The sequence below is a fragment of the Dasypus novemcinctus genome, chromosome 4 (genome assembly GCF_030445035.2).
Source record: "Dasypus novemcinctus isolate mDasNov1 chromosome 4, mDasNov1.1.hap2, whole genome shotgun sequence".
NCBI classification, from domain to species: Eukaryota; Metazoa; Chordata; class Mammalia; order Cingulata; family Dasypodidae; genus Dasypus; species Dasypus novemcinctus.
Window position 1 is genome coordinate 94,034,953 of NC_080676.1, and position 144,179 is coordinate 94,179,131.

Below are 144,179 nucleotides of genomic sequence, written 5' to 3' on the forward strand. Positions count from 1 at the left end.
GCGAGGTATGGAATAGTCTGGTGTTGCTAGTATAAAGTACCAGGCCATAGAACAGATACCTAGGATCACATTGGTCAGAAGTGTTAAAAATACAAGAAACTTCATTACAAAAAAGAAATAAACCTAATCAAAGATACTAAGAAGAAAGAGAAATTATTCATGAACTATACCCAGAATGCTGATTGATAAGCCAAAAATAGAAATTTAATGATAAGAACCTCTGATATGTCAGATCAACTTCAGGGTTAATTCAGTAGTTCAGCACACAGACATTTATTGAATACCCCTTTATCCTATTCACTTTGCCAAATACTGATGGAAAAAGAACTGAGAAAGACACAATTCCTGGCCTTGAGCGGTTCATTCATTCATTCATTCATTCATCTTTTTAACAACCATTTGTTGCACACGTACGATGAGCTAGGCACTGGGATTAACAGTGAACAGGACTCATGATCGCTCCTCTTATTTAGTTTACAGTGTAAGAACGGGTTACTATTAAACAGGGAGAGAGTCATATAAACTGGTATTTCCATCTAATATGGCAATTGATATGCTCTGAGCTTGACTAAATACAGAGAAGGGGCACTTAGCTTATGTTGGGGGTTAACTTGAACTTTGGTCTACTGTGGGATCCTTTGATTTTCCATCAACTTATTTTAGTCATATAAGTAATACTTATGCATAAAGATGCATCTGGCCTTGCACAAAGCACAGACTATTTAGGTATATATATATAGTTCTGAGCTAACTGCCAGGAGTACCAGGAGATAGCCTATATTCCACTGCATGGCATAGTGACACGGGACAAAAAAAAATTGAATTTAAAAAGTGTAAGGATACAACTATACCAATACACGTTTTTAGACAGTATCATACCAAGACCTAATATATGGGAGGACGTTAATTTCATTTGTGAAGGAAGCTAAAAGAAGATGTATTGTTGGGACAGAAAGGGAAGGAAAGGGGAATCCATGTCAGTGTGAACTAAGAAAGGAGGCTTGTGAATGTTTTCACTGGAGAACGTAGACCTCAGGTCCAATAGCCTTTCCTTCCCTTACTGCATGATTTCACTTTCACTTTGCTCATCTACAAAGAATGATAATAGCTAACTCGTGGGGTTGTTTGGGGATTTTAAGTTTATTCATCTGTAAAGTGGAAACTATAACAACTTTGTACTTATAGAGTGGAGAGATGAAAAAGAAAAGAGGACAAGGGAGGGAGACTCAACCACAGAGAGAACAGTATCACAGCACATCCCTCTTTCCAGTCCTTTCCTTATCTCTCAAATGGAGATCATAAAACTTACCCTTCACAAGGTTTTTCTGAAGATTAATTTAGGTATTAGAATATGTTCTAATACGTATTATTGCTTCTCCTTCTCCCCCCAAATCCTTACCTAAAGATAAAATGAGCTTAAAATTCAAATAAAAATGCCAGGAAAAGTTAAAAAGGAAATACAAACGTAAGGTGGCTAGATATTAAGGTTATCTCAGAAGAGATGATAATCAAATTTGGACAGGTTGCTTTGCATAGTGTCTACTGGAATAGGCTGTTGCCCACCAAAACATATTCTGGCTAGATTCCCAAAAGCAGAGGTGATCAACCAGAGGGTATCTCATTCATTTGGCTTTTAAGCCTATTCAGTTTTCTGCCCAAAGATGCATTTAGTGTATAGCCTCACCAACCCCCAGTGTAAGACCATAAAAAATCTCCCAATCTCTACCTCTGAAGGTTGGGGACAGTCCTTTCTTGTCACTCCAGCTTTTGGGGGGGGGGGGTCAGTTTCAGGGACAGCTGATGGCCTTTTTTAGGCAACCAGCTGCACTGTGATACACAATGTCCTGGGTGCTCAAAGTCTGGGGATAATTCTTTTGTATCTATATTAGCAGCAGTTGGTGAAGAATTGATCAGTCCCTTTGGTAGCTTCAGGGCATGAAGGCTGCCATTGAAATCATTAGCACCATAATTATTAACCATTATTTTAGTGAGATGTCTGCCAGTACAAATGTTCTTCTTTCTTCTTTAATCATTAAAAAAAAAAATCAAAATTCACTATAGTAGTGCTTGTCTCAAGTCATACCAACATATTTATTAAGCCTCTTCTGTTTGTCTAGTTTATTGGGAAGTCTTAGAAGAAGGAATATATAAAATGCTTTCTGCTTTAAAAAAAAAACCCACAATGTTGTGGGGAAGAGTTTCACACACACAAAAAAACAATTACAGGAAAGGGTGCTATAGCATATACTACACTGCTACAGTGTGTTACAAAGAGTGGCAATTTGGTTTCCTGCATTTTATTACCGTGGAGATGGGGTGTGATGGAAGAGAGGCCCTGAGTAGGTTTGTAGACAATTGTAATGAGAAGTTATTTTCTTTCCCAGTAGATAAGAGCAGAACAACCAAGGGAATGAACAGGTTATTTACCCCTTTAGAGCAGCCACCAGAGCCTGAATTTGACACAAGAGTCTATCATTTAGAGTAAACCGTTAATGTTAGTTTCAAAGGGCTTTTACTTCAGGATGAGTGATGTGGCCTGTGTGATTCAGTGAGCTATACAAAGGCCTTGTCCACATCTCAGCTTCGGGTCATATATTGAATCCATTTTTTAATTATGCTAAAACCAAACACAGTTCATATGACTGCCCAAGATCTGATCGCCCCCGTTGTTTCGATGTTAACCACATCTAAAAACCTTTACTATCCTGAGTAGTCCTATTCAGAGAATACAGATACTAGAGAACAAAGTGAGAAGGAGGAAGAGAACCGCTGAGGAAATAAATGAAAACCGGCTGGCGAACGCAGAGCTCGAAGAGCCCCCGGAACGCGAGTCCTAGCGCCCGGGGCAGGATCCGGCGTGGCGCCCTCGTGGCTCACAGGCCCCGTGGGGAGTGTAAAGCTACCCCCGCGCTGGTGTGCGCTTCTGGGGCGAGCTGCGGAGTTTGGGGGGTACTCGGCGGAGGAGGGAGGCGAGGAGGCGGCGGGGTCCCCGCGCGCAGGCGAGCGCGTCCCCGGGAGAGGAGGAAAGGCGCGGCGCTCCCGGGTGGGCGCGCGGGCCGCGCGGGCCGGGGCTCTGAAGTCGGGGTGAGCAGAGCAGGGCAGAGTCCCCGAGGCGTCAGGGAAGAGAAGAGTGAAAGCAGGACACTAAGTGCTGGGAAACCGTGGGGTGCGGGCTGTGCGCGGAGCAGGAAAGAACTGTCGAGGGGGCGGTGCAATGAGGTCTCCCGGGGGCGCGTCGTCTCCCGGGGCTGAGGGGTGCGCCGCGGGCGGGGACACAGGCCGCGGGCGCCGGCCCAGGCCGCGGGCGCTGGCGGGCGCACGAGGCGTGACCCGGGAACTCGCCCGCGCCACCCCCCTCCTCCCCGAGGGCGGGCTCCGGGCGCCCGCGGCGCTGGCGGGAGCCGGAACTCCAGCCCGAGAGCGGGCAGGGCGCAGCGTCAACAGCCGCGGCGGCGCGGCGGGGGCGAGTGCGCGTGCGCGCTCGCGCGGGCGGGGGCAGCGCGCGGCGGGGGCGCGCGTGCGCGCGGCCGGGCACCCGCGGCGGCCGGTCGTGCGTGTGGCGGCTGGCGGCGGCCGGTCCTGCCGGGGACGGCGGCTCCAGACACCTGCGGCGGCGGACGGGGCGCGCGGCGACCTCGCGGCGGGCGCGGCTATGTGGCCCCTGGTGGCGGCGCTGCTGCTCGGCTCGGCGTGCTGCGGTGAGTGGCCCCTCGCCCGGCCTGCGGTGCCCCTGGCCGCCCTCGCGGCGTGTGGGCTGCGCCCCGGCTTCCGCGGCGACGCCCGGGCGCCCCGCCTCGAGCTCCTGCCCCTGCCCGGAGCGCGGAGCGGGGTCGGGCTGCTGCTTGCTGCTCCCCACCTCCAGGTGCGCTCCGTGCACCCCGCCGAAGAATTCTCGGTCAGGCCGGGAGAGCGCGGGAGCGGAGCCGAGGGCTGGCCGGTGCCCCGTCCCCGTCCTCCACTCCCCGTTCCTTCTCGGCGCCGGGGCGCGTTTGGGGAGGAAGGAGGGGAGGTGGGAGGGCCCGGCCTCTGGCGATGGAAGTGCGCATTTTCGCGAAGTCGGTAAGACCGGGTTTCTGCTGTTTGCCCTCCCACTTAAGCGTACCGGGAAAGGGGACGTAAAGGACACAAATTTCATTTACAATCCAGCATTTAATCAGAGGCATCTTCTGGCCGCCCCCTTCCATTTAACAAAAAAACAAACCTGTGAAATAAGCTTCCTCGAAACTCTTCTCACGACCCCACGCCCCATCGACCATTAATACATCCTAAATTGTACATTCAAGTTTTCCCACTTTTCGGGGGGAGTCATTTAAAAAGTAATCCAGATTGTGCCTGAAATACGAAGCTGTAACCTCCAGTCAAAACACATTTCCAGCAAAGTGGGATTTGGTGTCTTTCGACATTAAAGGCATTTTGACCCCCCCAAGCTTTTGGAATCCATTTCGCCCTTTAAAACTATGTACATCCTCCGTAAAAACCGAGAAAGGAAAAGGAATGAATATTCGTGGCTCTACAGTGTCAGTCACGTTGCACATCTGTACATTGAGGCTTTCGTGAACTCCTTTTGTAAGGTTCAGAATGCAGTTTGAGTAACAGTATCGGCAATTGTTACATTAAATTCTTAAAACTGGTGATTAGTCTCAGTGTGCTGTTCATAAAGGAGTAGGACTTGGAGTTAATTCCAAAATGCCTTTGGGTTCCTGCTGGTCACTTTTCTCCCCTAAAGCATCCTGGGATATTAGAGCTGTTAATATAAAGATCTCTGTTATATGAACAATTGATATTAGGTAGTGTTTACTGTCATCATCATTAGTATGCTTGTTGCCATCACTGTCATTATAGCTAAAATAATACTGCTTTCGGATACCTGTTGTATAATCAGAAAACCTTCATATTGAACCAGATTATAAATTCGTAATAAAATATCACTAATTCACAATGTTGGCGTCAAAGTTTGTCTGGATAGTAAAACAGGTAAATCATATACTATTTTAAAAACAAGAGTCCTAATTTCAAGTAGATTAGAAGAACTGCTGGAATGGTACTTTTGGAGAAAAGGAGTTCTGTTAGGCCTCCTTTAGTAATAGGAACGTGTCTTAATTAGCACTCATTGAAATATTAAGGTGCTCAAATCGCTACAGAGTCCTAGAATTCAGAATTTGTAGCATTTAATTGTACTAAGTTAATATTAACCTGAAAAAATAAAAGGTATTATGCATTTGAGTTCTGTTAAGTGTTGAATATAAAACAGGAAGTAATAGTGTTTGTCAGTATGAGATATAATGGATGTTTGTGTATGTTTAATGTTCGTCTTCAAAAGAACATGTATGAAGAGATGCTAAGAGTTTCAAATCACAAGTAGTTATAGGAGGCATTGGTTCAGTGGTAGAATTCTCACCTGCCAAAAGTAGTTATAAACCAAAGAATTTTGGAGACTGAATTTAGGATCTAGAATGGGTAAGGTCATGGCTTTAGAACATTTTTTGTTGAAGTTTGTATTTGCTTTCAGTTTTATTTATAAAGGTGTGGCAATCAAGAGCCATTACCTGGTAACCACTACAGTTTCTGTGATCTTTTTGATAAAAGACTTTATCATCTCAAATACCCCTTCCATCTAATTATAGGCAAACTGCAACCCACTGTATTGATTTACAAAATACAGAAATAATTAGTGCTCCTTCCCCTCCCCCACCCACCAAATGCCAATATGTCCAATTATATTTTGCTTAAAAATGCATCAGCTATTTCAGTGTTATTCACTAACTGGTAAATAAAGCCTTAAATGATGACAGTGATTTGAAGTGGCGTGTTCAGTGGTTGAATGATTTTGTATTGTTCAGTGAGTTTTTAAAATCAAGAGTACACATGATTAACAAATCTTATTGTCTAAGTCTGATAGTAGTTTGGCTTGCTTAAACGAAAATGTTTTCTTTTCTCCTAAAGAATATATTACTTTTAAACACAAGTTGCCATTTTAAGGAATTAAATGTCTATTTAAAAGTACTTATTTATGGGGCCGCCCCAGCAGTCTAGAGACAGTGTGTTAAAGCATTATACTAAATGCCTACCATTAGGACACTTGCTCATGCTGTCAACTGTGTTTTGGCAGATGTTTTATCTTTGCCACTGAGTTGTTAATGGAGAATTGAAAGACTAGGTTCTAAAGATGAAAAATAGGTGTTTTTTCCCAAAATTGAAAATATTCTGAATCCAAAATAATCACTCAAATTACCAAAACTAAGTTTGCATTCCTTAATGTTAATTCAGCTATAGCTAGTATAGGTATGCATTGTTTTTATAAATGTGTTCTTTTTGTGATAATTTTCGGGGTACCATTTTAACCATCTCTTTGGTTTTTGTGTCATAACTTTTTCTATAGCTTAAAACATATATCTTATGTCACATCTAATGTAAGAGTTATATTGCTACTTTGATTTTGTGTACTGGTGAAGATATGATAAAAGAACAAGAATAATAGTATAGGATCAATTTTACTAAACTCATGGTAGTATAATACTAAAGTAAAAAAAAAAAAGTGGAGCACCTAGGAAATTTGATTCTGATATACCAAGACTAAGAGAATAGAACTTGGATTTTTTCTCCCTTTTGGATTTTGTGGAACTGAAACGAGAAATATCCCCTCCCCCTCTGAATATTTCATTCCAACTGCATGGAGCAATTCCATAAGACTCAGACTCTGATCAAGCCCAGGGTTTGAGATTTAGACTGAATATTTGGATATATATCACACCTATAGATTAAAAGGGAAGGCAAGGAGTTTAACACCAGTCTGTCAAAATTGCTTTTTTCATTTCAAGCAAATATGAGTCTAAGCTCTTTTCAAGATCAACTTGGATATATAGACAATGTTCAGACTCTAGGCCTCTTAATAACTTAAAATCTTTATATTTTTATCACTCTATGGTACTTAATATATTTTAAGTGCTTGATAAAGCCATAATTTTGGATGTTACTGGCTTTAGACTGCCTACACCCTGAGATTTTAAGTTAGACCACTTCCATTCTTGTAAGGCTACTTTTCAAGCAACTGAGGGGCTTGCTTTAAGAGTTGGAACTAAACAACTATGGACATCCCACTTCACCTCAGAACTTTGTTTATTTTATTCTCCCTTGAGATCTGACTAGACTTTCCTTTAGTCCTTGTTCTAACCCAATTTGGTTTGTAACAGAGTTTAGGTTTGGTAGCAGAAACTGGTAGGATTCATTTCTAGTAGCATCTTTATTCAAAGGTTTTGCTTCATTTACCTTAGTGATTGCTGAGGCGTCTTACCTCAGTCCTGAATACCCATTCTGAGCAGATAATCACCTTCCTACTCTACTGAAAAAAATACTGGAGTTTGATATGAACTTCTTCAGCTTCCCTCCTACCACTTCTAAACTTACCTGTAATTTTTTAGACAGTTTTAATTTCATTTTCCCTCATCCCATTTCAGAAGAATACCTCTTCACCTTTCCAAGGAAAGGACACCCTCTGTATTACAGCTCTTTTACTTCCACCATCTTGGAGACCTGCCCAGTTAGTTTAATTCTTCATTCTTGTACCTTAAATCTCCCTTTATGTTGACTCCTTCCTCTTAGTCTGCCCTACCCCATATTAGAAAAAACAAACAACAAAACTGGAAAAAAAAAAAAACAAAAAAACACTTTGCCATTGACCATGCCTCCACATCTCCACTTACTACCTTCTCTCTGCTTCCTTACAATGCCAAATTTACTGAAAGAGATTCACTGCCTCTACTTTCTCCCCACCTATTCACTTCCCAAATGCAATCTGATTGCTGATCCCGCTATTCTGTTGACATTGCTGCAGATAAAAAAGCTAGGGATGTTATAGTTTTCAATCCAGAGATTTGTTTTCATTCATCCCATATAACATCATTTTATCCACCGGAAGACTCCCTGGGTGTCTGTAATGACATTTCCTTCTGACTGTCCTACTTCTCTCTCTTTTTTCTCACTTCTTTGGTTTGTTCCCCTTTAACTATTTGCTCCATAAATATTGATGTTCCACAAGATTTCATTCTGTCACTTTCTCTGTTTGCTTTATGAGGGCTCTCTGAGCAATCTTATTTATGCCCATTGTTTCAATTACCAACTGTATTTTTGGTGATTCCCAAGTCTTTATAGTTCCCACCTTCTTAAATCCAGATCCATGTCTTGGGAATCTACTGGATATCTCCATTTTATTGTGTCATGGATACGTTAGTACTCAATCTGTTCAATATTGATGAAATATTCTCCCCCAGTCTCCTAAATCTCTTTCCCTGTAGTTAATCCATAACCTAACTAACTATATACACTATTTTGGTTGACATCTTCCCTCACCTTCCACATCTGACCCCTATTAATTTTACTTCTTTGCGTTTTACTCTAATTTTTAGGTCTTCTTCCCAGTTGCCATTACAGTAGTCTCTCAATGAGTTTCCCATTCCCTTCTTTCCTGCCCTCAGTCTACCCTACATACAGCTGTGAGTGTTTTGTTGTTGTTGTTGTTATTGTTCGTTTGTTTGTTTTGAGGTACTGGGCTGGGAATTGAACCCTAGACCTCATAACTGGGAAGCCAGCTCTCTACCACTGAGCTGCTCACCTGTGTTGGTTTTATCATTTGTTTGCTTGTTGTTTTCTGTTTTGTTTTGTTTTTAGGAGGCACCAGGAACTGAACCCCGGACCTCCCATGTGGGAAGCCTGTGCTTGAGCTACATCCATCTGCTCCCCAAGTGTTATTTTTTAAAATGCAAATCCGAGGAGTGGGTGGAGCTCAGTGGTTGAGCACATGCTCTACAGGTTCCGCATTCAATCCCCAGTACCTCCTTAAAAAAAAGTCAAATGCAAATCTAAGTGATTTACTAATGCTTTTGTGATCAAGTCTAAACTCCTCAGTCTGGCAGGCAAAAAAGGCCTTTTATGAAAATTTTAACTGACTTTCCCAACCACATTCCTTAGAGCTCACATGACTAACCTCAGTTTCTTCATTCCTCCGTAACGTGTTACTTACTCTGCCTAGAAAGGCCTTCCTTCCCAAAGCATTTCTTCTCATCCTTTGAGATCCAGTTAAACATTACCTTCTGAGAAGATCATTCTAACACACATTCTTATAATTTTAAAACTCTTCCATTCAGCCATGGAACTGATTTTGTTGAGATTTTCTACTAAAATACAGTATTGTGATTCCATAATCAGGTCTGTAGAAGGGAATTCTTTTGAAATATGGAGGCATGAATTCTCTCCCATGTGATATATAGATTTTCCTTTCTTGCTATTTATACTTTTTTTTATTATTATTCATAAGGAATGTATTGAGCCTACCTTGCCACACCCTGGGCTAGATTCTGTGGATACCAAATGAAGGCTTTGTCCTTGCCTTTACTACTTTATAAGCATAATGGAGAGGACAGCTAGGTAAAACAATTGCAATATTCTGTAATAAGGGTAGTGGCAACTCATGAACCGGGCAATGGGAGCAATAAAGGGCATGAATATTGTTGAGTGGTGTAGAGAAGGGGGAAAGGATTGAATATCTCAATGGTTTTTTAGAAGCAGAGCAAAAGTTAGCCAATTGTAGCTGCCTTTTACTGAGTGCTTGCCATCTATGTGAAAGTCGCTGTAATAAGAACTTCATGTTCATTATCATTAAATCGTAACAAAATCTCCATAAGACATATACCATTACCATTTGTACTTTATAGGTGAAACTTCAGGTGCAAAAGTTAAGTACTTTGTCTAAAGTTACACAACTGGGAATTGCTTGAGCTGACTTGAGCCTCGGTCTGACTCCAAAGTTTGTGCTCTTACCTTTTGCATACCTAGTCACCCCAGTGTAGGGTATAGACCTCTTTATGTTGAGGAGACAGCATATGCATAGGCCTGGATATGAAAGTACACTTGTCTGTTCATGGATTGCAAGAAGGTCTTAGGGTTGAAGCTTAATTTGGAAGTGAAGTACAGGAGGTGGAGCTGGAAAGGATCTTGAAGGACTTCATTTCTAGTCTATGCTGATGCACTTAGAATTTAGCTTGAAATGGGAGAGGGGGCTTGTTAAAAGTATGTTAGGCTAACGAGTGTACATTTGCATTTAAAACAGTTATTTTGGAAACTGGAAAATGCATTGGGGCTGGGATGGGAAAAACTGAGGCTGGAAGCAGATAAATGATGAGTGCCTAATTCATTCATTCACCAGGCATTGGATTTAGGTTGAACCTACCACGAAGTCTCCATGGCTAAGAAAACAGATGAATCCAGCATAATTCCTATGTTCCAGGTCTGATTGACTTATAGATAATAGGAAATAGAGAGGTAAGCGTTGGGAAGGAGGGTAGAGTGAGGGTGAGTAGAGTATGTTGACTTTGAAATAACTGTAGTACATCCAGGTAGAAATGCACATCAGACTGTTGGCTTACAAAGGTCTATAGTGAAAGGTAGGGCCTAGTTTTAAGAGTAAGTTGGTAGTTAAAACAAGGGAGTAAGGGAGAATACTGGTGGTGGTGGGGAGGCGATGAATATGAGACTGTAAATCCCATAGGAGCAGTAACGTTTGACATGAGTCAAAGAACAGATTTCAATAATGGAAGAAAACTAGGAAAGGGTAAAAAAAGCGGTAGGAGAAAATTCAGTGATATCAAGGATAAGAGTGAGAAAGGAGCTATTCAGTGGCTCAACTGCAGTGATCAATAAATATAGTAAATAAAGCACATTTGATTTTCTACATGGGATGGGTTATGGTGACTTTAGCAAAAGCTGTTGTAGTGAAGAGGCAGAGGTAGAGAGGTGACAAAAATTTAAGGAGTAAAATAGAGGTTAAGAAGTGCTTAGATATTATTTTAGGATACTTGGGAAGAGGAAGACAAGTATGAGGGATTTTTTTTTTTTTTTAAATCTGGTGATTATTCGAGCATCACTTATTTAAAAATAAAACAGCTAAGTTAACAGCAAAAACCAATTCAAAACTAATGGAAAGACTGCAAATACAGGGATGTGAGAAGCTGAAAATATTAATTAGGGAAAGTCCATAAGGAGATGGTGGATGTGGAGGCAGATATGGAAACTAGCTCACAGATGTAGATTCATTTTTGAAGAGGGGGAAAAAAGGAGGGAATGATATAGATAGTTGTGCTTGCAGGTTAAGTTTATAGATGGGGATTGTAAGACACTACTGGCTTTTCAGCTGAATAACAATTTGAATTAAGTAGGAAGAGAGGATGCCTTTGGAAAATATAGGATAAGGGGCAAAAGGAGAACGGTTAAAGAGGTGCTAAAATGGAGAGAAAATTTACATGGAACATATAAAAATTAAAAGATTGGAGGCCCAGAAGGGGTGGTGTGTATGGCAGTCTTCTTTTGTTGTTTCCCCAGTAGCAGCATATATTCTCTTGAAAATTCTTAAGAGTAATTACTTTTCTGCCCACCCATAGATAGCACTTGTTCATACTAGAAGAATGGCCCTTATGACCTTGTATTGTATAAAGTATGTATCATTCCTCCATGCCAGAATTGTAAGCTTCTAAAAGGTAATTACTACATTAAAAAAACAAAACAATTAACTGTGTATCCCTCCATCCTATCATAGTGTATCATAGGGATCTAATTCTCAACAAACATTTATTACATTTTTAAATTTCTGAGCTGCTCCTGTCTTTTGTGACTGCCATGTCTGATCCCGTCTCTGCAACTATGTAGATGTTTTCATGCCTGTGGTATGAGATGTTTGGGTTGGTGTTCTGAATTCACCAACGTTGTAAGGTCCAATATTTTTGGCCTCCAATAGAGAATAATTCCCATCACTATTTATCTATAATTCTAGCATCACTGTTGGTTAATTTATTTATTCCTATCACACTTAGACTGCTATAGGCATATCTTGATTATTCAGAATTCCTTATTCATGTTAATTATCCATGGTTCTTTATTTGCTCTTTATATTCTAATCTTTCCTTCATTTTGCAGTTTCATCAGAAGGCAGTAGACAAAAAAGAAAAAACCCAAATCAGATAATTTTACTATTCAATAGTTCTTTATAAATGTTTACAGAGAATGAAGTTGTAGATCACAGCTGGAGTGACATTTTTGGGTTCCCTTTGTTTATTAATTATTAGTGCAAAGATTATTCAAATTATGGTGTATCCAGGTCAATTTTCCTTTGAATTTTATTGATAGCATTTATTCCAGCTATAAAGTTTTTTATTACAACAAATAATCCAGTGAAATTAGTGCTTCCTGCATTCATTAGAAAATTCATTTTCTAGAGGTAAGTTATGAAATTGTGGTGTGTTTGCAGACCATTTCTTATGTACCTAGAGCCTTCTAAAAATTGAAGTTTGAAAGGGTAGCTAAACTCTTCATTTGTATCTTTTATTTAAAAAAATTTAAAGGTAAAGTCATGTCTCATACAAATATAAAATTAACACATCTAACTAACACGTCATTTCAATCACTAATAAATGGGTGAAAACAGTAAGACAGTAAAACTTTCCCAAAAGAAAATTAAGAACAAACCCATTTACAGGCTATAAGGAATACTGATACAGATTTGCAGATAAATGCAAAACTGGTTAATATCCACAGGACAGTAAAAGGCAATGGTTTGGAATCTTCTCAACTGAGTGGAAATCAATTTCAGAACAAAATTTATTTGCATCTCTGTGGACATGAATCATTTGCATTACTTTCAGTTTTCTTTTTTACAGAAATATAAAATAGCCCAGTCAATGACAGTGAAAGGTAGAAGCCTCTGTGGAATCAAATAATGACATTGTTTCAGAGGATGCCCAGCATTCCATTGGAAGGGCACCCGGTATTCTTGTACATTTCAAGATCCTTCACCAAATTTTCTGTCACTTTCTTCCCTTCTAATTCAGATAGAAAGGGAAGAGCCCCTTTCTGCACTCCTTGTTTTACACTGTAGTCTCCCCCTCAGGGCATCTTTTTCAGGGGAAATCATTCCTACTCAAACCTAGAATTTAGTAGACTATGAGTAAATCACAACTCCAGGTTTTAGGGACTACAATTGGAAGTACAGGTTTTGCCTGGATTTCCCTAATATTTTGGTCACTAGAAATTTAGGGAACTGGGAAGAAGTGAGCTGGACATGCCCACAAGATTGGCTCATGTAGCTAATTCCAAAAACTGTGTAGCAATTTGGATCTGCCAAAGAACATCTACATCGTTACGTTAAAATGCCATGTTGTCTAATTTTTATAGATCACTCTATATATTTATAGCACGGTATTGTTTACAGAGCACATGCCCATATATATTCTCCTTTGAAGCTCACCAGAGTTCTTTGAGGTGGCCAAATATTATTGATCCCCTTATTTACAGAGAACAAACTAAACACATAGGAAAAGTTAGGTGACTTGTTTAAGGTCACATACTAAAGAGTGACAAAGATAGGATTTGGATCAGGCTCTTGCTTTTCATTGTCCACTTCACATTCCATTATGCATCTTATTATTCAATTCAATGGGCATTTATTAGCTAATGATTATGTCCCTTGAATAATAATATCTTATGCCCTTGATTTTTATTCCAGTCTTTATAGAAGGAAGAAACATTAAGGATGAACTGTTGACAGAGTTGATATTTTTATTTATACATGTTAGTGCTTTGTTTTCCTGTTTATTTTTTCCCGAGGGTAAAGTAAACTAACTACTTAGATAAAAAGAATTAATAAAACAAATCTACTTTAATGGCTGAAGACTATGGCAGACAACTGTGATTTCCCCACATTCTTGTACATTTTAGATAAATAATGGCTAATTGTATTCACTTTCCCAATCCTTCGTTTATACGACATCAACTGATAATTTATCCTATTGAGAAGAGTTGGTAGTACCCTTATTAGCAGTACCTGTTCTTGATTGCAGCTTGTTTCTTAGCTTAATTTTGACTGGTTTATGGTTTCTTGGAGGAAGCAATACCTGTAATAATCCTTTTGGAAATCATTCTGTAGTCTCAGTGAAATGTCAGAGTGGGAAAATACTCAATTGTATACAATCCTTTATGTAACATTTGCATACAAAATGTCTACACTGCCGTCTGTACTTTGCAGTGGAAAAACAGCTTCAGAGAATGTTTTAATCTTGTTAGCATTCTGAAGACTTCCCATCCTAGTGGAAAGATGTGGTGTGATTCATCCAATTTATTTTGGGTATTAAAGTATAGTAGAACTGACCTTTTTTCTGGAAATGTAGCATAAGGGTAGAGATAACTCCCGTCAGTTTAGCAAGTTCTGTTTAGAAGAAGTATATAGAAGTTGAGATTGAATATAATATTTGGTTTGATTTTCTGATCAAAATTTTCCCATGGTAAAAACAATATTTTCCTACATACATCAATAGGTAGTAAAGATTGCTTCAAAGCTTCCAAAGACAGATACTGTACCTGCATATTCCAGCATAGTTGCTGAATCTGTTACCAAGATGCATGGTAATATATACTTTGTATTAATGAATCTGAATAAGGTAAAGTCTTATCTTATAACAGTCATGCATGTTAATTTTAAATAATTTTTTTCTGTCTTTTACCTTGTTAATCTCTTCTGTTTTGCTGCATTGCTTATTTAAGTGAACAATTGAAGCATTGCTCTTTATCTTAAGGATTTGTAACATATATAAGAACTTACAGAATTCTAGAAGTTAAATGAGACATTTTTCTCTTTTCCAGGTTCAGCTCAGCTAATATTTAATGCAACCAGATTCGTAGAAATGACCATTTGCAATCAAACTGTTGTCCTCCCATGCATTGTTAATAATGTGGAGACGAAAAACACGAAAGATATGTATGTTAAGTGGAAATTTAAAGGCAAAGACATTTTCACCTTTGATGGAAATGTGCCAAAGGCTGTCAGCAGTAATTTTACGAGCGCAGAAATCACACCATCAGAATTACTAAATGGAATTGCTTCTTTGAAGATGAAAAAGAGTGACGCCGTTGTTGGGAACTATACTTGCGAAGTAACAGAACTAAGCAGAGAAGGCGAAACAATCATAGAGCTGAGATACCGTTTTGGTAAGAGTCTATAAAAGTTTCCTTTTTTCCTGCAGCAACCTGATCCTACCAGAAAGGGGGCAGAATGAGACTAGGAACTCCTTAAATCAAAAACCAGGCTAATAATAATAAATGTTGATGCAATTCTTAACAGCTTTAAGATCATGAGTTTTATCTTATTTAAAACTCTTCTGCTTTTCACAGAAAACTCACTTGCTCTTTGCTAATTTGTATAGTGTGTGATTCTCAAACTTTTTTAGTAATAATAAACTTTATTTTTAGAGAACTTTTAAATTTATAGAAAAATTACACCAAAAGTATAGGGAATTCCCATATAACTACCCCTCCCAAACACACACATTGTTTCCCCTGTTTTTAACATGTTACATTGATTTGTTAACATGTTACAATTGATGAACCAGTACTGAAGCATTACTCCTAATCAGTCTGCAGTACAGTTTTATCGGCTTTGATAAATGTATGTCATGTGTCCATCATTGCAGTATCATACAAAACAATTTCACTGCCCTAAAAATGCCCTATTCATCCCTCCCCCTCCTTTCTGGACCCCTGGCAACCACTGTCTTTATGTCAGTGTTAGAAGTTTTTCTGTTAAGATGATAACTTCAATAACAATAAATCTATTTTGGTCTGTGGTCACACTCCCCCTTATGTTTGTTGACTCTTCAGTTCTGAGGGATTTGGTGTATCTGCTCTGACTGCTTCAAACTAAGAGTGGACTTAGATATTATGGGGCAGGTGAAAGGAATTGTTTTGCTTGCATTGTGGATACTTGTTTTTTGGGAACTTTTCCATCTTTTTGTTGGTTGTCCAGGGCAAGTGCAAAGAACTGGAGAGTAGGAGTTAGCCACAACTCTGCTGGGAGTGATTTTCAAACTTTTTGGTCTGAGTATAATTCTATTGGGATGAATTTGTTGCCATTCAAAGTATTTTCTTTCACAGGGTTAATTTTTCAGCCTTTTCTTTCCAGTTATAGTCTCTTTTTAACTTTACATTTTGATCAATGGTTGACAAGTCTCAGTCATTCTCCCTCCAAAAAGAATGGGTTAGAAGGGAATTTAGGAAATTAAAGATCAGAGTATTATGGGTGATTCCTTGAGTTTTCCTTTGCTTAGCCTAGCTTTGGTGTTCTTTTCCTTTGTCATGATGTAGGAGAGCTAGGGATCTAATTTAATTACTTTGAATTCAGGCTTGGTTATAGTACCACAGAGCTTCTGTTCATAAGCTTTAGTTGGTAAATGGAATAAAGCAATAAAGTTAACTGAAGTAAACTGTCTCATTTCTTCTCTGTTTCTTTGCTATGCTATTTGATTTCTTCAACCAGATACAAGTGCATCCTCATTTTCTCTTTTGAAGGCTATTTAGAATCATCAGTATATTACTAAGCTTGGGATTTCAGGAGTAGAGCATATTTTGAGACCTCTGCTTTAGACAGCATCAAAACTGTTCAGTTGGATCAACTATTTGCTTTCTTTTCTTGTATAGAATAGTCACCGTTACAAAATATCTCTTAGCAGATTGTGAATGGAGTACTTGGTTTGGTGAAATATTTTGGCACTGTTTAGAACTGGGAATTAGAAGATCTGAGTTATATCCCCTGTCTACAATTTATTGTTCACCTATATGACATTGAGAAGTTACTTCACTTAGTTCAAATTACCTCCTCTCTAACATGGAGATGAAAATTGATAGTTCTCATTATTCATGGATTCCATTGCCTATTTGCTAATATTTATTTGCAACCCCAAAATCAATATTTGTGGTACTTTCATGGTCATTCTTGGATATGCACAGCAGCATAAAACAGAGTCACTTGACAGGCACATTCTTAGCTGATGTCAAGCAAGGCAAGGCTCTTCTCTCTTGTCTCAGCTCTCATACTGTAAACAAGTATCCTTTTTGCAGTATATTTAGTGCCACATTTTCACATTTTTGTACCTTTTCTTGTTGGTATTACTGCTTAAAATAGGCCCCAGGCATAGTGCTGAAATGCTGTCTATTGTTTCTGAACACCAGAAGGCTGTGATGTGCCTTCTAGAAAAAATAAGTGTGCTGGATAAGCTCCATTCAGGCATGCGTCATAGTGCAGTTGGCCCTGAGTTCAATGCTAATGAATCAACAATATTTCTTAAATAGGTGTCTTTAAACATAAATACACATATAACAAGCTTATATACTGATAGGTTGATGAAAATTTGTGACCAGAGACTCACAGGAACCTAATCCTGTGTTCTTCTCAGCAGTTCAATATTCACTCATCCAGTGTTCAGTGCACCTTTATAGAACATAATTGATACAAATAATGAGAATCGGCTGTACCTGCTTTTATGTGACCTGCGAAGTCTTATGAGCATCAAATGAGATCCCTGTGGAAAAGTTACTTTTTTTCCTGGGATTTAAAAAAAAATATATATATATATCTTTCAGGAGGGGTCTGGCTATAATTATAGGTTTACAGGAAGTTACAAATATATAGACTAGAGAGGTCCTATGTCCCTTCACCCAGTTATTACCAATGGTTGCAACTTATGTAACTTGTATGGTATCAAAACCAGGAAATTTACATTGCTACAGTATATATATATGGTTCTGTCATTTTATTACATGTTAATTTATGCAACTACCATCACAATCACAGTGTAGAACTATACCATCACCACAGATACCGGCCTTATACTACTCCTTTGTAGTCATACCTATCCACTATCCTCCATCATTCATAACTTGGCAAGCATGAATTTGTTTTCTATCTCTATAATTTTGTCATTTCAATAATGTTATATAAATGGAGGAATACAGTATATGACATTTTGAGATTTGCACTTTTCACTAAGCATAATGCCCTTGAGATTCATGGAAGTTCCATGTAGCAAGAGATTTTCATTTTATTGCTGAGTAGTATTCTAGGTATGGGTGTACTATAGTTTATTTACCCATTCACCTATTGTAGTGTGTTTTGGTTGTTTCCAGTTCTAGACTACTATAAATGAAGTTGCTATGAACAATCATGTACAGGCTTTTGTGTGGACATAGTTTTTTCATTTTATTTGGATAAATGCCCAGGAGTGCAATTGCTAGGTTGCATAGTAAGTGGTATGTTTAAGAAACTGCTGAACTATTTTCCAGAGTGGCTGTTCCATTTTATATTTCCATCATCACTGTATGAGTGATTTAGTTTCTTCACATCCTTGCCAATTTCTGCTGTTGCCACTATTTTGTACCCATTTTTGAATGAAAATAAAATCTCCTCTACACAAAAAGGTGAAATGGTACAAGAGTCTTACTGTGGAATACAAATTTATTGTAATAATGATACTTACCTGTAATGTGGACATCAGGGATGTATGCATTAGAAACCATTTTTGCTTTTTTTTTTTTTTTTTTTTTGCAAATATTGGCATGAATGAGCAATAGAAATTTCTTTTAGAGAATTACATTTAATAGAATTCTGGGTAGTGGTGACTACTCTTTGTGCTTTTTTTTTGGGGGGGGGGCAGGTAGTAGTACTGAATATGTGAAAATATTATCCATGAGTTAGAGGTTTATATGTTTCTGGTGCCTCTGTATAGCACAGTACCACAGGACTTGAATTTAGAAACCTGCTTTTCTGTATTTCTCCATTTTTTAGTTTAAGAAAACTTTGATAAGAAATTTAACCTAAAATAGGAATACATCTCCATTTCAGGATTGGGTGAGGTATAAATAAGATCATTTCTCTCACCTAACAAAATATTTATTGAGTGCCTACTATGTGTTAGGAACTGTGCCAGGCTTCATGGATTCAGTGATAAGATGTAGTCCCTGCTTTCAAGGAAGTGATTGCAATACAAATAAAAAAGGTAAAGTGACCTATCATTTATTTGAGCACATACCAGATGCTTTACATACATTTGTCCTATGATCTTCCCAAGAACATCTAGGAGATGGATAATAGATGTTACCATTTAACATAAGAGAAAGCTGCCAGAGACATTTAGGTAATGTCATCTCATGTCTTGATATTGATATAGTTGTAGTATTTTTACTACTATAATATGTGGGTCTTGTAAAAACACTTAGTTTAAAACCCAAATACTAAATATAAATAATAGTAGTTACCATTATAAATTTTTATTAATGTTTACATTTATATTATTAATGCACCACTTGGAAACTTAAAAATTTACTTTTCTCCCTATGAAAAATAAAATGACAAGTAAGTAATGTATTAGGATTTTATGCAAGTTCAGCATAATATCATGTTCACAATGATGACATGAAGGCATTGCAGGATCCTTGTATCAGCTTCTAATGCTGTGTAACAAATGAACACAAACAGTGGCTTCGCAACAGCACCCATTTATTAGTCCACAGATTCGTAGCGTACAGTCTGGGCATGGTAAGACTGCCCTCTCTTATCAAGGTCTCACAAGACTGAAGTCAAGGCTTTGGCTGGGCTGTGTTTTCTTCTGGAACTTGTGGTCCTCTTCCAATCTCACATGATTGTGGCAGAATTCAGTGTTTGTAGAGCTAAGGTTTGTTTCTTTGCTGGTTGGCTAATGGAGACAACTGTCACCTCCAAAAGATTGCCCCCATTCCTTGCCACATGGCCCCTTCCATCTTTTAGCCAGCAAAGGAGACTCTCCCCTGTTTTGAATCCCTCTCATGGGATGAATTTCTTTTGCCAGAAGAGCTCAGTCCTTTTAGGACTCACCTGATGAGGCCAGCCCTTGCTCCCCCAAGGATAATTTCCCTTTCCTAAAGTCATTTGATTTGGGACCTGAATCGCATCAGCAAAATTCCTTTTGCCTTATGATATAATATAATCATGAAAATGAAATCCATCAAATTTATGGTCTCACCATGAATTATACAAGGCTAGCACATTGGGACATGGATTTGGGGGACGATTTTAGAATTCTGGGTTTGATTATGTAATGGGACAATAGTATAACCAAGATCAAAAAAGCTATTACAATTTTGAAACAAGTAAAAGTTTGATTTGAAAGTTTAGTATTATAAATTTTATTGTGATCTTTTGCAGAAATGGTATTCTCTGGAGGTTTGTATGTTTATAATTGCAGTAGAAACACACTTAGTTGATAAGAATGGTTCCTTTACTTTTTCAGATTGTCCCATTTTAGACAAGTTCAAAGGAGAAATGAGGTCTTGGTTTTAATAATACTTAGTCTTGGAAGCAAACTTTAGACTATACCCTCTTAATGTCATTTCTCTGTTTTCTGCAAGTAAGAAGTTTATCCTCCTGGGAGCCACTCTCTTTACCAGGGATTGGGAAAAAATAAGGGACAGGATTATCAGCCATATCTTGGGTAAAGTAAGGGTGTGGATGTTCTTGGGTTATCCTTCTTAATCCAGAGCTGGTAAAACATCCTGTATTATTCTTAGTCTGTTTTGAAATTAATTGATTTTTTTTTCAGTGCCATGGAAATTTAGAGCTGAAAGGGGTCTTAGAGAAGTACCTTGTTTCCCTCTCCCCTTTAAATGCAAGAGTTAAAGTCACCTGACAATCTTATTATAGCAAATCTATGGCTTATTGGGCATGTAAGAGTTTTTATGTAAAACATAGTTGTTTTTTTAGCATTTCAACTGTTTCTTGAAAGTCCAGTGCAGTGATCCTCCAACTTTTTTCTCCATAACAAATTAGAGAGACATAACACATTCATGTCCGTGGGAGGAGGTAAACTCCAGCAAGATAGAGCAGAAATTTTAATTGAGAAAATCATGACCCCCTTCTACTTCTTAAATCACACTACCATGCAAATTACTCACTCACTGAAAGAGCTGTTATATTAGCCCTGCATTTTCTCTTCTCTAGGGTAAAAATCCCCTGTTCTTTTGCCTTTGCTTGTGGATTCATGATCCATTCTAAGCATCTTCCTTTGAACAACTTCCTATTCTGTCTTTTACATGTGGTGAGTCAGACTGAAATCAAAAATGCATTTGTGGACCACTTCCCTCTACCTCTCTGCCAACACCCTATCAAAACCACCAGTCATTTTTCACTCAGATTGCTGCAGTAACTTTTTGACAAGTACTGGTTCTCTATAATCCATTCTCCACATAGCTGCCAAAGAAAATTTTTAATAAATCATTTATTTTTTCCTCCCTGCTCTGAATCTCTCCATTCGTCATTGCTCATAGAATGAAATGCATATTCTGAACATGCCATCAAAACCCAATGTGATATTGTCCCAGCAAACTTTTCCCATCTCTTCTTGTATCACTACATTCCAGTCACAGTGGTCATCATTCAGTTCCTTGAACTGACTGTTTCTTTGGTATCTCTTCTTGCCTGTCTTCCTGACAGGTCTTTCTCATCCAAGGCTCCCCCAGTTCCTCTCCACAGAGAACCTTCCTCACTACCCTTGAGAGATTGTTCCTCAACCCCTCTCCCTCCTCAAGCTCAGGGCTCCAATTCATTGTTCACCTGCCAGACCTTCAAGTGGTAGAAGAGTACCTGACCCCTTGGGTGTTTTCAATAAATGTTTGTGGAATAAATAAAAAGAAGAATGGTCAGACCAAGGTCAAATACTTTTCCTATTTTGATTAATCATTTCTATTAATATATCCAGAGATTGGTTGTTTAGGAAGAGGGGACAAGCTGGAACATTGCGCTGTCAGCTCATCTTGAACTTGGGATTAATTTAGACCCTAGGACTTTTTGAATCAGTGAGCCGCTTTCAAAATGAAATTCACTTGTTTCATTCATTGGCAATCTCATAATTTAAATTAAAAAAAAAAAAGATTTATTTATTTATTTATTTACCCCCCCCCCGCCCCCGTGTGGCTTGTTCCATTCTTTGCTGTCTCTTCTCTGTGTCCATTCACTGTGTGTTTTTTCTGTATCTGCTTATCTCCCTTTGTTGCATCATCTTGCTGCGCCAGCTCTCCGCAGTGCATGGGCTATCAGCTCTCCGTGGGCATGGGCCAGCTTGCCTTCACAAGGAGGCCCCAGGACACGAACCCAGGGCCTCCCATATGGTAGGCAGGAGCCCAGCTGATTGAGCTACAGCTGCTTTCCTCACAATTTAAATTTTTGAATGGGATTTTATATTCATGTGAAATGTCATTTTGGTTTTATATAAAATCCCCCAAAATGGCCATTTTCTTTTAACTGGATTTTATTTTGTTCTATTTATAAAAGTAACAAATTTTCATTGTAGATAGAGGAAAGCACCACAGAAGATAATTTAAAACATCCAAATTCTGCTCTCATGGGAGAAATGCTTTATAAAAATTTTTCATATATATTTTACTAATATTTTAAAAATTATACCTTATTTTAATATATTTAAGGTATAATAAAATATATTAAATATATATTTATTTAATATATTTAAGGTATAATAAAAATTATACCTTAGTGTGGGTATATTATTATCATTAATACTGTATTACAAGCTGTTTATAAAATTTTCATAGCATTAAAGTCATGTAATAGGCATGTAATATTCAATTCTATGCCTTACCACTTCATGGATAAGGACCTGAGACAAGTTACTAAATTCTCTGTACTTCAGTTTCTTTAACCATATAGAGGGATAAATAGCCCTTTATATGATAATTGTGAGGATTTGCTGAGTTAATACACACAAAGAGCTTTATAATAATAATTACTATTATTAGATAAGTTGTGTGCTTACAGAAAAATCATGCATAAAATACCAGGGTCTCATATACCACCCTATACCCATATATAACATAGTGTTAGTGCGGTATATTTGTTACAGTTGATGAAAACATAATCTTAAAATTTGCTCAGAACTATAGTAAATGGTTTAACTTAGGGTTCATGGTTGGTATTGTGCAGTTCCATGAATTTTTAAAAAATTTTTTATTCTGGTAGCATATATACAAACCTAAAGTTACTCCGTTAACCACATACAAATACTTATTTCAGTGCTGTTATGTTCACAGTATACTGCTACCATCACCATCATCTTATTACCCAAATTTTTCTATCTCAAATAGAAACTCTTTACATTTTATGCCTTTTCTCCCTATTCCTTACCCCTACCCTGTCCCCTGGTAACCTATATTCTAGACACTGATTCTAGTTATTTCATACCAGTAAGATCATACAATATGTGTTTGACTTATTTAACTCAGCATGGTGTCTTTAAGGTTCATACATATTGTTACATGTATCAGAACTTCATTACTTTTTATGGCTGAATAATATTTTATTAAATGAACATACCACATTTATCCATTTATTGGTTGATGGACACTTGGGTTGCTTCCAAATTTTGGAAATTGTAAATAATACTGCTGTCAACATTGGTTTGCAAATATCCGTTCTAGTCCCTCCTTTCAATTATTTTGGGTATATACCTAGAAGTAAGATTGCCAGGCCATATAGAAAGTAATTTTATACTTTCTGAGGAACCACCCAACTGTCTTCCACAGTGGTGATACCATTTTACCTTCCCACCAGCAATGAATGAGTGTTCCTATTTCTCCATATGGTCTCCAACACTTGTAGTTTTCTGTTGTTTTCAATAGTAGCCATTCTAGTAGGTGTGCAATGATAAATCATTGTGGTTTAGATTTGTATTTCTCTAATGAGTAATGATTTTGAGTGCTTTTTGGCCATTTGTATATCTTCTTTAGAGAAATGTCTGAAGTCTTTTGCCCATTTTTAAATTGGGTTGCATGTCTTTTTGCTGTTGATTGAAGGATTTCTTTGTATATTCTGGATATTGAACATTCATTGGATATATGGTTTCCAAATACTTTCTCCCATTGCATAGGTGGTCTTTTTACTTTCATGGTAAAATCCTTTGAGGAGCAAAAACTTGTGGTTTTGATAAGGTCCCATTTATCTGTATTTTCTTTTGTTGCTTGTGCTTCCTCTGTACGTTATTTAAAAAAACTATTGCCTAACATCAAGAACTGAAAATGCTTCCCTACATTGTCTTCTAGGAGTTTTATAGTTCTCTCTCTTTCATTTAGGTCTTTGATCCTTTTTTTCCATCTTCAAAACAATATATTGAAATATATTGTTCATGCATGAACATAACGTAAACAGTAAGTATATAGTAAAAGTTTTATGAACTTAGAAACAAACATGTAACATCATATAGGGCTTCTATACATCACCCCAGCTTAAATATCTTGCAGTGATTCGAAACATTTGTAACAAATTATAAAGGAGCATTATCAAAGTATTACTACTAATAATAGCCTGTATCTTATATTCGGTGTATTTTTCCCCCAACCCACCCTATTATTATTTTTGTTCGTATACCATATAATTTATCTAACGTATACAGTCAGTGGCATTTGGTATAATCACTGAGTTTCACATTCATTGCTTCAATCAATATTAGAGCATGTTTATTATTTCAATTAAAAAAAAAAAACCACTATCATACCCATGTATTAGCTCTAATTACAGATCCTATGATGTGCTTTCACCATTTCTTTCACCATTCATTCATTTCCAAACTTTTTTTTTTACCAATTCTTCACAGATTAAACCTCAGCTTTCTATTTTGTAACCACATTCTATTCTCTGATGACTTATATTCTAGCTATTAACTCCATGAGCTTGCTCATTATATTTAGTTCAAAATAGCAAAGTCATGCAATATTTGTCCTTTTGTGGCTGGCTTGCTTCATGCAACATAATGTCCTCTAGGTTGATCCACGTTATCTTATGCATAAGAACTCCATTTCTTCTTAGAGCTGAATAATACTCTCTTGTGTGTATATGCCACAGTTTATCCATTTGTCAGTTGATGGACACCTGGATTATTTCTGTCTTTTTGCAACTGTGAATAATGTTGCTGTGAACATTGGTGTGCAGATGTGTGTTCGTGTCACTGTTCTCAGTTCTTCTGCTACCTAGTAGCAGTATTGCTGTGTCAGGTGGTAGATCTATATTTGACTTCCTTAGGAACTGCCAAACTGACTTTCATAGTGGCTGTACCTTTCTACATTCCCACCAACAGTAAATAAGCATTCCTGTCTCTCTGTATCCTCTCCAATTATTGTAGCTTTCTGTTTTGTTAATAGTGGTCATTCTAGTAGATGTGAAATGATATCTTATTGTAGCTTTGGGATTTGCATTTCACAAATAGCCAGCGGTGCTAAGCATTTCTTTGTGTTTTTTCACTATTTGTATTTCTTCTTTAAAAAAATACCTATTCAGGTCTTTTGCCCATTTTTCAGTTGGGTCATTTGTCCTTTTATTGAGTTTTAAGATTTCTTTATATATTATGGATATTAGGCGCTTTCAAAATACTTTTTCCCATTGAGTAGGCTGCCTTTCTACTCTCTTCACAAAGTCCTTTGAGGTGCAGAAGTGTTTAATTTTGAGGAGGTTCCATTTATCAATTTTTTTCTTTTCTTGCCATACTTTGGGTATAAGGTTTAAGAGATCCCCACCTACTTCACGATCTTGTTGATGTTTTCCTATATTATATTCTAGCAATTTTATGGTCCTGGCCTTTATGTTTAGGACTTTGACCCATTTTGAGTTGATTCTTTTATAGGGGGTGAGATAGGGATCTGCTTTCATTGTTTTGGTTACGGATATCCAGTTCTCTCAGCACCATTATGAAGAGACTCTTATGTCCCCAAAAAGTGGACTTGGTATGTTTATCAAAATTCAGGTAACCATAGAGGTGAAGATCTATTTCTGAACTCTCAATTTGATTCCATTGAGCACATGTCTATCTTTATGCCAAAACCATTCTGTTTTGACCACAGTAGCTTTATAATATACTTCATCAGGGAGCAAGAGTCTTCCAACTTCCCTCTTCTTTTTTAAGATGTTTTTGGCTATTTGGGACACCTTTCCCTTCCGCATAAATTTGGTAATTGACTTTTCTATTTCTGTAAAGTAGACTGTTGGAATTTTGGTTGGTATTGGATTGACTCTATAAATCAGTTTGGGTAAAACTGACAACTTCATGATGTTTAGTCTTCCCATCCATGAACGTGGAATGTCCTTCCATTTGTTTAGGTCTTCTTTGATGTCTTTCGGCAGTGTTTTGTAGTTTTCTGAATATAGATCCTTCACATTCCTGGTTAAATTAATTCCTAGATATTTGAGGATTTTTTTGTTGTTGTTATTTTAAATGGAAATTTTTTCTCGATTTCCTCCTTTGCTTGCTCATTACTGCTATATAGAAATGCTACTAATTTCTGTGTGTTGATCTTGTGTCCTGCCACTTTGCTGAACTCATTTATTTGCTCAAGTAACTTTGTTGTAGATATTTCAGGATTTTCTAAATATAGGATCATATCATCTGTTCGTGATAGTTTTACTTTGTGTTTTCCAATTTGGATGCCTTTTTATTTCTTTTTCTTGCCTAATTGCTCTAGCTAGAACTTCTAACACAATGTTGAATAACAATGGTGACAGTGAGCATCCTTGTCTTGTTCCAGATCATAGAGGGAAAGCTCTATAAGGTTTCAACCTCTCCCCATTGAGTATACTGTGTTGGCTGTGGGGTTTTCTTATATGCTCTTTATTATATTGAGGAACTTTCCTTCTATACCTATCTTTTGAAGCATTTTTATCAAGAAATGATGCTGGATTATGTCAAATGCCTTTTATGCATCAATTGAGATGATCATCTGTTTTTTTCCCTTCAGTTTGTTAATGTGGTGTATTACATTAATTGATTTTCTTACATTGAACCACTCTTGCATACCAGGAATAAAACCCACTTGATCATGATGTGTAATTGTTTTTATATCTTGTTGGATTCAATTTGAAAGTAATTTTTTAAATATATTTTTAATTTATTTTTAAAAGATACATAGATCACATGAAATGTTACTTTAAAAAATGTAGGAAATTCCCATATGCCCCATTCCCCACAGCCCCCACTTTTCCCACATCAACAGCTTCTTTCTTTAGTGTGGTACACTCATTGCATTTGTTTGTGGTACATTCATTGCTTGGAGCACTGCTGCACAGCATGGATTATAGTTTACATTGTAGTTTACACTCTCTCCCAGTCCATTCAATGGGTTATGGCAGAATATATAATGCCCTGCAATATCATTCAGGACAACTCCAAGTCCCAAAAATGCCCCCATAACACACCTCCTTTTCCCTCTCCCTGCCTTCAGCAACACCCGTGGCCACTGTTTATATCTATGTTCACTAGAGTGATTAGTCTATAAATTTCTTTTCTTATAATATCTTTATTTGGCTTTGGTATTAGGGTGATATAAGCTTCATAAAATGTGTTGGGTAATTGCACCTCCTTTTCAATTTTCTGGAAGAGTTTAAACAAGATGTTATTAATTCTTCTTGAAATATTTGCTAGATTTCACCTATGAAGCCCTCTGGTCCTGTACTTTTCTTTTTTGGAAGATTTTTGATGACTGATTCAATCTCTTTGCCTGTGATTGGTTTTTGAGTTCCTGTTTTCTTGTGGAGTCGATGTAGGTTTTTTGTGCATTTCTAGGAATTTGTTAATTTCATTTCAGTTGTCTAATTTGTTGGCATACAATTTCTCATGATATCCTCTTATGATCCTTTTTAATTCTTTGGGGTCAGTTGTAAGCTCCCCTTTCATTCCTGATTTTTTTGACTTGTATCTTCTCTCTTTTTTTCTTTGTTAATCTTGCTGTGGATTTGTCACTTTTAATGATTTTTCTCAAAGAACCAGTTTTTGGCTCTGTTGATTTCTCTATTTTTTGTTGTTGTTGTCGGTGGTGGTGGTGGTGGTGGTGATCTCCATTTCATTTATTTCTGCTCTAATCTTTCTTTCTTTCTCTTTGCTTTGGGATTGGTTTGCTATTTTTATAGTTTCTCCAGTTGTTAAGTTAGTTCTTGATTTTGGCTTTTTTTTTTTTTAACATAGGCGTTTAGGGCTATAAGTTTCCCTCAGCACTGCCTTATTTGTATCCCATAAGTTTCAGTATATAGTGTTCCCATTTTCATTTGTCTCAAGATAACTACTAATCTTGCAATTTCTTATTTGGCCCACTGATTGTTAAAGAGTGTGTTGTTTAAACTCCATAGATAAGCAAATTTCCCCTTTCCCACTTATTATGATTTCCAGTTTCATTCCATTATGATTGAAGAAGGTGCTTTATATAATTTCAATCTTCGTAAATTTATTGAGTATGTGTTATGGCCCAACATGTGGTCTATCCTGGAGAAAGATCCATGAGCACGTGAGAATAATCTATAACCTGCTGATTTGGGATGCACTGTTCTTTATATGTCTGTCAGGTCCAGCTCATTTATAACATTGTTTAAGTTCTCTGTTTCATTGTTGATCTTTTGTCTAGTTGTCCTATCTTTTGATGTGAGTGGTGGGCTGAAGTCTCCAGCTATTATTGAGGAGGTGTCTGTTTCTCCTTTCAGTTTTGCTAGAGTTTGCCTCATGTATTTTGGGACACCCTCATTAGATGCATAGTTATTTATTACTGTTACTCCTTCCTGGTAGATTGTTCTTCTTATTAATATATAATGGCCTTCTGCATCTCATCACTATTTTACATTTAAAATCTGTTTGTCTAATACCAGTATAGCTACTCTTGCTCTCTTTTGGTTACTATTTGTGTGAAATATCTTTTTCCAACCTTTCATTTTCAGTCTGTTTGCATCCTTGGATTTAAGGTGAGTTTCCTGCAGACAGCTTATGGATGGTTTTTGTTTTCTTATCCATTCTTTCAGCGTCTGTGTTTTGATGGGAGAGTTTAATCCATTAATATTCAATGTTATTACTGTAAAGGCATTACCTAAGCCATTTCATCCTTTGGCTTTCAAATGTCATATTTAATTTTGTCCATCTTTTTACCTTTTTGGTTACCCTTTCTGATAGTTTTCACTTCTGCACTCTCCACCAAGCCTCTCTTCTCTTTTCCCTTCTAGCTGCATAACTCTCTTTAGTGTTTGCTGCAGAGCTGAATTCTTGTTTACAAACTCTCTTAGTTTTTATTTATCTATGAATATTTAAAACTCACCATCATAATTGAAGGACAGTTTTGCTGGATAAAGAATCCTTGGCTCGCTGTTTTTCTCTTTTAGTACCTTATTTATACCACATACTACTACTGCCTTCTTGCCTCCATAGTTTCTGAGTGAAATAGCCACACTGAGTCTTATTGGACGTCCCTTGTATGTGATATTTCACTTTTCCCTTGCTGCTTTCACAATTTTCTCTTTATCTTTGGCATTTGGCATTCTCCATTGTATGTGTTTTGGTGTAGGTCTGTTTGGATTTATTCTAATTTGAATAAGCTGTGCTTCTTGGACACATATTCATGTCTTTCATGAGAGTTGGGAAATATTCCTCCATTATTTCCTCTACTACTCTTTCTGCCCATTTTCCTTTCATGTCTCCTTCTGGGAATCCCTTAACACATATGTTGGTGCAGTTCATATTATCATTCATCTACCTGAGCCCTTTTTTCCATTTTTTTCTCTCTCTCTCTTCTTTCTCTTTAATATCAGTTGTTCTTTGCTGCTGATTCTTTCTTCCATGATTTCAAATCTGGTATGTGCCTCTATTGTATTTTTGAAATCACATATCTTTCCTTACCATAAGCTCTGTTACTTTTCTATCCAAGATTTCAAATTTTTCTTTGTGCTTACTCAGTGTTGTCTTAATATCTTTTTGTTTCTGTAGTCATGTTGTCCTTTAGCTTTATGATTTGATTTAGGAGGTTTGTAGGAATCTCATTGATAAGCTGTTTCAATTCCTGTATCTCATCTGGAGCTTTGATTGGTTCCTTTGCCTGAGTCATATCTTCTTCTTTTTTTGTGAGGCTTGTAATTTTTTGCTGATGTCTTTCTTGGGGAAGAAGACCCCTGCAACCCCTACAGTCCACAGCCACTGCAGTCCAGACTGCTTTTTGCTCTGTAGGTGGGAGTAAGAGCGCCTACTGCTGCTTTTGCAGCTCTATTCACAGAATTTTTCAGCCAGCTAAGACTCCTTTCCTTTACCCCTCTCTCTTCTGGTTGGTGTCTCACCTTCCCTTGGTGTCCTGAGCCCCCAGTAGCCCTCCAGACAGTCTCTACCTGTCCTCTAGCTTTTTTTTCTGGAAGAAAAGTGATCCCTCCACCTCTCTAATCGTGCATCTTTTTGGAAGTTTCTTAATTACTATATTTTATATATTAGCTTTTTAGCATCAGAGAAAGTAATAGGTGGAGTTACTTACCAAAATTATAAAACAATAGTACTGGCATTTATAATTACCCAAATGGCCCTTTACCAGATATCCTTTACTTCTTTATGCTGCTTTGAACAAGGTACTCCCTGTGTCATTGCTCGAAGAGCAGGTCTAGTGGTAAGGAAGGGCCTCAGCTTTTGTTTATCTGCAAGTGTCTTAATCTCTTCTTATTTTTGAAAGAAAGTCTTGTCCAGTATAAGATTTTTGGTTAGTAGAGTTTTTTTCAGCATATTAAAGTATTTTAACCCACTACATTCTTGCCTCCATGGTTTCTGATGAGAAATCGACACTTAATCTTATTGAGAGTCTTTTGTACTTGACACATTATTTTTCTCTTGTGACTTGCCGAACTCTCTCCTTGTCCTTTGCATTCAACAGTGTATTTTTTTAAAGTTTATCATATTTGGTGTTCTTCTGAGCTTTTGAGATGTGTACGTTCATGTCTTTTGCCATGTTTGGGAAGTTCTCTGTCATTATTTCTTTGAATATTCCTTCTGCCCCCTTTTTTTCTTTCTTCTCCTGGAATCTCCATAATGCATATATTGGTACACTTGATGGTATCCCTAAAGTCCTTAGTCTCTTTAAGCTTTTTATAGTCTTCTTTCTTTCTGCTCTGCAGCCTAACTTATTTCAATTGTCTTGTCTTCAAGTTAATGATACTTTCTTCTGCCAACTTTAATCTGCTATAGAAATTCTCCTGGGATTTTTTTCAGTTATTATGGTCTTCAACTTCAGTAGTTCTGTTTGGTTTTCCTTTTTAAAATTTCTCTTTATTGAGACTCTCATACTGTCCATTCATTGTTTTCCTGATACCTTTGGTTCTTTCTGTGTATTTTCCTTCATCTTCTTGAGCATATTAAAGGTTCTTTTTTTTTTGAGTCTTTCTCCGGTAAGTCCATAGTCTTGTTTTCTACATTGATGTTTTCTGAATTTTTATCCTCTTTTTTTGGGTGGGCCATCATTTCATTTTTCTTAATTTGTCCTGTAATCTTTTGCTGCACAATGAACATTTTAATATTTTTAAATGTTTTCTCTGGGGATTATTTTTCGTGATGTCTGTTTCTTGAATTTATATCCAGCTGATATGATAGAAATTTCTTGCAGACAGGAACTAAGAAAAGCAAACCTAAGCAAAGAACATCTTCAGCCATCTTTACAGATTTTCTTAGTGTTGCCTGGTGTTCTGTCAGAGGTCATCCCCCTTATCAGGAAGGTCAGTCCTAGGTGAATGCAAAGTACAGTGTCCTCCCTCTCTTTATGGGCCTGTATCTTGTCCTGGGCTTTGCTTGTTCATGGTCTTAGGCATTACTGTGTTGACAGGAGTTTGAATGCTCTCTCCACTGCTCAGGAAATGCTTTCTCCCTCTCTTAGGTCTTCCACTGCAGGACTTAGAGCCAGTAAGCCTTTGTCCCAGGTTCTTGCCTTAGTAGTTTCTCGCACTGCCTTGTTATCTTAAGCTGCTTTTTCCTAGAGAGCAAATTTTATGAAGGGGACATGGGAAGGAGTTTCCCAAGTCAGTTTTTCTCAGCCAGAACAAGGCCAGGGGCCCACAGTGGAGTGTGGCCTACACCAGACTGCTCTGGGGAGGGGACAAAGGAGAGTTCGGGAGGGGCACCAGGAGCTTCTCCACGGCTCCTCTAAACTGTGTTTTCTTGGGTCGGCACCTGCCCAGCAAATGCAGCCCTTCATGTACCCTCTGCACCTCTGAGGAGGGGTACCATCTTGAATTCTCCTCTGCCTCCTTTGTGTGGGGCGCATTGGAACAAGGGCCTCCCTCAGAGCTGAGACCCCAGTGTCCCAGAGTAGATCACCAAAAGCAGTGATCCACAACAGACTGCATACTCCATCCCCTACCCCCATCTTAGGCAACTGGATTTTTATGGCCCTCTCTCACACTAGGAAGTTACTTCAATGGCAGGACCCCACTGCTGCCTGCCACAAGACTGAGGGATGGGTGACAGTAACCACCAAGCAGCGAGAGCAGTCTACTGTTATTTATCATGATTTACCAGCCTCTTCCTCCCATTCTTTCTTGGATGCTGTACAGTGATCATCTAGACTCCAGAGTTTCAAGATAGTTGGTGCTGACAGTTCCTGCCTGTTTAATAGTTGTTCTGATGTAAGGACTGGTTACTGGAACTTCCTACACAGTCATTTTCCCACAGTTCTTTCCTCAAAGAGCTTTAAAATAGAATCTGGTACCCTGTAAGCACTCAGTAAGTGTTAGGCGCTATTGTTACATCAATGTGCTAAAACTTATATTACCACTTTCCTATTCTTGCTCATTTAGGTTTTTCCCATTTTTGCCGTTTCATAACTCTCTGATAAAATTATTAAATTTATTTTGAATCTTAATTTTGTCATTAAATATTTCCATTCTCCCCCCCACCCAGCTTTGAGTAACTACATATTCGATCTGTGTTCTTAAAGTATTTAAGTTATTAGTAATATTGCAGCACAGGGATGCCCTTTGACATATCATTGGAGACCACTGTCCAGACTGACAGTGATTCATTAATTAACACTCCATTTAAAAATATTTGCTAGTCAATCAGCTACACATCTCACCTATGTCTTGCTCATATGTCTCCATTTTGTCCACAACAGTATTATGAGAGATTTTGTCAAATACGTTACTGAAAAAATGGTCCTTTAATCTTCTGGTCTTGGGAATACCATACTCACCCCCCAAAAAGAAGAATATAATGTTTCTTTCACCAATTTCACAGGGATGACTTTTTAAAAATAGAACAGCTAATATCAGATTACATAGCAGGTTTACATTGTAATAAAGTATAATATTGAGTAAATTGCAACATCATCTGGGTAAAATGCTTAGTGTAGGATGAAATATTTTTCTAAGTAAGGGAGTTTTGTTTTAAAGAAAAGGAAGATTTAAGAGAAAAATATGTTTTAATTAGCTATTTTGTAGTTATATGCTGTAACAAGCAAGTCTAATTATACATATAAATGGTATTACCCTATACAGTTCAGTATTGAATGTATTCATTGTTATCTTAATATTTACTTTATAAATAGGGTAGTTTTCATCATACTGATACAACTGTAATTTCATATTTGCATTTCACCCATCCTCTCATGCATTGTTGCCTCCCAATGTAGACTTTTCCTTAAGTTCTTAGTCTTTGTTCATTCACTGGTTTCCATTTAAGTCCAAGTGGATGAAAGGAATTGTTAGGTATTGCGTAAGGCTTGCATTCCCCATTCTCTGTCCCCTACAATCCTAAAATATATAGTCGTTCTTACAAAGAAAAAATATTTTAAAACGTAGTGAATAAAAGATTAAAAGTTGAAAATATCCTGTGTTGTCCAAGCTGTGGTAAAAATAGGCACTCTTATGTACTATTGGTGTTAGTGTAAGTTGATACAATCGTTTGCAAAATCATTTCAGCATTATCTTTTAAAATTTATAATGTATCTAACCTGACTTAATTCTACTTTTTATAGATTTAATCTATAGAAATACTTGGACAAGTGTGCAATGATAATGATTTATTTTCAGTTACGTTCATTACCAAATTGTTGGTTAAAAAAAAAGAAAACCAGGAAATAACCAAAATATCCATTAATTGTGATTTGTTAAATAAATTATGTCATTTTTATAAAATAGAGTATGAGCATCTGTAAGAAACAATGAGGTGGAGCTATATGTACCAACCTGGAATGATGACCAATGTATTTAACAGAAAATCCTGAGAATAACAGGTTACACAGTAGTGTGGAAAATCCTTTAACTTAAAACTTTAACATTTTATTTAGTAAATGAGTAGGAATAAACACAAATACCTTGATGATATTACTCTGAAGAATATTTACTTTATGATATATTTCTATATCATTTCAATTTTTATTGCAAGTTTTTATAAACTTTCTCATTCAAAACTAAATAAGAAGTGGGTATCGAGAAATAAATTGATGAAGCATAGTCATTAGGTCATAGAGTTTTTACAAGATCTTTTGGGGATTTCACACCTAATGAAATGTGAAAACCTAACCACAATTCATAAGTTTTTCTCTGGTAGGATTTAAGTCTGAAGTGAAATGGTTTTTGGGGGTTTTTCTCTAGTATAGGAAAATGCTCAGTTATAGAGTTGGAAATTCACGTATTCATTGTAGCATCTGAAACATCTATTTCTTAGTAGAGATCTGCAACCACAGGAACATCAAAAAACTGCTTTCCATTTATTCAGTAAATGGTCATGGTTATTTTAACATTCAACAGCAAACTTATTGAGTCTGTTATATGTAGGACAAAATACTTAGTTCTGAAAAGCTAGAGGTAGAATTTACAATGTTATATTCTGCAGGTTAATATGACCATTTTACCAGAATTTAACATTAAAAATTTAGCAAAAGAAATGCATGGTTATCATGATAATAGTATGAAAGTCCACAATATTCCTCTCTCACACCAATATTGGGGAGAGCGGTGGTGGATTCTAATGAATAGGGTTAATTTCAACGGCATGTCAGTGCTTGCTTGGGCAGTAATCAGAAGTGTGCTTCAAAGAGAAAATCCCTCCTGTATATAGGCAGATTTTGAAATCTTTCATTGCATTTCCTTAGCTTTATTGTTAGAGAAGTTTCATAGACAAAATTATGGTCTTAAGGATTTATAAGATACAATTAATCTACACTTTAAAAAGTTCTCAACAAATCTTATTTGAATTCTTAGTATTACTATTTCCTTAATGTATGATGTATAGTATATTTTCATTGTGTCAGTAACATGTGACCCACTTAATGACAGCCCTTCATGCTACTTTACATGGAAACAGTCCTTCTGAAGCCTAGTTATTCACAGATCAGTCTTCTGTTCCAGGGTAGGTTTGAGAAAAGACAGGACTCACATCAAACTAGATCTTAGTCACAGTTAGGGGGTGAAGGTACCCAGAGGTTCAGCTTCCCTGTCTGGGTCCCCTGAGTCATTCTTTGCAGAGAAATTTCATTGTTGCAAATTCTTGGCATGTTGCACATACAGGTATTCAACTTAAGAATACACTAAAAATCAAGTACAAGTACTTTTAGTATTGTCCATCTATCTGCTAAATTGACTGCTGCTATTAATACTAACTGTAGTTAATATTTCCTGAGTTCTTGGAAAGTACCAAACTTTGTTTTAAAGTCTTCTGCATTTTTGTTAATCATTAGACCAGTCCTTCAAGATATAGGCACTATGTTATACCCACGTAACAATTTAGAGCAGTGAAGAAAGGAGAGGTGTTAAAATATTGTCAAAGTGACACAGTTTATATGTTAGAGTTGTGTTTCAAACCTAAGCATTGTGACCTCAGACCCTTTCTCAGATGCTGTATCACTCTGTTGCCTTCCAGTAAAGCATGGGTTAACAAAAATGTGCTGAAAAACACTTAACTGAAGCTTTTTGTTTTATGAATATTGTTACATAAGTAAATTATAGATATAATTCACTTATATATGTACATACACACATGCATATTTATCTGTGTATCTTCAAGCCACAGCTTTAAAAAATTATTTTTATTTTCTCCATGATAAAATATGGTATAGAATATTATAGTACTTAAAGTGATTATAATAAATACTAATTGTGATTTTTGTTTTCTTCCTTTCCAGTTTCATGGTTTTCTCCAAAAGAAAATATTCTCATTGTTATTTTCCCAATTTTGGCTATACTTCTGTCCTGGGGACAGTTTGGTATTCTGTGTAAGTATCTATTTCTATTTTTCATTTATGTTTTAGTAATGAAATTGTTATTTCTGGGAGACAATATTATTTAAATATTTCACTTAACTAAAGAGTTGTATTAATGTAATAAATAAGAACATTCAGCTTGAATACTTTTTGAAGTATATAGCATCCCTATACTTTGTTACAGTTCACTTTTAATTTCTAATTAGCTTGTTATTTTATATATTCAGAATGAAATCACTATACTGAATAGTGAAATAACCATGATTGAATAATACAGCTGATTTAGATCAGTCTGTTTTCAATCAGCCGTCAGTAATAATACCTGAAACTCATGTAGCACTTTAATGTTTACAGATTATTTATACATTTTATTTTATTTGATAAACACATCCTGCATTAGTGTTTAAGATACGGCATTATGCTTTTGAATTTCTGTATTTTCCCAGTTTGAACTTCCCTGTGTGCCTGTGCTCACCCTTGGAAAAGCCCAGTTACTCTTGTCTTGTCTTCTTATTGTGCATCACTATAGCCTGAAAGGAAACAGCCACAGGAGAGGAGTTGTCATTTAAACTCTTTGCTTATAATAATCATGTGGTCAGACTTCTTAGGGTAAATCTTGATGCTACACCAGATTTAGCATCAATAATATGGAATTATCATTATGAGGTAAATAGGTAATATGTATTCTGGTTGATGTTTATACCCATCCTTAATTCCATATCAATTTGGTAGAGGAAATCTACTGTTAATACATTTGTGAATGTCTGAGGTGACATATGTCTAAACTCTTAGATTTTTAAATTGCAGTATTTATTTCTACAGTACAATGAAATAGACAGTTATTGAAAGCCAGTGAACATTACAAGGCAAGGAGTAAATAATGCTGATATTATTTATTCTGAAACCTTTTAAAAAGTGAAAGCTAGTAAAATTGTATTGGTCTCTTGTTTATTTCACAAATCTTTCTTTTACTTAGAAGTTTAAGCCATGCATATCTAGAGTAATATATAAATGTTCAAGGGAGAAAACTGATTTTATATTTTAAAGGTTCTTATTCCATGGTGCTCTGGGAATGCTTCGTGACTTCAAAAATGTTCTCAATTTTCGTCTAAAAGGAAAAAGGGGCAAGAAAAGGCTAACAGTAGTAACTGTCAAAACATTTCACAACTCTTAGCTTCAAGACAGTGTCTAGACCTCTTTTGGAAACTCTTAGGCTTTCAGGAAGCCTTTTAAATCAAGGAAAGGACTGGGATAGCATCAAGAGCTATTAAGTCTTTACTGATGTTAGGAAAAGCCTTTGATAGTGTTGGCGAACCCCAACTTCAAGGGCTAAGTGGTGTGATTCATCTGGGCACAGAGCAGCCTCTTTTTATGATTGTGGAGTTATTTCAAAGTAGTATGATTTGTTGAATTTGAATTAATAGAAGATTGCTGATCATGGCATGATCATTACTGACATTATTTTTAGTGGAATGGATCAAGAGTGAGTAATATGGTTGATTTACTTTTATGTGTTTGCCATCAGTTATATTTTTATCAAGTAAACTTTACAGTTCTTTTTACAGACTTCAAAATAATATTTAATCATTTTAGAATACCTTATACAATAGGAGTAGTAGAGAAAAAACAAAAATCATGTAAAGTCCCATAACCTAAAAATAAAGTATTGATATATTTAACAAATTTCCTACTCCCTTTCTTTTCCTACACATTTTTGTTATCTTTTTTAAAAACAAAACCATAATTGTATTCATACATCTTATATACTTGTACATATGGATTCCCTGCCCCGCCCCCCAAGTCTTAACCTTTTTATAGCTGCCTGTGCTCTACTTTTATGGATATACTATAATTTACTTAACTTTCATCTTGATGGATATTAAGGATGTTTCCAGTATTTTTTGACACTATGAAAATAACTGCTAACGATATGTAAGACTGGAAATGGGGGAGATATTTTAAAACTCTTGATACTTACTGCTAAGATGTGTTCAGAAACATTTTATCAGTTACAACTTCTGGTAGGAATTACCGGCCTTTCGCCTTACAATCCTGACCATCTTTACTGATTTGATTGGTTGGAAACATGTTATTTAGTTTTCATTTTTGTATAGTGAGGTTAAGTGTTCTTTTTTGTATTTAGTCTATGGGTCTTATTTTAAGGAAGGTGTTATAATCCTAAAGAAATAGTTTATGGAAATATTTATGTAGGCTTATTTTACGACAAGTAAGTACAGGTGATGTGGCTACCTACCGACACAATTCACCAAGCCTAGATTCACATTTAAAGATGTCGATGATAATAGTACCCAAACATTTGTGTAGTTCTTGCTCTGTTCGACAGGCACTGTTTTAAAGTACTTTTCAATTGAAATCACATTTACTTCTCCCAGGAGCTCTAGGGGATAAGGTATTATTATTATCATTCCTGTTTTAAAAATAAGAAACCAAGACATAGAGTGGGTAGACAATTTGTCCACAAATTGGGGGTTGAAGCAATGCTGTTCACCACTACCACCGCTATGCAATAGTACTATACTTCCTCCCTATCATGAATTTACTTTGAGAAGTTTCTTTTCATAAAGAGTGAGCCTGCTACTTATATGTGAGTGCATACACTGAGTATTTGAAACTGTTACTGATAGAGCATAACGTTGACCTAATTAGTTGCTTTGTAGAACACGCTGTTTACGGTGTGCCTACTGATTGATAGGCATTGGGCTTAAATGCTAGAGACTTGAAAGTAAATCGGACATTGCACCTCGCTTTGTGGCACTCACACTTTAGCGGAGGAGGCATGTACACATGCATACTTCTAGCATATATTTGGGTAGACATGGATTTCAATATGCTTTTCTTTTGGTACTGTTTGTAGGAGGCCTCTTGTTGGTAGCCTTTGGATTGTATCTGTTTTCTAGTAGATGCTGGAGTATGCTTTTTTAAAGATGCAGACTGTATCTGAAAACCCATGACTTTTACATTCCAGATTTCTAGTTTTTCTTAACTTTTCTTCATCATTTTTATGGTCTGTACTTGACCAGGAGATTTCTTTATTTTCATATTCACTTATCTTATTCGTCAGGTAAACATCACATATTATCCATAGCATTTCCTTGGCAGTGTTTCTAGCCCATGTGAGTCTCTTGTGGTCCAAGATAAAACCTGGACTTTTGGTAGACTAAACTGTCAGTAAAGCCAGCAGCTATTGCCCTCCGTTTGATTGTAAAAAATGTTTCTTTATAGCAGGCTGTATCTCAGGATGCCGTTGGTCCTATTGAGGAAACTGAAGCCAAGCCAGAACTTGGTAGAACCTAGACCATGTTTTGAAGACAAAGTTCTCTTACGGGGAACTGTTCCTAAATACCTTTGTCTTTAACTTTAACTTACAAACTTTAAGAGAAATCTCTGTGCTTAGCCAAACTGCTCAGAGATTACCAAAATCAAACTCTTAGCCTAACTGAAGAATTCTAGTTCTCTTGGCATTGCATTTCAGACAGACTGCTGCTGTTTTGAAAACTATACCAACTCAGAAGTTTCCCACTTCATTGACAATTAAGTTACTAGCTGATTTTCAGGGTTCTTCTTCCTCACTTTTGGACATCATAACAGATTCTTTTCATCATTTAGACAGCAGATAAATGATTTTCAAGTGCTGCCCCCCGACTCTTCTAGTTCCTACAGGATTAAAGTTCAATTCCACATCAAGAACTGACTAACATTCTGAAATCCTTTGAGATAATCTATTCTTACTTTTCATTTCTTTGAACTTTTGTTTTATATTGGAGTCCTTGTTTTACACAGAACTGTGGGACCATAAAAATGACCATGTAAGCTGAAATTCTGCAAAGCAATCTTAATAATAAATGGGAAAAATTATTTCTGTTCCATGACCTTTAAAATTTTTGTCAAAACATTAAAAAATGTCTTCCTGTTAAAGTATATTAAAAAATGAAAAATAGTAAAACTATTTAGGGCACTGTAATTTAAAATATTAGAAACATTGAGAATTAAAGTGTTTTGTTCCATTACAAAAAAGCATATCAAGAGTAGTTGGACAGCACTTGCTTTCAATTAATCTTTTAACTCAGGACACAGAGCAAGCATCTTTTCAATGCCTTGGTGAATTGTCATGCTCCTTCCTAAAAGTTTGTATCAGCTTGCAATAATTTGTATTTTGCACTTCTGATGTTTTGAAATATCTCCAAGGGTTCCTGTACTATAAAGGTTTTTTACCAGAGTCTCTTCCTCTGGGACATCTTCATTCTTGTCACAGCTGCTTCCCTCAGTTACACTGTTTATCTTCACTATATTCCTCTGGCTGCCTATCTTGAATGGCATATTCAACATTCCCATGATCATCTGTTTCTTCTATAAGTCTTACTTACATTCTCTTCAGGTTTCACGTCCAGCATTGTCACTTTTCCTTTCTTTGCTCTTTCATTATATTTCTCATTTCCCTCTTTCAGTTATCCATTGTGAAAGGTCACATGAATTTCTCACTGGGTGACAAGGAGGTAACACAACTGCACACTTCGCTATCTGTGAGTAAATTGCATAACAGATGTACAGTGACCAATCACCAGTAGTTTTAAAAGAAGTGATGTGCTGGTTCACTGATCATGTTGTACACCTGCTATTTATGTAGTGATTGATGGACTGAAGAGATAGCAGTGAAGTTTGTCCTTTATGAAATTATAGTTAATGTACAAATTGAATTCATGCATATAAGAACCGAACAAAGTGAGGACTGCCTATAAATTACATCAAATTTGTGTATTTAAGTCATTCTTCATGTCTTTCTCTAACTTTCTATTCCCTAGTCAAGCTTAATCTGAAGGGATTTTGGTTATGCTCAGAGCTGTTTTGTCAGATGTTCCTGTAGAATTCATTGTTGGGAAATTCAAGGAATTTCCTACTAAGTACTGGAGTTCAATTCTGAGAACTAGCTTTATAGTGAAAGCAATTAGGGCATGAAAGCACATTTTAAAAAAATAATGGATCTGTGGAGTGGAGTCGAGCTGATCAGATAAAGGGACACAGTTACTGGGCACACTGGTCTGTGGTTGCTCCAAGGCCATTCCGCCGATTGGTTTTTTTTTTTTTTTTTAATTTTTTTATTTTTTATTGACTTTGTAATAATATTACATTAAAAATATATATGTGAGGTCCCATTCAACCCCACCCCCCCCACCCTCTCCCCCCCCCCAACAACACTCGTTCCCATCATCATGACACATCCATTGGATTTGGTAAGTACATCTTTGGGCACCTCTGCACCTCATATACATTGGTTCACATCATGGCCCATACTCTCCTCTATTCCATCATGTAGGCCCTGTGAGGATTTACAATGTCCGGTGATTACCTCTGAAGCACCATCCAGGGCAGCTCCATGTCCCGAAGACGCCTCCACCTCTCATCTCTTCCTGCCTTTCCCCATACCCTTTGTCCATTATGTCCACTTTTCCCAATCCAATGCCACCTCTTCTATGTGGACACTGGATTGGTTGTGTCCATTGCACCTTTATGTCAAGAGGAGGCTCAGATTCCACCTGGATGCTGGATGCAATCCTCCCATTTTCAGTTGTAATCACTCTAGGCTCCATGGTGTGGTGGTTGTCCTTCTTCACCTCCATCTTAGCTGAGTGTGGTAAGTCCAATAAATCAGATTGTAAGTGCTGGAGTCTGTTGAGGCTCAGGATCTGGCTATCACATTGTCAGTCCAGAGATTCAAATCCCCTAAATATATCTTAAACCCCAACATTAACTGCACCTCCAGCACATTAGCATGGAAGTCTTATGAAGGGAGATCCCATCTGAGTCCAGATTCATCACACATAAACACCATTTCCAAAGAGGGGCCATCTGCCCTGGTAGTTAACCCCATCGGCCATGACCATAACTCCCATGGGTCTCTTTAGCCCTCAAAGGAACCAATATCTGGGGGTTGTATCTGCTTTATCTGTCTCTCTGACTCTGCTCAGTTGTGCATGAGGGCAAACCTTCTGCCAGCCTCCAGACTCTTTTTTAGAAACTCGTAGCCATATAAACTCATTTCTCCTTTCCATTTCCCCCTTACTTTAGGTCAAACAGCATTTTAAAGTCATGGTATTTTATGTAGACATGGATATTCTGCTGATCCGCATTGAACCTTCCGTATAAGGTCTTTTTCCAGTTGCATCATCAGTTGGTAGTTGATAGTGGTCCCTCGTTGCCAGGGAGGCTCATCCCCGGGTGTCATGTCCCACGCTGGGGGGAAGGCATTGCATTTACATGCTGAGTTTGGCTTCGAGACTGGCCACATTTGAGTAACATGAAGGCTGACAGAAGGAAATTCCCAGGCACAAAGTTGCTCTAGGCCTTGTTATTATTTTGGGTTTATCAGCTCACAAGCATAGTCATTAGTATCAGGGGCTCACTGTTGAACCCTCACTCCCTCCCGGTCCCCACCACTGTACCTGGGAGACTGTCGCTGCTCCCCTAGGGACCACGACAGAGCACCACTGGCCAGGAACCCAGTACCCCCCCTACTGTGGTTTTTAATTGTTGCCACTATGAGTATATCCAAACATTAGATTGGTATTTTTTTAATCAGGGCAAGCTGTCTTCCATGGCTGGGAACTTTTGGCAGAGCTCCTGCTATTTGCAGTGGATTTTGGATAAGCAAGATCTGTTAAAGGAGCACCAAAAGGACTTAACGTTTCTCTCAGAAGAATATTAGAAATTTTTTTACAAATGTTTTCCAAGCATTAGGTGAAAATCTTAAATTAAGACAACAAATTATTGCCTTGGCTACAGTCTATTTCAGGAGAGTCTCTGAAAAGTATAGATCCTTTATTAATGGCTCCTATCTGTGTTTTTGGCATCCAAAGTAGAGAAATTTGGAGTAGTCTCAAATACAAGATTGATTTCTGCTGCTACTTCTCTATTAAAAACTAGATTTTCAATTGCCTTTCCAAAGGAATTTCCTTATAAGGTGAACCATATATTCGAATGTGAATTCTCTTTTAGAACTAATGGATATTGCTTGATACTGTATCATCCTTACAGACCTTTGCTCCAGTATGTGCAGGACATGGGCCAAGAAGACACGTTGCTTCCCCTTTTAGGAGGATAGTGAATGATACCTACAAAACGGATCTTTGCCTACTGTTTCCTCCTTTCATGATAGCTTTAGCTTGCCTCCACGTAGCCTGTGTTCACAGCAGAAAGATGCCAGACGGTGGTTTGCTGAGCTTTCTGTGGATATGGAGAAGCTTTTGGAAATAATCAGGGTTATTTTAAAACTGTACGAGCAGTGGAAGAATTTTGATGAGAGAAAAGAGATGGCAACTATTCTTAGTAAGATGCTGAAACCAAAACCACCTCCAAACAGTGAAGGAGACTAGGAAGTCAGAACTCTGCTGCAGCCAATCTTAAAACATTCCAGAGGATTCTGTTCTGAACCACTTGGAAATAGACCATTGGAAAGATTTCAATAATGTCTTAATGGAACACAAGTGAAAATTAATAGCTAATTTCTGTCAAGCATATTAGGAAGTGATTTTATTTTTGCAAAATAATTTTTACTCTACCTAATTTGGTTCCTATACATTAAAATTGCTTGATTATAAATCTTTGGAAAGGTTTTAAGAGGACCTACATACAGACATATATAGACATTTCAAAATTAATAGCTTTTTGATGAGTATAATTTTTTTAAAAATTTGGATAGTAGAAATTATAGCTTTTTATTATAATTAAGCAAGGACACAGCAAGCATAATTTGTTTAAAATTCTCTTTGGTCACTGAAGGACCAAAAAAGGACCCAAAAAGTCAAATACATGAGGGTTTTTTTCCCTTCATTAAATTAAACTTTAAAACTACAGTTTAAGAAATCAACTCTTAGAAATTCCTGGAAAATTTTGATAATGCTGTTGATGATTTCAGGGAAATTAATCAAGTACCTTTTGGCTTAAAAATATGTTTTAGTCAGTACTTTTGGTATCTTTCCATGGAAAAAACTAGCTCAGCTTGGTAGAAAAGTACAATATCAATAGTATACTTTTGACATTTAAAAAGTTATGTTGGAAAGTGGATGTAGCTCAAGTGATTGAGCACCTGCTCCCCAAATGGGAGGTCCCAGGTTCAGTTCCCAGTGCCTCCTAAAACAAAAACAAACAACAAGCAAAACAAACAAAAAAACCAACTCAGTGAAGCAGATGTGGCTCAGTGATTGATGCCACCTTCCTACATAAAAGGTCCTGGATTCAATCCCCAGCCCCTGGTACCTCAAAGTAAATAAATAAATTAAATTTAAAAAACATAAATGAAATAAACTTAAAATTTAAAAATGTAAATAAAATTTATATTCTGAAACCATCTTGAAATGCTGAGCAAACTTTAAAAAATCCTACCTGAAGTTATTTGCAATTGATTCGGAATTAATCAAGCAATTTGAAAGGTAATTGGATAACACATTATAATATAATTGAAATTTGATAAATTTTAATGTTAATTTTAGTCTACTATGAGAAGTTTTTAATAAGATATACACACTGTAGTTTATTTTGTTTTTTAGTGTGGATTTACTACAGATATCCTAAGCCAGGAACACAATCAGGTTTCAGGCCAGTTTGATACTGGCTGCTCTTAATTTTGATATGTGTGTAGACTTCAGACCAAGTATTACTTCAGTGGGACTGTGCTGTCTGTGCCACATAGTAAATTAATCATTTTCTTCAGACTTGAATGAGAGTGATAAATAAAAATTTAGATTTTAGGAAGTTGATATACATTTAAAGGATTTTTATTTATAAAAAAAATTGGACAGGGAATTTCATTTTAGATTTGAACAATCATGCTGGAGTGAGGTCATATACTAACTTGGACAGGGAAAATTCTATGCAGGAAAATTAAATATTACAAGGATCATTCTGCAGAGCAGATTAACTGTATATCAGCTTTAATTGCAGAGTGGTTTTTTTCTACTACCTGGTTGATTGCCCCATTTTAGGACTTTATTATTGAGTTTACTGTGAGTTTTACCTAATAATCTCAAATACCCAGTGCTTTCCCTTGGTTCTGTCTACACCATTATCACATTCAGTTATTAAACAGTATTTTATTAAATAATCTGATTTTACTGTAGGAAGAACCAAACAAAATGTAGCTCAGTATTTTATTTCTAGCAATTTAGTTGCTACCACCCTAAACTCTTTCTAGATTTAAATATCCCAACTTCCTAAAATTGTGAAACCATCCACAGACCATGGCAAGTCTGGAACCAAGGCTAGGAGTCAGTGTGTTGGGCATCCTCTTCTTTAAATTTTCATATTTAAGGTATTTGCTGTGGAAAGTATGGTCGCTTTTAATTATGTGTCCTGTAGACTGGAAAGTTTTCTAGTAAGCATTTTAACTGAATTGTTTCATCAGAGAAAGTCAGATAGTGTATAAAATTTCATTATAAAATTATTTTAAGGGAGTAGATGTGGCTCAAGTAGTTCAGCGCCTACTTCCCACATGGGAGAACCTCGGGTTTGGTTCCCAGTACCTCCTAAGGAAAACAGAAACAAACAACAAGCAAAAACAAACATAAAACTAACTCAGGGAAGCCAATATGGCTCAGTGGTGGAGAACTGGTATGGCTCAGTAGTTGAGCGCCGACTTCCCACATACTAGGTCCCAGGTTCGTTCCTGGGTCCCCAGTACCTCAAAAAAAAAAAATTTTTTTTTTCAATTTTAGTTGGCTCCTTGCAAGTAACCAGTTTAGTATTGGCACCAGTATCCATTTTTAATCAGCCCCAGTTTCATAAAGCCTTTGTTTTTTTTTTGCGTATGTTAAATTTTAAAATAATGATTAAAATGTAAATAATTTTAAGATTTGAAAATTTTATTTTAAAAGTTATCAGGTATGTTTTATCCCCCATTCAAGACAAAATTGATTTGCAGTCCAGCAGATACCAAAAGTAGCCTAAAATTATTTTGCTGTGGTTTTCAGAAAAACCAAACCAAACAGGTGCCTCCCTTTATGATTTATTCTTATTCTGATATGCATTACATGTCATTGGTAAGCCTACTTACTAGTCACTTAAAAAGAGACCATCTAAATACTGTATCTTGGAGCGTATCCAAAATTTCCTTCTGGCATTGAATTCTTGGATTTTTACTTTTTATTGGCATGGACTGTCATCTATGTGCGCTGTATGGTCTTATCTATTCCATCTTGTTAGTATCTTGAAAAAAATTGACACCTGGGCTGCATAAGAGGATGCCTACTCCATAGTTGCTGTTGAACCTCCTGTAAAATGTGTCCATTGTGAGAAAAGAAAATGTCTGTAAAGAAACTCTTTTTAAAGGTTCACTAAAGATACTGTTTCAGAGCCTCTGATTATTTAAGTAGCTCCCACTAATAATATTTGTTAGAAATGACTGCTTAATATAAGAAGAGTTTAAGGCAACCTTGAATGTAAATAGTAGTTGAATCAATCGACAGCAACTAAGGCTACTTCCAAGATGAAGTATACTTGCACTATAAGGGAATAGGCCATTTTATGGTAGGACACTTTCAGGATTTTGTGTTGTTTTATTATTGTGGTTATTGTTTTTCACATATAGCTCTTCAAAGCCAGAAGATGTTGAATTTTATGTGAGTTTCAATCTCTTTATTTTTGTTAAGAATGGCATAAGACAGTCGTTTATGCATAAAATTCTACGATACTCTAACGTGACTTCTTGTTGCTTGATCTTGGTAGCTCTTTTATATATTGAATTAAACCTGAAAGATTTGCTTATGACTATTAGACTGATGGGGTGGTACATTTTGAAACAGCTTCTTTTTTACCAACTTTTGCAGAACTCTCAAGCTCTATTTAGATAACAGTATTCATCGTATTACAATTGAAAATGTGTAGTGTGTCTGGAGAAGTTTCCTTTCTCTACCTGAGTTTCTATGTCGTTTATGATCTATAAACTCAATTTCATCCTAGCCAGTGTTTGAGACTAGGAAATAGGAATGCTGTGAAAAGTTACTCTGTGAAAGCTGTGAAAATGTATTCTGTGAAAGCAGAGCAGGAATATGACTGATTAGTAACCACATAAGGTCCAACGTTGGAAATAAAAAATGTAGGGAACTTGCGCTATTAAGTTTGTTACTTTTTTTTTTTTTGGCATTAAGATAGACTTCAGCTACTCAGTTTCAGGTTTGATAATTGCTTAGCCCTTCCCGCCTGAAGAGATTAAGGTTGAAGTTACAATCTAAAGAATGGGTAGGTAGATGTTTTTAAAAATCTTCAGGTGCCTGTAGTATACTTTAAATGTAGATTTTACTAAGGTCATTCAGGATTGTGTTTGTTGTTTTTATCATATATTATGTATTTATCATTTGGGGGGAATATTTTTATTAAATAATTATTTTTAAATTATTAAATTATTTTAGTTGCATCGATTTAAATATTTTTTCCTGATGATTTCCTTAGGGTGTGATTTGTCCAGTGTTTATCTGTACTCTTTTCCAAAACAAAATATCAACATCTTCAAATATTTTACTGATTTTATATATCATGGGACATAGCTCTCTTTTTTTCCATCTTGCCAGTTAACCACTAATTCTTTCAGGATTATGACTATCAGTATTATCGCCCTGGGCCAATTTTGCTCCTCAGGGTACATTTGGTTTATGTCCGGAGACATTTTTGATGGTCACAACTGGTATCTAATTTGTAAAAATCAGAGATGTTGCTAAAATTTCTATAAAGCACAGGACAGTCCCCCACAGCAGAGACTTATGTAGCTCAAAATGTTAGTAATGCCAAGATTGAGAAACCCTCAGTATATAGTTTTATTCTTTAATTTAAAGAATGCAGTATATCCCTGGTTATCCTGCCATTGCACTTTTTATCCATTGACTTAATATGAAAAAGATTTGAGGTAACTTGATATGATGTGAAGGAGTTACTTCTCAGAAGTTATTATTCAATTGTACTAAATTGTCAGGTTATCTCTGTACTTCATAAGTTAGAAAAATGGCTTAATTCCTTGTGATTGAGATATTGTATTCTTTGTGTTTTTTTAAAGCACTTAAGTATAAATCCAATCGTACAAATGAGAAAACCATTCTTCTAATTTTTGCTGGACTAGTACTCACCATAATCGTCATTGTTGGAGCCATTCTTTTCATCCCAGGTAAGGTGTGCAGTACTCTAAAAAAGGGCAGGGTTGATGTAGATGAGAGTGTATTCCTTTCCTTGGGCAGCTGTACAAATGATCACAAATTGGGTAGCTTAAAACAACACAATTTCTCTCACCTTTCTGAAGGCCAGAAGTCCAAAATCAAGGTGTCAACAGGGCCATGCTCACTCCTGGCATTGTAGGGAAAGATCTTTTCTTTGCCTCTTCTAGCTTTTGGCAGCTGGAGGCATTTCTTGGTTGGTAGCTGCATCACTCCAGTCTTTACCCCCATAGTCACACTGCCTGCTCCTCTTCTCGTGTCTTCTTCTCTGTGTCTGTATCAAATTTTTCTACCTCTGCCTCATAAGTATAGTTGTCATTGGATTTAGGGCCCACCCAGATAATCCAGGGTAAGCACCTTCTCTCAAGATCCTTAATTTAATCATATCTTTTGCCGTATAAGGTCACATTCATAGGTTGTGGGGATTGGGACATAGACATATCTCTGGGGCCACCATTCACCTCACTACAGAGGCAGACATTGACCAAGGCATGGACATGGGAATAGGAGTGGGAAACTAGTCTGTTTGAAATGGCAGTTGCATTTAAGAGTATTGGAGTGTGCAGTAGCAAATAAGGGTGTACAGAACATGAAAAGCAAAGCAGAGAAAGACTAGGACTCAAAGTGACAGTCAGTAGAAAGTCATCATGGTTTCCTGAAAAGAATGCAATATAGGTATAAAGTTTTAAGAACATAAATTTGGCAATTGTATTTGCAGCTGGAGTTTGTGAGGAAATGGGGAGGAAGAGATGAATGCAGAAGCTAACTTGAAAGAACACCTGATTAGTCTGTGGGACAAAATGAATATAGCAAATGAAGGGAATGGTAATTAAATTGACTTCAAAGTTTCTCATTTGCAATTAAAGTAGTAGGTAGAGCCAAATTAAAGTTTTGACATGTTGAGATATGGATGTTGAAAATTAAGTTGAGATTGTGTTTGGTCTTATATAATAAAAATATAGTCAATTTTGTGTGACATTTTGGCAGGCAATGCATATTTTTTAACTTTCACGATCTTTTAAGAGCAGTATTGAGATTGATACCTTTTAAAAATTAAGTACTTTAACTTCCCACAGTGAGATATATATAGAAAACATTTTAAATATTTTTATTTATTAACAGGTGAATATTCAGTAAAGAATTCTTCTGGGCTTGGTTTAATTGTAATTCCCACTGTGATACTAATATTGCTTCAGTACTGTGTGTTTATGACAGGTGAGTATTGGTTATACTTTGATTTTCCCTACCTTTTTCATTTAAAAAACAGCATTTTTGGTGGAAAGTATTCTTATGTTTTTACAACTCAATAAAAGTTTATCATGCAGATTAATTTTAAGGTTATCTTAGGTTTTCAAGGCATTCAATTATTATATAAAAATCACTTTTTTATTTGATGCCAATCAGTGGATTTTAAGTTATACTGTATAATTTTTCAATAACTCTTTTATCTTTCATTTCAGTTTTTTAAAGTTATAAATAGATGTTAAACATATATTTTTCTCATCCTTTGCCAAGCTTCTGCATCAAAAAGTTGAGTTCTATGAACAGGGTTATACATCACTAACAGTGGAAATGTATTTCTTTAACATTACTGGGAAACTTTAACATTGTAGTTTTAAAAAAAGGTATTTTAGATGTCCATACTCTAATTAGTATCATTTTTCCTGCATTTTGGAAGTAAATAACATTTTTAAAATATTATTGAAGAGTCTATTTTTTTCTAATTGCACATTAATTTGTTGGTCTCAGAGCCTGTCTACACATTGAAAAGGGGTTAATTTGTTGTAGTATCACGGATCTGTAGATGTACTAGACATTACAATGTTTATAGCAGCATGTTTGCATAGTGGTTCTCTCCTTTCCACCAGAGGAATTGTGTGTGCATGTGGAGAAGCCATGTGCAAAAGCCACATTGTAAAATATACGACGGGCAAAAGCAGCATTGTTCTAAGAAGATTTGGGGTAAAAAATGCCAGTCTAGCTGACTGACCATGAAAATAAAATGCTGCTGAATGAGTGTGAATCTGGAGCTGTCTACTTGTTGGAAGGTTTGAATCACTGAAAAAAATATCTACCATCTGACAAGAAGTTCTAGGTCATCCTTTGGTCATTGGATATTGTTCTTAATTGAACAAAATGCAAATAGGAATGATTGCTTCTTAAATATTTTTAACATCCTTCTGTTATATCCTTTTCCTCCTCCAGCGTTTGGGATGTCCTCCTTCGCCATTGCCATATTGATTATTCAGGTGCTGGGTTATATACTTGCTGTGGTTGGGCTAAGCCTATGTATCTCAGGTAAGCATCACATTTCTCTTGAGTGGAGCTTTTCTTTTTTAACTCCATCTTTTCCCCATTGAGGATAGTTTTCCACATTGCTCCTAGAATATTGGCTGTTTATGGCTTGTAGCCTGCTTGTTTTAGCAGCCAGTTTCCTACACTTATATTTGTGGGAGAGATTTTAAAATAACCAGACTCCAATTGACACCAAAAGCAGGGGCCTTAGGCTTTATATACTATTTTCCATTTGTTTTGATAAGATGATATATGTATTATAAAAATAAGGGCTTTTTTCTCATAGTAATTTGGAGTCATTTCACTAACTCGGTTAATAATAATGAAAATACAGAGAATTTTTGTTTCTTGATAATGAGAAAAATAATCACTTTCTTTACAAACGATACTAGTTATTGTGGGTTCTTTTAAAATGATCAGTTATTTCATGTGGATTTCTAATATAAAATTTCATTTGTTTCTACAGAGTGTGCCCCCATGCAGGGTCCTCTTCTGATATCAGGTTTGGGTATCATAGCTCTAGCAGAATTACTTGGACTAGTTTATATGAAATTTGAGGGTAAGTTAAATTTTATTTTTGTTGATCTATGCCAAGAATTTAAATATATAATTTGGAAAATGCATTTGGTTGGTTCTTACAACTTTTGACCAAAGAAATGTATTGATAACTCCAAAAATGAGAAAGGTAAAATGAATACTACTGTATTTTCTAAATAATAAAATTGGAATAATTTGGGCTTAATTAAAGAAAATAAATGGCATATGAATTAATGAAAAGTTTGGATTATGAATTATTTTAAGAGAAAATGGCTGTACGTTTTAAAATGCGTAGATTTCTTTTTTAATAAAATATGAAATTGTTAAAAAAAATACACCATAGTATGAAAAATACTTTTGTTGCAGTAATCCAGACTTTAATCTCTGGTGACTAAACTAGCATTAATAATAAAATCAAATAATACATAGAGGGAGTTCCATGAATATAATGCAAACTGAAACATATTTTGAGGCATTGATGTATTAGTATGTAAATTAAACTCTTCAGGTAATAGAACATTACAGATAAATTCAAAGTGTAACTAGAATGTCCCCAATACCTTCTGTAACTCCAAAATAAAGTTCTATTTGTTATGTTTCTTTTGATATCCAAAACACAGTGGCCCCAAAGGCCTATCATGTAAAGTGCAAAAAATACCTTCTTCTACTAGATTTCCTCCCCAGATAATTTTTGCAAATTCCTGAACATTTAAATTACAGCAGTTCACCACAGAGTTGTTTTTCCCTTCCACTCAGCCTTGTTCAAAATGGTCACTACTCCAGAGCTATGGTTTTTTCCTGTGTTCTTTAGGAATGGCCACTAATGGTGGCAGAAATAGTATGAATTCTTATCTCATAACTAGTTTTGTCAAGTTGTTTGCTGCTCTTTCACACTGCTTTTCCCATATTCTCAAAAAAGCAGTAAAATCCAGGCAATGATTCTTAATGAAGTTTTACTGAAGGCTGGTGGACATAAATGCAAAAGAGAAGAGGAAAACTTCAAAGAGGATATTTGATAGCCATGCTGCCAGAGTCAGTTGAGCCTGCCGTAGAATGCGTAGATTTCTTATGCTAAGTAAGGGTAGAGATCTTCGAGGATCCATTTTAACGAATAGAAAAACCACTTTTAATTGGCCCTTGTTTCTAAGGTAGAGCTCTTTCGCAGAAATATATTAGTTGCTCTTCTTGCAGACCATTTATAGACTTGGACTCCACTAAGCAGACATATTAAAATTCAAAATCAGACACTTTTGTTAATTTAAATAGCAGTGACCTCTGAAACATGACTCAAACCATTTTTAGTTAAAACCAATAACACTGCGTTTTAAGTTTTAGACTTTTTCTACCTTTTAACATAAATTCTTACTAAGTGTGGAATTAGTTTTCATTGTTTCCAAACTTCAAATAACAGGTTTCTACATATGCAGCCAAATAAATCTTCATGACTCATGGATTCCAGTTGTGAATTCACATACTTGCTAACATTATTTGTAACCCCAATATCGGTACTCATGGCCACTTTCATGGTCATGTGGATATGTGTGAAGCAGTGAAAAATCTGTGTCACCTGTTAGCGACTGTTAGGTGTCCAACAAGGTGACACGCTGCCTTCTTGTTTCAGTCTTTGTCCCATGAACAAGTGTCCTTTCTGTGGTATATTTAATGCAACATCTTTCACATTTCTGTGCTTTCTTTTGGTGATTTTGCTGTTTACAATGGGCCCCAAGCATAGTGCTGAAAGTGCTGTCTAGTGTTCCTAAGTGTAAGAAGGCTGTGATAGGGAAACGGACTTGGCCCAGTGGTTAGGGCGTCCATCTACCACATGGGAGGTCCGCGGTTCAAACCCCGGGCCTCCTTGACCCATGTGGAGCTGGACCATGCGCAGTGCCGATGTGCGCAAGAAGTGCCCTGCCGCGCAGGGATGTCCGGGGTATAGGGGAGCCCCACGCGCAAGGAGTGCGCCCGTAAGGAGAGCCGCCCAGCACGAAAGAAAGAGCAGCCTGCCCAGGAATGGCGCCGCCCACACTTCCATGCGGCTTACGACAACAGAAATAGACAAAGAAACAAGACGCAGCAAATAGACACAGAGAACAGACAACTGGGGGAGGGGGCGGAATTAAATAAATAAATAAATAAATCTTTTAAAAAAAAAGAAGGCTGTGACATACGTATGGGGAAAATATGTGTGTTAGATAAGCTTTGCTCAGGCATGAGGTATAGTGCTGTTGGCCAAGAGTTGAATATTAATGAATTAACAATGTATTTGTAATAACATGGCTTTAAACAGAAACACTCATAAAACAAGTTTATGTGTTGGTCAGTTGACAGAAATGTGGCCAGAGGCCCATAGGAACAGAACTCTATATTTCCCCTAGGAGTGATGGCTCAGTATTTGCTAATCCAATGTTTGCTGTGCCTTTATAGAAAACAATTACCACAAAAAATGAGAATCAACTATATTCTTATTTTTAATACATGTATAGAAATAGAAGCTTTTCCTAGTGCTTAAAACTAGTTTATTGCCTTACCTAAGCTAAAGATGTCACCTACAATCTGCTTATATACCAGTCTCCCTTTTTTTCCCCAATTTCCTTTTTCATTTATGAAGTAATGCAAATTCTTAAATACCTGTCAAAATAAACCAAAGTTTCAAATTAATGGAGTAAACAAATCATAGTTTCTTTACTTTAGACAAACTTTGTGTTTCTAAAAATTAATGTAAAACTCATATTGTTATCAAATAATTTCCCACATGACTTGCATAAAGCTCTCAAATTTTACCTTTATTTCTAAACTTCAGCCCTTGTGGACTAACTGTTGAATTGGATTCTGTTCTTCATGCTTTGTCCTCCTTTTTTTAATTGACTTTTTAAAAATAAGTAAAATACTTAATTAAAATATACCTATGTTTTTGTGTTCATTAAGTCAAAGTTATTTCTCAATGAAATTGTCTTGTTTTATGCCACTTAAGTCCATAAAACACAATTAAGCCTTCTAAAACAGAAGGGCATTCATTTGGTAGCTCTAAGTGAGTGTCATGAATGTTGAGGCATGCTCTATTTTTGTCGAGTCTTCTAATCTCCTTGAGTCTGGTTCCTAAAGCTGACTGCAGATCTGGTTGCTCCAGAGTGTCTGGCCTGCAGTAGCCATATAAGAGTGATGAAATACAGTCAGTTGTCTTCAGTCTGCAGATTTCCAGACTGAAATCTGGGAACAGGCACTGTCTAGCGGCCACCCCTGGACCTTACTCTCCTTCCTTCTCCATCATGTACATTGCTGAGACTCTGAACCCAATATTAAGAACATTAATATTAAGCAAAATTCTGAAATATTCCCCAAATTATTTTTTTCTTTTATCATACTTTAACACATAAATATACCATGTGTAAGTTAAGAATGTAGTCCAGTTTTATTGACATTTTGAGAATACCCACAATTAACTTTTCAAATCCACTTGTCTGACACCAGAGTTGAGAGGCACACCTTCGGTCAATTGAAGGGCGAGAAGAGCAAAGGTACAGGAAAGCTGCTTGTTAGCTAATGCAGTAGACTTAGAAAATGGATGTGTTTTTCTTATATAATCTAAATGTGTACATCTAAGTATATGTAACATTAAGGTTGCAAATTTGAACATTTGTATTAGAAGTAAAAATTGTAAACATTTCCAAAATATTCTTCACACATTGCAGATGCTCTGTTTTAAAAGAACTTCTTGAATATCTTGAACTAAATGGAATAAAATCCTTTGATAATTAAAAAAAAAAACAACTCCAAGCTCTCTCTTTAGAGTGAGTTAACATCCTTGTGAGAATTTTAACTTCTATAATTTTCATTATTTCCAAGTTTAAATGTGTAGCCTTAATTGTTACTTTAAAGGATAGGATTTTAACTTTAGTATTTGTTTCTTTTTTTAAACTATTGGATTTCTTTTTTTCCTAGAAACATTTTAATTTTATAAAATGAGATAAGGGCTGGGAGCAATAACCTAATGTGAGAGTCTAGAAAAGATGAAAAGGAACTAGCTAAACTCACTAATATGTGCATGTTACTTGTATAGGGTATTTTTATAACCATTATTTATAAGGGTCACTATTTTTTCATTTTTTAACACCATTACCAGTTCAGCACATGGCCATACAATAGTGCTTAAGACAGCCTGGTAGCAGTTAGGGACCGTATTTACCACAATGTCTCAGATATTTTAGAATAATGCAGTATATATATTTTTTAAATTCAATGATATTTTCTTGTCCATTACTGGGGGCAAGTGAATCTGGTACCACTAGAAAAACCATTCCTGAAATTTTAAAACCAGGCAAGGCATTTATGGCATGTGGTCAAGCATTTCAGGGAGAGAAGAACAAATCAAGTGCTGTGACATGGAGAGCATTACACACAAGGCTCAGACAGGATGCTTACAGCTTGTGGTTAAAAAATTATGACTGTCAATACCTTAGACTGTTGTGGTAGCAGCAGATAAATCACAATCGTTCTTTTCTCACATGGGTGTATATCCCTACTGAACAGTATTAACTCAAGTGAAATTTAACTTCTGCACTATTTTGTTTTATAATATTAGAGGGATCACAGCTAAGCTCTAAGGATTGGCAGTTGTCATGGGTCTCCCTGACTGGTGTCTCTTTGGTCACTGTTCTTCATAAATCTCTTTTTTCAAAATGGCCTAGCCACATGTGATGGTGCTTGGACCTGAGGGAAGAATTCAAATGATAATTTTATGAGCTCAGAAATATAACTCTAAAACCTTATCTCTGACCCTTTGCATTACCAGTTAGATTTTACATAGCTCTTTAGTTTTCGATTCCTTTATAGGGCATAGGTATAGGGCATGGTTTGGTTGAAGTGGGTTGTCCGTGCATGTTAAAGTGCCATAACTCTGTTTGGTTTTTTTGGAAGACTGCTAATCCAGTATTTGCAACCTCTTTTACTCCATAGTACTCTAAAAAGAGTTTGCCTTGTTTCTTTGCAAGGACCAAACTGCTCGTGGCCTTCAGTAAGGGACTTTATTTTAAAGCTACAGCACTAACAGAAACAGGAATCTCATGAAAACAAATATGTAACTGGGCCTCACAGAGAATGGAACCAGTACATAATTTAGGAATCAGAAGGATCCAATACATCTCTAAAGATTGAGTCTTCATCTTACCCTCTCAGTAACAAGAGTTAGCTGATGCTCTAAATAGCTATAGTTACTTAGTTCCTCTATTCATTCCTTCTTACCTGCTAGCCAGCTAGCTCACAATCTCCTTTATGTCCTCGTTTTTTATCCTGTAAATATCTTTTTATTCATTGCTTTCTCTTTCTCTCTCTCCTCTTCAGATTCCAGTGGGAGAGAGAATCTTATCAGGCCAATGATTTGCCATATTCCCTGTTTGAGGAAGCCCTATGGGCTTCTGCCTAGCTTAAAGATTGGCTCCCCTAGGGTCAGGACCTATCCTGTTTCTAGTCAGCTCTGGCATCTTGCTAGGGTGGGGAGAGTGGTAGTAAATAAAAAGCTTGGAGAACTGTGAAGGAGGGTGGGGTTGCTGCCTCCATCTGCAAATCCTGTGCCACCCAGTCCAGGTTGCAGTGGAGTCAACTGTGGCCAGCAGCATCCCACCCCTACTGAGTGATCCTCTGGGTGTTTCTGGTCCCTGGTTTTGTGTATGTAGGGCTTTGATTCTATATTTAGGGCTGATTTTAGTTGCTCTGAGGCCTTTCAATTTGGGTTTTTGTAAGAAGTTACCTCCTTTTTCCCTACCCAGTTAGAATCATTGTTTTTCCTTTCTTTTTCTACTCTCTTCATTCTCCCATATTCCCTTATCTTCATTAACTGATCCATTCAGAGGCAATGAAAAGGGTAACTCAGGAACCTAAGAAGAAATACTGAGAGAAGGGCATGATAGTGGCTATAGCCAATCGCCTAGAATAATTCTATAAATTCAGAGGGATCTAGAGGGAGGAGAATATTTTCTTTAGTTTGTTAGCTAGGTGGAGTTTTATTAGCTATCTAGAGCTTTATTTGTTATCCAGAGAAGTGACTTATGGGCAGTGGAGCAGAGGCAGTGGTTGCTATGTTCTGTCACACACTTTCTGGGTTAAGTAGGAAAGGGTATAGAGCAGGGGTTCTTAATTAGGGATCCATGAGCTTGAATTAAAACTCAAAGTATTCTTGTGGGGATGTGTTGGTGCAGGTGTGATATATTTATTAAATAATGCACAATATAGTGTGGTAGTAAGGGGTCTGTGGTTTTCACCTAACTGGCAAAGGGGTCCGTGGGACAAAAAAGGTTAAGAACCCCTGGTGCAGAGCCTACTGTGGAGTGTATTTTCTCACCACGCAGCTTAACAAGTGGCTGATTTTGCTGGAGAAAGGCATGTATGAATCAAAGAAAGTGTATGTTTATTACTTGATGGAGGTGGATTTCTTACATTATTTTATTCTGTTAATGCATATAATCAAGAACATTGTATATTTTTAATAGATTCTGAAAGCTGAAACACTTTCAATGACGTCTACAGCACCTCTGATTTTAGCCCTAAACATTTTATCTTAAAATTAAACTTTATAGTGCTTTCATTTATTTCAATATTAAATGCATACTCTTATTTTTTAATTCTGTCAGCTGCCAATCAAAAGACAATACAACCTCCTAGGGTAAGTTAAAATTTCTTGATTGATTTGGGAATGTCACTTGATGGTATAGACTGAGGACTGGTAGTTGCAATTTTTGATCGTACTGTCTGTTTAGTGTAACACCAAATTAAGGGAATGTTGAAGTCATTTCATGACTTTGGCTTGAATAGGTCCAGTTCTGTATTAAAATTTATGGTTGGTTGTTTTGGTAGTAATGGGATGGAATAAATATTCCTTAAGTTTCCACTGACTTATTACACTCAGAGCTGGAAAATTTTCATGTCGGAATAATGGCTATTACCTCTGCCATCAAAGAGAAGCTGATTTCAATATATTGATCTCACCTGATGTGCTTACACAGACTACAATTTCAGGCTTAAAAATGAAAGGGTGAAATATACATTAACTGAATTTCATTAAGAAATTATAATAATATTGCTGAAAATATCTGTTGACATTATGATTTGTTCTCTCCCTCTTCTACCCATATTTATAAACATTTTTCTTCCTAAAAACTATACTGTTTCACTGTATCTTGGATACCTTAATAAGCTATCTGAGGAAATTCCAAGACAAGGAGCAAATTGAGGAGATAAATTGAGGACAATAAATGAGGGGATGGTGGGAAACCTTTATAAACAGAGACTCATGGTGACAAGTCCCAGAGCTCTTTTATGGAAATAAGATCCAGAAAGGACTATATTGTATTCAGCTTCCTCTAAGGATTGATGATAGTTTAAGAGTATGTTTGCTCCAAGCAGAATGCTGAAAGCAAGACTGTGGTAGAAGTGGATATTATATATGCTTTTTAGTCTGACAAGCCTCAGTGTACATGCCTAGGTAGCAGTGGGGAGGCTTGTCTTACTACAGGTGCTTATTCTAAAAAGACTTGTGCCATATCTACATAGATTACAAACAGTTTTTCAAGACCATCTGCTAGAGATTATCCAACCTTTAGACCTTTATATCTTATCAAACTTGGTTTCCTTGTTTCAAAGTTCAGTTTGCAAAACTTGCATATGATTCTGTTTTGCTCTCATCTGTTGTTTAACTGAGTTATTTAGTCTTTTGTTGCTATTTATGTGCCTTTACTAATTTTTTCAGAAGTTAGGATTTCTTAAACTGGGGTAGACAAGATGGGGTAAGAAATTCTGCACAGAACAGGATTGTTATGGTAGTAGTACAGTTATTAAGCTACTAACTTGGCAAGCTTGGCTTTAACCTTTACTACCTTATATTAGTTTCATGCTGTAGAATTCACTGCCTACTATATAGTTCAAATATTAGTGCATATAAATTTTAGTATAAAAAGACATGAAATCAATTGGATTTTTATGTATATATTTTAAATATTTTCCAGAAAGCTGTAGAGGAACCCCTTAATGGTACGTGGTTATTACAAACTTGTATTTTCTTCTTGATCTACTTCCAGATCATACTTTAAACTGGCCCCCAAAGCAGGTGGAATGCTCTCTCTATGCCTTAAAAATAGTAGGTTCTTCTCTTTCCTTGTCCTCTTTTTTCTTGATTATTCCATCAAGAATTAAGAGTATTGCTTCTGCAATTTTATCACCTTTGAGAAAAATACACTGTTCTGTGTCTCCCAAGAAGTTGTTTGCCCCCTTCAGGTGATGTGTGGACTAGGATGCCACTCCTTGATGAAGTATAACACCCCCAGGAAAGAAAAAAATCCCAATTTCGATTTCTGATTTATAAATTTCAGAGAGGAGTCACCATGGAGTGAAATCAAAATTTCTCACTTTCTTTTAACCTAAATCTAGAGCTATATTCCTAGAATCTGTTTCCTTTGGAGGATGACTTTGGGGTGTGATCCACAGAAAGACTTTTGTAATAAAATGACAGCCTTAAAATTAATTTGGCTTTTTTGTTGTAGAGTAGTTGGCATGTTTGCATATTTGTTTATTATAACTGATTTCTAATTGTTGAATCTTACTAACTGTCTGCTTGGCTTACTAATTCTTAGCATTTAAAGAATCAAAAGGAATGATAAATGATGGTAAGTATAAAACATGACTACAATTACAGATTGTATATAAAATATGGGCATTGAAAAAAAATAGCTTCTTGAAAGTATGCCTTTTTAAATAAAAGGAATACTGTCAAATCATAAAAATCCAGATTTCCTGATCTATAAAACTTAAATCTACTTTGCTACAAATTGCAAAACTAATAAGAGAGTGGTAGGATGTTGATCAGATTTTCTATCCATGTAGCTCACAGCAAAGAGAAATTGCAGCTTTTTAAAAAATAATTTTTCAGGTTCTATGTCTGATAATTTTAACTTTAAAATGATGGTTTTTATAAGGCATATGTATATAATCTGGCAGAAATCTTTATCATTTGACAGTTTCTTTTGTGCCTGTGTTGGTATCTTTGTTGCATTTAACCCATGGGGACTTGGATTCTAATCTTTTGAGAAGAGAGAATTAAGAGAGAGATGTTTAGTATTTCCAGCTTTTGCTTCTTTTTCCAAAAAAAATTTGTGCTAATAGTAACTTCTGATATCTGGCTATTTCAAAAATATATATTTGTTAAGTCTTAAAGCTGAGAGTGCGGGAAACGGATGTGGCTCAACTGATAAGAGCATCCGCCTACCACATAGGAAGTCCAGGGTTTGATACCCAGGGCCTCCTGGCCAATGTGGAGAGCTGGTCCATGTGCAGTGCTGCCGTGCACAAGGAGTGCCATGCCATGCTGGGGTGCCCCCCATGCAAGGAATGCACCCCACAAGGAGAGCCGCCCCTCACGAGAAAAGCGCAGCCTGCCCAGAAGTGGTGCCACACACACACACACACAGCTGACTCAGCAAGATGATGCATCAAAAAGAGACACAGGTTCCCAGTGCCGCCTGACAAGAATGCAAGCGGACACAGAAGAACACACAGCAAATGGACACAGAGAACAGACAATGGGGGTGGGGGTGGGGGTGGGGGTGGGGGGAGAGAAATAAATAAAATAAATCTTTTTTAACAAAAGCTGAGAATGCTATGATTCTTTAGTTCTGTTAGCATTTTAATAACACATTATTTTTTTCATACTTTTGGTATTTAACAGTTATTCTGTGATCATGTAAATAGTGTGCTTTTTATTTTAGATTGTCAACTTTTATTGTACTGTTTTAAAGTCTGTGACCTAACTGCTCACCTCCACAGCCAAGAGCAGCATTTAATATAGGAGGCTATATTCTCCTGAGAGCAATTAATTTTTGCATAAGATTAAAAATACTCTGATCATGTGTTAGTGGATTAATTTTAAAACAATGTTTGGGCCTGTGTTCAGCAAGGAATCAGAATGCTCTTACTTGTGTACATTTGTGTCACAGCCTTTATTATAAAAATGCATGTTTTGTCATATAAGTCACTGCTTTCCTTTAAAAAAAATTGTAGTTAGTAGGAATAAACCAAAAGACATTAAAAAATAACTGGTGCCTGGAATTGTGGCATGGTTTATCCATGTTTACATTCTGGTGTTCTGTTTTTCAAATTTCTTCCTTCTTTTCTTACTCTGTGTCTTCTTCCCATAGTTGTATAAAAAACTAAACTTTTCCCCATTTTCAGAAAGCAGTATTAAGAACTTTGAGTTATTTTTCCTTTGTCTTTTGTTAATTTCCCTTAAGACATGCCTTTTTTTTTTTAAACCACTGTACTGTTAGATATTCTATGGCAGTTTTGCCTTGAATATTTGTGTATTCATAGCATGTGAATCCTATGATGACCTTTGAAATTCCATTAATTTTACTACAACTAATATTTACTAAATAATTGTCTGGCTGGTTCTTCCTACTGACAACTGCTTGATTCTCACCATGGGTCTAGCTTGTCAGTGAATTACTTTCAGGTTTCCTTTCTAGGGACCAAGTTACCATTTCTTCTTTGACCTGTATGACCTGTATCTGATCATATGTTGTAGTTTTTGGGTTTTTTTTCATTTACATTGAAGAAATGATGTAGCTCTAAATTGAATATAATATGCTATTATTCTAGGATCAATATCTTATAGCTTTGCTAAATCAATGTCTCTTAGCTTTTCCTCAGCCAACTCAGCAAATGGAGATTCTCAGACTGTGTTGATTTTTATTTTCATTGAGCATTAGCTTTTCATTGTGTATTTACCGAAACCAAGAAGGCTAATGATTTAGCTGGTTTATGTCTCTGACCTTCGCAGATCTGGGATAAATATTTCTTTATTTTTAGATACTGTATATCTGAAACAATTCAAAAAAATTTTAACACATCAATTTGTTAATTTGGCTTTCTGTGTGTGTGAAGTAGTAATTATATGTTCATTTTTCAACTTTCCAGAGTAACTGAAGTGGAATGATGGACTCTGATTTGGAGAGTAGTAAGACATGAAAGGAATACACTTGTGTTTAAGCACCATGGCCTTGACGAGTCACTCTTGGGGAGAAGAAAACAAGAAATTTAACTGGTTTTCATCTACAAGAGAAATTAAATCATTGTATACCCTTAAATGATTGTTAAAAGTTAAGGTTTTTTTTTCAAAGCAGCTGTAATTTAGTTAATAAACGATCACTATCTGTATTGTGTGCCCAATTGAGATCCAGTTTTCTGTTATTTTCTTCAGTTAGAGGCAAAAGTAGAGTGGACAACTTCTAAGAATGATGCCTTTGGATCCTAGGGCCTGTTGACTCTCAATCACCTGTTTAAATTGGGTCAAGGTGAGAATTACCTAGTACCAACTTGGTGGCTATCCAGGGATCTCTGAAAAACAGTGGTGCCCATTAAACCTTAGCAGACTTGGGTTCGCAGCAGCTTGGGCAGATTTGATGTTGCTGAGTAATGTGGCTGTCACTTCTGGATCAAGGGATTAGTGACTTTAGATATAGGTAGGAATTTGGTTTGGAACATCTTATATGCGACCTACAGGTAACGTGACACTGGTGGAGACAGTGGTCTTCATTCTTAGGTGTTGCCATTCACACATTCCTCCTTGAAGATCCAGTGTAATAGATCCTTTCCAGAGTTAGGTAGTTTTACTGATGAATGTGTTTTTCTTTAATTCACACAATCCTTTACACACTGTCTTGCCCTCCTGTTATTTGCTTCTGCTCTACAAGATGTAGCACCTTTCCTCATCTTTGAATGTGGTCCAGTGACACGGTAGCATCCGGTGCAGAAAGGAGCCAGACTTGTTCTCAGAGTACTGTGTTCACACTCTTCAGCAAAAATAGCTATGGTTGTAACATATGTATTCCCTTTCTCTGATTCGAAGGCAAAATCTACAGCTTCTTCACTTCCTTTCTGATCCGGGGCATGAAAAACCAAGATTGAAATTTGATCTATGAGACTCCCGCATGGCAATGTAATGTGTGTCAGGCCTGTCGGCTGGCCCTTGAAAGGGTGGTTTATTACTGTTGTATCTGTGTTGCATGATAAGCACTCATCACCCCCCTCCTGTAGTCCTGCCTCGTACTCCCCTTACTATAAAAGTAAAGCAAAATCCCCACTTCCCTACCCCAGTTAGAAGAAAATTAACGTTCTGACAGTTGTGATGGCCTGGAGTACTTTTAGATGATTAGCACTTGTTTTTTACCTCGTTTGTGGGTGTGTGTTGTATGTGCGTGTATATCAGATAGGCACATGCATCTTCTGTATGGACAAAGTGAGGTACCTACAGGAGAGCAAACATTAATTCATGCTTTCAGTAAAAACATTACAAACACAAAGATCTTTATTGGGTGGAATTATATTTAATTTGAATATTTGAGCACTTAAAACTTTAAAAACTAGGAAATTTGCCAAGCTTTCTGATTGCTCACCAATACTCTAAATATACTAGAAATTCTTCTTGTTTACCTAATAAGACACTCATATTTGTGGTTGCATTAATAATAGTTATCTCTCAGTCCACTGAATGTTCCTGTGTGCCTCTTTTATGCCAAACTAATTGTCATATTTCGTGTTGGGACCAAGTGGTTTGTCCACAGCAAACCTAAATTTAATGACCTGCTGATTTCTCTCAGAAAATGGAATCACTATGAAGACAGCTCTTCCTGGAGAAAAAGAAAAGATAGTTTTCTTCCCTAGTCGTGTCGCTGTCCAAAATATTAACACATGTAGAGGGAGCTGTATTCCTTTATGTAAATCAGTTGGCTCCTGCTGATCTTTTTCTTTCTGAGAATATTTACAATTTGCCAATATTTGTTACTTTAGACATCAGTTTTGGTGAAAGGAGGGAAAAAGCAGTTGGACTTGAAAAAGACCCAAATTCCTATTCTCTATTTTTAAAAAGTCACGTATGAGCATCTTTATAGTAAAGTTTTTTATAAACTAAAGTTGTACTTTTAATATGCTGTAAACTCTCATTTTGGGAGGTTCAGTCTTGAGAATTATCCATCCATTGTGTTCTTTTTAATGCTTCCTGCCTTTTGAGACATTGACTGTCCTAGACAAGACCACCAGAAGGTAGCCAGATGAAATCAACTCTTATTCTGGAAAAAGGGACCAAAGTAGTAGGAGTCATCTTGCTTGTCCATAGTTGGGCCAGTTAATTCCCTTTAAATCAGACTTGAAATGGCTCCCAGCTTCACATCAAATTAAAATTGCTAAGAATGATTTGAGCATCATGTATCTGTTTTTCCTCAAAATCTGTGTTTTATTCACTGATCCCAATTTTTACTATTGACTCCTCCGTTCAATTTTATTTTTTTATGTTCTCAGAGTAATGCCATTGTCATTTTCTGCAACACTCCCAGCCTTTTTTGCCAAATCAAAAATTTTCTCTCCTTCAAAGCATTTCTCTCCAGCTCTTCCTCCCCTACTGGTTTTCCTTTGCAGTCTGCAGTCTGTCCGCTTCTGTGTAGCTGTTCCTTTCATCTCTTAACTTACCTTGCCTAATACTTCATGCATCTGTGCTTAGCTCTAATGTTTTTTTTTTTTAAATTTAACTAGCTTCTCCCATTCAATTTTTAAATTCCTTCCATAGCAAGAACTTTTTGTTCCCCTTTCTCTCCTCCTATTTTGTATACAGTAGACGCAGTAACTAAAATTGATCATTGAGAGTTGACTGATTTAGATTGATTTCCCACTCTCTTTATAGGGTGAACTAGAGTGTTTTCTTTTTGACAAGTTTTACATGTCTGAAAACCTTAATAGGTGATTTTCCACCTGGAAACTCCAGGTCCATTCCATTTAGATTCCTGAGAATGTCAGAATTTTTCAAATGGGGCTATGCGGTAATAGAGAATATTGTTCTTTTCAGAATACTGGTCATTTTAGTAAATGACCAACCAAATTATGGTTTGAGTTAAGGCTCCAAGAGTGATAAGTGTATTCCTCTGTCTCTTCAATAAAAATCAAACTCTGTATCAACATCTAAATTTCTTTTGTCTTAAGGTGGGTATTTGAAAATGGAGATGTGTGGTATGTATGTTTAGAAATACATACCTCCATCTGTTGTTGGAAACTGGGGAAATAATTGTTGGGCAACTCTTTGTTTTATTTGATTGAAGGTTTTTTTAGTTCATGTATCATTCTTTCAAAATCACTAACAGCCATCACCTACTGGGGGTCCTTTGTTAAGCCATTTTCAGTTGGTCCTAGGGATAATCCAGGTAAATTTCAAGAGATGAGCAGAGAACAGGAAGTTTCCCTGCCTTTGGTTTTTGATAGCACTTAATTACAATTGTTTAAGACCAGTTTTCCCATAAATTTAGTCTTTTTAGAAAATAATTTTAATAAGGTTCTCTGTAGACAACATCAGTGGAATCCTGTTGTTACCATGGTTGGTGAGAGAGGAAAACATTTTTGTTTTTATTACACAGAGCATTATTTACAAAAAGCCATTGTTGAGAATTGGATTCCACATGGTATAAATATCCATTAACCATTCTAAATCAAGAAAACTCCAGTTTTGCTATGTGTGAGATCCTCTCTTGGGGGCTTTTTTTGCATAGCAATTAAAGGTGTGCTATTTGACAGTAGCCATTTATTGCAGTGATTTAAAGACCAAAGTTGTTTTACAGCTGTGTTGTTACCGTTAAAGGTTTCTTTTGTATGTATTAAATCGATTTATCACTGTTTGAAGCTTTGAATATCTGCAATCTTTGCCAAGGTACTTTTTTTATTTAAAAACATAACTTTGTACATATTACCCTGTAATATTATATATACTTAATAAAACATTTTAAGCTATTTTGTTGGGCTATTTCTATTGCTGTTACAGCAGACCACAAGTATATTTCTAAGTAGTTTATTAATCTATTTTCAAATTGGAAAGAATGACTTATAATATTAATTTATAAACCCAATTTTATAAGTATAACATCCAATATGTAAACTTTTCATATTGTCTAAACAAATCCAAGGGTTTCATAATTATTTTTTAATTAATGTTTCCCATAGTACAGAGAAAACGAGCACTGGGTTGTGTTCCTGGCAATACCACTAGCTAGCAGAAGACCGTGATAACCCACTTACCTGTGTCTCAGTGTCTTTCTCATCTATTTCTTCCAAGACTAAGATGCATGATTCTTCATTTTTCCTTGGTTATCAATTAAGACCATTTTGATTGCAAATGAAAGAAAACTTAAATGTAGGAAAAAGTGGACATGGGACCTACTGGCTCATGTATCTGAAAATTCAGATATTCAATGGACTTCTTGGCTTTTTAAACAGTCTCATAAGGACCTGGTGTGTCACCCATCTTTCAGCTTTACTCTCCTCCCTGTTGCCTTCCTTTGTAGATGGCATGTACTAGCAGAACAGCTGCCCATAGTCCCAGGTCCACCTTCTCCCAGGTTCAGGGTGAGCAGAGGAGAGAGAAAAAGAGTACATCTCTTTCAGTTCCTCTCCAGCCCAAGACTGCACCTCTGGGCCCTGACTGGGTCAAATGCCATCACTGAGGCCAAGCATCTCCGATGCTCTGATTGAGCCAGCCTGAGTCCTGTGTTTAGCCTGGAGTGTAGGTCATCAGCTCCATCTGCAGCGCACAAACGGGGGACAGGAAGGTCACCCAAAGTGAAACCAAGGAATCATTACCAGATTGGGAGTTGTACACTTAAAATTTCGGACACGGGACTCCTACTCATTGCTGTATTTCTTGCAGGTATGTACTCTGATTCTGACATTATATACGTGGTTGTGGACCATTTGAATGGAAAAGAATACTTGGATGCAAAGTACCATCTCCTTATCTCATAGGCAATTTCATTTTTATGCATTTATGAGGACTTTTTCACTCTCAGCAGGAGTAACTAACGGAGTTCAGAAAGCATTTAATAGCCTACCTCCTGCACTGAAAGCTGCTCTGTGCAGCACAAAACTGTAGTCAACCTGATTAGGACTCCCACGGAGGTGTAGGCCTCCAAATGCAACTGGATTTCATTTTTGTGTGACACCTTTGCAGCTCAAGGCCTCGAGTTTGACAGCTTTAGAAAATTATGGTGACACCATCCATGTAGGTCATGATTTCACCAGTAGCTTGGTGATTTCAGCACAAGTGGCAGTGTTTGGTGTTAGAACTGAGGCTGTGTTAGGACTGCCAACACCCAGTCTATTTTGTGTAAGCTTTGTGATAAAGTAGCCATCAGTCAAATCAGAAGGAACTGAAGTATGTAACCCCCAGGTATATGTAATTGGATGGATTGTTTAATAATGAAAGCAGCACTAGAGACCACATAGAAGTGATTGTGAACTTAATGATTAGAACTCTATTTACTGACTTAGCAATTATTTATTTATTAGTCATTTCACTAGAAGGCAGCAGCATTTCAGCTCTGGAAATTACCAGTTGTGGAAGACCAGGTATCTTTTCCCAATTTGGGTGATGAGAAATGCTTGGTAAGGAGTCTAATTTGGATAGAAATAATTTGTTTGAGTCTGAAAACCAATCCAATGCCAGTCTTGATTAGTTCTGTGCACTTGGAAAGTGACTAGTTCCCTCTTAATGGATCGATGTTGCAACACCATGCCATTGCTACTAGATTTCCAGGGATCCTCTACTTACTTAATCAAGATCTGCCTTCTGAAAAACTATAGTTTTGCTTCTAAATTTTTTGGATTGCCTGCTTGAGAAATTCCTCAAGTCTAACCAAGAACATATAAACTAACAGACTTCCTAAACAAATGAGTTGTTTGGGAAAAAAATGTAAGGGTATTGTTTAAAATGTGGAATATGTCTTCGACTGAAGCTCTCTACTTATTTTAATTTTTAATGAATTGCAATTCAGTTGTTACGTCAGTCCGTAAAAACTTTTTTACTCATTCTTGTTTAAAAGCAATTGTTTTTAAATACCATAGTTAAGGTGTACTATAGGTGAAGTAAATGTTTATGTACTGATCATCTGTGGGAAAATATATTGCTGGCTTGCTGAGGGCAGCTAGATAGTCCTGGAAGTTATGCTCTTCCCACTGCTACAGCCCACTTCCCTAGCAGACGTCGAATAGCTGCCCCGGCATCTTGTGGATGAGAGAGGCCGAGGTGGCATGCCTCCAACCCCCACCTCTCAGGCAAGACAAGAGTGTGGCTCTTAGTCTAGGAATGCATCTTACTCTCCAGGGAGTTACCACCCCCAGCTCAAGCAGACATTTTTAGAATATAATGTTCATAAGCCTCCTTTTTGCAAGCTAAAGGATGCATATATTTGGATATCCTAAGAAACGTTTCTTTATTGCTGTGTTATAAAGTGTTCAATTCTCATAGGTGAATTGGTTAGGTATATATCTTCAATTTTAAAATTTGATTATCATGGATTCAGTAGAGTCCATGCCTAGCCACCAGCAGGGGTTGTTTTGGTAAGAACTTATTAAATCAAACAGAAAACGTTACTCTGGATCCTGGAATATATTTGAAAGAATTAGCAAGTATTTTTTTTTCACTTCTGTTCAAAGAATGTTGTCAGAAAATTATGGAATCTTTATGGGTTAAACCATTCAATAGATCATAGAGCATTTATTGTCTAAAAGAACTTTGCTTAAAATTCTACAAAAAAGTTTTCCATTAAATTTCTTCAAAAGCATCACATTTGGTAAAATTAAATATTCCTTTATTATCTTTATGTCTCTAGAAAAGCATAAGACACATTGTCCTAGGAAAAAAAACATTTGGCCAAAGGGATTGACTGGTACAGTTCCAGATATCATCCTTGGGCCTTGTGGGCACAATAATTTTTCTTTATTATATGGAAAGACTAGACTTAATAGAGAGACCAAAAGCTCTTTGCCGCCTCCTCAGAAGCAATTGGAATTCTCCAAACAAGCACATAATATAAAATGATAGAAAGGTCTCTGAACAGATTTTTCCTAAGTGGCGGGGTCTCCCGGGAGCCCATTCAGCTGACTTTAACAAGTGCTAATGAGGCCAGCCAAGCCCGTTGATCCCCACCTGGGCCAGTTACCTACTTATTTGTGCTACTCTGTCTTGTTTCTCAAAGGATTTTAAATGCCCTGCTTGGGTCGGGCTTTCTTACACAGAGAAAAGCTTCCTTCCCCATGTCAGCCACCTCAACGCTCTCCCCACGCAGGCTGGGGGAGGTCCCAAGAAGTGCCAGCAAAGGTGAGGAAATGGCTCTGTACAAAACCTGGTCTCTAAAAGCCTTGCTCAAAGTGACCCAGCAAAGAGGTCAGGAGATTAATTTACTCTCAACAGTTCTTTGTTTTTCCCCTGTGGAAGCAAAGCCACCACAATTAGTTCCTGTATACGTGAAAAATGAATTTCAACAACAACAAAAAAGAAATCTAAAGCAAACAAAATTCCTGAATCAACGCATTCTTGGAACGTGGCTGTTAACCAAAATAACCTGGCAATGACACAGGTGCTGATGAAAACAGTATTTTATGAGTCTTCCTTCTCTGGTCCTCCTGGGTATTTTTATTCTCCAAATTAGATATAAAAAAAAAGAAAAGCTTATCTCTCCAGATCAAGAGGGAGAGAGCTGCATGTGTTCTTCAAAAGACTCAACAAGATAATAGATGTTTAAAAACCTATTGCTGAGTATAACTTACTTATAGTTTCAAAGGGCTGTTTTAAAATGAAATCTTTGCAAGCAATAGTAAAGGAACCTAGAACCCCCTGGGGTGATGGCTAAAGTTCTGTCAGGGATTTCAATCTAATTATTAGCCTGAAAGTGAGGAAGAAAAAGAACTGGCCAAGTGTCAGCCTGGAAAACAATAATAGCTGTTGTGTTGTTCAGCAGCCTGGGTATTAGTGCCTTAAAGGATAGTTCAGCACATTTATTCCTGCCCTTGAAAGAAGTCCACAGAGGTTTCAATGTTTTCTGATAATAGTTTCCTTTCCTATGGAGTAGAGATGCTTTCTAGGCTTCCAGATATCCTCTCTTCTGTGCACCTGTTAGGAGACCTTGGAGCAGGCTCTGAATGCAGGGACGAGAACTAGGTATGCTGGAATCAGACCACCCTGCAACCCTGCATGTCACAAGCTTGTGCAAGTAAACTAACTTCTCTGTGTCCCAGTGTCTTCACTGGTAAAATGAAGATTAAATGTGATAATTAAATGAGGTCATGCGTATAAAGTGTTTAGCACCGTCCTGACCCAATATAAGCACTCAGTAAGTGTGAGCTATTCCTCTTGTTCTTATTCTTATTAAGCATTGGCTAAAGAGGAAAAGAAAACAAAACAGAGCTAAAGATGAGCAAAACATCAGAAGAAAGAGGAAGCCTGAAGGGGAAGGAGAGACCAGGTAGAGATCACCCACCACCTCGTTTCAACACTGGCAGCTGACTTTAGTACCTTGAAAGTACCTTGAGTCAGACGTTTTATAGCCTTAGAACTGTAAGCTTTACTCCAAATAAATACCCTCTGTAAAAGAAAAAAAAAAGGAAGATGAGATACCTACTGAAAGATGTATCTTCCTCTGCTGGATCATTGCCAAAGAAGCAAATAGAACTCCTATAAAATGACTGGGAATAGATTGACATTAACAAGTGCACGTTCAGTGCTAAAATGTTCACTCCAAGCACAATGTTCATATCAGGGTACCCTCTGGTCACTTTAGTGAAAACAGAGAATGGGAGATGACAGTAGAGGAAGGCATTTGATAATTGTATTTCTCCTTTCCTCAATGGAAAAAAGGATGAAGAGGAAAGAGACCTTTCTCATAGCAGACAGAAGGTCTTTGGAACATACTCCTCCTGCCAACATTACTCAGCTCATTCATTTCTTCCTCCATGTCAGTGAGATTCTCAAGACTTCTGAAGATGTATTAAGAGCAGACCTCCAACCATGTGAGGTAGAATAAGATTAAGAACTCAGAGTTGGGAAGTGGATTTGGCCCAACAGATAGAGCATCTGCCTACCACATGGGAGGTCCAAGGTTGAAACCCAGGGTCTCCTGACCCGTGTGATGAGCTGGCCCACGCACAGAGCTGATGCGCACAAGGAGTGCCGTGCCAGACAGGTGTGTCCCCCGTGTAGGGGATCACCACGCACAAAGAGCGCACCCTGTAAGGAGAGCCGCCCAGCGTGAAAAAACTGCAGCCAGCCCAGGAATGGCACCGCACACATGGAGAGCTGACACAGCAAGTCGATGCCACAAAACAAGACAGATTCTGGGTGCCGCTGACACAAGCGGACACAGAAGAACACACAGTGAATGGACAGACAGGAGACAAGTGTGTGTGTGGGGGGGCGGTGTGGTGGGAAAGGGGAGAGAAATAAATAAAAAATCTTTAAAACAAAAACTCAGCAATTTTTAGGCCAATAAAAAGGAGAAAGCAAATTCAAGTATATGGGAGTGGAAATAGGTGTTGAAAATATTGAGGCCTAGTAAATATTATTTCACAAATGGAAGTATTTCAGTCAGGAGGTTTTAATAAGGCTTAGGTTATACTGTAATCATCCTGTTCTCTAAAATTATTAAAGTCTTTGTTCTATTGGTCCTCCTTGATGGCTATAGAGAGAGGGAAAAAAAGCAGCAGAGACACGCTGTGAATTGGCAGTGGCTTCTATTTACTACTTTTCCCGCCTACTCATATGGCCATGGAAGATACCCAGTTCAAGCAGAATTAAAATGCCAAGTGAGACTCACAGGCATAAATCCTTTGAGCAGTGTACAGAAACTTGCTTTAGAAAACACGTGTTTAAAGGCCACAAATTTATTTTAAGGCACAATTTTACCTTAAGCCTTTAAAGCTTGCAATATTATATACTTTGCATAGAAAGGGAAACTTAGCTGTTCTAATGTGTCAGTGTTGTAGCTCCTATCTCCCAACTTAATCAGAGATGTGTGGTGAATCAGAGCATCAGAGTATATTGAAAAATGCTTCACTATTTATGTTTATTTGGTGTTTAGAAATTCAGTGACTATACTGGAATCTTTTCTTTGTCTTGTCATCTGCCTCTGAGGGAACAGAAGATGATGCAGAGAGCCTATCCTAGCACGGTAATTATATCAAAAAGCAGGCACTTTTGCACTGAATGTACATTTTGAATGGATTATACAAAGCATGGGACTGTATAACACAGTGAATCCTGTGGTGGAAGATGGACTCTGGTTAACAGAACATATATGAGAACATTCTCTCATGAACTATCACAAATATATAATACTAACATAGGGGTTTAATAATCCAGTGGTGTTTTAATTTGCCAAATGGCTGCCAAGGCAAAGTACCAGAAAGAGGTTGGCTTTTATAAAGGGAATTTATTTGGAATAAAGGCTTACAGTTCTGAGGCCAAGAAATGTCCAAAGCAAGATACCATCAGAGGTGCTTGCTCACCAAAGTCAGCTACTGTTGATCCTGTTGTCCAGCCACGTGGTGAAGCAAGATGGCTGCCAGTCTCTGCCCAGGTCTCTGCCTGCCCTGCCAGATTCTACCGTCTCTCAGAGCTCAGCTATGGGCAGCCAGGCGTCGGGCTTGTCTCTTTCCTGGCCTCCTTTATCAGTCTCTTTCTTTCCAAGTTCAGCTGCAACTATCAGGCACATGACTCATGTCTCCCTGGGCCTCAGCTCATTGAGCCTCTTGGGGACTTCTCTCCTTGCAGCTCATCTGTGGACAAAACTGGAGTCCTTTCTCTCCCATTGCAGGGTCAAATATGGCAACTTTCTTTTCCTGTGTCTCTTTCTCTCCATCTGTTTATATCAGATCCAGCAGGAGGGTGGAGACAACCTGACTCATGCCTCAGGGATGTCAGCCAACAAAAAGCTCACACCCACAGGAGTGGATCAGTTCAAAACATAATCTTTCTCTTTTGGGGGTTCATAAAAGAATTTCAAACTGCCACACAGGCACTTTTAGTTTTTGGTAGGAACATCATCATTCTAGGCTATCAAGTGAACAATATTTTATAGACACCTGTCTCTTGTTTCTTCCTCCAAACTCATCTCTCTTTTCCTTTCACCCTGAAATAAAAATACATGGGAAATTGTGGAAATATCAGTGAATTTTCAGTGGGCAGGATGTTCTGAGTACGGGGGAAAAAATTAATTTTCTCTATACTGAAATTAACTGTGGAAGCAGAAAAATAAGCACAGCAAAACTAATTGCATCCAAGCAGGATTAACAAGAATGTTGTTCTATTTAAAGAAAAAACAGCATTAATGAAAATTAAGCAATATCTTAGTGGACCTGGTAAATAAATAAATAAATAAATAAATAAATAAATAAATAAAATGTATATTTAATTAAAGGCAAGATCCAATTATGTCTCATTTCTTATTGAACCACTTAAATCAAGAAAGTCTAATATGAAATGAGAAAAATCAACTGAGGACATCTTGTTACCTGCATTTAATCAAGACTTCTGTGTCTCATACAAGTTTGATGCGGAGCAGCAAGGTATAGTTAGGAGATTAATGCAGACTTCCCTGTTGGCTTTCAGTTTACCTGTCTGTAAGTCTATTGTTTAGAGAGAATTTCCTGGAAGTATTGTGACCATTATACCACTTCCCTTATAGCTTTAATTCTGTGACTTTGATAAAAAGATACCATTTTGACTTATATGAGAAAAGCTCATATCTATAGTCATAGCTATAGTTATTAGTATGTTGCTATTATTTTCTGATAATAAAAGCAATACAGAAATGATAAGCAAAGATTTACTTAAGGTTTTGCTTCTTTTCAGCTAAATTTCTTACAAAGTTCCAGGCATTGTGGTATGCCTTAAAGGCTAGGTTTGGGAGAAGACAGATGATGGTGGTGGTAGAGGTGTTCTCCATCTGTTTTGTTTAAATAACTCACCCTCAGTCAGTTTTCTAAGTTGCCTTTTCTCCAACTAGCCCATCAACTGAGAGCCCAAGGTGAAATGTGAGTTCATCCTTCTTGCTGAATCTAATGTCAGTACAATCCTAGGCAATGAAGCGAAGGCAGGAAGTAGAAGACCATCTCCCTCGAGGTGCCTCAAGAGCGAGCGTGCCCTGAAGTCGCCATCGATCCCCAAATGAGCTGACCCTGGAGCAGGAGATGACTCCAAGTGGTGCATGGCTTGTGTGTTTGGCTCTTACCAAGTCACGTCTTGCCTTATTTCCCATTCACTTGCCAAGACTTTTGCCAGGGTTGGCGAAAAGAAAAATGAGATGACATGTCAAATATCTCAAAATCCTTGGAAGAAAGATGTTATAACATATACATCAAAGTCATTTCTTACTTCACTGTTAATTATGCAAACTTTTTTCTTTCCTTCTTCATCCCACAAAGTCTTACTACATCTTTCATGGATGTCTCACCAGTTACTAGCCCTTTCACGCTGGAAAGTAAAATTATCAGCAAATACCCAGTGAAACCCTAGAGATGGTTGGGAGTTGCCAAGCGTATACAGCAGAGGCAGACTAGAGCAGGCATAGTGTTGGACAAAGAGGCAGGAGCTCTCAGATCTTCTCTCTCAGCTGTCATTGACAAGCTGTGGGCCCCAGACAAGATCCTGTGGCTTTGTGCATCTCAGTGTCCTTATGTATGAGATGTAAGGCTTGGCCTAGATGTTTGAAAGGCTCACCCCAGCTCTTCTAATAGGCCATAATCTCTCACATGGACAGTGCCAGGACTTCAAGACTGCGTTTCTTTTCTAACCTCCACAAGGGAATGGACATGGAAAGGGGCCTTCAGAAGGAGTCAGAGCCCCAGCTCCTACCTCAGGGTAATTTTAAAGCCCCTGAGAAGGAAATCCTGCTGAGAAAAGGAGTTTGCACCTCTGTCCAGACTGCACCAGCCCCTGGCATCCCCTGAGGACATGAGGCACAAGTCAAGGCCACCACTGAGGATTCTATAGGCTCCCAGCACCAGGAGAAGGTTGACCAGAAAAGCCAAGTTGAGAGTGATTTGGCAAGGACCCTTCAACATTCAGGATACTATGTAGAGATACAAACATGTCATGGGCAGATGAGTTTTATTTGGTGTATATGAAGATAATAAAAACAGCTACACCATTAAAAGTAAGAAGAAAAATGGCAAAAACAGGGAAATTATATGTATGTATATAAATATTTTTTTAATCTGGATTTCTAGTTTCTGTTAAAAAAAAAAAAAAAATAGAAGATCTGACAACACTAGACCACATCCCCATTCTCCAACAATTAGCTGGAGTTGCAGTCTCTGCCCTCTTTGGATAGAGCACATGTTCCCAAGTTCTCTGGCTCCTTTCAAAGTTGTTATTTGACCCTGTGTTTTAGTTTTTTATTGTAGTGGAAAAATATTTCTCTGTGCCCATGAATCTACTAAAAGTGAGAAAATAAAGCATATACCTAGAGGACTACATGTTTCATCAGCAAGAGGGAGAAAGCATCTTTGTGGAAGTGAGGACTATTGCTAATGTTTACTATGTAAACCCCTAGCATGCTTCACTCACTTTCATTGCCTGTCTGGCTCCTAAGGCCATTTTTTTTGTGGCCTCTGAGAGATTAGGAGCATGGAAATCTGCAGATAGCCTGCAACTTTCATCTAGCCCCTTCCCCCTCCCGAGTTCTGTTAGGTCATGATGGCATTTCCTTGGCACCTTACCCTGGCAAGAGTTCTGCTATCTGTAGCCCTGCTTGCTTTACCACCTGCAGTAAATTTAACAAATCTCATCCATCAGTCTTCTAGGGAGTAGGAATTTGGGAAATTAACCTATTGCTTATTGTTTGGAATGCTGATAACATGAATTACTATTATGATCTTCTCCATCTGTCATGAAGAGGAGAAAACTGAGATGCAGACAGGTAAGTTACTTTCCCAAAAGATGGAATTCGAGCATCAGCTGCTCTAGAAAAGGCCTTGGGAAGGGAGCTTGTCCTTGCTCTTTTCCCTGGGGGAAAGCAAGATACCCTTCCCGCTCTTTCCCCTTCCCTGTTCTCCCAGCATGAATGCATTGTGCTCACACACTTGCCCTCCAGTTGCAAACTGACCAGCTTCCCAGGGTCACTCTGATCTAGCAGATGGGATGGTGCAGGAAGATGGCCAACTGGTGTCTGTGCTGTGGGCTGCTCCTTGATGGACTGGGCCCTGCCAACTGAGGCTTAACATGAAGGGCCAGGGCTGGGCGTCCTTGGCAGAGCTGGGGCCCTGCGTGGACAAGGACGGGTGCTAGAAACACTTTCAGTTTTCTGCCATGGACTGCCCAGCACTCTGTGCTGCCTGGTTCCCAGCAGGGAGGGCATGGAGAAGCAGGCATGTAAATAGTCATCCCAGCTCTGAAGAGCTGAGACCTCTGTGCCAGGGTGGAGAGAGGGCTGATGGCAGGATGCACAAGGTAAGTAATATTATGGCACACAGAAGGTAAAAATAAATAAAGAGCAGCCTCACAGTTTTGGCACTGGTGGAACTAAAGTACAACCATGGTGTGAACTCCAGAAGGGTTTCCTTCAGTCATAGTCATTCAGCCAGTATTTGATGTGTACCTACTATGTGCTAGGTACCTAGACAAGCATCAATTCCCTAACATCCCTGGCTAAGACCATATTATCCATACAGGAGCTTTTTACCAACCATGAATTAGATCTGGAGTACAAGCTCTGTGCCTAATATTCTGAGTCAATATAGAAGCAGCCAGTTTACCCAAATTCAATTCTTTTGAAGTGAATTCACTGTTAGAGGTTCCCCTCACTAGGTTTGCAATAATTAACAAGCTGTGACTCAGTTCCCCCTGACATGCATTGAGGAAAGACAAGCCCTGCCCTCCCCACACTGCCCACCTACATGTCTGAAAGCACAGAACTTCCCCAAAGGCTAAAGAAAGGAACCATGTGGAGATGGGAGTAAAGTGAGATAGAGACCTTCATCCCCTCCAGATCAAAGCACCACCTGCTCCTCCAGCATTCCAAGGAAACATCACTTCCTAACCTTCTACTCTCTAGCCATACAAGGGAAACTTTTCACCTCTAGGGCTTCCTTTTGGCCCCTGCACCTCACTCAGACACTCAACCCCCTCCCACCAACTATCATTTCCCTGCCTAGGAAGGTACTGTATAAATTCTTATTCCGCCTTCCAGGGGTGAGCTAAAGTCTATTCTTCAGACCCCCTCTGTTGGGAGAGATTCCCAATAAACTTTCTGCCTGCAATCATCAGTCTCCACATCCCAGTGAGTGCTGCCTTTTCTCCAAAGTTCACCAAATGATTGTTTTACAGAATGATCAGTTAACTGTAGCTACAAAGCAAATGATTTGGCTTAGAGCTTCTACCAAGTGAATGTGCCAATGGAGCCTGACCTGGGTTCCAGGAAAATGGATAGAAGAGTATCACCTTGAATTTCTACTATATCCTAGCACTGCACTAGGTGTTTTATATACTGTCATCTCCCTTAAAGTTAGAACACTTAGTAGGTTGCTTCAGGCATATTTTATTGAAGAACCATATGAGGGACAGAGAGGCTAAGAAACATATCCAAGGTCACATAGCTGATTACTAAGAGCCAAGTTTCAATGCAGTTCCTTCTGTCTCAAAGCACTTGCTCTGTTTTCTGTGGTTTGTGCCAAGGAAGGCTCTGCTGGAGGAAATTTTTTTGTCTCAGGAAGTTTAATTCACCTTGAACCCTTGAGAGCAGTTTAAACTAACTGCAAATATAATTCATACAACTACATTCCTAAAGAGCATACCCATTGTTAATTCCTGTATTAATATCTTCTTCCAGATGGCTGAGACACATTTGTTGGGGATAAGACCAGATGCATCTATTTCACCTTGATGACTGGGTTCAGACACTGAAAGAAAAAAAAAGGGTACATAGAGGATTAAAAAACAGATTTAAAAAAGAGAATATTTTCTTTTAAGAAACTTTCAGATTTAAAAACAAATATTTACTATAGAGCCAAAGGAACATGGAAATTACCATTCTTCCTTGATTTTAAGATATATAGCTTAGATAGTCTGAAATCAGGATGTATCTTAAAGTCAATGTATAATTTTAATGTGACTGGTTTATCTTTTCTCTTCGCTCCTCCCAATGGGTATTAACATTCAAGTCAGGAGACATCAAGAGCTCCAATTAAAACACTAGTGTGCCTTAAAATCAAAGGCATCTTAGAAATAGGAAATAAGGACTAATGATAAGAAGCCTGGTCAGAAAAACACTAATCTGTTTTTATATCCACCAAACTTAGTGTATAATATGATATCAATATGTTTGTTAAAAGGACAAGGACTTTAATAAAACAGACACTGAATTTTTAGCAAAAATAATAAGCATATATAAAAGTATAGTATGTATAATGAACTCGCATCACCCAGCTTCAATATTTTCAGTTCATGGCCAAACTTGTTTTTTCTGTCCCCTGATTACCCTCTCTCTGCTCCAGATAATTTTGAAGCAAGTTTCAGGTATCAGAGCATTTCTTCTGTAAATGTTTCAGTGTATCTCTGTAAAGACAAGGACTTCTCTTTGTAAATACAACTATGAGAGCATCATCACACAATCAATACTAATAATTACTAATGTCATCAACTATCCAGTGAATATTTACAATTCCCTGATTATCCTATAAACACTTCCATTTTTCTTCTTGTGCCTCAGGATCCAAGTAGGGTCCATATTCTTTTCAGCCATACCTTCCTCCTCTTCTTTCTTCTTACTTCTTTAATTCTTTATTAATCAAACAAAGGGGTCCTGATGCAAAATACTAGAAATTGGTTAGTTTTTATAAAGGGTATTTATTTGGGGTATACCAGGCCATAAAGCATAAGTTACTTCCCTCACCGAAGTCTATTTTCATGTGTTGAGGCAAGATAGCTGCCAATGTCTGTGAGGGTTTAGGCTTCCTGGGTTCCTCCCTTCCTGGGGCTTGCTTCTCTTTCCTCTGTGAGCTTACTTCCTGGGGCTCCAGCTTAAGGCTTCAGCATCAAACTCCAACATCAAAATTCCAACATCAAAAACCCTCAAATCTGTCCTTAGCCATGCTTTTAATCTGTGAGTTCCCACCCCTTGGTGGCCAATGACGTGGCCCAATCAAAGTCCTAATCATAACTTAATCATGTCCAGGTACAGAACAGATTACAAACATAATCCAGTATCTGTTCTTCAAATTCTTAATTATATCAAACAGCTGCAAATTTTTAAATTACTTTTTATTGAAAACCGCACTGAACACTAAATGTCCACTCTTATGATAAACAATTTTTTATTTCTTTTTAGAGAAGTTGTAGGTTTATATAAAAATTATGCAGAAAATACAGACTTGCCATATACACACCCTCACACACATGCAGTTTTCGCCAGTTGGCTGCAGATGTGAGGGTTTATTTCTGAACTCTCAATTTGATTCCATTGATCTAAATATCAGACCTTGTACCAGCAGCATGTTGTGTTGAATACTGTAGCTTTGCTAATAAGTGTTAAAATCAGAAAGTGTGAGTCCTTCAATCTCATTCTTCATTTTCAAGATGATTTTGGCTATTTAGGGCTCCTTACACTTCCAAATCAACTTTATGATAGACTTTTCCTTGTTTGCAAAGAAGGCTATTGGAATTTTGATTGGGATTACATTGAATCTAAAAAATGCTTTGTGTAGAATTGATATCATAACAATATTTACTCTTCCAATTCATGAATCTGGAATATCCGTCCATTTATTTAGGTCTTTTCTGATTTTTCTTTAAGCAATGTTTGTAGTTTTCTATGTACACAATCCATTACATATTTGGTTACATTTATTCCTAGATAGTTGATTCTTTTAGTTGCTATTGCAAATGGCAATTTTTTCTTTATTTACTCTTCACATTGTTCTTTAATAGTTTATAGATAACCCACTGATTTTTGTGTGATTTTGTACCCTCCACCAGGACGAGTTTATTATCTATAGTAGTTTTGATATTTTGATTACTGTAGTTTTGATATAGATTTGGCAGGGTTTTCTACTTTAAGGATCATGTCATCTGCAAATAGGGAAAATTTTACTCCTTCCTTTCCTATTTGGAGAACTTTTATTTGTTTTTCTCGCCTAATTTCTCTGTCGAGAACTTCCAGTGCAATGTCGAATAATAGTGATGACAATGTCGTCCTTGTTTATTTCCTTATCTTAGAGGGAAAGCTTTCCATCTTTCAGCATTAAGTCTGATATTAGCTGTGGGTTTTTCATATATGCTCTTTATCATATTGAAGAAATTGCCTTTTATTCCTAGTTTTATGAGTGTTTTTATCAAAAAGGGGTGCTGGATTTTGTAAAATGCCTTTCCTGTGTCAATTGAGATGATCAGGTGCTTTTTTCCTTTTTGATCTATTAATGTGGTATATTATATTAATTTTTTTCTTGAACCAGCTTTTCATGCCTGGGATAAATTCCACTTGATCATGATGTGCAATTCTTTTAATGTGCTGTTGGATTTGGTCTGTTAGTAATTTGTTGAGGATTTTTGCATCTATATTCATAAGGGACATTGTTCTGTGATTTTTTTATCTTGTGGTATCTATATCTTTCTTTGGTGTTAGGGTGATAATGTTGGCCTCATAGAATGAATTAGTGCTCCTCTTCATTTTTTTGTAAGAGTTTGGGGAGGACTGGCATTGATTCTTCTTGGGATGTTTGGTAAAATTTATCAGTGAAGCCATCCTGTCCTGGACTTCACTTTGTTAGAAAGTTTTTGATTACTGATCTAATCTCTTTACTTGTTATTGATCTGTTGAGATTTCCTGTTTCTTCTTGAGTTAGAGTAAGAGGTTTGTGAGTGTCTAGGAATTTCTAGGTTATCTAATTCATTGATGTATAGTTGTTCATAGTATCCTCTTACAATCACTTTTATTTTCAGGGGTGGCCTGTAGTAATGTGCCTGCTTTCATTTTTTATTATAGTTATTTGCATCTTCTCTATTTTTTCTTTGTCAGTATAGCTAAAGATATGTCGATTTTATTGATCTCTTCAAAGATGCAACTTTTGGTTTCATTGATTGTATAATGCTTTTATAGCCTTGATTTCATTTATTGCCACTCTAATCTTGGTTTATTCCCTTTCTTCCACATGCATTGAATTTAGTTTCCTCTTCTTTTTCTGGATCTTCCACTTTTGAAATTATATCTCTTATTTGAAATCTTTCTTCTTTTTTAATGTAAGTATTTAGAGCTATAAATTTCCTTTTCAGCATTGCCTTTGTTGCCTCCAATAATTTTGGTATGTTGTGTTTTCCTTTTCATATGCCTCAAGATATTTTCTAATACACCTTGTGATTTTTTTTCTTTAACTCATTGATTGAGTGTGTGGTTTAATTTCCATGCATTTGTGAATTTTCCAATTCTCATTCTGTTATTGATTTTTAGCTTCATTCCATTGTGGTTGTAGATACCTGGCATTATTTCAATATTTGTAAATTTTCTGAGACTTGTTTTGTAAGCTAATATATGATCTATCCTGGAGAATGATCCAGGGGCACTAGAGAAGAATGTGTATTCTGCTGTTATTAGGTGAAATGTTCTATATATGTGTTTTTGGCCTAGTTGTTTTATAGTATTCATCAATTCTTTTAGTTCCTTTCCTTATTGAGATTCTGTTTTTATGCTTTATCTATTATTGAATGTGGTGTATTGAAGTCTACTACTATTAATGTAGAACCATACATTTCTCCCTTCAAATCTATCCATATTTGCTTCATATATTTTAGGGCTCTGCCGTTAGGTACTTACATATTTATATCTCTATTTCTTCTTGTTGAATTGACCCTTTTATCAGTATATAGTCATTTTCTTTGTCTCTTGTAATAGTTTGCAACTTTAAGTCTATTTTGTCTGCTATTAGTATAGCCACCCCAGCTCTCTTTCAGTTACTATTTGCCTGGTATATATTTTTTTCTATCCTTTCATTTTCAACCTACTTGTGTCTTTGAATTTAAGGTGAGTCCCATGTAAACAGCATACATTTGGATCATGCTTTTTTATCCATTCTGCCAATCTCAGCTTTTTAACTGGAGAGCTTAATTTACATTTAAAATAACTGCTGATAAAGAAGTACTTTCTTTTGTCATTTAGCTATTTGGACTTTGTAAGTTTGAAACCATTTTTGTCCCTTGATTTTTCCATTAATGCCTTCTTTCATTTTGTTTTATTTTTTGTAGTGTTGCATTTTGAGTACCTTCCCATTTCCTCTGTATATATTTTCTGATATTGTCTTTGTATTTACTATGGGGTTTAAATTTAATACCATAAATCTATCATAATCATGTTTAGTTTAATACCAACTTAATTACAATAGCATACACATACACAGTTCTTATATAATCCATTCCCCCACTTTTTGTTGTACTTGTTACAGATTATATCTGTATATATTGTGTGTCCATGCCTATAGTTTATAATTCCTTTTTATACATTCGCCTTTTAGAACCTGTAAGAAGTAAAGAACAATGTACTAAAAAATATAATGTAGGGAAGCGGATGTGGCTCAACTAATAGAGTGTCTGTCTACCATATAGGAGGTCCATGTTTTGGTACTCAGGGCTTCCTGGCCTATATGGTGAGCTGGCCTGTGCACAGTGCTGTTGCATGCAAGGAATGCCATGCCGTGCCGGGGATCCCCCTGCATAGGGGTGCCCCAGGTGCAAGGACTGTGCCCCACAAGGAGAGCCACCCCACGCAAAAAAAAGTGCAGCCCACCCAGGAGTGGCACCACACACATGGAGAGCTGATGCAGCAAGATGATGCAACAAAAAGAGACACAGATTCCCAGTGCCACCTGACAAGAATGCAAATGGACACAGAAGAGCACACAGCAAATGGACACAGAGAGCAGGCAATGGAGGTGGCAGTCGGGAAGGGGAGAGAAATAAATAAAAAATAAATCTTAAAAAACAACAACAATGATGTAATAGTACCAATTACCCAGATGGTGTTATTTACCAGAAATCTTCATTTCTTCATCCTGCTTTGATTCACTTTTCTTTCACTCACTTGAGCATTGCTTGTATGGTTGGTCTAGTGGTGACAAATTTCCTCAACTTTGATTTATCTGGGAATGTCTTAATGCCCCCTCCTTTTTTGAAAGACAGTCTTGTCAGATATAACATTTTTGGTTGGCAATTATTTTCTTTCAGCGTTATAATATTTCCTTTCTTTGCTTTCTTGCCTTCATGGTTTCGGATCAGAAATTGGTATTAATCTTATTGGAATTCCCTTAGACATAGCTCATTATTTTTCTATGCATCTTTCAGAACTCTTTCCTCTCTTTGGCATTTCAGTTTGACAACTATGTGGGGAGTGTGGTTTTCTTTCATTTTTCCTGTTTGGTGTTTATTGAATGTGTATATTTGTACCTCATTAAATTCTGGAAGTTTTCTGCCATTATTTCTTTGAATAATTCATCATTTCTTCTGCCCCTTTCTCTCTTTTCTCTCCTTCTGGGTCTCTTATAATGTACATATTGGCATGCTTGATAGTGTCCCATGGGTCTCTTGGGCTGAAATCACTTTTAAAATTCTTTTTTCTTCTGCTCTTCAGCCTAAATCATTTCAATCGTCTCTATTTGAATTGAATGATTCTTCTGCCAAACTCCAATCTGTTATTGAAATCCTCTAAGGAATTTTTTGTTTTGATTATTGTGCTCTTTACCTTCAGAATTTCTGTTGGTTCCTTTATAAAATTTCTATCTCTTTATTAAGATTCTTATATTGTTCATTCATCATTTTCCTAATATCCTTTAGCTTTTTCTCAATTACTTTCTTAAAGACTTTGTCCAGGATATCCATGTCTGGTCTTCCTCATTGATGGATTTTGGGGTTTTATCTTGTTCATTTTAATGAGCTATCATTTCCTGTTTCTTTGTCTTCTAATCTTTTGTTGCACCCTGTACATTTTAATATTTTTTAAACTATTAACCATGGGATTTAATCCCTGAGCTCTCTGTTCCTTAAGTTTGTATCCAGGTAGTGATACGATATAAACTTCTTTGAGTACCAGTAGCTAACAAATCAATGCAAGAGCACTAAAGTCTTTACAAATTGACTTTATGTTGGCTGGTCTCTCCTACAGGATTTAGCCTTCCTATCAAGATGATCAGCCCAAGGCCAATGAAGTATAAGGACCTCTCCGTCTTTTCTGAGCCTCAATCTTTCCTAGGTTCCTGTTTGCTCATGGTTTTAGGAATGCCTTTGTTTACAGAAATTTCAGGGCCCCTCTACTCCCCAGGCAATAGACATTCCCCCACTCCTGGGTGCTTCATTGTATTTCTCAAAGCAGGTAATCTTTGCCCCAGGCATCTTAGACTTAATTATTTCCCTGTACACTTTTTCTGTCAGTAAGCTGCTTCTACCCGCAGGGCAAGTTCTGGGAGGGTGAACCAGAGATTAGTTCCCTGTTTCTTTCTTTCAGACTACCACCACATAGATTGGCACTGGCATACAGGCAATCCAGTATGCACAGAGGTTACTCTAGTCCCCCCAGAACAGGTTCAAGGACTCGTAATGGGAGTGCAGGGTGACTCCACACCACACTGATGAGGGAATGTGGGATTTGCTAGTAAGGATGCCATGAACTTCCACTGTTTAAAAGTTGCATTTTCTTGATTAGGCACTCACCTGTTACTGCAGCCTCTTAATTGTTTCCCAGAATTTTGAGGAAGATGGCTCTGCTAGTTTTTTGCTAGGTGTTCAAAGACTCTGTGGGAGAATGGCTCCCTGGGAGCATCTTATGCTGCCATCTTGGCCAACTGGAAGCTCAATTCATTCTCTTACATGTTTTTATTTCTTTTTTTCCCCCATTTATTGCTGTTGTCGATAAAGTAACCTGACCTTTTTTCTGGTAATGTCCTATAGCTTGGCTTTTATTGATGACATCCTCATGATATTATTTCATATATTGCCTTTTTTCCTACATTTCTTACAAATTTGTAGTTGTGGCTGGAGGTCTCTGCAGACTTACTTGGGATTTTTTTGTCATTTCAACTGGAGAAACATAACACCTATTGTCTCTCTGTTTTGGATGTTGTTAGCTATTGATAATGATTGCTTAGATCATAATCAGCACTTTTGATATGACTGCCCCATTTACTGAAACAACTGCCCTATTTACTTGAAATATACATAAGAAATATAACAACTTTAAGATGGCAGATATGCTACCTGTTCAACCCTTGATCCTTTTCGTTAGAACGAAGAGCCTAAAGAACAGTGAGCTCCAGTGCAGTCTGTTCTGCACTGATGTGAGACCTGTGAACCTGTGCAACCTTATTTTATGGGGAAAAAAAACAGTATATAAACTTTCGTTTCTATAAAAAATAAAGGGTGTTTAGAGTTAAGATAGTAACTGTAGAAATTTCCACAACAAAAACATTTTTATAGTTTTCAGCTTGTACCTAGAATATAAAAATGTACACATAAAAATGCAACATGTGGGGAGCGGATGTAGCTCAAGTGGTTGAACGCCTGCTTCCCATGTACAAGGTCCCAGGTTCAATCCCTGGTACCTTCTAAAAAAAAAACGAACAAACCAAAAGCAACTCGTACTGGGGAGTGGATGTAACTCAGTAGCTGAATGCCTGCTTCCCATGTACAAGGTCCTGGTTTTATTCCCCAGTACTTCCTGAAAAAAAAGGCAACATGTGATTACATCTAGCTCTTGCTCAAGAATCACGGTTTTAGGCCATTACCAGCACAGCCCTTCTTACACATTGCTGGTACCATTAGTACAACAAAGGGGTTGTGGCACTTCAACAACAGGTCTTCCCCTCTGCTCACACAATCTACTTCTGTATTGGTCATAGAAGTCTGCATGTATCCCCTAATTAATTAATCATGTTATTTCCCATTTATCAAATGAAAACTCTCATGCCATGTACACACACAGCCATGAGGGAAATAAGGATCTCACAGGCAGGACTTCAGGGGAAGAGCTGAGGGTATGAGCAGAACTTCTGAAGGCCTCAGCTGCTTCTGGGGCGGCTGGAGGGACCAGAGTAGCCTCTAATAGTACTCCTCAGCTACTCTCGTGTCTCCTTTTTTTCTTTTACTCTATCAACTTCTCTTCAGACTAGCTTCCTTCTTCTTTACTCTGCATGTCTCTTCTTGGCTGTCCTCTGCATACGGTTGGTAAACATTCTCAGTTTAGAAGCATCTGTCCAATGTGACAGGCATTAGAATGGCCTAATATAGAGAGCAGAAACTTTCAAAGTTTTGTGACCATCAATTAAGTTTCAACTCAAATAGGATATTAAAGACACTCATACATGTCTGTAGGTAGATTAGTGTATAATGGAATAAGATTGATTTTATATATATATGTATAGAGAGAGACATAACACTGTAGTTTCACACAGTATCATTCTTGCTATGCATGTTATATTCTATTTTCTTTTCTATTCTATTCCTTTTTTAAAAGTGCTATCTGTGACCCGCTGAATTGGCTCCAAAACCCATGGGTGGGTCATTAGTTTCATCTTGATAACCACACCCTACAGTAAAGGCTGAGATTGGAAAGCATCAAAGGAAAGTCCTTGGGAACTAGACTGATTCCATATGCGAGAATTAAAAATCTTAAGAGACTGGGTTTTCATTACCCTGTAAATTAGATCAGAAATCAGAACATGTTTGTATTTGTCCCATAATAAGACATTACTACTTCAACCTTAGGCGATCAAGCAGCTGTTTGGTTGTAATTTGTGGTCAGGTTAATCTGGGAAGTAAATGAATTCCCTACAGGGATCTATCAGGGAGAGAGAAACCCACTGGTGTGCTGAAAGCCATCCAGCAGCCCTGCCTCTCCTCTTGTTGCCTTGATGGATCTGCACTTCTAAACAATAATCATCCATCACACCAACCCAATTCTATTTTTTTGCTCTCTAGCTCAACAGGGTACACTGTGCTCTCTGGAGCCACAAAGGAAAGAAAATATTCCCTCCAACCTACTACATGATGAATTCTTCCACCTCTACATAAAACCTGCTTATAGGGCATGTCTTTTTGGCTTTTTGAATGTCCACAGTATGGCAGGGGAACTGAGTTGAAGCACAATAATGCTGCTGCCCCAGACAACTCATATTGCCTTACATTTTTCAAGCCTTTTCTTATAAAAAGCTCCAGCACCAGGGTAAAAAAAAAAAAGAGAGAGAGAGAGAGAGCAAGAGAGAGCAGAGAAAAGGAAAACCCACACAATATCAATAAGTTTACCCTTGAGATTAAGTCACTTTCTCAGATAGGGTTTTCACAATGTAAATTTTTAAAGCATTCTGCTTAGATTTTAAGATATTTGGGCAGAAAGCTAATTTTCCTCTGGGTTTTCTTCAGCACCAAGTGCTCAGTTTCCTCCTAACACACACGTGCATGCACAAACACACTAGCATATGCAGAAAGTGATTTCTATGACAGACCTAATTTCCCATTTATTAGGAGAAGGGAGCTCTTCTAGAAAATGATCAACACAAAGGTGTTAAAGTCTGAGTTTAATAGTAGTTTTGCTAACTGGGAAGGAGGAAATAACCCATGAGTCATGAAAAACCTGAAAAGATTATTCTGATGTTTGTTTATCTGGAACTAAATTTGCAGGGAAATAAAATCACTCTGGCAGCTAAAACCACACACTCATATTCTTTTGTATTAATTAATTATACTTAACTGTTCTGTAATGTCCTGATTAATTATTTTCTGTTCCAGTAGGTTGATTGTGCATTTGTGATACTAAACCTGCATCGTGATGAGAATCTGGGACCTATCTCTCATCTTGCTTGAGGCCCCTGTAGAGATGATCTGAACAACTAGCTTCAAAGGAAGCCCGCATCTTCATCAGCACCCTAGGAGGGCTGTGTTAGAGCAAAGGCAATGACAATGGAACTGTATTTTAGGCCCAGGGCTCAGAATCACCACTTCTGTGTAGGCAGCAAAGAGCAGAGATTTTAACTTTGCACAGCTTTTGAGAAGCATGACTCTCTGCCTTGCATAAACACTTGGTGACCCGTTTCCCACCATCAGGCTCTCTGGTGTGTCTGAAGTGATCGAGGCTCTAGAAACTAGTGGGGCAGGGGCACTGTCAGATAGGCCCTCGAGATGGGAGGAGCTGAGTGTATTCCTATTGCTACTGTAATAAGTGACTGCAAATTTAGTGCATAAAACACAAATTGATTATCATAGATTTCTGTAGGTGAGAGGTTCTAAAATCAAGGTGTCAGCAGGGCTGCTTTCTTTTTGGAGGCTCTAGGAGACAATCTCCTGTCCTACCTTTTCCAGTTTCTGGAAGCCTCCACATTCTTTGGTTCATGGCCCCTTCCTCCATCTTCAAAGTTAGCAGCACAGCATCTTCAGATCTCTTTCTCTCTGACCTCTGCTTCCATGGTCACATCTCATTCTCTCACTCTTCTGCCTCCCTCTTTCTCCTATAAGGACCCTTGTGAGTACATTGGGCCCAACTTGATATTCCAGGATAGTCTCCTCATCTCAAAATCCCTAACTTAATCACATCTGCAAAGTCCCTTTGCCATGTAACCTAACATTTTCACAGGTTCTAGAATTAGGATGTGGACATCTAGGGGAAGGGGGGATTACTCTACTGCCCCACGTACCCAGACTGAGTGGAAACCAGTGTAGATAAGGCTAGAGCCCAGGTGTTCTGCCACCTGGGCAGGGCAGGGGTTAACAGCGTCTTTAAAAGCATTAGCAAGAGGTTGGAGCAGTTATCTAAGATGGAAGTTTTGCCCGGAAACTACTCTGTATTTCATCTGGTTAAAGGTTGATTTGCATTCAGCTTTCCCTAAAACCGTAGAGCTGTTCTGACTACCCAAGATACCAAATTAGCTTGTGAGCACAGGAGGACTGAGGTATCAGAAAGCCACCGGGAACCTGAGCAGTGAGTGTGCCCAAGAGTTAAATTACTAAAATAACACAAATGGTTGACTTTATAAAGCCACGTAGCAAATTGGATTCACCACTGGCTAGAGCAAGCACTCACACATTAATAGGAGACTGAGGAGGGCGAATGATCCTTAGAGCAAAGAAGTCACTGCTGGCAGTGCCCCTGTATCCCTTTTTTCCCTGACAAGCCCACTGAGTCTGTCCCTACTAAAGGGCACAGGCATCAGCCAGCCAGAGCCCGGGTCCTTAAATCTTCAGATCATGTAACTAACTGCTCTTTCCTCTGATCCCAGGTTCACCAAGAAACCCTAGAATAATTGAGCTTCCCAGGGAGCCCCCCACACAAGGAGGTGACTGGCTGTCAATCTCTGGCCTGCTTGACAGATCGACTCTGTTTCTCATAGAAAATTAACAAACCAGCATGCTGGTTTGCATATATTAATTCCTTGGGAGTTTAGTTAGCATGAGTCAGCATCTCAAAGCTGTCAATCTCTGCACTGCGTGACAGATACATACTCTAATTTCTCATAAAAATTAACAAACAGGCATGCTGGTTTATATTTATTAATACCTTGGGAGCTTACTTAGCATGGGTCAGTATCTCAGCTCTGATCAGCTCTGGGGTCCTTGCAAGACCTGAGCTGCAATGAATCCTGCAAGATTTCTCTCCTGAAAAAGTCCAAGCCCACAACTCCCCTACCATATTTCCCAGCCTTCATTCTGGGCTGCCTCCTCGCACATCATAGCATGGGCTGAGTGGCGCCCCCTGGAGTTTGGCAGCCCTACCGGCCTGCCCCTGAATAACTCCAAACATCCTACCAGACTCCACTAAAATGCCACTGCTTTTTGAAAAACCTCCCATAACCACTCAAGGTTTTCTCATCACCACATTTGGCATCTATCCTCCCCACCACAAAAGGGAGCAGGTTTGTTTCACTCACTCTCGGATGCCCACTGCCTAGCATAGTGCCTGGCACAAAGTAGGTGCGAGATAAAGATCTGCTGAATAGTAAACTAACGGGGGCTGCCTTTCCTCCCCTCATGCCTCTTTTCCAACCAGGAAAGAGTGGAGAAAGAATGCTAGAACACCAAAAGACTCAGGACTAGATAGTGTAAATTAAGGGAAAGGTCACATTCCAGATAAGAAAGAGAATGCCTTTGTGGAGTTAACAGCAGGCTGTCTTTCCAGGAGCCAGTGGGAGACAGCCCATTAGGACAGGACAGCACTGTGGGCAGTGATAGAGCAGCGAGGAGCCATCTCCAACAAACTGCTGGACATTTCTATCTGAATAACCTAACATTACCATAACAGTGTGTCCCAAACCACACTAATAGTTTTTTAAACCTCCATTCCCAAGTACCCTATGTCTGGGGTTCTCCTAGACTCCCAGATTTGGAGTTGAGATTCCTCTCTTTGAAGTTCTCATCGATTAATAAATCAACAACTCATATGGATGCCAAGCATCATCACTGCCTTAATTCAAAGTCCTATCATATCACACATTTGGGCAACAGCAAATAGTATCTTAAGGTAGCTTCCAGTTTCTGGTCCCTCATCCTCTTCTTATCTATCCTGTACCTTGAATACTTACCTTAAAAAAAAAACCAAAATGTCTGGACTGTCCATGGGCCAGCTGGGCCCTGAGTTGCAACACCTACTCTCCAGTTCATTGGACTTACCCAGGTCAGCTAACAGGGAGGTGAGGATGGTCAACCACCACACCAGGGAACTGAGGATGCCTACAACTGCAAGCAGGAGAATCCCATCCATTAGCCATGTGGGATCCAAGCCCCCTCTCAACTTAGAGGTAGAATGGACATTGCCATCCCAGGGTCCTCAGGATGGAGGCATATAATATGGATTAGAGTGGACTTACTGGTATTCTACTATAGAATTATTGGGACTCTAGCAATGGAAGAAATTATATTATTGATGTGGAGACAGTGGATGGTGGGAGTTGCTAAAGGGCAGAGAAAGGGAAAAGGAGGTGTGATATGGGGGCATTTTTGGGACTTGGAGTTGTCCTGAATGATATTAGAGGGACAGATGCAGGACATTATATATCCTGCCATAACCCACTGAACAGACTGGGAGAGAGTGTAAACTACAACATAAACTATAGTCCATGCTGTGTAGCAGTGCTCCAAAATGTTCTCATCAAATGCAATGAATGTACCACACTAAGGAAAGAAGTTGTCGATGTGGGAGGAGTGGGGGATGGGGGGAGTGGGGTATATGAAAACCTCATATACTTTTAATGTAATATTTTGTGTGATTTATGTATCTTAAAAAAGAAAGATAATTAAAAAGAAAAAAAATCACAAAATACCACTTGTATAACCTCACCTTACATCCCACCTCCCTTTTCTGAAAATCCTTCAGTGGCTCTATGACTCCACACTGTCAGCCATCTGGCTGCTGAGGCCCTGCCTATCTGCCCCCTTTTACCCATCCTTATTCTCTAAACTTTGATCTTCTATTCCCAAGCCAGTTTCTCCTCTCTTCTATGGAGGACGAATCCCCTCCCTCTCCCTCTAGAAGTCCGTTCACCTTCCTACCAGGAAGGTTGGCTCCAGAAGAAAAGGAGCCATCATTAGGGTTCTCCTAGAGCAACCTCAGCGTCTTACTCAGTGTGAGGGGTTTAAAAGTCTCTCAACAAGTCCCTGAGTTGGTAGGCACTCAGAGAAAATGGGTTATGGCAAAACAGAGAAATGAAAGCAAAGGAGAGAGAAATTGGTCATGGGTATTTCCTTGTCAGGGCCAGGTGAGAAGGTGATCAGTTTTTCAACAATCATTTCACCTGGTCTAACATGGCTTTCCTATGGAGCGGGAGGCTGTTTACAGACCTCCCACAGAAGGCTAATTCAGTGGGTTGAATGGTGCTCTCCCCCACAAAGCTATGTCCACCTCCTAATCCCCAGAGGTTATGAATGTGACCACCTTTGGAGAGTCTTTGTGGATGTAATTAAATTAAGGATCTTAAGATAAGATCATCCTGGACTACCTGGGCAGGCCCTAAATTCAATGGCAAAATTCCTTATAATGGACAAAAGAAAAGACACAGAGGAGAAGATCCTGTGAAGATGGAGGCTGAGATTGGAGTTACACAGCCACAAACCAAAGAGTGCCAAGATTTCTGAGTCACCAGAAGTTGGAGGAGGCAAGAAAGGATTCTCCCCTAGAGCCTCAGAGGGTGTGAGGATTTCTACCGTTCAGAACTGTGAGAGAATAAATTTCTGTTGTTTTATGTCAAAAAGTTTGTAGTAATTTTTTACAGCATTCCTAGGAAATTAAGCAAGCCTTTTCTTGAAGGGGAATCTGAATTCCATTGTGTCTACCACAACTGAGCTCAAAATATTAATGGAGCAAGTAGGCATAAACAGATTAATTGTGGTTTGATATGGTCAGTATTTTGCTAATAATCCCAGTGTGCAGAGAATACCATGAGGAGAAGCACTTGGCCAATCTGTACTGGATTGGGAGCAGGGACAAGATGAAGGAGCAGGAAGAGATAAGGAAGGGACTCTGACCAGATTCTTGAGAATCAGAAGAAGTTAGCTGGGTGAGGAAGCCAGAGGAGAGGTCAGGCAGGTTGAACAGAGCAGCACAGCAGTTCACAGATAGAGAATCAACTAGGAAGTAGCAGAACAGAAGGCCAGAAGTCTAGGTAAGGAGGGTGATGGTCAGTCCAATACAATGAAGCATTTCTCATCCCACCTGAAACTTTGAAAGATCTCCACTCCCTGGAGACGTATTGCTGAGTGATAGTAAGAACCACTGAAAGGGTTTGAATAGGGAAATGACAAGACCATTGAGGTGCAGTGGGAATGTGGGATCCAGGAGTGAAGTCTTGAAAAAAATTAGGAGATCACAGTCATAGAAGAGTAAAGGGTGCTGAAAATACAAGCCAGGGTAGGGCAAGGAGGGGAAAGAGTGCTGGGGGAGATTGCAGTTCAAGAAATGTTTAGGTAGAAACAGCAGGACTTTGTATCTGAATGAACGAAGGGGTCAAGAGTGAATCTCAGACTTTCAGTTCAGGGATGTCATGAGCAGATTTTAGGAATAAAAAGAAAGTAACCAGGAAGTGGATGTGGCTCAAGTGATAAGGCCTCTGCCTACCATATGGAAGGACCTGGGTTCGATCCCTGGGGCCTCCTGGTGAAAAAGAAGAGAAAGCGTGCCTGCGTGGCAAGCCAGTGCACATGTAGCGAAATGAAGGCCCATGAGGTGAGCCCAGTGTCCGTGTAGCAAGCTGAGTGCCCACGTGTCCGTGTAGCAAGCTGAGTGCCCACGTGGTGAGCTGACTGCCTGCGCAAGTGCCCGCATGATGAGCTGAGTGACCACATGAGTGCCCACGCAGCAAGCCGAATGCCCACGTGGTGAGCCAGTGCCCGGACAAGTGAGTCACGTAGCAAGATGATGACATAACCAAAGAGAGACGAAGGAGAGAGTCAAGGTGAAGCATGATGGCACAATTGACAGGGAAACTCTCTCCACATCAGAGGTCCCCAGGATCGAATCCTGGTGAATCCAAGAGGAGAAAGATGAGAAGAGAAGACAAAAAGAGAAACAGATACAGAAGATCACACAGTGAATGGACACAGACAGCAAAAACAGCAGGGTCAGGTGGAGGGAGATTAAAAAAAAAAGTAACTGGATCATAATTCAGTTTGGGACCTGTCGATACTGAGTCGCCTGTGGAGATAGCTAAGCCAAAATGCCCATTAGGCAATTGGAATCCAATAACATTCAAAGGATGCTGTGAACATATTAATCTCTAAAGAGAGCATTTTCAAACTAGACTAACAGACTATAGAGGTTCCCTACAAGGGGACAATTTGAAGCCCGAAAAACTAGTAGTCTCACAGTAAATGGATTTAGTGCCCATAATTTAAGCCATTTCACAAGAATTTGGTTCTTTTAAATAAAGGATCAAAGGAACTCTTGACCTTTCAGTGAAGGGCTTTGTTTGCACTCAGATTAATTTATGAAAGAGAATAACTGTTCAGGTGCTCATCATTCATGCCACTTTCATAACAAAGAACAAGGTTGTTCCTTGTGAAACAAATAATCTGGAGAAAACAAAGCCTTAGCGTATGTGTAAACTAAGACTGGAGCAAATGTTGACTCACCCTTTGAAGAGATATCTAGCCTAAAAAAACTAGTATCTCGTTTTCAAAACCATTTCTCCTTGTTATGCTACCTGGAACACTTGAGATATTTCTATTGGCTTATGTTTGACTGTAAAATATACACACTATTTTGCTTCAGTTTAGTGGGGAAAAATTCCCAGTACTGTCTATTTTCTTTAGTTATTGCAAGTCCACCAGAGTTCCCCAAAGTTCTGGGAGCTCATTCTCACTTCTCAATTTGGTAAGTTTATATAAAATCTATGAAAGCAGGGACTACATCTGGCTGGTTGACTGCTGGATGCCAACAGCCAGCACACTACCATACACATTGCAGGCACCCTATAAATATTTGTTTTTTTTTTAAAAGCCTTCTGTCCAGTTTGGTGAGATGGACATTAAACAACTAACTACAGCAGTAATTGCCGAGTTGCTTTTTGATGAAGCCTTGCAGAGGAGAACAGGTAGCTATGAGCAAGGATGACTTGTCGGCCACTTTCTTCTGGGGAATGAGGAAGGTTTAGCTGAGGGGGGTCCTTTTTACTGAGACCTGAATGCGAGGATGTACGTTAAGACAGGAGGAACAGGGACAGTGGGTGCCACAAGATGATACAGTTGGGTGATGTAAGAAGATTAGGAAAGGAAGAGAGATTAGGTTCCGTCGGCCTCAATTTCCTGATCTGTCAAAAGGAGCTGCATTCTGAGGCCTATATCCTTTCAATGCTCAGTACTATCTGTGAGATTCTGTATGTGGGTTGAAAAAGATCAAAGAAAGTTTCATGAAGCATTCAGACTTAAACTGGGCTTTTCAAGACAGGATGGGAAAGAGAAGGGAGTCACACTATGTAGTGGAAATACTGGGGCAAAATTATGAGCTCAGGAAGGAGCATAGGCCTTATGGAGGAAGAGGGGTAACATTTGCCTGTCCAAGAGGAGGAGGAGAAATTTAGGAGTAGAGGAAGAGAAAGGTTTATGGTAGAAACCATCAGGTCAAAACATTTATTGAGGGAAGCAGACTTGGCCCAATGGATAGGGCATCCACCTACCACATGGGTCTCCTTGACCTGTGTGGAGCTGGCCCATGCACAGTGCTGATGTGTGCAAGGAGTGCCCTGCCATGCAGGGGTGTCCCCCGCATAGGGGAGCTCCATGCACAAGGAGTGCGCCCCGTAAGGAGAGCCACCCAGCGTGAAAGAAAGTGAAGCCTGCCCAAGAATGGCACTGCACACACAGAGACCTGACACAACAAGATGAAGCAAGAAAAAGAAACAGATTCCCAGTGCTTTGCTGATAAGGATAGAAGTGGTCACAGAAGAACACACAGTGAATGGACACAGAGAGCAGACAACTGGGAGGGGAGAGAAATAAATAAATAAATATATCTTAAAAAAATTTTTATTGAGCCAGGAGTGGGTGATCTAATTCAATCTTACAAAACTCTATGAGGTTGAGACTGTACTGTTATTGTCCTAACTACAAATGAGAAAAACCGAGGCACAGAGGAGAGAAAGGACATGCCCAGATACACATAGCAATTAAGTGGTAGGGCCAGGAATGAAACATGGACAATCTGATTCCCAGCTGCGGTGGGGAGGGGAGTAGATGGGGCAGAGATAATAAGTGAGATGCATTTGAATTAAAGAACTCATTCTGGGGTGAGGTGCCTCATAGTATGATGATTAATGCTCTCTCCATTTTAGCTTCCTTGTTTGCTCTAGCAAATACTATGCCATGGGTTAGTTTAAACAATCGGATTTTATTGGCTCACAGTTTGAGGGTAGGAGAATTCTAAAATCAAGGTGTCATGAAGGCAATGCTTTCTTCCCACAACTGGCATTCTGGGGATGGTTGCAGGTGATCATTGATTCTGAGCTCCTCTGTCACATGACAAGCACATGGCAGCCTCTCCTGGCCTCTCCCTTTTGATTCCATTTCTCTGGGCCTTCAGCTTCTTGCTCCCTATGGCTTTCTCTTTTTCTGTCTGGGTTTCATTCTGCTTATAAAGAACAACAGCAGTAGGATTACGACCCATCCAGATTGAGGTGGGCCACACCATAACTGAAGTAACCTCACCAAAAGGTCCCACTTACAAGGGGCTCATACCCACAGGAATGGATTAGATTGAGAACATGTTTTTATGGGGTACATAGCTCCAAACCACCGCATTCCCAGAAATTTTATAAGCCCCACGAGAGCAGCAAGAGAAACTATCATATTTCCAAGAGACCCTATTGTATTTCTTATCATTCTTTGGATATCTTGAACTTTTACCAGGACTCAACACTACATTTTGGTTGGAGAGGAGTCTATTATACACTTGTGCCTGCCCTACCCAGAACCCACTTCTGTCATGTGTCCCTGCCAGCCTGGCCACAGCTGGGTGTACCAGGAATGGAAACTAGACTTAAGGTCAGCCTGGCCAGCAACCTATGAGATTAGTAAAACAAAACAAAAATGATCTGTACTGAATAGTATCTATTTCAGCCAATTAGAACCTCTCTTAGGTGAAGTTTGAAAATAACATTCTGAGTAAATCATCAATTAATAGCCTGGGCAGAGGCCAAATGCCATACAGAAAGGATCAGTAAAACAGGTAATATAGAGCAGAAAAAAACAGAGAAATCAGCCAAATTGAAAGGAGAAATTGAAGCAGGAAGTAGATGAGTTACCACAGTAGGAAATCCTAGGACAGGTAAGGTGCAGTGACCAGCAGAGCTGGCTACGTGGATGTGTGGACTGCACTTGCAAAGGACCCTGTGCTCAGGAATTTTCCTACTTGCTGTTGTTTTGAATTTCTTAGTAATTTTCATTTTGTACTGTGCTCTACAAATTATGATGATGGTGGTGACCATAGTGACAAAAAAGGAGAGAAATCAGAGTCATGGGCTTGCGCAGAAATAAGATTAAGAGTTTCACCCTCAATTCTCCAGGCTCACCATTCATAGCCAGGCAGGACGTGGAATAGTGCCTCCAGGGTAGGCTTTTTAGAAGACAAGCCACATTGCTGCCATTTAAAACCCTCCCATGGCTCCCCAGTGCCCCTTAGCTCAATAACTAATACCTAATTGAAGTGAACCACCGGTGTGACGATGCCTTTGACCCTCTCCAGTTCACCTGTCTTTGGCTCAGAGGGAGGGTAAGGATAGGCCTGGAGCAACTCCATTGGAGCACTAGGAAGACACCAAAATATAACCGAGATTACTGCATACATTTGGAAAGCTTGAGAGACAGGGTGAGCGGGGAACTGTGACCCTCAGCAGAGGGAAAGGGGGCAGGATAAGACCATGACGGGGTGTGGTGGAGGAACAGTAGATCATGGCTACAAGGAGATCTGTAGTAGGTTAAGAGGGACAATGTGAAGAAAGAGACTATTTACCGTAGAACTTTGCTGAGTTGTATATGATGTTTGGGGTCAGAGCTAAATTAAAGCAGTGGAAAAAATGAGCAGAGCCTCCTTTTCTGCCCTTTCCCAGACAAAGCTCAGCATTTCATTTAAATAAATGTTGAATACATATTTAAATAACAAAGTTTTAAAGAGTGCCATATTATTGGACTACAGGGCTAGACAACATACTTCAGACTAGACTTGCTCACCCCTCACTCTTCTTGCTCTCAATCTCTTTCTCTTCCTCTTCCTTCCCACACCCCTCTGTCTCTCTCCCTCCCCCCTTTCTTTCTCTCTCATCTCATACTAGTCCATTTCTCAGTTCCTGGAAGAGGTGTGCCTGTCCTCTCTACCTGAGAAACTCCTCAGAGGCTATTTCCTCTGCCCAGAAAGTGCCTTCCTCCCTCTTTGTTTGTGCTCCAAGCAGCTGTGGCCAAGATGGTAGGGTCAGATGGAAAGGCACAAAGGCAGAGATGGCAGGGACAAGATGTAGGAGTTTGGCATTATTTATGAATTCCAAAAATAAATATTGGATTATATTTGTGAATTCATCTTTTCCTCTGGGCATATTAGATTATATTGGATTCAGAGGGTTACTTAGTTAAATAATGATTAAGGCTTTGATTGGGCCACACTAGTAGGATGTGGGGTCCCCCAAGGGGGTGGGGACTCACAGAGAAACTCAACCACAGATAAAGGAGTTGGAGTTTTGAGATGGAGCCTGGGAAGTAAGTACACAGAAGAGTAGAGCAGCTGAGAGAGAAATAAGCCCCAGGAAGAGAGGAAGCCTGAACTCTTGGCAGATGTTGGCAGCCATCTTGCTCCAACATGTAGCAACAGACCTTGGTGAGGGAAGTAACATCTGGTTTATGGCCTGGTAACTAGATGCTTCTACCCCCAAATACATGCCCTTTATAAAAGCCAACAAATTTCTGGCATTTTGCATCACCACCCCTTTGGCTGACTTATACACAAGGCCATAACAGATTTCTCTTCAATTCTAAAAGGAAGACTCTAGGACTAGAAAGAATCATAAGAAATATGATAAAGTCTTGGTTCTTGCTATGAGGCACCTCAATAGTCTGAGAACTTCTCAGTGATCAGGACTGTATCTCCCACAGTCTCTCTGCCATGTCATCTCCACCCTGCCCTGTCCCTCCAAGTAGTGTCCAGGAGCACAGGCTGAAGGGTCAGATGCCCATTTCTGACCTCAACACTAAATGTTTCTATGTCCCTGAGCATGAGTTTTGGAGAGGGCATATGTTTATTAACCTCTCCATGCCTGGTTCCTCATCTGTAAAACTGGAATAACAGTAGCAAAAGGCCACCAAAGAGTTGACAAGATTAAATAAGATAATTTCTTATCTGTTATCATAATTGCTTAAAACATTAATTATTATCAAGGTATTGATGCAACATTATTGTGAACAACTCAATCTAATTAGTGTTTAATTGATTAATTGAATGATAAGCTCTCATCGCAGCTTTCTCACCTCTCTCTAACCTCACTCTTCCCCTGGACAGAATCCTATCTGAAGTCAAGAGAGACTTTAAAAGAACAATTCAAATTCTCCATTCCCAGACTCCATAAAATTATTTTGAATTGCAAACAAAAGCGGAATGCTTTCTGATGAAATATTCTGCTACATTTTCTTGAAAGACTCTTAAAATATTCATCTACCATACTTAGTAAAAGAGGTCCAGTTTGTAAAGCAAGTGAAATATATTATGAGATTCTCTGTTGAATAGTAGAAGGTGTCAGTTCATGAGAATATATTACGTTCATTCACCAGGCCCCAGGGTCTTGATGTTGGCATTTAAATATTAGCAAGGAAAGGGCTGAACACAAAACTGACATATGTAAGAATGAGTAGGCTCTGGTGTTATTTTTTTTTTTTTTTTTTTTTTGGTTTGTTTTGTTTCAGAAAGATCATAGCGTATTACTGGGGATCTACTCCTGATTCTTCCTTCACAGTTGCCATACTCTCCATTTCTCCCTTTCTCCTTCCCTTCCCCTTCCCTGGGAGGAAGCAAGCCCCCTTGCCTCTAAGCCTGTGACCTAATTAATTCCTGTTGTTAAGCCAACCCATTGTGTGGAAAAATAATTTTCCTCTGAGATCTGAAAGATGACCAGTTCAGCTAGGAAAAATTGGAGGGAAAGAGAAGGATTTGGGGGTCAGCAAAGTTGGGGAAGAGTGTCGTGGGCAGCTCTTCTGAGCAAAAGGGGCAGAAGGCACAATCTGCAGTTGCTCTGGTGAACTCACAAAGCCCTTGGCGCCTGAGGCAGATTGAGTTATGTATCCCTCCAAAAACATGTTCTTAATCCATTCCTGTGGGTGTAAACCCATTGTAATTAGGATCTCTTGGCAATGTTACTTTTAGTTAAGGTATGGCCCAACCAAATGAAGTTGAGTCTTAATCTGGATCACTGAAGTCTTTTATAAGCTGAAAAAATTCAGAAATAGTAAGAGAAAGCCATGAGGAGAGACTAGAAGCTAGAAATCAATGGAACCCAGAAGAGAAAGGAGAGCACGTTGCCTTATGACAGGAAAACCAAGGAACCCAAGGATTGCCAGTCAGCCAGAATTGCTATTAACCCCAGCAGCAAGCAAACCTTCTTGCCTCTAAACCTGTGACCTAATAAATTCCTGCTGTTAAGCCAACCCATTGTGGGTATTTGTCATAGCAGCTGCAAACTAAGACAGTACCTTTGACAAATGACTTCTATTGGGTCTGTACTAAGGATGGCCTTGTTTTAAGAGGAAATCAGCTGCCACTGCCTGCAGCAATTTAAGGAGAGGGGAACTAGCAAGATTGAACATCGATTTTGCATTATACTCTGGGCTTGGAACTTTACTTTCCTCACAGTAACCTGATGAGTGATCATCTCGGTTTGCACTCCAAGCAGCAGAGCAGCTTGCCCAGACACAACACTGGAAGAGGTGGAACTAGAATGAGAATGCAGGATTTTCTGTCTCTAAATCTTGTGCTCTTTCTACAATGCTAAGCCAACTCTTACAGGTCTTCTTGGGATTCTGGGAAAAGACTACTGCCTGAAAATACCATCTTCACACAGATGCTTAAAAGTCCTCTACCAGATAAAGGTTAATTACCTTAAAACATAGTTTAATTCTTCCCCCAAAACCCGGTTTTAAACAAACACTGAGCAAGCTTTGGAATGTTGAAAATGCTTATGATAAAGAAAAGGGGACCCAGAGATTCTTAAAGTTTTCCTTATTGTTTACACCATGAATACTTCCATTCCTTGAATTCTTTATTAAACAAATATATAATATTTTTTAAAAAGTAATTACTTCTTGTGAAGGGCAAGTGAATAATTTAACAACACTTAATGAAGTACCTTTACTGAGATATTTCCTTCTTAACAAGAGAAATAAGGACATTGAGCAAATTATAACATCCATGAAAGTTTAAGGTGGAGAAGCAGAGATTACGGTGCTGAATGTAAATACCACGTTCTTTGGGATTTCTCCTTAAACCACATCTTCTAAATTACTGTAAAATATCCTGTCTTCTCCAAGTCCCTCTCACACTTCCACTGGGCATTTGCTGCAAAGTATTCTCTGTATGTAATATCTTTTCTTCCCTTGATATAATTTTTCCTCCTCAAGAAGCCTTTGCAGATCCCCTTAGTCAGAAATCATCTCTGCCCCCTCTCTTCTCCTATGCTATGTGGTGATATCTCCATTATTAAGCCCTTATTCCTCAATCTAAAGTTAATTAGGCATTCATCTGTTTCCCTTTCTAAATTGTGAATTCTCAGGAATCATAGCTCATTAATTTGAGTGTCTCCCACAGGGCCCAGCCTAGTGATGTGTACATAGTGGGGGCTTAATAAATGTTTAAAGACTTGAAATGAAAATATGTTTTTTCCCTGATTTGAGTAAACCTTTAGTAGGAAATTCTCCATAAATAGCCAAGATGAAGAGTTTGTCAGTTTGAGCCATCTGCAGGATTGCTTTGACCTTGATGAGTTTTCTTTGATAGAAAAAATAAAACTTAGCCCAAATACTCTTACTGGTGATAAGAGTCATAATTTCAAGAGACAGAGCTGTTCACAGGCAAACATTTAAAATTCTGTACTGTGTTCTGAGCCAATTAGAAGCAATTGGAATTATGAATTTTTTATTTTCCTGATTGATTTTCTATTTAGTTTCTCTTGAATAAGTACTTAAAAATCTTTCCATAACATTCACCCTTTTTGTTGATTTCTAGCCCTAGAGAACCAACCTTTCAGCAATTATACAAGCCCTTCACTTGTGATTTTTTTTCTTTTTGCATTCCACTTCTTTTAAAGTAGTTTATTGAAATCCTCTCCAGATAAAAACCTCGAAATCATTAAGCAGATCCCTGTTCAGAATCACATTAATTCTTCTATTTTTCTCCTTAAAGAAGATGACTGGTGGACAGCTTAGAATAGCAATGAGGTATGGTATTTATCTATAATACCTTTTCCATGATGAATAACTAATTTATTCAAAATCCCATTATTTGGAACATTTCAATTATGGTAGAATGAGGCCTCTGATTTGGGTGCCAGTTAATTTAGAAATGGCCTTCTTCCCTGAGGACATTCAGAGCTGCGTAGGCTAGCTGGGGATGGGGCTTGAGTTAGAACCTTGTAAAGCTAGGAGTGGAAACCACAGCTTCTTCGTTGCTGGTTTAAAATAGCCTGCAAGGTCTGGGGCCTTGTCCACTTCCATTTTCTCCAGGGATTTCAGCACCTGTGCCCAAGTCTTTAACACTGGTATAACCATCCTGGATGGCTTCAGTGTCTAGACACTGAAGTACAACACATGAAGCTATTTAACCATGAAGAGCTCAGACTCTGAGAATCACCTCTTTGACCACAATCTCTTCTTGTTTCATTCCTCACTGAGATAACTTCTGTTTCTTGAACCTCATCACAGCCTCTACCGCTGCTTCCATAGTCACAGAGTAAGAGAGATATAGGATCTAACTATGGACAGGGCCCTCTGAGAGCATCCACTCAGAGCTTTTAGCTTAGGAACCTTTTCCTCAAGTGAAGACATACACGGAACCTCCAAGAAGAAGAGCAGAAAAAAGCAGAGCTGCTGAGACTACAGTGTGGGCTTGACTCCGAGGGTAAGTATTGGCATGCCACCGATCTAGTCTTATGGTCCAATTTTATTCAGCCCAGAGAAGAGATCCAAACACGTGGGCTTTTTTTTTTTAATCCCTCCTCCCCCCGCCCATTGTCTCCTCTCTATGTCCATTCGCTGTGTGTTCTTTCTGTGTCTACTTGTTTTCTCATTAGGCAGCTCCGGGAACTGATCCTAGGACCTTCCAGAGTGGGAGAGAGGCAATTACTTTCTTGTGCCACCTCTGCTCCCTGTTCTACTACATCTTCTCATTTTCTCTCCTCTGTGTCTCTTGTTGTGTCATCTTGCTGCACCAGCTCTCTGCGTTGGCCGGCACTCCTGCACAGGGTGGCTTTCTTGTGCGGGATGGCATTCCCACACAGGGCAGCACCCCTGCTTGGGGTGACATTCCCTGAATGGGCTAGTACTGTGCATGGGCCAGCTCACTACATAGGCCAGCTTGCCCTCACCATGAGGCCCTGTGCATCGAACCCTGGATATCCTATATGATAGACGGGGGCCCAATTGGTTGAGCCACATCCGTTTCCCTACATGGGATTTTGAATCAACTGGGTTCACAAGTGTGGCATATACGACTTTCTCTCCCAACCCTTCCAGTTCTTTCCCCTTCCAGTTGCAGCAGCATTCCATTCCTAAATAGTTAAAAGGCAAGCCTTAGAAACTGGTTGTGAACTGATGACTATTCAGTAAATCTTGTAACACTGCATTCTTTCAAAGTCCTGCTGCCCCTCACATGCTTTCCCCATCAGCACATTGACATGCTTTATAAAATATCCTTCTGGTTTTGCTGTAAGTGTGGATGATCAAGCTTGGAAAATGCTGTCTCTCCTCCTGCCACTGAGGATGAGAACCCCATGTAAGCTCCCTAAGTAAACGCTCGTTACTAGCCAAGCTGGACTTGTCTGACATTTCTTTGGTCTGATGCATCCCTACCAGTTTGATGGGAAGCTGTCATTATACACAGCACCTTGTCATCCTTGGGACAGTAACTCTAAGCTCTTCACCCAATCTGATAATATAGAGCTTCACCCTCCTGCAAAATTTTTCCCCCTTTGCTGCCACCTTTCTCCTAATACTCTTGGGAGGTGCCCGACAGTTTTTCATATATGACCATGACTGAAACCCATCAGTTCCTTTCATGGGTCCATTGTGCTGTCGCCATTCTGGCCCCTTATCTTCCTGCCCTTGTTGCCCCCCTGACATAGGCAGGGTGCTCCTAAATCCAAAAGGCATCACCGCTGCCTCTGCTTGGCAGTGCTGTCCTGTCAGCTGGCCACCCCTTTCTGCAGGCACCTCTCAGCTTAGGCGAGCACCTCCACTAAGGCAGTGGAAATGGGGAGAGCCTGAGGTTTAAAGACCCTCCTCGTTTCAGGGAGGAGATGTCTCTTCCTTTATGCATTCCATTCTGTTAAGAAGGTACCAAAGCAAGTCAATCTCTTAGAGAATCACAAGTGAAAACAGACTTTTGGTGTTTACTCACAGCCTTCTTGCTCCATATGATCCGATAACAGAGTCTACAGAAGGCTGGTGTGATGGTTTGGAGCTGTGTGTACCCCAGAAAAATATGTGCTTAAACCTAAACCATTTCTGTGGGTGTAAACCTATTGTAAGTAAGAACAGTTGATGAGTTTCTTCAGTTAAATTCAGACAAAAAAGAGGAAAGCCACATGGAACCTGCAAGAGAAAGGGAGAGACCAGGCGACGCCTCCATGTACCCTGCCATGTGACAAGCTCAGCACCAAGGATCCCTGGCAGCCAGCCTCAGAACACCACAGTTTTCAGAGAGAAAGCATCATCTTGATGCCATGAGCTCGACATTTTCCCGGCCTCAAAACCATGAGCTAATAAGTTCCCATTGTTTAAATCATGGTATTTGCTTGAGCAGCCCAGGAAACTAAAACAGCCGGGGTGAGGATCCATCTGTGTCACTGAGTAGCCCCTCTGAGGCCTGTGACTTTGGTCCTGGATCTGATTTGTCTTCCAGAGTCTGCCTTCTAAGATGAGCTCCAGCCTGCCGGCTTTCAGTTCCTCTGGCAAATAGTTTTTTCCTGGCAGTTTACCTGATGCACTGAAACTCAGTGGTGAACAAGACTTAGGTATGAGCTGGAACATCTCCTCTGGTCCTATCTCAGGACCACTCCTTATATCCCCCACCCCCCTAAAAACAGATTAAAAAATAAAATTTTTGAGAAACTTAATTTAAGTCTGATTGATCTATACCAAAATGAGAGATCAGGGTATTTTGCAAGAAGGCAAGTTCATAAAAGTGAATATTATATGTGTTGTCACTATGAATCCATAAGAACTGAAACCCGAGCAATTAATTTACAATTTTGATTAAGCAAACTAATCAGTGCATGATCCGAAGAGAATACAAGGACATAACTAGTCACTGGAAAATACAGGAATTGTATGTACGTGCGCGCACACCCCCACATCCACACACATATGCACACACTGTGCAGATGTGCTCATACACACTTTGATAGACCAGAAAGAAAAAAGGAAATATCTTTCCCCATCCCCCTGAGGATTGGTTTAAAGTCTCACTACTCAAAGTGTGGGCCACAGACCAGTGGCATCAGCACCACCTGGTACAGATTCCCAAGTCCCACCCCTCACCCGTTGATTCAGAATCTGAACTTTAACAAGATCTCGCAGGAGATCCGTACACAATAAAACTTGTGAAGTGCTGCTCTAGATATTACCAGTCATATACACATGTAGAAAATGTGTTTCACATCCTTTCAGAGCTGAGATGTGGACGAGGTAAAGGAAGAAAGCAAGCTTGTGGAATCTGGAGAGGGATAAAGAGAAAAAGTGATTAAGAAGGATGCTGGGAATGTGAAAAGGGGGAAAAAAATAAACTTCATACTTTTCAGTTTTGCCAAAAATTGTCTCTGGGCACCAGCCTTTATAGTTGAAGCCAAGAGAAACATCATCCATCTGCATAATTTCAGATAGGAACTGCTGTATTTTCCCCAACTCCACCTCTGGGATGAGATGGAAGTTGCTGGTCCAGAAGCCAGAACCCGAGTTTTGATATTCCTAACAGACTCCTGTCCCAGAAGCACTGATTGAAGAAATTGAGAAAAAATAAGACAAATTCAGTGTTGCTTTTCCCCTGCATGGAATGATTGAATGCTCTGCCTCAAGATTTACTTCCAGCCACTGACAACAATATTTGAGACATGTAGGTGGGGAAAGAAAAGCTGAACTTTAGCAGGTAAAAGTGATACATTCACAGTTTCTTTCTGTTTCATCCCCCTTATGCTAATGTAGTTAGATAACTGCAGAAGAGAATTAGGTAGGTACCTGACTTTGCAAAATAATGCTATTTCATTTGCAAAAGATGGGTAAAGGTCAGCAACTAGAACTGTTGAATATAAGATACATCTGTACTCTGGGCTCTTACATTCTTGGGAAAACTGTCTTCATGATGGATTTCTCACCAAGAAAGCACCAGATAATGGCATTGCAGGAACCGGGGAGAAACCTGCACAGGCACATCTTTACTGCATCTTTTCTGACTCACACTCTTGTCCAGTGATGGAATCATTCAGGGATGGACATTCATCCTGGGTTCACATGCTATCTGGGTAAATACCATTGCCCTGTATCATTTTCTTTTCCACTGCAAGAATCTATCTTGGTGGCCCAGGAAATCTAGGGCCTTTAGCCAAATCCTGTACCGTGGACATGGGGCCTCCTTTTGCCAAAAGCCGTAGATGACAATACAGAATTAGAAGTGGAGTCAGAGGCAATGCATCTCACTCTCCACTCTCAATGCCCTGGAGACAGCCTGTTATTAATCACTTTGACCACATCTCTCAGGGCTCTTCTCATTTGGCCACAGCTCATAGTCACAGAGGCAAAGTCAGGGTCTCCTGATAAATCAAATCCAACAGTTCTAAGATAAGGATGACACAGGTGAATGGGGTACAAGAGTATACAGTCCTAGCCATGTGTCCAGACTATTTTTTTTTTAAAGTGGGCAGAAGGGGAGGGAAGGGAAGGCCGGCTGACTGCCAGCTATGTGTCTGACACTATTAATTGTGCTCATGGGCTCTATTTTTCATTTTCTCTTTCTCTGTCTGTCTCTAACTTTATCTCTACCTCTATCTCTAATTTTATAATCTCATTAAAGCTCCACCACAGGCCTGTGTGGAAGTTAGTATTTAGTAGACAGAAGCTCAGAGAGATTAAGAAATGTGCCCAAGTCCACACAGTTAATAAGTAACTGAAGCTAGTACAGGGGCCTCTGTCTAGGAGAATAAAAATAGTGAGGAAGATAAATAGCAGGGAACTGAGTCAGGGGGCATTGAGAAGAAGAAAGGGAAAAAAAGAAAAAAAGAGAGTAAAAAGAATAGATGGTCAGGAGCAGAATGCTAGCATCTAGCCATCCTAACCAATCCCAGCTAAGCCACTTACCAGTGGAGTGGCTTAGTGCAAACCATATAACCACAATTTCTTAATGAGTAAAACGAGAGTTAAGAATATCCAGCCAACTGCTTCAATGGATTGTTTTAAGGATCAAATAAAACTCTATGTGGAAAGTTCTTTGCAAAATTGGAGGTGCTAGGCAAATGCTAGCCATTCAAAATTATGTTTAGAGGAGGTGTGTTTCCACCTGTCATTTGGATGGATGAGAATCAAAAGGCCAGAGCTCCAGTATGAAGTGAATGAGAATGTCTACCAAGTGGTATGTGGACCCGTGAGGGACTCCTGCTTCAAATCTGAAGCTAACCTGTATAAGATCCCTGCAAATCTTGTTTCTGGTAGAACTTGCCCATGTAGGGAGAGGTGTGCCTACAGATTTCAGCCAGTTGCTCCAGATGGAGATAGCAGAGCTAAGACTTTCCACTGAGGTTTCAAGAAGCAGAAACTCTTCCCAAGTCCTGGTTGCAAATCAAGAGTAAGCACCCCCTTTCTTCTTGGGCCGTGGGAATGATGTATCATTGACTTGTCCAACACTTTCATTGATGCTGCTATTAATGATAGCCTGGGAAGAGAGTAAGATGTGGAAACATGTACATGCTTCCTGAGGGGTATGGAGATCTGAGAGGCAGGAAACAGAAAGTTTGAGCAACAGTTTAACATGTAGCAATTCAGAAAATGAGGAGAGGAATAATGAAGAACGTTTTTAGCAAAATGAAGTCCAGAGCTTTTATTTTGGATCATAGATCCAAATATGCCAGAAAAGCTTATCTTGTGTTTTTATCAAGGAAAAAGACAAATTCAGTTCATTTCTTTGAGGTGAGGGCTGTACAGGAACTTCTGACCCTGGAGTGCAGGGAGTTACCCGGGAGTGTTTTCTGGCCTAACTGGGAAGTAACTTTGCCAAACTACGAGAACAGCAGAGAAGCATTTAAGGCCCTCCTGTTTAGTGTGTGCCTTGTGGTTTCTGATTTTTTTCTGTGGACGATCCTGGGGAAGAGAGATGCTACAGAACTGAGGAGGGAAACCCAGATCCAAGGGTGAGCTCTGGAAGGAGGAATGCAGAAAGCCTCCTCATCCTCTTTCCTCCCCACTTTCTAAAGTGGGAATGGAATCAAGTGACAGAGACAACTCCAGAGTAAACTGACTTTTCTTTCAGGTCCAGGGCTGGGTCCCTTTCATCAGAACCCGGCAGGCAGTGCTATCAACTGGCATGTGCTCTGCATAGAGGACTGGGTGACGTTTCAGGGGGAGGGAGACCACACAGCACGTTCTGTCAACAGAGGTGCTTGCTGAAAACAGGAGCTCATGGAAAGAGGCCAAGGAAACACCCCTGGGGATAAAGAAACAGAAACATAAAACCACTGATGTACACGTGGGATCTCATGAAACCCCAGCAACCGTGTGAGTTGGAAATGGAAGCTCAGTTTAGCACTGGAGGAGGCCACTCTTTGAGACCCAGTTTGCCTCCTGGCTCCACCCTGTGCTGCTGTGGGGCCAGTTCTTCCTGACTCTAGTTTCCTCATCTGCAACATGGGAATTTTAAAGCCTGTCTTGTAGTTTTTTGGTGCAAGTCTGAAAGCATTTCCTGGAGCGCTTCGCTTCTAGAACGGGCAGGATAAACGGCTATTATCCTTGCCCAAGCCCACAGACCTGGTAAGACAGGCCTTTCTGCTTGACACATGATCCTTCCAGAGCTGGAGGCTGTCTCACGGTACAGGGATCAGACTGTCTGTGGGAAGGTTTTCATTTCAAATCCCACACAACTCTGGGTTTGTGCTGGCTATTGCCTGTGATACACAGCGCCTACTTTTCTATGCTCTCCCTGAATCAAAAGGGCTGGAAACTTGTAAATAACATGTCCCAGATGCCCCTTCCCTCAGGGTTCCAGTTTACATTTTACCCAGGGGAGTCACTCACGTGGGAGTAGAAAGCAGGTGGGTGATTCTTTTTCTGGCTCCCACTTGGAAGGCAGCAGTCTAGAGCTGACTCCTGCGGAGGCAGTGAAGTTGATCCTCCTGGGCAGAAGCTTCCTCTAAGGCTTTGCAGGCGGCTGAGTGGGCAGCAGGGATGCAGGCTTTTGTGGACTCAGAGGCAAGTGGGTTCCTATATGGTCAGAGGGGCTGACTGCAGCGCTTCTTCTCTGGGTCACACCACTCCCCCCGCCCCCTTTGTCCTCCTTCCCTTCCAACTTCACTCCCTGTATGTGGAAACTTCATGCCCTATATTAAAACCATCTTTGCTTGAAATACCTAGCGTGACTTCTGTTTTCCCAACTGAATCCATAGCCAGTATATCAGCGCTCTGCACAGGCAGGCGGCCTGTAGCTTAGAGATTTTAGGGACCCCAGAAGGCCATCTTCACCAGAAAGTATCAATCTTATATTTTCATTTGAAGTTAAGGCTTAAAATGAAAATGCAATAGGGGAAGCTATCATATTGGTTCAAATACAATTAGGATACCACTGACTGTATCAGATTCTGTCCTTAGACAAAGTTTTGTAAATGAGAAGATGGAAAAGGAGTGCAAAAAGCATTAACTAAATATATTGTGTAAACTTATGGAGTTAATAATTAGAATATAGGTCACCAGAAAATAAAAGAAGGGTAGAGAATGGAAAGCTGAGGGTTAGTCTGTGCAGAGTTGGTAAAAAGGATGCTTATAAATCTTTGGAAATGAATGGAAATGGTGAGAGCACATCATGGTGTTTGTAACTAGCAGAGCTATTAGATGGGTATGATGGTAGTTGAAAGGGAAAGTCTAAGGTCATGTACATTACTAGAAGGAAAGCTAAAAACTATAACATGAGACTGTATAAAACAGTAAAACCTCATGTAAAACAAACATGGGTGATATTGCATATATAAAACTGTTTTTACAAAATATAAACACAAATATACTAGAGAGAAGGAAAAAAGAATAATAGCTATGCATGGCAGGGGACGCTTAAAAAGATTGAGAGGTGACGCGTTTTGTTTGTTTGTTTATTATTATTGTAATCATTAAAATGCTCTAAGAATAACTGAAGTGATTAATGCACAAATATGTGATTACACCAATTACCTTTGGTTTTACACTTTGGATGGATTTATACTTTATTAATATGTACCAATAAAATTGATTTGTTTAAAAAAAGAGTACTAAAACGAATAAAAACCAAATAGAATGTAAAAAAAAAAAAAAAAAAGCATTAGGGCAGTGAGAAGAAGCTGAAATGTGAGACAGGCAAAGAGAGAAAATCCCTGAGTGAGGAAAACGTTATCAGGGGGGAAAATCACAGTTTTGTCCAGGCTGCCTTAAATATTATATAACTTGATTTTTTACAGGAATTAAAAGGAGAAAAAAGAGACTTTATGTTAAGTCTCTAGGGAAAAAAAAATAATGTGACCCCCATATGGGCTTTAGAAACTATGAAAATTTTTTGTAAAAAATGTGTGAAATCAAAGTTTATTGCAAATGAATGTGGAATGGGAATTCTCTACCTAGTCAAATAAAATGAATCAGAAAACAGATTCCCATATGAATTCAAACAAGTTGGGAAATAAAATGCATAAAAAGCATATCATGTGGAGCGGGTATAGCTCAGTGGTTGAGTGCCTGCTTCGCATGTATGAGGTCCGGGGTTCAATCCCTGGTACTTCATTAAAAAAAAAAAAAAAACATGTCAATTTCTTTTGAAGAATGGATAAAACCCTATCAAAATAAAAGATCCTTTGTTATTCAAATTGTGATTTATATGTATGTGTCTGGGTTTCAGATGATGGAAAACTGCATTTTAGGCTCATGGGGTAAGGCAGAGAGACAGATGGGATGGGGACAGAGAATCAGTGAAGAGAATAAAAAGAACTGCTTCCTAGCTTCTCTCTTTTGCATCACATTTCATGCCCACACAAGAGACACTTGCGCTTATGCAGGAAAGAGGGTTCTCTGGGCTGAGTGAGGAGGAGGTTTGCCTGCTCGTGCTCGCTAAGGGCATTTGCCTGAAATGGTTGAGTGGGAGGGAGTCTGTCTTCAAACCTAGACTCAAGAGAGTCCTTATTTGCTTTCATTATTCCCTTTCCCCTCCTTCCTCATATATTTACTCTAAAGTGCTTACAAATTATTAAAGCAGTTGGCACCTGATTCACCACCATTCTCTGTAGCTTTTATTAAACTTTGTGCCATTCACACAAGAATAGCAATGAAGTTAATTAATGGCCAAGTTCATTGGGATACATATTGCATCAAATATCTATCTTGATGTTTTTGGCATTAAAAAAATTGCACTACAGCTAACAGAGTGGCTGACACATAGCAGAGGCTCAATGCATATGAATGAATGGACACTTTTGAAAGTTGGAGCTACCACTATTTCTTCCTCAAATTATTATAATTGCTTGCCAATCCCAATTGTTCTCCTTATATTCCACTCAGTTGCCGTCCATCAGATCATATACCTGACTGAACCTTTGACTCTTCCTTGCTCACCATGTTCTCCCAATCAATCATCGGGGGCTGTTATATGATCTTCTAACTAAGTCTAAACCATTTCTGCTCCTCTCTATGCTGAGTTCAGTCTGCGATCAACTATCTCTTGGATTATTTTAATAGCCTTCTAACTTTTCCAACAAACTCTCTACTCTCTAAGACTGGTTAAAATTCCAACACAGTGGCTTTTCTTTCCAAATCAAATGAAATCAGGAATACTATTTTAGAAATCTATTTAACAGAAACAATAGTCATAAATGCTTGAAGAATATATGTGCAATGATGTTTTTTGCACCATAATTCGTAGTGCAAAAAATTGGAAACAAATCAAATATCTCTACAGGAACTTAAAGTGTTTATCAATAAAAGTGAATACTATATTCAATATAGAATACTGTATTATTTAACTATACTAAAGAATTAAGCAGAACTACCTGAACTGACATGGAAAGATGCCTGTGACACAGTGCTATCATTAAAAGACAAGTTGCAGACAGGCAGACAAAGAGACACGCAGATCATATGGCATTCTGTATAAGATGTATATATGAATGCTGCAGGAAAGAGTTGGCACAGCAGGCCTGATGGCTACTGCTTCCAAAGTTGGCCCTTGCTGGCATCTGGGAACTGGGATTTCAGGACAGTTTCACCATTTCCTGATAAGAGTTGCTCACTATGCCCAACCAGTTTGCAGAAACAATACGAATTATGTTGACTGCTTGCTCTCCCTCAGGGAGTCTGGAATTTTGGTACATGCCAGACCCAATAAAAACTCTGGTTACTGAGTTTCTTATGAGTGTCTCTGGGAGACAAAATTTCACATATGTTGTCACAGCTCGTTGATGAAGGGGGAGTAAGGGCATCCTGTGTGACCCCAAAGGGAGCGAACCCTTGGAAGCTTGTGTCTGGTTTCCTCTGGGCTTTGCTCATGTGCCTTTTCCCTTTGTTGATTGTTCTCTGTATTCCTTCAGTATAACAAATCTTAGTCCTAAATACAGCTATATGCTGAGTCCTGTGAGCCCTCCAGCAAATCATCAAACTTGGGAGTGGTTTCGGGGCCTAGACACATGAAAATGTAGCTACATTTATGTATGCAAACGAAAAAGTTTAGAAGCCTTGAGAGTTTTTACTTCTTAGTGATGGTCTGAAATTGTCAGAGGGGGGCACTTTACTATATAATATTTTTAAAGCTGTGGGGTTGTGATAGATTTTCTTTTTCAACCATCAAACATGCATTCAAGGCAGGAAGAAGAGGAAAGGAGTAGTGCCAGCCAAAGCTGTTTTTCTTTCTCAGAAACGTGAAAACTTTTTCTCTAGGAAACCTCTTCTATCTGCTGGCCAGAACAGTCTACACCTCCTCCTCTAGTAGAGCAGGAGAGGGAGATGGGGTTGGGAGTGTTGTTGGCGGACAGTTCCTGTGTCTGCCATGGAGTCTGTGTGCGCACAGTATTCATGGGGTGAAATGCTTATCCCTTGTGGACTGCATTGTTCTCCAGCTGGGTTAGTCACTTAACAAGGAAGCAAAATAAAAGTTTAGTAGCTGGAAAACTAGCATTTGTTTTTATCAAGGTGCATTCTATTTCCATTGTATTTCGTAAGGAGGAAAAGGCAATATATTCAGATTGCTGCTCAGTCTCCGTCATCTGAAGAGGTCAGGTTAGCATTTGTGTAGAGTAACTGGGTATTAGCTTTTTCTGCTAATACTATCTGGGCAAGCAGGTATCATCACTTAATCTTAAGTCAGAGGAAGCAGTAGTAGTTTGACCTGCTTTGTTTTTCTTTAGTGAATTCCATAATTGGAAGTGTTCTGGTTTTGTGCTATTTTGGGTCCCATTTGGTATACTGCAAAATATCATCATTGAGGAAAGGGAATCTTCCATAATTGTTAAAATATCATATCACTGCATATTCCTTTTCTCAAGTAAATAGTTATGGTTTTGTGAAGTTACAGATATATCTTATTGGTGTGTGTGTGTATGTATGTGTGATAGATTTTTAATGTTGTATGTCTTCAGCAATTTAGCACCGTTTGTTGTAATGATTTCTTACATGTATATCTCCCACTTCACGATGAGTCTTTTGGGGAAGGGGTTCTATGTCATTCATTGGAACATTTCCAGTGACCAGCATTGGGCCTGGTACATGGCAGGTGACAGAAATGTTGATGCTAATTGAATTTGGAAGAAAATCAAGTAGAAGGACATAGAGATGCTTTGGAAATAACCTGAAAGATTATATTTACACATAAGAATTCCTTTCCTTTCAAGTTTCAGATTTTTTGTACCTTTTATTTCCCAGCTTACTTCAAATCCACCCAAATTTCACCCGCAATTTAAAAAGGTAGGAAGAAAAGCAAATATAAGGAACAACAACAAAAAGAGGTAGACTGACAGATGAAGATAGACAAATAATTATAATTTAATTGTCCTCTTTCCTCAGCTCAGCCAGAGGCAAGCAACTGGCCCTTTCATTTAACGGAGTTTATCATGAAGAGGACAGTATGTCTTCTTTCTCAAAGAAACCTCTGTTGGCAGCATGATTTTTATATCAAAGTGTATATGGTAGGTAGGTTATGAAACAAATGTGGTAAGTTTTTAAAGTTTCTTCCTTTTGAATGCACAGTTTTGTAAACTGATTTTTAAATACATGAATAACTGTAGGGTAACAGAATGTGAAATTAAGCTAAGTTAAGGGTTTATCCATTGCCTCAAGTTGTACTATTACCAAACTGTTGGCTTTTTACATCACCTGATATATAAATGTCAAATGATCCAGATTCAAATTCTGGCATCAAACTCTGAAGGTTTGTCAGAGCATAGATTTTGAGGGGATGTCAGTAGTTAATGAAGACATATGCAGAAACACTCAACTATTACATAACAAGTGACTTGGATCTAAGATACTTTGTTTTGAGTTTGAATCTGTCTTAACTTGGAGTCTATAATCTAAGCTGGCAGTGAGCCAGCATTTTCTAAACTTCTTGCTTAATCATAAAAAAATTTTATATTATAGAGACAGATACAAATTGAGATGGCACAGAAAAGCATATATCATATATGTATTCAAAATTTTTATCTCCATATTGCAGCCAATCTGAAATATTCCCACCTAAAGATGAATACATTCAAGCGGTCACGCTGGCCGTACTCAGTTTCTGAGGATAATTTAGAGGCATTCAAAACCATGATTTAAAAACCATTAAATTCCTCTCCTACTACTGCTACCATGGGCTTCCAGCCATACCCGCGAATTGGTTTTTATCCTGGTGAAAGATCAGAACCTGTTTTGCATGCTGAAGGGCTATAAAAAGGTGAATCCATCTACTCTGGTTACAGAAAGAGCTCAGTTGACATTTTCATTACTAATAGCCATTTTTCAAAGTAAATTTACACCTCAGTTGGTTCTCAGAGGTCATAAATGGTTGTCAGAACTTGCTCAGGGTTCATCTGGACATTCCCTTGAGATTTTCTCATTAGTGAGAGGATAGATTTCTCCCATGTGCCATAATATATAACCCACACATGGTCAAATACAAATTTGTATATGTGTGTGTATATCTGTGTCATATCTCAACGGACATTTTTTCAAAAAAAAGGAAAGCTGTTTGTGTAGATTTTGACCAAATTCCCCCTATGTTTTACACACGTTTAATTGAATAATGAGAAACAAAGGCTTGAAGTCAAATATCTGAATTTAGAATTCAATTCAAGGCAAAGTAGTTGAACAATGAACAAATAACCATTTGAGTAAAACCCAATTAATAGTGCTGCATGCATGCACTTGAGGACGAATGCTCCAGGCAGAGGAAATACCAAGTGCAAAGGCCCTGAGGCTGGAGTGGGATGAGCCAGGGGAAAGTAGTAGAAGAATTAAGAAAGGTCCCAAGGGCCAAATCTTGTAGGGCTTTGTACCCACTGTAAAGACTTTAGCATGCAGTGGAAAGCCATTGGAAGGAAAGGTTGAAGCAGAGGAGTGTCATGATCTGACTTAACTTCGGTAGCATCAGTTTTCTGTGTCAGACCACAGAGCAAAAAGGGAGATGTTACAAGCTGTTAAAAGAGATGATGGACCAGGGTGGAGGTAGTGGAAGTGGTGATAAAGGGTCCAATTCTGAATATGTTTTGAATGTAGAACCCTGAATATTTGCTGACTGATGGGATAAAGGGTAGAAAAGAAGGCAAGAAGGCAAGAAGTCAAGGGCAATGCCAAGGTTTTGATCATGATCAACTGGAACAATGAAGCTGGCATTACTGAGTCTTCTTCATCTAATTTCACTTTTCATTATACTTTCCAGCCATCTGTTTTCATGAAGTTATAAAGATACAGCCTCATTGAATCAAAGGTCAGATTCCTCAGCCACTGGATAATTGCAAGAGTATGTTCAGGGGTGGCCCTGAGGCCTTCCCAAACCATACTCAAACCCATCCTGGGCACACTGGGGTACTAGAGTCACAGAGGAGGGGGAGTGGGGATAGGAGTACACTTATTTGAGAGACAAAAGCATCCACAAGAAGAGAGATTTCCCCAAAGGAAAAGCATCATCAGACCAATAATAAGCAGTCAGTCCTTAGCAAAAAGAAGAGAAGGGAACTTTCTAAATCAGTACCTGCAGTGTACAGCCTCCAGGTTTGTCCCCCACTGTTTCTGACTGGAACTGGGAAGAGGAAAGCATGCAAAAACACCAGAAAGAGCGATTTTCACTAAAATCTCTGTATGGTCCTGAGCCTAAGCATTATTACCCTGTTGGGGTCCACCTATCAATGTGTAGCAACCATGCCCCTCCTCCCCATCACCCCACAGGGGCTGCAGGTGCACACAGGAAAGGACGGGACTCAAGAAGAAGAAAAACAAGTGGGCTGTGCTCATTCATGGGTGAATGCAGGGCACCTCCCCCTCCCCAAAACTCTCAGAAACGCATGGTGGGAATCATGCCTGGGCCTGCGTACCCATATTCAGAGTAGGAACAACTAGTGGAGTACAGACTTTGTACATCTTTGATTAGATGGTAATGTCTTAGGCAGGGAAGGACCTGCCTGCTCTGCTAAGATTGTCCAAGAGCCCACCACTCCCACTCAGACTTTGGAAGAGGACTGACAACCCACCGTCTGCAGGGAAAGCACCTGAAGTGGCCATTCTAAGGGCTTAATTTGGGACAAGGGGAATAATGGAGATCTACACCCAAGGTGAGAGTTTTGCAAACATTCAGGAACTGAGCTGGTTGCCTTTTCTCTCTCTTTTTAAAAGTTCAGTGCTATAATAATTTTTTTTTTTAATGTATTTACTATCTTGAGTGGGATTAAGTTGCAAAGAGAAAGCAGCTATAAATCAGGGTAAGAGGAAGAGAAGAAACAGGCTCAGGGCACACTTAATCTCTGCTCTGGTCCTAGCTGCCAGTGGGCATGAAACCTTGGGATTCATGCACTTGGTGTTATGTAGGCCTTGAGATTGAGTAGGCAGGGCTCCTGCTCCCCCTAACCTCCAAATTCCTGTTACCTGCCTCCAAGATCCTAAATTTCCATGGCATATAATGGTTTTCCTTCTACAAACAGGTAAGGATGAGACAAGTGGAAGACAGTTAAACTGCTACCAGAACTCATCCATATGGAGGTGTGAATAAGGAACAGCTCCCTGCTGGGTGTTGGAGTGAAAGGGGAGGTGTAATGGTCAGGAAAATGGGAGATGGGGTCAGCCAGTTTAAATCCCAACTCCACTCCCCATCTTCTATACATCAATTATCAGGAAAATTACTCACTCCAGTGAAATGAATCTCAACCTTGGCCATGCATTACATTTTGAAAAGTTCTGCTGCTTAGGGCTCAACCCAGACCAACCAAATTAGAATCTGTGGGGACTAGATGAGCATTAGTATGTTTTGAAAGCTTCCCAAGTGATTCCAACGCACAGTCCCTGTGGAAAACCATAGTTCTCAGGCTGCAGCCCAAGATAACTAAAACAATCTCAGACAAGAGAACTTACAGTTGTGAAAGACAAAATTTCTAAAAAATTTTTATATTATTTCAATTTAAAATTTTTTTTTGTTTTTTATTTGATATTTTAAAAACAATAATTATTTTATTTTCTTATTATTTTATTTAGTTATTTTGTTGGTTTCATTTTTGGAGAATTTTGGATCACAGAAGTGTCACAACTGTGGCAGGGGAGGATCACTGTTGCAGAGTGTCAGTGCTGCAGGGATGTGTGGAGAGGGGTGTACCTGGGGCATGCCACTAAGACATATGAATATGATCCAGTGATCATGGGGCATTGTCTCAGTGCATGAGGACCCATACAAAAACTGAAAGAATATTGAATTCCCATCCTGGGGAGTCCTGCTACATTCTCTAATAGAATGACAGGAATCCCCTGAGTACAAGGGCAGTGCCTAGTGAAGGAAGACAAACCATTACACTAAGCCCTTGATATTGATGATTGTACTTATGAACCTTTTCTTTCCCCCAGTGTGGGACATGGCTCCCAGGGACAAGCCTCCCTGGCACTAAGAGATTATTACCAAGCACCAACTAACAAGGCATCTGGAAGAAGCCCTTGACCAAAAGGGAAAGTGTTAAATAAATATGACTAAGAGATTTCAAAGTGAGTTGGGAGGTCATTCTAGAGGTTATGCTTACACATGTATCAGCAGGACCTCATTGGCTGCCATAGTAAACCATACCCCAAATGGCGGTGGGTTTCCTGAGGGCTCTAGAGACATCCAGACACTATAAGTGAGACAGACAAGTTCAGGAATTTGGCACCCTGTCAATGGACCTTACTTTGGAATTTATGTCCCCCCCCCCCCCGTGTAATAGAGTTAGACTCCTTTATAGTTTCTCTACACATGACTTTTCTGCTCCTTTTATTTGAACCTAAATAGTACTATTCTTTTTTTTTTTAATTTAATATTTCCTATTTTTTTAATGTGGGTCTCCACCCAATAAAATGACACCCTAGAACAATATGAACACATTCAAGATCTTAATATTAATGTGAAACTATGAAACTTATTCTTGGAAGGCTGAAACTTAGTGGTTATCAAAGGTTCCAAGGGGATAGAGAGGGAAGAATAGGTACATAGGGCATACTGAGATCCCTGGAATTGTCCTGCATTACTTTTTAATGATGGATGCACTATGATATATTATGCCAAAACCCATAAAATAGTGTAGTGCAAAATGAATAGTACTATTCTTGTTAAATATATGTCCCAGAGACTTAAATCATTGGTATGTCCATGTGCTAGTTGAGTCCTGAATCTCAGCAGATTTGCAACACCTACTCTCCAGTTCATTGGACTCCCGTAAGACAACTAACAAGGAGATGATGATGGACAATGCCCATTCCAAGGAACAGAGAGTATCTGCAACTGTAAGCAAGATAATTTCATCCATCTGCCCCATGGGACCTAAGTCCCCTCTCAATTAGAAACAGAATGGGCATCACCATCCCTAAATCTTCAAGATTGGGGAATGAACAATGGACTAAAGTTGATTCATTTATTCATAGACGTTTTTCTAGCAATGGAAGAACTTTTATCATTGATATAAAGGCAGTGGCCACCAGAGGTTCTGAGGGAAGGGAGAAGGGAGAACAGGAGTAATATAAGGGCATTTTCAGGACATTGAAGTGTTCTGCATAACATTGCAATGATTGATACAAGCCATTATACGTTTTGTCATAACATATGAAATTGTGCAGGGCAGAGTATATACTATAATGTTAACTGTAGACCATGGTTAGCAGCATTGCTTCAATAAGTGTACATCTATTGTAACAAATGTATCACACTAATGAAAGATGTTGTTAATGTGGGGAAGTGTGGGGTGGGGAAGGATGGGGCATGTGGGAATCCCTGATATTTTTTATGTAACATTTATGTAATCTAAAGCTCCTTTAAGAAGAAAAAATTAAAATACAAAAAGTAAAATAAACAAGTTCAGGATGAGGTGAGGGGAAGCCTGGACATGAGTAGTTTTAAAACCTCCCCAGGTGATTATAAAGTTGAATTAGGGGGAGCAGATGTGTCTCAGGCAGTTGAGCACCCACTTCCTGCATGGAGGGCCAGGGTTCAGTCCCTGGTATCTCAAAAACAAAAACAAAACAATAAGAAAACAAAAGAAAAAAACAACTCGGGTTTGCCAGTGTGGCTCAGTGGTTGAGTGCCAGCTTCCCACATACAAGGTACCAGGTTCAATCCCTAGTACTGCCTAAAAAAAAAAAGTTGAATTAGGATTGACAACCACAGACTTTCATTAGCAATACGATGATCATACCTAGCTCATTAGGATATTGTGAGGATTAAATGAGATAATATACGTAAGGGATTAAGTACAGTGCTTATTTATTAAATAAATGTTTAATAAATGGCATTATTATTGTTTTCATTATCATTATTGTTGCAGTAACATTAGATACCTCGATGGAGAAAAGGATGGAAGGAGGAAGATTAAAGGCCATAAATACAAATGTAGAAGCATTCTGGAGTGGCCAAATCTAACTCTACCACCTCTAGCATGTTGCCCCGTGGGACCCTAGCACCCTGACTTGAACAACTTCCCCAAGGCCAACCCCCGATCTTTGACCACACCCTACACACCCCATTCTGCTGCCCTCCACGGCCTGGTTCAGGAAGAGGAAGTGAGGGAAGGGAGCAAACTACTTGGGTCTGGTCCAGAACAGGAAAGGGAAGTTTAGAAAGAGACGGTTCAACCAGACTGCCATAGTTGGCCAGGGCTGCCATCATGATGTGCCACCAACCAGTCAGCTTAAACAGCAGGGATTGGTTCTAGAAGTCAAAAATCAAGGTGTCGGGAGGGCCATGCTTTCTCAGAAGTCTGTCTGTAGTGCTGTGGTGGGGCTTGGCCACCCGTAATTCGATCTCTGCCTTCCCTCTTCCCACCTGTCTCCTATGGACCGTGTCCAGATTTCCTCTCCTTCTCATGACTCCAGTCATCCTGGATTAAGGCCCGCCCTGATTCAGTCTGGCCTCATCTTAACTATTCACATCTTCAAAGATCCTATTTACTAATGAGTTCTCATCCACAGGGCCCAGGAATAGGACCTGAGCATGTCCTTGTAGGGGGCATCAATCAATCCATAGCACAGACGATACATTATTTGACTTTGTAAATATTCCTCCCCACTGGCCTCTGGGTACCACAGTAGAAGAGAATTAGAAGAGACAGTGCATTTGTAAAAGGCCCATCCAGCAGGTTCCACCTCATGCTTAGAAGGTGACTTCTGAATGGGATTTACAAAAGGACAAGATAGTGGAGCTCACCTGGGCTCTCCAGGGGCTGCGTTGTCAGGAGCCTCCTTCCTCCATCAGGGAAAGGCAGATCAGGTAGCATTTCTGGATTTCACCTTCCTGTACCTTCTTTTTTTTTTTTTTTTAAAGATTTGTTTTATTTATTTCTCTCCCCTTCCTCCCCTCCCCCAGTTGTCTGCTCTCTTGTGTCCATTCGCTGTGTGTTCTTCTGTGACCACTTCTATCCTTATCAGCGGCACCAGGAATCTGTGTTTCTTTTTGTTGCATCATCTTGCTGCTTCAGCTCTCCGTGTGTGCAGTGCCATTCTTGGACAGGCTGCACTTTCTTTCACGCTTGGTGGGGCACATTCCTTGCACATGGGGCTCCCCTATGCGGGGGACACACCTGCGTGGCAGAGCACTCCTTGCGTGCATCAGCACTGCGCATGGGCCAGCTCCACATGGGTCAAGGAGGCCCCGGATTTGAACCGCAGACCTCCCATGTGGTAGATGGACACCCTATCCATTGGGCCAAGTCTGCTTCCCTCTTGTACCTTCTGTCTGCATGTCTGGCTCCTTCTTGAACTCCAACAGAGATACCACCTTCTGGCTATTGTTTCCTTGATAACATAACCTCTCTGAACCTCAGGTACTTCACCCTAAAATTGGGACAATAATACCTATTTTGAAGTTTGCTTGTGAGAATGAAATGAAGGAAACATGTCATGCAGCATGCAGCACATAGTAGACACTCCAAGAGTACCAACTTCCTGGGGTTGGACAATTTTCAACAGACCGGTCTCTTGTATCAATGCCAGAGCCAACTTCAGGGTGGGCAACAGAAGTTCTTAGGAGAAATTCATAAGGAAGGAACTGGTTTGTCCTGCTTTATCTGGTGGCCTCATGTAAATAAAGCCTTTCTACAGAGAAGACCTCAGGCCTTCATTCATTAGGTATGTGGGTTCAAATTGAAGCTATCTGAAAGGCCTATCACATCCCATCAAACCCATCAAATCCCGGCCCCACATGCACAGGGTGGGCTCCTTTTAATGGCTGCTCAGTGAGCGATTACTAGGAACTAATTTGGTGAAGAAGATAATCAATAGATAGCCTACTGAGTGCGGTCCATTAAGGCAGAACTGCTCTTCTCTTCAGGTGTGATAAATAGTCCATTTAAAGTATTCAAAACTATAGTAAGGGTTGTAATTAAGTGAGGCAACTTGGCGTCTTAATAACTGCATGCTTGAAAAGATTTATACTTCAGACGGAGAGGCAGAGAAACAGTCATAATCTCTTGAATGGGTTTTATTTCTAGAAGAGAGAAAATAATGTCTGACTTTTCTCCTGAGAAGTCGACGGGGCAGATCTGTTCCCAGATCTTTACAGAGTTAAAAGTAAGAGGTGACTTTGAGTGCCTGCCTCAGCGTCTTTTGTTCTCTGCATCTCTCTGCTAGCTTAATTATTACCATATTCGTAGTGGGAGGAACTAGGCAGGAGCTGGAGGAGAGACCTAAGGGAATGCAGTTCAGGGACTAGGTAGCCCCAGCAGTATGCAAATCACTTAGCAATATACAAATGACTTTGCAGAAATATGATCAGACTTCCCAGACCAAATCATTTCCATTTCTGTATTATTAAAAGAGAAGCACTTTTTCCCATCACTTGTCCTTTTACTTTCCCCTCTTCTTTCTATAATTTGCACATGCACGCACACACGTGCACGCACACACGCATGCACTTAAAATTCGATTTTCCCCTTCCCTGTGGGTTTTGAGTAAAATAAAATAGAAATGCAAACTTCAAATGTCTGTTACAATTATAAATCTTTTATTCAGCAGTTTGCAAAACAGATGCTTTTTCATCCCATCCAGGAGATGTGCGTACATTGCTGGCCATTTGAATATGGATGCTGACATTGTCACATATCTTCCCAAGGCTCCAAATTGTGAGTCTAAGAAAAGACCTGAGCAAAGGAAAGAAAGAAAATGCTTACATTCTCACACTTCTTTGTTCACGCATAAACTGCCTTTGATTATAATCTGTGGACAGTGTTTTTTTGAAAAATCACATATTAATCCGATATTTAGTCCCAAGAAATATTTAATCCCTATAGACAAAAAGTGAGCCTGCCAAAGTGCAGTTGAACTCACTTTCTGCCCCCTCTCCCCAACTCATTCCCAGTGCCATTGCACAATTATTGTTATTCCAAATTCTGAGCATTATGTTTAGGAATCTCTAATGGAGATCACAGATTCAAAACAGTCAAAGAAAATAGAAAATGCTAAGGGAATCTTAGGGAAGCTTTTAAGCTTAACATTGTTATTAAAGTCTAACTTTGTGCTAGATGAAAGCATCTTGCTTTGTGAGCTGGTGAGGGGATATGTAGGGGATACTGTCTCCCCTCCCTGCCAGACAAACAGCACAGCAGCAGGGGAGAAGAGTCCTCTCAGGCCTTCTCCCAGATCCTCCCCTCTGAGGTGAACAGGGAGAAGAAAGTTGAAGCATGCTCTTGAAGACTGAATCATGGCCCCAGGTGAAGACATGCTCAAGTCCTAACCCCAGCCCCCTCGTGAGGCCGCCCACATTGGGCATTGGTGGGAGAAGACCCCTTTCCAAGAAGGATTTTTCCAGACGACCAAAACAATTGCCTACAGGGATTTTCTGGGAAAATGGAATTCATCCTACAGGGTTGCTAATAAGCAACACTTGGTGATCAGACTCATTTCAGTCCAGTAGCAGGAGGTTTTCAGAATGTACAAGCATACCACACTAATCAATATATATATGCTCTTCACTGTGTAAGAGACCCCCCCATGTAAAATGGAAACAATGTCAGCCAGTCAGAACATTTCCTTCCTTGCTCCCATGTTCTTGCTATTATGAGCTCTCCCTTTCTAGCTCCCCTCTCCTTTCTGAATGGTATGCTGCCTTATTCAAAAATCACTCAATAAAGCTATGAGATCAGAAATTACATGAAAAGTTTTTCTGTTATCAGTGTGAACCCTTTTGTAAATAGACCTTTGAAGAGGCTATTATTATTTAAGGTGTGGACTCATTTGTGAATAGGATCTTCAAAAAACCTATTTAGAAGAGACCAAATTAAATCAGGGTGGGCCCTAATTCCCATGACTGAAGTCCTTACAAGCAAAGGAAGCTGTACACAGAATAGAAGACAGAAGTATTAGAAGTCAGAGAATTAGACAGATACCCAGGTGCCAGGAGCCGCAAGGATTGCAGCAAGCCAGCAGCAGAAGGCTAGTGACTCCGGGAGAAACCAAGTCCTGTTGAGACCCTTATTTTGGACTTCAAGCCTCCCAAACCATGACGCAATAAATCCCTTTTGTTCGAGTCAAGCAGTATGTGGTATCTGTCATTACAGCCCTAACAAACCACAACATGCTTAAGTAAGGGCAGAGATAAACAGAGCAAGTCCTGCACTTTACATAAAGCTCAAGTCCTGCACTTTTATATAAAATGTATTGCCTGACCAATGCATATTTCTCTCTCTGGAATTAAAAAAAGCCAAAGAAAACAGAAAAGATGCTTCCTGTCAGCTGTCTTCATGCAAAGTAGGAAAAGGTGACTCCTGTGGAGCACAACCTGCTTAGGAGTCTGAGGATACCACCAAAGTGTACCTTTCCTCTTGGTGGACAAAGCCCCAGAGCAGGCAGGGCTCACGGCTGTCACCCCAGGGAACTTGGGTTGGGGGGGGGTTCAGAGCTTACTTGTCCTCTCAGCTAGGTGCCCTTGTGGTCTTAACTGCCCACCTTGTACCCAGATTGTCAGGGGAGTTCCCAGCACCAGGACCGTGGAGGGGGAGCATTGTCAGACGTTGGTCAACCAGGCTTTGGCCAGGGTGGTGAAGCGGTGAGGGGCAGCCATCCAAATCACTTCTGGACCTCCCAAAGCATTCACATACCTGGATCTACCCAGAATTTGTGCATGAATAACCCAAGCAAGCTTAGAGTTGCATGGGTGCTGTATTATTACTTTAGTCCCAGAGTGGAAGGTCATGGCTACAAGTTTTTAGGGACTAAGAATTGAAGAACCTGCAGCAATAGTTGCCAGGAGAGGCCCTGGGCAGTGACGAAAGTTATGTGAGGGCTTCTGCTGCCTTTGAAAACAGGGCAGCTCAGCTCAGGAGGGACATTTTCCAAATCCCCCCCTACACAGGCTTCCTCATGGCCATTGTTTGAACAGATCCAAGCTCCCGATAGCCTCATTAATTTGTTCAACAAATATTTGAGTGCTTAATATGTACCAAGCAAGGTGTTAGGGTGCTGGAAGATAGTGCTGAATGAGAAAGGCATTGGCCCTGCCCTTCTAGAGTTTAAAGTCTAGCAGAAGAAACAGACCCTAATTAATTTTACAAGTGATATTAAATTTTAATCAGGTTAGGTACTACACCAGCATCCTCTGAAGGCTTGGCCAGTTACCGAGCTCTTGAAACCCTTTCCTCGAGTAACTCAGACCTACTTTGAAGAATCGCAAAATGCACAAACAGAATCAGAAGGAACTCGAAAGACTATCTGGTACTAAGCCCCCTTCACCCCTAATTCACAGGTGAGTACATTGACATACAGAGCTCTGTCGATACCACATATTAGAGGATGGAAATATTTGCCCCGATGTATGCTCCATGATTATATTAGTGGATAGCAGGAGGCAGAGGGGTGGAAATGTCTCAGATCATGACTGCATTATTTTTTTTATCTTGGAATAGTTTTCTGTATAACATGAATCAGAGTGTGGCTGAAGTCCTGGGAGTTCCCTGCAAACAAAATGATGAAACTGCAAAATAATGGCCTGACTCAGGAGTTGCTGGGAGGCTAGCCAATATCTCCACCCCAGCCCTTGTTCAGTTCTTCCTTGAAGCCTGCATCTTCCAAGAAATTAAGATTTCTTGGTCTCAGAATGAGGAACTTTTGTTTGCCCCACCTCTTCCTCAGAGACACAGAATTCCCATTCAGGCAAAGTAGACACCAAGGGTGGGGTAGGAGAGTGCTTTATTTCATTCAAGTTAGAATCAAACTGATTTAGAGGAAACCATTACTAGAGAGTATCCAGAGCGTTGCCAAAACAAATATCTTTAAGTGCTGTACTTTGCATGGACGCTGCCTCCTGCTGTTTCAGGGCAGTCTGGGAAATCCCTTTGAGGGCTGCTTTGCTTCTGACAGGAAATTTCAAAATGTTTCAACCTTGACGGTTTCCAGAGGCTACTCATCAAGCCAGGTAGTTTCATAAACACACTGTTTTAAAGTGGTGATTTAAATTGAGCATTTGTTGGAATTGTTTGAAAATATTCTGATAACTTGAATGTAAGGGTTGAAAACGTGTGATATAACAATCCCAGGGAAGCTCATGCTGATAAGAATGATATTTAAAATACTTAAGCTATTTAGGTTGTGACCATTGTGTATTGAAATGATGCTTATTTGGATGATTTCCCCTAGAAGTTGCTCTCTGGCTCTGCCTACTGGCACCCTGACCTCACAGTTTCACTCCATCCAAGGACATGCTGACCTTGAAGAAAACAGGACTTTTGACATAAGAGGATCTGAAGGGACAGGTCTCAGGTCTCTGCCTCTTGAACAAGTTTGTTTTCTGGAGTCCCATGACTGCTCAGGCACTTTGTCCACACTCAGAGAGAGCATTCAAGATGCCAACCCTCTTATTTCTCTTCTCCCCTGTCTACCATGGACCAGTTGGGGATCCAGGGATGTGGCAATAAACTTTTTCCTCTTGGGTACTACTTTGCCCACACCACCATTGCTGAAGGGGCACAGAGACTGAAAAGAATCTTGCAACGAAGGCACAAACTCCAGCTAGAAATGTGAAAGATTTGGAAAGGGCAAACAAACAAACAAACACAAACAAAAAGCCCATGATTATTGGGAATACTGTCTAGAGGTTATTATCACCTTTTATGGCCTTTGAGCTATTACACAACTCTGTAAATTGCAGAAAAATGATTATCTTGTAAATGATTCTTATCCATCAAAATGCAAATTAATTTACTGGAATGCAATTGATTACTGTTCTGTGGATATTGAACAGTTTTTTATCCATTGAGCAAATTCATTTCCACATTCCTGATTGCCTACATATGTGTCAACTCTTTGAATTCTCCTTTGAACCAATTGTAACGGCTTATTGGTTTTTCGTTAATTAAGTAGTTAAATAAAATCTTCAAATACATATTTTATATACATATGATTGTCATGATTTACACTATCTAAAAATTAATAGCTTTAAAAATGAATGTATGCTGTGTCTCATGCCATACAGCCATGGTAATATTTCTAACTGGATTGTGATGATTATCAAGTAGGAAGTTGTAACAAGTTCATCTCTATACACCACCTAAGATGATGGCAGAGAAAAACATTAGCTCAAATAATGGAAAAACTTAAAACAATCTGTTAAGGGAAACGGACTTGGCCCAGTGGTTAGGGTAACCGTCTACCACAAGGGAGGTCCGCGGTTCAAACCCTGGGCCTCCTTGACCCGTGTGGAGCTGGCCATGCGCAGTGCTGATGTGCACAAGGAGTGCCGTGCCACGCAGGGGTGTCCCCCACGTAGGGGAGCCCCACACACAAGGAGTGCGCCCCGTAAGGAGAGCCGCCCAGCGTGAAAGAAAGTGCAGCCTGCCCAGCGCCGCCCACACTTCCCGTGCCTCTGACGACAACAGAAGCGGACAAAGAAACAAGACGCAGCAAATAGACACAGAGAACAGACAACCGGGGAAGCGGGGGGGGGGGGGGGGGTATTAAATAAATAAATAAATAAAAAATAAAACGATCTGTTAAATCTTGAGTTCTGACATTCGGAAAATGTGGATATAGTAGTTGTATCTTCATATCAACACGATGGGACCTGTCCTGATTAGGGTTTCTGGTCATTACTTCTTATGTCCCAAAGCATACTCTGTTGAGTATTTAGAAGTCAGAACAACATGAGGCAACCTTATGGAGTACTTCTCATCTCAGAAGTATGTGAGGATTAACTGTTGTCTGCCCAAGAGCCCAGAGTTACATAAGACTATCAACCCAAAGGAGGTGCCTTCTTTGATAAAAAAATAAGCCAAGATTCTGTGTAGAGGGAGGCAATACCCTGAATGGACATACATGCTCCATTTCTGTCATCTTATCTTTACTTTTGTTTTCTGAAATTGGAAGAATGGGAAAAAGAAGATGTAATCAGCCCACAATTTAGAGAAGCTGCAAGCTTCTGCATTTAGTTTGATTTATTCTCGCTTGGTATGGTGGTTTGGAGCTATGTATCCCAGAAAAAAACATGTTCTAAAACTTAATCAATTCATGTGGATGGTTCATTGTAAATGGGAACTCTTGATGAGATTCCTTCAGTTAAGGTGTGGCCCAGCTCCATCAGGATGGGTCTTTATCCTATTACTGAGTCCTTTATAAGCAGAATGAAATTCAGACACACAGAGAGAAAACAACAGGAAGCAGCCAGAAAGAAGCTGGAAGTCAACAGAACCCAGAAGAGAAAGGAGAAGCCAGGAGAGGCCACCGTGTGCACTGCCATTTGACAGAAAAGCCAAGGACAAAGGATCACTGGCAGCCAGCCCTAGAATGCAGCAGTCTTCTGGGAGAAAGCATTGCCTGGATGATGCCTTGGTATAAGACTTCTCCTAGCCTCAAAACCGTGAGCCAATAAATTACACTGTTTAAGCCAACCCGTTGCATGGTATTTGATTTAGCATCCAAGAAATTAAAACACTTGACTTTAGGGAAAATCAACTTACAACGGAGAAAATTTAAAGATTCTCACTTTCACGTTTGATATTCAAACCCAAGTCACACATTACTCATTATGCAGAAGCAAAAAAAGATTACTAAACAGTATGATCTTATTTTTATCTAAATATGCATTTTAATATATATTTATATATTTTTAAGAGGTCAACCTTAATCTCTGAATGGTGTGATTACATGTACTTTTTCACAATTTTTAATTTTTGGTTAACTGTATTAACTAAATTTCCTACAATAAACCTGACTTACATTTATAATATGAGAAAAAGCTTAAACAGCTATAATGAATTTAATCTTCAAGACTATTACACAGACTATTTAAGGCAGCAAGAAAGAAGACCTACATGGGCTACCTTTTGCAAAATGGCAGACATTACAGGAAGCTGTCTCATTTCCTGAACTGTCATTACTCTGGACCCAGTGTTTCAAAGCCTGGAGTGTACAGTATGCCTCCCTGACAATTAGCTTGGTTAAACAGTAAAAAGGGGAATGCAGCACAGGGAAATGATTGATATTATGACTCAGAGTTTATCATAGATCAGTCATTTATGCACAGGAGGAAAATTATTTTCAGGTCCTGTTAAAGTTGGTTTCTTCTGGCCAGTGAAGGAGATAGCAAACCCTTTCACAGAGCACAAAGTTCAGAGAGAGTTGAAGCACAGAGACAGAGAGAAATTGAGAATTTTTTGCACTCAGTATAAAAATTCCTAGGATTAAGGAAATGATCAATTTGAAACAAACTGATATCAGACTGAAAACAGAATAGAATAGAATTAGCAAAAGATGCAATGTCAGGATGACAATCACTCAGAAAGGACAGGGACCAGGATATTTTACACTTTCTAGGGAGGAAGGATTGGATTTTAAGATCAGCATGTTGAATAGTCCATAAGTGCGTCCCCAGTAGAGTTAATGCTCAAGCTTCAGAGAAGTCTAATAGGCCTGTGGGTCCTAGAGCTAAAATACCCAAGCCAGAGGAAAACAAAATTTCCTTTTTAAAACCCTCCCCTCATCTGGCCCCAATAATGGTGCAAAAGATCCCTCCAAGCCAGAACAGGAAGGTTGAAGGTAAGAGCTCTTTCATGCATGGAAGTTCAGTCCCATCTGGACCAGTTCCATAAATTATAGGCAGAAATGGCTGTATAACAAAGAGCAAATTATATAACAACAACAATTATGATTATGATTATGATTATTTTTTAAAGATTTATGTATTTATTTCTCTCCCCTTCCTGCCCCTGGTTGTCTGCTCTCTGTGTCCATTTGCTGTGTGTTCTTCTGTGACCGCTTCTATCCTTACCAGCGGCACCAGGAATCTGTTTCTTTTTGTTGCGTCATTTGTTGTGTCAGCTCTCCATGTGTGCGGCACCACTTCTGGGCAGGCTGTACTTTCCTTTGCGCTGGGCGGCTCTCCTTACAGGGCGCCCTCCTTGCACGTGGGGCTCCCCTACATGGCGGCAGCCCTGTGTGGCAGGGCACTTCTTGCACACATCAGCACTGTGCATGAGCCAGCTCCACACGGGTCAAGGAGGCCTGGGGTTTGAACCGCGGACCTCCCATGTGGTAGGCAGATGCCCTATTCATTGGGTCAAGTCTGCTTCCCTATTATTATTATTGATGAACAAAAAATCTAAAGATACAAGATAACACTATCTTGAAACCTTAAATTATGCTTTGGAGGGTTATTTCTTTCATTTTGGAGAGAGGCATTTGGTATGACAAGGAAAGAAGACCGCAATGACACATTATAAGAAATTATGCAAGATTTTGTAAAGATATAGGGAGTAGTGAAAAATAGGGTCATATGTGCTCTGCAGTGGATTTCTGTGGCAGTGAGGGAATTCTTTCTCTGACCAATATCATAAGCATGGTGGCCAAACAGCCATTTTTCACTCTAGCAGAGAGTACATGCACACACACATGCACACACACACATACACACACATATACTTGTGTGACATGCTGTGGGTTTGCCCTGGATTCAAAGAGGGATTGGGAGTGAAAATCCTGGAGATATATCTGGGGACCAACCAGGGAGTTAACTCTTATTTCTCTTAAGAAGACATAAGTACAGTATGGTCTGTGGAAACACTTTTTCAGCCAGTGGCTTTGCTTATTATCAAATAATATATTTAGCTGTCATTCATAAATTATGTAATAAAACGACCCCTTTGTGTATTGTTAAACATCTTAGCTGCATGTGTGCAATTGAAAATTCTTGTGAGCTTTCTAGTACTAGCTTTCATATAAGTATGTTGGGAAGACAAAATGCTATCACCTTTAGGAAAGCAACCGGACAATAAATGACTCATTAATTTATTGATTCTTTGTCTAGTAATTCCATTTTTGGAAAGCTATTGTAAAAATATAATCCTAAATGCAAAGATCTGTGCACAAAGGTGTTTATTAGTATGCAACATATAAAGTAAAAAACTGCTATCAATCTAATTGCCCAAAAATTGGACATTCGATTCAGTGGCAGCTTCTGGTTAACCAACATGGTGGCATAAGATGTTTCATGGTGCAAAAACTGGCAAACCCACCTTCTTCAGAACTCCAGAAAACAATCAAAAGGTTGCAGTAACTGGGCAGGTGCTGAACCAACAAAACTAAGCTTAAAAATGATAGGAAAGCTCATGGTATCCTTGAAAACCTCTCCTACACACCCTCCCTGGCATAGTGTATAGCCAGCCTGCCCTCCCATTGTGGCTCTCTGGCCCTATTCCAAAGGAAGCAGAGTAACCCATGTGCACACACTGAGGTGCCTACATGTTGATGCCAATCTAGAGGTGGCAACATTGAAGACTGAACCAGCAAACCCATCTCTGGCATACACTCTCAGAACTTGCCCTGCAAGCAGAAGCAGCTTGCAAACAATCAAAGAAGAGTAAGAAATAATTAAGTTAAAGTGGGCATGATCAAAGTGTTACCTGCGTTAAGTCATAAAATAGAGCACCTGGGAGGGGAAGAAAGTTTATTTCACAAGGAATAGAGGGGGTGTTGGAATTCCTGTAAATGGGGGAAATCCTAAGGCCACAAGCATGCACAAGCCCAGGGCAAGATACAGACTCAGAAAAGACTGAGAGAACCCTGTGATTCACATTTGTCCTGGGCTGATCTTCTTCATAGGAAGGCTAAACTCTTAAGAAGACAACCAGTCAGTACAAAGCCAATTTGCAAAGATTATGAAAAGTGCTTTTTGCCTTGGCCTTGGTTTGTTTGTTTTTGTTAGCTACTGGCATTACAAGAAATTTAATTCCTATCACAGGCTGAATACAAACTTAAAAAACCAAGAGCTCAGGAACTTAATCATAGAGTTGACACTTAAAGTATTAAAATGTACTGTGTACAACAAAAAAAAATACAAGAAAACAAAGAAATAGGAAATGATGGTCCAACCAAAGGAATAAGATAAAAATCCAGAAACCATCGATGAGAACAAGACTTTGGACACACCAGATAAAGACTTTTTTAAAAAGGAGGTAAAGGAAAGCACATAGAAAGAACCAAAAGGTATTGGGAAAATATATGAATGAGCAATATGAGAATCTCAATAAAGAGATGGAAATTTATAAAGGGAACCAAACAGAAATACTGGAGTTGAATAACATAATACTGAAATGAAAATTTTTCTTAAGGTTTGAACAGCAGATTAGCTAGGAGAAGTAGGAATTAGTGAACTCAAAGACAAGACAACAGAAATGATTTAGGCCGAGGAGCAGAAAGAAAAAAGAATGAGAAAAGTGACTAGAACCTAAGAAACCTGTGGGACAATGTTGCCATTTAGGATTATTTTATGAATCCCAAAAAGAGAAACATCATGTTTTTAAACCTAACTATTCCTGTGAGTGTGATACCCTTTGATTGCATCAAATCCAGTTGGGGGTCCTTCGATTAAATTACTTGATAAGATGGTTTTGGGGCTTTTGATTGGACTATGCCAGTGAGGTGTGAGTCAGCTTGGGTCTCTACCCTCTGGTTGGGTCTGATATAAATGGAGACACAGAGGGAGCTCATAGACACAGGAAGGGAAGCCACCATATTTGATCCTGCTATGTGAGAGAAAAATTTCACCCACAGCTGAGCTGCAAGGAGAGATGCCCCCAAGAGGCTCGAAGACTTGAGGCTCAAGGAGAAATGAACCATATGCATCATAGCCTATAACTGAATTCAGGAAGAAACAGAGCTGAAAAGACTTAGAGAGGAGGTCTGGTAAGAGACAAGCCCTATCCAGGTTTGTCTACAGCTGCAAAAAGGTGAAGAGCCTCAGTAGAGATCAGTGGCCATCTTGCTTTCACATGTGGCAGCTGACTTTGGTGAAAAAAGCACATTTTATAGTGCCATGAGTTGGACTTTTCACAGTCTTGGGACTATAAGATTTTACCCCAAGTAAATCCTTTTTATAAAAGCCAACACATTTCTGGTACTTTGCATCAGCAGCCCTTTGGGCAAACTAAAATGAAATCACCAATCATGCCAATACACATATTATGGGAGACCCGGTGAGAGAAGAAAGGGAGAAAGGGGCAGAAGGAATATTCGAAGAAATAATGTCACCAAACTTCTGAAATTTAAAGAAAGGAATTAAAATGTACATTTACAAACAGTATAAGCTTGAGGAGAACCACACCCAGACACATAGTAATCAAATAATTGAATGCCAAGGACAAGGAGAGAGTTCTGAAAGCTGCAAGAAAAAAACAGTATAATATGTACAAGAAAGTTCCAATAAGATTAAGTGTCAATTTCTCATCAGAAACCACCGAGGCAAGAACACAGTGCCATGAAATATTTACAGTCCTGAAAAAAAAACTGCTAAACAAGAATTTTATATCTGGTGAGACTGTCTGTCAAAAATTAAAAGAAGACTAAGATATTCCCATATAAATAAAAGCTGAGAGAGTTTATCACCACTAGACCGGCCCCACAAGCAATACTAAAGGTAGTTCTTCAGACTGAAAGGAAGGGACACTAGACAGAGAATCAAAGCAAAGCAAAGAAATAAAGACCTTGCATAAAGGTAACCATGTGGGTAATTATAAATGCCTTACTATTGTATTGACATTTTTGGTATGTAACCTCTACTTTCTATTTCTTACAGTTTCTAAACTGCAAGTGATAAATCAATGGTTTTGGACATACAATGTATAAAAATATAATTTGTAAAAAGTACAACAAAAAGGTGAGGGATGAAGCAGTATAGGAACAATGCATGTGCATGCTATTGAAGTTAAGGTGGTATCAAATCAAATGGGATTGTGATAGATTTAGGATGTAGAATTTAAGTACCACGGTAACCACAAATAAAATATCTGATAATTTTTACAGAAGGAAATGTGAAGGGATCCAAAATGGTACAATAGAAAACAAACAAATAAATATGAAAGTAAGCATTAATGGAATCACTGAAAAAATAAAAAGGTTTAAGACATGCAAAGACGAATAATAAAATGGCAGAAGAAAGTCCTGCATTATCAGTTGTTACTTTAACTGGAAATGATTAAACTCTCCAGACAAAAGGCAGAGATTGGCCAATTGGATAAAAAAGGATGAACCAAGTATATGTTGCTTACATAGATTCATCTTAAATTTAAGACACAAGTAGATTTAAAGTGAAAGGAAGGAACAAAATATGCTATTGCAAATAGTAACCAAAGGAGAGCTGGAGTAGCTACACTAATACCAGATAAAATATGCTTTAAGTAAAAAACTGTTACAAGGGACAAAGAAGGTCTCTATATACTAGTAAAGGGGTCAGTTCAACAAGTCATAACAATTATAAATAAACATGCAACTAACAACAGAGTTCCAAAATATATGAAGCAAATAATGAGAGATTTGAAGTGAGAAGGGATGATTCCATATTAATAGTAGGAGATTTCAATATACCACTTTCAATAATGGATACAACATCTAGACAAAAGGTCTATAAGGAAATAGAAGAGTTGAATGATAATATAAACCAACTAAACCAAGCAGACATATATAGAACACTTCTCCCCAAAACAAGAGAATATACACTTTCTCTAGTGCTCCTGGGTCATTCTCCAATTTAGACCAAATGTTAGGTCACAAAACAACTCTCAGTAAACTTACAAATATTGAAATAATACCATGTATCTTCTCCAACCACAATGGAATGAAGCTAGATATCAATAACAGAGGGAGAAATGGAAAATTCACAAATATGTGGAAATTAAACCATGCATTCTTAAGCAAATAATGGGTCAAAGAGGAAATCAAAAGAGAAATTAAGAAATATACTGAGGCAAGTGAAATGAAAACACAACATACCAAAATATAGGAGGCAGCAAAAGCAGTGTTGAAGAGGAAGTGTTTAGTCCTAAATGCTTACTTACATTACAAAAGAAGAGAGATCTTAAATCAGGGAAGTGGATGTGGCTCAAGCAATTGGGCTCCTGTCTACCATATAGGAGGACCAGGGTTCAATGTCCAGGGCCTCCTGGTGAAGGCAAGCTGACACCCATGTAGTGAGCTGGCCCACACCAAGTACTGGCCCATGTGGAATGCTGGCCCACTTGGAGAGCTGGTATAGCAAGAAGATGCAACAAAAAGAGACACAGAGGAGAGACAATAAGAGATACAGTAGATCAGGGAGCTGAGGTGGCTCAAGAGAATGACTGCCTCTCTCCCACACTGGAAGGTCCCAGGATTGGTTCCTGGAGCCACCTAATGAGAATACAAGCAGACACAGAAGAACCCATAGCAAGTGGACACAGAAAGCAGAAAACTGCAGGGGAAATAAATAAATCTTAAAAAAAAAAAAAAGGTCTTAAGTCAGAGATGTAACCTCACAAGTGGAGAATCTAGAAAAAGAAGAGGAAACTAATCCCAAAGCAGACAGAAGGAAGGAAATAACAATGATTAGAGAGGAGATAAACAAAATAGAGAGTAAGACAACCACAGAGATAATCAAGGTAACTACAGCAGCTTGATATAGTTATGAATTCCAAAAACAGATACTGGATTATGTTTGTAAACTGGTCTGTACCTGGGCATGATTAAATTATGGTTAGGGCTTTAATTGGGTCATGTCAGTAGGGTGTTGAGTCCCTGTCCCTTGGTGGGTGGTGACTCACAGGTAAAAGACATGGCAAAGGACAGAGTTGGAGATTTTTGATGTTGGAGTTTTGATTTGGTGTTTGATGCTGGAGTCTTGAGCTAGAGCCCCAGGAAGTAAGCACACAGAGGAAAGAGAAGCAAGCTCCAGGAAGAGAGGACCTGAGCCAGGAGAGGAACACAGAGGAATAGAGATGGCTCCTTAGACATGGCAGAAACTTCAGGGAGAGAGACAGGGCTGTTTGCCTGATAGTCTACAGCTGGCCTTGTGGAGAGAGCAAAGTCTAGAGAGCCTCATAGTCTACAGCTGTCCTTATGGAGAAAACAGAGGACCTGAGCCCAGAGAGAAGCAAGACCTGGGAAGAGAAGAACCCTGAAGCCTGAACCCTGGCAGCTGTTGGCAGCCATCTTGTTTCAACACATGGAAATAGACTTTGGTGAAGGAAGTAACTTATGCTTTATGGCCTGGCATCTGTAAGCTCTTACCCCAAATAAATACCCTTTATAAAAGCCAGCAGATTTCAAGAATTTTGCATCAGCATCCCTTTGGCTAATACAGTAACCAAAAGTCGGTTCTTTGAAAAGATCAATAAAATCAAGAAACATTTAACTTGACTGACAAGGAAAAAAGGAGATAAAAAGCAAATAACTAGCAGCAGAAATGAAATTATTATGGACCACACAGAAATAAAAAGTATTATAAGAGGATACTTTGAACAACTTAGACCAAAAAATTAGATAACCTAGATGAAATGGACAAATTCCTAGCAATACACAAACTACCTATATTGACTCAAGAAAAAAATAGAAGATCTCAACAGATCAATAACAAGTGAATGAATCAGTAATCAAAAACCTCCCAAGAAAGTAAAGCCCAGGATCAGATGGCTTCACTGATGAATTTTACCAAACATTCTGAGAATTAACACCAATCCTGCTCAAACTCTTCCAAAAAAAATTTGAAGAGGAAGGAACACTTCTTAACTCATTCTGTGAGGCCAACATCCCCTTATTACCAAAGCCCAATGAAGATACCACAAGGAAAGAAAGTTATAGACCAATAACCCTTATGAATACAGATGCAAAAATCCTTCATAAAATACTAGCAAACTTAATCCAACAGCACATTAAAAGAATTATATACCATGTTCAGCTGGGATTTATTCCAGACTTGAACAGACATTCCTTCAAGGAAGATGCAAATGGCCAAAAAGCAAATGAAAACTTTTTCAGCATCATTAGACTTTGTTGAAATACAAGCGCAAACCGCAGTGTGATACCATTTCACGTCCACTAAAATGGATACTATTAAAAAATAGTAAATAACAAGTTTTGGATAGCACGTGGAGAAATAGAAACATTTATCATTGTTTGTGGGAATGTAAAATGGTGTAGTCACTGTGGAAAACTTTTTGGCAGTTCCTCAGAAAGTTAAGTATAGGATTACCACATGACCCAGCAATCCCACTGTCGGTATATAACCAAAGATTTGAAAGCAGAGACCGAACAGACATTTGTACATAGATGCTCATAGTGACAATATTCACAATTGCCAAAAGATGGAAGCAACCCAAGTGTTTATCACCTTGGAATGGATAAACGAAATGCATAAACATACAATGGGATATTATTCAGCTGTAAAAGGGAATGAAGTCCTGAGACATGTGACAATGTGGATGAACCTTGAAAGCATCATGTTGAGTGAAATAAGCCAGATACAGAAAGACAAATATTGTATGATCTCACCCATATGAATTAATTAGAATAAACAAATTGATAGAGTCAGAAACTAGAATGCAGGTTACTAGGGGCCCAGATGGAGGCAGGAAATGGGGAGTTTATTGTTTCATCAATTGTAACAAAGTTACTGCACTAGTACAAAGTGTTAATCATAGGGTAAACTGTAGTATGTGAGGGGGTATATGGGAAGTCTGTATTTTCTGCCTGATTTTTCTGTACACTTACAATTTCTCTAAAAAAATTTAAAAATTGGAGCTTGGATAAGTAAATTACGGAACGTTACACTATGAACATAATGGAAATATTAATAGGATAGTTATAAAGAGTTTTTTAATGTCATTGGAAAATGTCTGACACAATTTTAAGAGGATAAAAGGACACTAGTAAACTTTAATATGCAATAATCAACTCAGCTATATAAAATAATAAGCATTACGCATAGAAATAAGTAGTAAACATTAAAAATTATTATCTTTGAGTGATAAAATTATGACTGATTTATAGTCCCTTTGCTACAATTTTTTGCCTTTTATTTTCCAATGCTCTACAATAAGCAGTTAATTTATTTATAATCTAAAAAAGCAATGCAGGGAAGTGGATTTGGCTGAACAGATAGAGCATCCATCTACCATATGGGAGGCCCAGGGTTCAAACCCAGGGCCTCCTGACCCATGTGGTGAGCTGGCCCACACGCAGTGCTGATGAGCGCAAGGAGTGCCATGCCACGCAGGGGTGTCCCTCCCATATGGAGAGCCACCCCACGCAAAAGAAGTGCAGCCTGCCCAGGAGTAGCGCCGCACACACGGAGAGCTGACACAGCAAGATGACACAAGAAAAAGAGACAGATTCCCAGTGCTGCTGACAAGAATGCAAGCAGACCAGAAGAACACACAGAGAATGGACCCAGAGAGCAGACAACTGGGGGGGAGGGGGGGAATAAATAAAAAATAAATCTTAAAAAAAAAAAAAAAAGCAAAGCATGTATGTACACGTGCATGCGTATTCCTAGGCACACATTTGGTGCCTGGCCTGGGAAGCAGCTCTGACCTTACACAGTATTCAATAGCTGTCATGTATGTTACAAGGTACTCAGTATTCTTATTGTTTTCATATTTCTGGTTGAATAAGAGCTCTAGCATATTGCTTATTTCTTTAATACCTTCCCCATAGGAAAACAGTACACATACTACACACTCACACAACACAATCACAAACACCATCATCCTACCCCCACTCTCCACGACTAAAATCTTTGTGCACAGGAGGGGCCAGAGATCAAACAGGAGAATGTATTAAAAATTCAGAACTTGCCTGATGGTCACTAACTGTTTTCTTCCTCTCCCCCTTCCTTTCTTTGTTACTTTCTTCCTTGCTACCACCCTTCCACTCAAAGATGCCTTGGGCATTAGGAAAGAACGAGTAAGGTGGAGATGGGGGAGCGGGGAGGGATGGTGAAGCAAGCAGATTTCCTTGGCAGGAGCAGAGGGTAGTTCATGTCAGCAGGCAACAAGCCAAAGGGCTGCTGGGTTGGGGTGCAGGGAGAAAGGGCTGGGAGGCAGACTGAGAGAGTTTGGCCATTTGGAGCCCCAGTAGGTTCCCAGCAGGGAGATCCAACATTCCAGAGAAGGCTGTGAGGGACAGTAAGGAGGGCCCGGGGCCAAGGCGTAGGGCAGAGGCTGCCTGCAAGCCTGGCCTCACCCCCAGAGACCCAGGAAACCAGAGCAGGGCAGTTGTTTCTTTTCTGGAGGTTGAGTGGGCTATTTCCTCTTCCCTTCCCTATCTATAATCCTAGATTCAAGTGAAACAGAAGCCGCAGATTGAAATGCCTCAGGATTAGGCAGTTAGAAGCAAGGCAGGTGGTGTGTTATGAAGTCAGGGTGACAGGGACTGTGGCACACTGGGGGATGTTTGCTCTCTGACGTGGTCGGGCACACTTTCATGCCAGGACTTTTGCTCTGCAGGTATCAGGACAAGTGTTGCAGACCTTCCAATTTTTCAAGAGAAGCTGAAAATCCAGAGAAGCTTGCAAATCTGTGTGTGTGTGTGTGTGTGAAAGAGGGGGAGGGACTCAATTTTTCAAGTGTTGGCTCAGTAACAACAACAACAACAAAAAACAAACCTCTAAGCAAATAAAACAACACAACATGTCTGCTGTCTGGATTTGACTTATGAGGTACTTGTTTGGGAGTATCTGAAATAAAGTCATGTGAGACTGCCTCCCCTTCCCTTCCATCTCATAAGAAATACCACGTCTCCTATAAAGAGACACTGCCTAGATTCCTATTACATACGCAACATCACATTTCTCTAAGTACTGTTTAAGGGCTGCATGAGAAATGCTAAGTTGTTCTCCACCTTTTAAGAGCTCAAAATATTTTTGAGGCAATAATGTATTTACTCAGGAGAGAGTCGAGTGGTAGTGGTTATTTGGTATTCTGAGATCAGGGTTAAATGGATGAGATCAGATATACAAAAGTCACCTTAAAGAGGAAGAATGGCTTTTAGGTCTATAGCAACACTTGACTGTAGTAAAACCAAGCGCGTGAAAGTATCTAGGTTATTGTTCACCTTTGTATTCCCAGCACGTGGCATATGATGTTCAACAACTATTTCTTGAAGAAAAGGATATACTTGAAGAGTCAGAGAAGGTGTGGCATATATGACCTTGCATTTTCTTCCCTAACCATACCTGCTCTCTCCCCCACTCCAAATAATAGCTGAATTCCTACGCAGTTAAAACAGCAAGTCCTTGTAACTGATGACTGATTAACACATCTTGAACTGGAGTGCTTAACCTGGTTTTCCAGAAGTCCATCGTAGTATCTGTTTTCTCAGAAACTGCCTGATCACCCCCTGTATCTATAAACCTTTCTGCCAATATATAACATCTGCCCTGCTGGAAACATCTGTTCCTTTAGGATGTTTCCTGTAAAAGTCACACACATCCCCGTGTGCCATTATAATTATTGTCAAGTCATGTACCTTTGGTTCATTCTTTAGAAGGCAGCTCCCCCTCAGCTGCATGAGACATGTCCCATAAAAGACCCCTCCCCTCTGGCAGTAAGCGCCAATGATCAAGCTCAGAAAATGCTGTCTCTCCTCCCGCCACCGAGGATGAGGACCCCAAGTAAGTCTCCTAAACAAACTCTCTTTGCTCATCAAACTAGACTTGTCAGGGTCTTTCTTTGGCCTGACATGTCCCTGTCAGTTTGGTGCGAAGCTGTTGTATTTATACAGTTCCTTGCCATACTCAGGACAGAAGGGAAAATTTAATCTTGTGAGCTTAGAAAATTGGGGAAACAAGAGGGCAAATATTTTCATGGTCCAAATAACAATATCCAACTGAGTGTGGGGGACCAGAGCACTTGGTTACTAAAGGTCCCCATTCCTGCGGAGGCGCAGGGGTAGGTAGCCAGTTCTCCCTGTCACCCACATTAAATAGTTCACAAGCTTCTCTGTCTACTTTGCTCAAATTTGTAGTCAAGTTTCTAATGACCAATTAAGTGTCCCTGGCATCTTGAGGTAGGGAAAAAGGAACTGTGGAGAGAGGACCCCTGCATTCTGCGCATGTCACAGGCATGTCTTTTACAATAGCATTCTGTTTACACATCAGAGGGAGTGTTAGCAGTCCTCCGGCTTCCTGGTGCCTCTCTGGAATTTTGTCTTGGAACTGCAACTGACCTTCCTTGAAGGTGCCCCTAATTCATCATTCTTTTCCTTCTACAACTGGCACCGTGGAATAAGGGCCTAAACGGGCAATGTAGACAGAACACGCCATTATAGATCAAAGAAGGGAGCAATCTTTTGGTTTTGAGTAGTCAAAGGAGGGTTCAGAAAGGAAGGGGTTCCAGGGATGGGTCTTAAAAAAAAGGAATCAGATTTGGAAAGGGGGCAAGATAATATGGGAGGTGGCGACAGAACCAACTTGCCCTATCAGAACGTGTGGTTGGAAGGCGTGGTGAGAGAGTAAGTTGGTTAGGTCAGCATGAACCCCAGGCTGAAGGGTTTGGAGTTTATCCAACAGGCATATAGGGAAGAAATTAAAGTTTTGGGCAAAAGAATGATGAAACTGGTGTCTTCCTTACACGGTTAGATATGAGCAGGAAGGGCTGTGCTGTATTTTCATTACTGTTCAGAATTAATGCATCAATCCTAAAGGACTTGGTGGGAATCAAACAGAACCCTCCCCAAGCATGTGAACTGGTTGCACATGCTTGGTCTCCAGGAGACAGGTGGAAAATCCAAGAACACAATAGGCTCTGGATTCCTGGAACAAGCTCAGCCATGAAAACAGCGCCATGAGATAAACCGCAGTGATATCAGACTCATCATTATTAACAGTCCATCTCTGCTGCTGCCTGGCTGATGAAGCAAAAGCTCATTAAGGTTATGTTGTCCTCATGGACAACATTTCCAACCCAGCCTTTTACAGGCCCTTGGAAGCATTCTTAGCCTTTGAAAATGCCAGGAAATCAAAGCTGCAGCCAAGCGACTCCTGAAAAATTAAAAGTGAAAAAAAAAGCACACCTTCCAAGATTATTCTTTTATACACTGAGTAGTGAGGACGAAGCTCATAGGGCCACTTTGGCAGCTGGGGAAATTGTACAGGTTACAAATATCTGAAACTGCAGTTTGCAACCTGTTTTGGACCAAGAACCCATCCTTTCAATGAAAACTCACCTAGAATTCCAATACGTAAAATGAATAAAAGGGTCGAGGCTCTGGCCAAAGTTTTTTCTGATGGGCCTTTGCCTATTACACATTCTACAGCTAATGCATCGCCATCTCTGTGAATCTGAGCCTAACTGTGGGCTCCCCAGAACACAGTGTAAAACCAACTGGGCCAGAGTGTAGACCTACAAAATGCAAATGTGGTTTAGCTATGTCCCAAGGTAATCATAGCAATTGTAATAATACCTTTAAGTAACTTTTTTTGGTGTTTATTATGTGCCAAGCATTGTTCTAAGCACTTTATGTGTAATAATTTCATTGAATCCTCACAACAACCCTATGAAGTTAAGAACTATTATTATCCCCATTTTACAGATGAGGAAACTGGGATATAAGGAAATGAAGTATCTTGCCCAAATTAGCAAGCAGTAAAGCCACGGTTTGCTTAGAGGAAGCCCGATTTCAGAGTCTCATTTGTTCTGCCTCATTACCTTGGGCAAGTTATTAAACTTGCAGAATTTTTGTGCATGTGTCTAGTTTCGGTTTTCTTTCCTTTTCTTAAAAATCTCACGCGGGCACAGAGGCCAATCAAGGTGCACAGGCGTTTGAGACCGAGGCCAGGTTTATTCCAACCCTTTTTGCAACACTGGAAAACAAAGGAGTCCCCTAATAGCATCAGGGAAATCTGACATCCGTGGTCTATGGTTCACAGGAGAAGGGATTGCAGCATTGAAGCCATAGCTATAAATATCAGAGTTAATGAGGGAGGACTCCTGGAGACCTAAATGAATCCATTTTATGGGTTTGTCATACATCAGGTTAATATGATTGTGACAAATAATTATATTGAAAACTGGACAGGGACCAAGAATGTTGTTATGCCTTTTCAATGTTACAGCAGAGCCTTCTGGCCAATTAAAGGGCAATGTCGCCAAAACTGAGGCATAGAGTAAGACTATTAATAATTTGTGGCATTTAGACAAAGGAGCTCACAACTCTGCACCCGCCCTGGCACAGGCAATGAGATTGTCATTGTCTGCTGCCTTAATGATCAGAACAGCTCCTTCCTATAGATCATTGTACAGAATTAGACCTGGCGTGGATACAGGAGCAAGGGGGAAAAGCAGAACAGATTTTCTCTTTTAACATTGGCTGTAAGGGTTTTCAGGTAGAAGGACAAAAAATTGGGGAAGCCCTGAAAACAGGTTTTCAGATTGAATATGTCAAACTGTGAAGACAGCTCATTGTTTGGCTGGAAGGACAGCTTATTTTCTCTTGGGTTAATTAAAGTGGCCTTTGAGGGGAAAGGGATTCTTACTAGGTTGGAAAAAAAACCAAAACACTATATGGCTGCCATTTGCAACCACCTAATTGGGTCCCCCTGAAGTCCTGGAGATGTGTTCCAGTCTGGAGGGCTAGGCTCCCAGGAAGAGTGACCCCATGAAGGCATTAAAGTACACAGACCTTTCCTCGGCCATTGAGGATGTCTTTCCACCACATGGGCCATTTGTGCAGAGAAGCTGGAATTCAGTCCTTGCTCTGCTCACCCAGCCTTGCCCCCCTGGAGGAAAGGGGGCATTTTCTAATTTGCTCAAAGGCGCTGTCTGGGTCAGCAGTGGCCTTCAGCTCATCTAGCAAGGTCAAGGACCCACTGGTTGGGCTATAGAACAATTTAAAGGGACAGCTTTAATTTGTCTTTTTCATGCTCCCAAGCAACTACCACGTTCCCTTTATTCTGCCTTACTATGCTCTGCCTCCTCGCGCACGCCATAAAGAGAGTGGGAAATGAGACAGTTACCACTACTCTAAAAACATAATTCCGCTTGACCCTGGCTCTGCTGTACTATTTCTTTACATTGATAAGGTCATCTCCCAATATTCTCCTCTCCCCTCCCCTGTCCTTACCCCCCTTCCTTTGCCCCTGCTTCCTTCTTAATATATACAAAGTGCTCTTCTCTTGACATTATGTCAACAAGGCCCTTGTGCAAACTGCAAGGGCATGGACCTTTAACTGCACTTCATGGAACTGCTTTAGTACAAAAGCAACTTGGCAGCTGTCTCCCGATCATAAACAAATAAGTAAATAAACGAATCAGTCCAAATTTCAAAACTGCACACTTCAACAAAGTGATTTTGTTTTCCTTAGAGTATCTTCTACATCAGTTTTGTGTTAAATTGTTTAGCTAAATTTTCTTTAAGGTAAGTGTGGTGATTTTGAAGAGAAAGCATGCCAGAATATCGCCATGAGGAAAAGGCTCAGTTCTCGAGGACAGCTGCTCCTCTCTCCCATCCAAAAACTGCTAATAGTGCTGGAGGCTCTCCGGACCACTGAGCACTGATTCAGGTACCCTCTGCTAGGGTGCCTCCCAACCCATCCCATGTGCCTTATGCTCCCTTCCTGCCAC

At 39.1% G+C, this 144,179-nt stretch overlaps 1 protein-coding gene and 1 pseudogene across 2 annotated transcripts; both read left to right on the forward strand.

The window, feature by feature from the left end:
• The first annotated feature begins 3,513 nt into the window (after positions 1-3,513).
• CD47 (CD47 molecule) lies at positions 3,514-65,717 on the forward strand. 2 transcript variants are annotated; one of them, XM_058295897.1, is made up of 11 exons: positions 3,514-3,698; positions 14,680-15,024; positions 35,791-35,880; positions 47,924-48,031; positions 49,200-49,292; positions 50,283-50,375; positions 50,839-50,931; positions 57,533-57,564; positions 58,904-58,928; positions 59,528-59,560; positions 61,866-65,717. In XM_058295897.1, exons 1-11 carry the CDS (start codon positions 3,653-3,655, stop codon positions 61,868-61,870), a joined length of 963 nt encoding a protein of 320 aa, XP_058151880.1. In that variant the 5' UTR covers positions 3,514-3,652; the 3' UTR covers positions 61,871-65,717. The 2 variants fall into 2 exon arrangements, with proteins under 2 accessions (XP_058151880.1, XP_058151881.1); XM_058295898.1 differs by lacking the exon at positions 59,528-59,560 and having other exon boundaries at positions 3,516-3,698.
• Positions 42,479-43,256, forward strand: LOC139438793 (cyclin-C pseudogene; annotated as a pseudogene).
• Positions 65,718-144,179: the final 78,462 nt, after the last annotated feature.

Excerpts from the sequence above, each read along its gene's own strand:
- CD47 (XM_058295897.1), top strand. The coding sequence starts at position 3,653 with ATGTGGCCCCTGGTGGCGGCGCTGCTGCTCGGCTCGGCGTGCTGCG. Across the intron at positions 15,025-35,790 it reads AGAGCTGAGATACCGTTTTG|TTTCATGGTTTTCTCCAAAA; the intron begins GTAAGAGTCTAT and ends CTTCCTTTCCAG. Across the intron at positions 35,881-47,923 it reads GGGACAGTTTGGTATTCTGT|CACTTAAGTATAAATCCAAT; the intron begins GTAAGTATCTAT and ends GTTTTTTTAAAG.